The 104,761-nt window shown below is 39.8% G+C and overlaps 7 protein-coding genes across 8 annotated transcripts; 1 reads left to right on the top strand and 6 right to left on the bottom strand.

Annotated features, from left to right (window-relative positions):
• Positions 1–3,782: 3,782 nt before the first annotated feature.
• On the bottom strand, positions 3,783–5,432 carry LOC109569239 (olfactory receptor 51I2-like). The gene has a single exon (XM_019974555.2). It carries the CDS (start codon positions 5,430–5,432, stop codon positions 4,467–4,469), a length of 966 nt encoding a protein of 321 aa, XP_019830114.2. The 3' UTR covers positions 3,783–4,466.
• A 13,663-nt stretch (positions 5,433–19,095) lies between these two features.
• LOC109570061 (olfactory receptor 51I2-like) lies at positions 19,096–20,572 on the bottom strand. Its single transcript, XM_019975888.2, has 2 exons — positions 19,705–20,572; positions 19,096–19,544 (listed from the first exon to the last, which is right to left on the bottom strand). The coding sequence occupies exons 1-2, from the start codon at positions 20,449–20,451 to the stop codon at positions 19,245–19,247; spliced, it is 1,047 nt and encodes a 348-aa protein (XP_019831447.2). The 5' UTR covers positions 20,452–20,572; the 3' UTR covers positions 19,096–19,244.
• Positions 20,573–29,633: 9,061 nt separating this feature from the next.
• LOC109569003 (olfactory receptor 51I2-like) lies at positions 29,634–33,742 on the bottom strand. The gene has a single exon (XM_070803796.1). The coding sequence runs from the start codon at positions 33,221–33,223 to the stop codon at positions 32,261–32,263; it is 963 nt and encodes a 320-aa protein (XP_070659897.1). The 5' UTR covers positions 33,224–33,742; the 3' UTR covers positions 29,634–32,260.
• A 7,772-nt stretch (positions 33,743–41,514) lies between these two features.
• Positions 41,515–46,316, bottom strand: LOC109574750 (olfactory receptor 51I2-like). Its single transcript, XM_019982726.2, has one exon. It carries the CDS (start codon positions 44,489–44,491, stop codon positions 43,418–43,420), a length of 1,074 nt encoding a protein of 357 aa, XP_019838285.2. The 5' UTR covers positions 44,492–46,316; the 3' UTR covers positions 41,515–43,417.
• Positions 46,317–57,112: 10,796 nt separating this feature from the next.
• On the bottom strand, positions 57,113–84,212 carry LOC109569970 (olfactory receptor 51E2). 2 transcript variants are annotated; one of them, XM_019975788.2, is made up of 2 exons: positions 84,051–84,212; positions 57,113–67,849 (listed from the first exon to the last, which is right to left on the bottom strand). In XM_019975788.2, the coding sequence occupies exon 2, from the start codon at positions 67,662–67,664 to the stop codon at positions 66,702–66,704; it is 963 nt and encodes a 320-aa protein (XP_019831347.2). In that variant the 5' UTR covers positions 67,665–67,849; positions 84,051–84,212; the 3' UTR covers positions 57,113–66,701. The 2 variants fall into 2 exon arrangements, 1 of the variants encoding a protein (XP_019831347.2); XR_011570876.1 differs by lacking the exon at positions 57,113–67,849 and adding an exon at positions 82,832–82,978.
• LOC109569971 (olfactory receptor 51F2-like) lies at positions 70,556–77,505 on the bottom strand. Its single transcript, XM_070803795.1, has one exon. The coding sequence runs from the start codon at positions 75,689–75,691 to the stop codon at positions 74,747–74,749; it is 945 nt and encodes a 314-aa protein (XP_070659896.1). The 5' UTR covers positions 75,692–77,505; the 3' UTR covers positions 70,556–74,746.
• An 18,092-nt stretch (positions 84,213–102,304) lies between the features above and the next one.
• On the top strand, positions 102,305–103,297 carry LOC109569002 (olfactory receptor 51F2-like). Its single transcript, XM_019974340.2, has one exon. It carries the CDS (start codon positions 102,353–102,355, stop codon positions 103,295–103,297), a length of 945 nt encoding a protein of 314 aa, XP_019829899.2. The 5' UTR covers positions 102,305–102,352.
• Positions 103,298–104,761: the final 1,464 nt, after the last annotated feature.

Raw genomic sequence — 104,761 nt, 5'->3', positions numbered from 1 at the left:
CAGCTCAACAATACATCTGTTTAACCCTTATCGAAACCAGGATGTTCTCTGTATACCTTTCCATTTACAAGGGTCTTGTATTATGTACATTATCTTTTGGCCTGAAGGCCTATTAACATTTTATGACCTTTTTCTAATAAAGGTTGGTCAACCAGAAAACTTGTTTTTCCTTTAAAGTGTTTTTTCTTTATTTTTCCAATCAGTGTCACCCTCAGAAAGTACTAAATAAAGTTACATTCTTATGGAGCAAAGGTGTAGTGGGTTACAACAAAGGAAGAACTTATTAACTCAAAGGTCTTATGTTGCTATTGTCAAGGCTACTACTTGTTTTTCTACATTCTAACTATATTAAGTAATATACTCCCAGGCACACAATGGGTAAGGGATAAGGAAACTTGGCAGAAAACATTGGCTCAACAATGAAGCCCTTCACCAGTATTATCTAATAATTTCTCATGCCTCAAAGGGCTGTATGCCCATTAGGACTTTTAGAATGCTTTAGGCTTCCTGTGCCTCTCATGTTTGGGAAGTTGTGAACCATCATGTGCGTTAGTTGCAAGAGTATGGACAAACCTGCCAAGCAAGCTAAAATGCTAACAGAGAGGTTAGAATTGAAATACTCCTTTCAAGCCCAGGAGACTTATAACTAGAACCCTAAGTTGATTTTCTTCAGAGAAAGGTGGTTGGGGATAGCCCCCTGTTAATGTCAGAAGAGTTGGTGAAAGGCATAATATAGTAAACAGTAGACAGACAGACTTTGGTTTCGGGGTAGATGCTTGAGTAGGTCCAGGGAGTCCCTGGAGTCCTGATCTGCCTTGCCTGTCAGGTCTCCTCTGCATGACCTTGTCATGGGTGGGATCTCCTGTGCTGGCTCCCGGCCACCTCCTCTCCTGGCAGATTTCTCAAGCTACTTCAATCATTTCAATTTTCCTACTTTTCCTTTCCACACTGAAATTGGTGTATCCCTACACCACTGAACTTCTTAATCATTTTCTAGGCCAGTCCACCAGTGCCTTTGGCTGGAGCTCTGTACTGTCTCTTGGGTGTACATCCCTTCAGGGCTTCAGAATCCCTGGGGCAAGCACAGGAGCAGAGACCCTCGGTTCTGTCTCCATGCTTTGTAATTGGTGGAGTAACACCATCACACAGCATACAGCAGATACAATGCATTCCAATTTATTTTAATGTAGAGAATTAGAGTTATGCTGCTATATCATTGAGTTGTGCTGGTTATGTATTGCACAGATTAGAAATTAGTCAAGTTACCATGAACAATGAATTCCCTCCACTCTGAAGCCACATGGTGGGATATAACTAACTTTTCCCATATATATCAATGAAGACACTGATGCTTGGAGAAGTCAAGTTTCTAGTGAGGATACAGCATTGAATGATCTAATCTTAATTCTGTTTGTCACATAATACCTTGTTGTTACAAATAAACTGCACTGTTTGCCACAGACTGCACTTGGTACCAGGCTTACTAAAAATCTGTCAGTTTCTCCTTGTGATCCTCAATTTCCTCAGGAACCGAGACAGATTATCTGTGTTTCTAATTTTGGCATTCTATGATTGCAAGACCCAGTGTTCCTAAAATAGATTTGTTTTGCACTTTCCCACTTTTTCCTTTTGTTGTTTTTTTTCCCCTCTGATTCTCCTTCCTTTAAGGTTCTCATGCTCCTAAACTTTTGTTTTAGCTAAACAACCCTCCACATGCCCAACCATTTTTTTCCTCCCTTCTGTTTCTTCATTCACATCTCTTAGAAACCCCGTTCAATCATTCAGTCATTTACCTGGTGATTTCTGATTTCTGTCTCCTCTCAGCTAGCTTGAGCCTCCCAAGAGCAGCAATTCTGATTTATATTCATAAGGCTCTACTCAGCACAATGTATGGTATATCTTGGGAATTTGGTTGCTGTTATGAACAAGTAAATGAATGAAAGTCACCAGAGTAATTTGCATACTATGCTTGTGTGTTGCCAAGCATGCATCTTTCTATTTTTCTAGAATGGTAGCCCAGAAGAGATTTTGGTACCCTTAACCATTACCACTCTGGATCACCAATATGGACATCAGTCTTAGAAACAGAGCTTGGGATTTTGAGGCCTTCTCTGAGCTAATCCAGGAGCCACAGGACAAGATTATCCTTGATCTTTCCCTTATACAGAATATGAAACTGCCACTGAGGGTACTCAGTACTCCTGTCTCCATATTTCTCTGCTACCTCTGCCTTCTGTCACTTGTCTCAATTGACTCTTATTTTGAAGGAGGAGAAAGGGAGGTAACAGAAGTGTCCTCCAGGACTCTGGACATAGAGAAGGCTCTGAGACTGGGCCCTGGCTACTTACCCTGGCTGCTTCCCCAGGCTGCTTTGTTGTGCCACTTCTTACATAAACTCGGGAAGACTCTGCAGCCAAGACACTCCCCTTTTATGCTGCTTCAGGGGAATGCAGCCCATCTCTAGGGATATCAGGCTTTAGGTCACAGAGAAAGTTTTTTCTGTTGTGCTTCACCCCTGGGATGGGAACACGTGATGAGAGGGTAAGAAAGATGGAGGAGGCTGAAGGGAGCTTTCAGGAGAAACGGAAACCCTGGTCAATCAGAGACAAGAGCCATTAGAACTCTCTGGAATGTAGAGACTCTCTGGTAATCTACCCCAGCCCTCTGTAAAACATGCTTTCAACGGGTTTTGATGCTTCAGGGGCCCATCTATGCTGTACACATCATTTTAAAATGAATACCTTTCTCTTTGCTGGAAAGAGGCAGAGTTAGCCAACACAGAGATGACATTACTTGTGACCAATAACTAAACTGAACACTCAGAAGTAGGTCATGAGGAAAAAAGGAATGCCTATGTCACAGAAGGAAAAATGCTTTTCACCAAAAGAATTTTCAAGAACTGAAGGAGCATGATATTTGGACATGGATATTAAGATCACTGGCTGAGGTTTTGGAGAAGAGACCAGAAAGTGGTAAGTCCTCTGAATATCCTCATAAAACGTATGTACACAGGGGACTTCCCTAGTGGTCCAATGGTTAAGACTTTACCTTCCAACGTAGGGGGTGTGGGTTTGATCCCTGGTTGGGAAGCTAAGATTTCACTTGCATTGTGGCCAAAAATGCCAAAGCATAAAACAGAAACAATATTGTAACAAATTCAAAAAAACCTTTAAAAAATCTTGAAAAGTAATAAGAACCCCAAGGGCTGGTTATCTATAGGCTAAGGCCATCATTAAAATAATTATATATAAAAAAAGACATTTGCACATCATATAGTGGGAGAAAACGTGCTCAAATATTAGGCAGCCAGACACATCAGTGAAGTTCTGTGTCCTGTCAGCCTACCCTCTCCAAGGTAAAGGGAAAATTACTTCACCTTGTTCTTTCTACTTCCTCCAAAGAGGCACAGAACCGATTAGTCTTCCTCGGGTTTTAGAGAGAGCGCTTATACACTTGAAAATAATCATTTGACCCATTTGTCAGGTGCATAACAGGATGTCAGTTTTGAGAGGGACTATCAGACCACCTTACCTGCTTCCTTAGAAACGTGTATGTAGGTCAAGAAGAAACAGAACTGAACATGGATCAATGGGCTGGTTCCAAATTGGGAAAGGAGTACATCAAGGCTATATATTATCACCCTGCTTATTCAACTTCTGTGAAGAGTACATCATGCAAAATGCTGGGCCAGATGAATCACAAGCTGGAACCAAGATTGTTGGGAGAAATATCAACAATCTCAGATATGCAGATGGCACCACCCTAATGGCAGAAAGCTGGTTTAAAACTCAGCATTAAAAAAACTTAGATCATGGAATCCTGTCCCATAACTTCATGGAAAATAGATGGGGCAAAAATGGAAATTGGGGCACACTTTATTTTCTTGGGCTCCAAAATCACTGCAGATGGTGACCGCAGCCACAGAATTAAAAGACACTTGTTCCTTGGAAGAAAATCTATGACAAACTGGGTTCCTCTGTCCATGGGATTCTCCAGGTAAGAATACTGGCGTGGGTTGCCATCCTTTTCTAGGGGATCTTCCCAATCTATGGGTTGAACCCATGTCTCCTACATTGGCAGGAAGATTCTTTACCACTGCGCCTGGTAGGCTATAGTCCACAGGGTTGCAGAGTCAGACACAGCTGAGCATGTACACTTACTTAAACATTTTTCTATGTGTAATTTTTATATATATTCAAAGGTGAGATGTTTGAAGGGAAAGACCATTTGTAAATCATTTCTCTATTCCTTCTACTTAGCATAGGACCAGAAAAGAGTTAGCATTGAAAAAATGTGTGTGAAATAATGAGAAAATAAATAAATAAATGAAAGTTTCCCATGATTATCAATCATCTCTTTTCCCAGATGCCCAAAACAGTGCTATGGTGGGACTTGATCTATCCAGGAGTTGAAATTTTGATTTGCCAAACTTTCTTCAAGGCCCCCAATCTTGTAGGCATCTGGCATCACCAACTCTGGCACTTCCTTCTCAGCACCCAGAGCATGGCCTCCCTGATGAGCTTGGACTTGACACTGTAGATGATGGGGTTGAGCACAGGGGGCACCACCAGGTACACATAGGCAACAAGGGCGTGTACTATGGGGGGAAGGTGTCTCCCAAAACGGTGGATCATGGACACACCTATGACTGGGATGAAGAAAACCAGAACAGCTAAAATATGAGAAACACAAGTGTTGAGGGCCCGGATACGCTCCCTGGGAGAGGCCAGACCCAGGACCGTGCACAGGATGAAAGTGTAGGACAGGACGATGAGCAGGGAATCTATGCCTGCAGTGGACACAACCACATAGAGCCCATAGAGGATGTTTATGGTGATGTCAGCACAGGCTCTTCTCATCACGTCAGGATGGAAGCAGAATGAATGGGACAAAATGGTCTTATTAGGGCAGAAGTTCAGACGTTTAAGCAGGAAAGGCACTGGGAAGAGCGACAGGGTAGCACGAGCCACAATGCCCACTCCAATCCTGATGATGACATTGTTTGTGAGGACAGAGGCATAGCGCAGGGGGTTGGAGATGGCCACAAAACGGTCAAATGACATGGCCAGGAGCACCGAGGACTCCACTATGGAGAAGTAGTGGAGGAAGAACATCTGGACTAGACAGGCATTGAAGCTGATGAGCCTATGATCAAACCAGAGCACAGCCAGCGTGCTGGGCATTGTGGCCAAGGTGAGGCCCACGTCGGTGAGGGCCAGCATGGACAGGAAGTAGTACATGGGCTGGTGCAGGCTGGGGGTCCTCCTCACAGCCAAGAGGATCAGGCAGTTTCCAGCGAGGGCCACAGTGTACATGGAGGAGAAGGGGATGGAGATCCAGCCATGAATGGCCTCCAGCCCAGGGATGCCAATCATCAGGAAAGCAGGTGGCTGGAAGAAGGAGATGTTATTGAAGGACTGGGAAGGGATCATCTTTGCAAGGCAGCTGAGGTCTCCAGAAATCTGTGACTTTTTCAGTCTCGGTAGATAGAAGATAGATAGAAAGACATTGACCAGATATCTGTCAAAGAAGACATTTATTTTTGCTTTTCATTTATTATTTTTCCTTTTCTCAGCTTTTACTTTGTATTATTAACTATTCCAGGGATGTGTATACATTAGCCAATGTGTCCTCAAAAGAAATGCAGCCTGTTGGGGGATAATTTAAAATTTCCATGGCTGGGTGGGTGCTTGGTTGCTCAGCCATGTCCAATTCTTTACAACCCTTTGGACCCCATGGACCCCAGAGGCCCACCAGCCTCCTCTATCCATGGGATTTCACTGGCAAGAATACTGGAGTATTGCCATTTCCTCCTCCAGGAGAAAGTAAATGACTGAAATAGATTTAGGATTTTTTTCTTTCTAAATATAAATGCTATACTATTTTCGCCCTTTACTTGCAGGCAGTGTCTTCTAATATTGAAAAAAGTGATGTTTGTTAACACTCTTCACTAAGTAAGTGAAACTGAAAATCTCTCAGTTGTGTCTAACTCTTTGAGACCCCATGGACTGTATAGTCAATGTAATTCTTCAGGCCAGAATACTCAAGTGGATAGCCTTTCCCTTCTCCAGGGGATCTTCCCAACCCAGGGGTCGAACCGAGATCTCCCGCATTGTAGGCAGATTCTTTACCAGCTAAGCCACAAGGGAAGCCCAAGAATACTGGAGTGGGTATCCTATCACTTCTCCAGTGGATCTTCCCAATCCAGGAATTAAACTGGGGTCTTCTGCATTGCAGGCAGATTTTTACCAGCTGAGCTACTAAGAAGCCCTTCACTACGTAAAGCACTCTCTAAATGCTCATCATTGTCATCCCTTTGCCCTGATTATTGTTATTCCATTGATAGCATATTTTGCATATGTGCTTTTACACAGCACATTATTTTTTACCTTGTTGATAGACAAGAGAAACATTTTAGCTAAAAAGAAAGAAATTCTTAAGTCCATGAAAGGAGGAAAAAACTACAGCTTTCACCTGACTCAGCTATTAGAGCTTGAAATAGTTTTGTATTTGGAGGGTCTGAGTACAATCCCAGGACATTGTCTTCTAATCAACACCCAATAATGATAAATTCCTAGGCTGAATGTCATATTAAGTACTCAGAAAGTTAAATGAAAAGATGCTTGATTCTTACCAGGTCACTAAGAGCACTTAAGTTTTTGCAATCTATCTCTGCTTTGCCCAGAGAATATCCATCTGGGTCTTTGGATGCCCTTATAATCCATTGCTTTACAGGAATCATTCCCTCACTGCATTCATTGAGCGTTCCCTATCACTGTTTCCACTTTTCCCCATCTATTTGCCATGAAGTGATGGGACCGGATGCCATGATCTTCATTTTTTGAATGTTGAGTTTTAAGCCAGCTTTTTCACTCTCTTCTTTCATCTTCATCAAGAGGCTCATTAGTTCCTCTTAACTTTCTGCCATTAAAGTAGTATCATCTGCATATCTGAGGTTGTTGATATTTCTCTCAGCAATCTTGATTCCAGCTTGTGCTTCATACAGCCTGGCATTTCACATGATGTACTTGGCATATAAGTTAAATAAGCAGGGTGACAACATACAGCTTTGACGTACTCCTTTCCCATTGTTGATTCAGTCCATTGTTCTATGTCTAGTTTTAACTGTTGCTTCTTGACCTGCATACAGGTTTCTCAGGAGGCAGGTAAGATGGTCTGCTATTCCCATCTTCTGAAGAATTTTCTAGTTTGTTGTGATCCATGTAGTCAAAGGCTTTAGTGTGGTCAGTGAAGAAGTGGATGTTTTTCTGGAGTTCTCTTGCTTTTTCTATAATCCAATGGATGGCAATTTGATCTCTGGTTCCTCTGCCTTTTCTTAATCCAGCTTGAACATCTCAAAGTTTTTGGTTCACGTACTAGTGAAGCCTAGCTTGGAGGATTTTGAGCATTACCTTGCTAGCATGTGAGATGTGTGCAATTGTGCTACAGTTTGAACATTCTTTGGCACTGCCTTTCTTTGGGATTGGAATGAAAACAGACCTTTTCCAGTCCTGTGGCCACTGCTGAAGTTTCCAAATTTGCTGGCATATTGAGTGCAGCACTTTCACAGCATCATCTTTTAGGATTTGAAATAGCTCAACTCAAATTCATAGTAATTTGATATTTTTATGGATTATACTCTATACAAAGTTATTATAAAATGACTATATTCTCTGTGCTGTACACCATATCCTTATAACTTACTTTATACCTAATAGTTTGTATCTCTTTGTCCCCTTCACCTATTTTGCCCCTTTTCCCAGCTCCCTTCCCTCCTATAACTTTTAAGGAATAATAATAAAAACAATAAGGCAATGTTTAAAAAAGAAGGGAGAGGCTTGGTGAGTTCCCTTAGGCTATGCTGGAAATGAGCCGAATTTCAAATTCAGGCCTATTTGGCTTACACACTTCCGGGGATCATACACCACCTGTATTGACTATGGGCTGTGCTAGATATGGACCATTTGTTAAGTGTGGGGTTGGCAGGATTAGATTATCAAGAAAACCTTGTTCTCTTCTGATATTCCATAGTGACAAGATTTGAGGTTGTGCAGTTGAAGCCCCTTCCTGTTTTTCTAAAAATCTTTTTAATCCATTCTGTGACCCTTTGGCTCCTTCTTATAAAGAATTAAAAATTTCTGTTTATTGTGTTAATTATCTCCTGGCTACTGCTTTTCTTTTTCCTAATCCAAGACACATTTCCTCAAGAATCTCATTCATTCTCAGTGTTTTGATAATTTCACAAATTTCTTCCCCCCCCCCCGCCAAGAGTAATCAATGAATGAACAACAAAATAATAATTGAATGAAGACACCCTAAATTTTATAATCCAGTTCCCCTTCACTGTGGGGCTTCTCTGATAGCTCATTTGGGAAAGAATCTGCCTGCAATACAGGAAACCCCAGTTTGATTCCTGGGTTGGGAAGATACCCTGGAGAAGGAACAGGCTACCCACTCCAGTATTCTGACCTGGAGAATTCCATGGTCTGTATAATCCATGGGGTCGTAAAGAGTCGGACATGACTGAGCAACTTTCACTTTCACTTTCCCCTCCACTGCAACCCTTCACACAGCACCTCCTAGGTGTGTATGTTCACAACTTGAAGTATAAATTTTGTATATATTAAAAACCAGTGGCACCTTCAGATGAATACAATTACTATTTATTATTATCCAATTTTATTTAGGTTTACTTAGGATCAACCCAGGAAATACCCTCTGTCATTGGTAACATAAATGATGACATGATAACAGAAGGTGAATTCTGGGCTGTTCATTTAACTTGCGGGAATCTGAAGATTATTTTTAACTCAGATTAGTGTCACAAATATCTTTCTTCCATTCTGCATTAATTGATCTAGTATTGAGTTATTCACAAATCCCTTATCTTAGAACTTGCCTTTGTCCACAGTTCATAGGTAGATCCCATGCAATTGTGGGTATTTGTGTGATCTATTGCTCTTGGCTGTGGTAGAAGGATCCAAATGGTAATTTAGGCTGAACTTTCAGGAAATTTAGAACACAAGGAGTAAAATGATAGGATACCAGTTAAGACTAGTTGCCAAACCCACGAGTAACTCCAATGCAATCACAAAAATTTCTCCCTTGCATCCAGATCATTTCCTTTCTATCACCTTTGTGAATATTACAGTGTCATGAGGAGCCTGATAATAGAAAAGGATTCTCTGTGGTGAAACAAAAGAAAAACTTTATTTTCTGTTCTTTTACTAAAATGCCTATTTTAGTAGCCAAGTTCTATCAACATATTTCTTGCTTCCCATGAGGTTCGGAAGTGTTATAATAAATCACTTTAACCTGGAAACAGATCAGGTTTGTCCTTCTATTATTATCTCCACTACACTAAAGAGTCAAAGATATTATGAATTATAGCTCTCCTCCCCCAAGGAATTCAAGCACTTCCACTTTAGCATTCTAGATTTCCGTTAACCTGTGACTGGGTATGTCTGGGAATGTCAAATTGTCTACAGACAAAGGCTGAATCCACCATACTTTCTCTACTTACCTCAAAACCAAATGCTTTTCTTTTTTAAAAATTTTCTACAAAAAAAGAAAACCATGGTAATTATGTGGTATGAGAGAGGTGCTATCTAATGCTATGGTATAATCATTTTGTAATGGATGAGTCTTTTATAAAAGGCTCTTCTTACTCAGAAAAATGGAAACGAAAATCTCATAGTGAGAGTACGGTGAAAGTGAAGTTGCTTAGTCGTGTCCGACTCTTTGAGACCCCATGGACTGTATCCTACCAGGCTCCTCTGTCCATGGGATTTTCCAAACAATCATACTGGAGTGGATTGCCATTTCCTTCTCCAGGGGATCTTCCCAAACCAGGGATTGAACCTGGGTCTCCCGCATTGTAGACAGACACTTTACCGTCTGAGCCACCAGGGAAGTGAGAGTATAGACACCTAGAAAATGTTCAGATCACCCACAGGATGGGTGGGATTTCTCTTATACTGATGCCTTACTTAGAGAAACAAAAGTGTACTCATCTGCTTGGACACAGAGCCTGGGTTTCTGAATAATTATATGAATTAGGAAATTTTTGTGTTCAGAAAGTAGTTCTTTACTTCTCCCCTACCTGGGTATATGGACCTGCCATTTATGGAAGGTCCTTTTCTTCCTGCTCCTGGCATCTACTCATTCTCCAGCTCACTGGCTCCTCAAGACAGCAACTGACAGAGAGGGATCTCAGACTCTCTAACTAGGTCCTCATCCTTCTAAATGTAGAAAGGGTTCTATCTGATCCCCAAGTTACTCACGCTACTTGTTGTTGCAGTCTTCTCTACTGCTCCACATTCTGAAGGAGCCCAGAAAAACTCTGCAATTAAGATCCTACTTTATACCACTGACTGGGAGCATTAGTGATTCACTGCTCCCCAGGGATGGCCCTGCCACAGGTGACAGAGGATAATCTCTGCTTAGTCTTTCCTGGGGAATTGACAACATGCGGGATATATGTGTTTGGATGAAAACTTATAAAAAATGATTTATTTGAGCAATTGAATTGTGGAGGAGAGGGCTAGAATCATCATCTTTTCTAAGTTGATCCAACTGTTAAGATGGCTGTCATCAAAAATAGTATTGGTGAGGATGTGGAGAAATTAGAACCCTTGTACACTGTTGGTGATACTGTAAACTGGCACAGCTGCTATGAAAAACAGTATGGAGTTTACTCAAAAATTAAATTTGCAACTACAGTATCATCCAGCAGTTCTATTTCTGAATATATACTCAAAAGAACTGACATCAGGATCTAAAAGATATCTGCAATATCACCTTAAGACAATATTTATGTTTTCAAATGTTGACCTCTAAATCCTGCTTAAATTTACCCACTCCCCAATTTTTTTGCCAGTATAGCTGCCAGTGAAGAAAGTGCCTACAGGAGTGTTCTCTGGGATGACTTTGGAATGAAGATATTTCTATCCCAGACACACAGAATTTTACAAGGCAAGGCAGAGAGAATGATGTGTAACTAAAATGTAGAGGCTCTAATATTATAATTTCAGGCAATAGCAAATGGTCAGACGAAGGCCATTCTTGAGCAAGAAGGTACATTTTTGGAGCAACAAGGATGTCCATTGGATCCACAGCTGTGAAGAGCTGTAACTCTAGCTTTCATTGCTTGAGATTTGATGTAAATTTAATAAGTAGTTGTTGAATAAATACATGAATAAACTTCAGTGCATTTATTTAGGAGTTATGACTCATAAATAGGTTTATTCAAGCAGTATATCTGAAGCCATCTTTGGGCTAATCTCTTTTCTGGATAATGAAGACATTCAATGTGAATCAGATTTCACTGTTGCCTTCCAGAAACTGTCAGTACAAAGCATGGTTTCAACACCAAGTGGTAAGAGTTCTAAGAGAGATGTGTATAGGCTACAAAAGGAGTAGCAGAGAGAACATCACAGACCCAGAGGACAGGAACTTTTATCTCCTCCAGAAGGAGAAGAGTCTTCTAATTAGGAGTAGGAGTGGGGGACTCTAGCAGTAAAGAAGCTGGAGGTCCTCTCCCCAGGGATGTGCAGCTGTGGGCCAGGCCTCTGCTGTCTACATTTGAAGGTAAACTAGGGGAGGAGTACGAGACCCTGCATCCATTGATCCAGAGATCTCCATTTCTGAAGAGACCCCTTAGGCCCTATGCTACTGATACATTCTCTCACTGTGTTCATTCATCCATCCATTAAAGCATTGTGCATTGAGTGGTAAGCACTTTTTATCCATAATTATGATACAGTGTGTTAAGTATTATAACTGAAGGAAACGTTGGGTGCTCAGTGATCACTGTTGAACTCTCTGATTTGGCTTGGGGTGGGTGGGAGTTCATGAAGTCCCAATTACAGTTTTGAGTAAAATCATATGCTAGTCAAGAGGAGGTATAATTATTTTGCTGCCTCTGAATTCTAATTCTATCCCTAACATGCATACCCAAGCTCAGTCTTAGGATCTCCTCAGTATCTAATAATTATCTAAGAGGCTGTCCTATCTCTCTTGAAATATAGGACTATGGGCATGAGGGTCTCTCTGTCTCTCTCTCTTATATATATATGTCATCCAGTCAGTTCAGTTCAGTCGCTCAGTCATGTCTGACTCTTTGCGACCCCATGAGTTGCAGCACGCCAGGCCTCCCTGTCTATAACCAACTCCCGGAGATCACTCAAACTCACATCCATCGAGTCGGTGATGCCATCCAGCCATCTCATCCTCTGTTTTCTCCTTCTCCTCCTGCCCCTAATCCCTCCCAGCATCAGAGTCTTTTCCAATGAGTCACCTCTTTGCATGAGGTGGCCAAAGTACTGGAGTTTCAGCTTTAGCATCATTCTTTCCAAAGAACACCCAGGACTGATCTCTTTTAGAATGGACTGGTTGGATCTCCTTGCAGTCCAAGGGACTCTCAAGAGTCTTCTCCAACACCACAGTTCAAAAGCATCAATTCTTTGGTGCTTAGCTTTCTTCACAGTCCAACTCACACATCCATACATGACTACTGGAAAAACCATAGCCTTGACTAGACAGGCCTTTGTAGGTAAAGTAATGTCTCTGCTTTTTAATATGCTGTCTAGGTTGCTCATAACTTTCCTTCCAAGTAGTAAGCGTCTTTTAATTTCATGGCCACAATCACCATCTGCAGTGATTTTGGAGCCCTCCAAAAATAAAGTCTGCCACTGTTTCCACTGTTTCCCCATCTATTTCCCATGAAGTGATGGGACTGGATGCCATTATCTTCGTTTTCTGAATGTTGAGCTTTAAGTCAATGTTATCATTCTCCTCTTTCACTTTCATCAAGAGGCTTTTTAGTTCCTCTTCACTTTCTGCTATAAGGGTGGTGTCATCTGCATATCTGAGGTTATTGATATTTCTCCCAGCAATCTTGATTCCAGCTTGTGCTTCTTCCAGCCCAGTGTTTCTCATGATGTACTCTGCATATAAGTTAAATAAGCAGGGTGACAATATACAGCCTTGACGTACTCCTTTTCCTATTTGGAACCAGTCTGTTGCTCCATGTCCAGTTCTAACTGTCGCTTCCTGACCTGTATACAGATTTCTCAAGAGGCAGGTCAGATGGTTTGGTATCCCCGTCTCTTTCAGAATTTTCCACAGTTTATTGTGATCCACACAGTCAAAGGCTTTGGCATAGTCAATAAAGCAAAAGTAGATGTTTTTCTGGAACTCTCTTGCTTTTTCCATGATCCAGTGGATGTTAGCAATTTGATCTCTGGTTCCTCTGCCTTTTCTAAAACCAGCTTGAACATCTGGAAGTTCATGGTTCACGTATTGCTGAAGCCTGGCTTGGAGAATTTTGAGCATTCCTTTACTAGCGTGTGAGATGAATGCAATTGTGCGGTAGTTTGAGCATTCTTTGGCATTGCCTTTCTTTGGGATTGGAATGAAAACTGACCTTTTCCAGTCCTGTGGCTCCTGCTGAGTTGTCCAAATTTGCTGGCATATTGAGTGCAGCACTTTCACAGCATCATCTTTCAGGATTTGAAATAGCTCAACTGGAATTCCATCACCTCCACTAGCTTTGTTCATAGTGATGCTTTCTAGGGCCCACTTGACTTCACATTCCAGGATGTCTGGCTCTAGGTGAGGGATCACACCATCGTGATTATCTTGGTTGTGAAGATCTTTTTTGTATAGTTCTTCTGTGTATTCTTGCCACCTCTTAATATCTTCTGCTTTTGTTAGGTCCATACAATTTCTGTCCTTTATTGAGCCCATCTTTGCATGAAATGTTCCCTTGGTATCTCTAACTTTCTTGAAGAGATCTCTAGTCTTTCCCATTCTGTTGTTTTCCTCTATTTCTTTGCATCGATCACTGAGGAAGGCTTTCTTATCTCTTCTTCCTATTCTTTGGAACTCTGCATTCAGATGCTTATATCTTTCCTTTTCTCCTTTGCTTTTCACTTCTCTTCTTTTCACAGCTATTTGTAAGGCCTCCTCAGACAGTCATTTTGCTTTTTTGCATTTCTTTTCCATTGGGATGTACATACACATATGTATATATATGTATGTATGTTTATACATATACATGTGTATATATGTATGTATGCATATACATATACACATGTATATATATCTATGTACACATATGTATATATGTATGTATGTATATATGTATGTACATACATACACATTTGTATGTATGTATGTATGTATATATATGATATGCTCCACTCACACTTTCTCATTTTTATAAATGTAAAATATCTGCAAAGTCAAAAGAATATTCTTTTTTTAAAATTTATGTATTTTATTTGGAGGCTAATTACTTTACAATATTGTATTGGTTTTGCCACATATTTACATGAATCTGCCACAGGTGTACATGTGTTCCCCATCCTGAACCCCCCTCCCACCTCCCTCCCCATCCCAACCCTCTGGGTCATCCCAGTGCACCAGCCCCAAGCACCCTGTATCATGCATTGAACCTGGACTGGTGATTCATTTCACATATGACATTATACATGTTTCAATGCCATTGTCCCAAATCATCCTGCCTTTGCCCTCTCCCAAAGAGTCCAAAAGACTGTTCTATACATCTGTGTCTTTTTTGCTGTCTCGTATACAGAGTTCTGATACTTGTATTCCAATCACCTAGATTAACAACACTTTTAACACTGTTTTCTATCTCTCTTTCCTGCGTTCACTCTCTATATATGCACTCACATACATTTATTTTGATAACTCATTTGAAAATAAGTTATAGCTATTATAACACTTCTTAATAAATATTAAGCATGCACTTCCTAAAAATAGATTTTCCTACCTAATCACAAACTTTTTAAATCTAGGCAAATAATACCAGCCTAATACTATTGTGATCTAGAGCCAGACACCCTGGAATGCAAGTCAAGTGGGCCTTATGAAACATCACTATGAACAAACCTAGTGGAGGTGATGAAATTACAGTTGAGATATTTCAAATCCTGAAAGAAGATGCTGTGAAAGTGCTGCACTCAATATGCCAGCAAATTTGGAAAACTCAGCAGTGGCCATAGGACTTGAAAAGGTCAGTTTTCAGTCCAAGCCCAAAAAAGGCAATGCCAAAGAATGTTCAAACTACCGCACAATTATGCTCATCTCACACACTAGTAAAGTAATGTTCAAAATTCTCCAAGCTAGCCTTCAACAGTATGTGAACCGTGAACTTCCAGATGTTCAAGCTGGATTTAGAAAAGGCTCAGGAACCAGAGACCAAATTGCCAACATCCGTTGGATCATAAAAAGCAAGAAAGTTCCAGAAAAACATCTACTTTTGTTTTATTGACTATGCCAAAACCTTTGACTGTGTGGATCACAACAAACTGTGGACAGTTCTGAAAGAGATGGGATTACCAGACCACCTGACTTGCCTCTTAAGAAACCTGTATGCAGGTCAGGAAGCAACAGTCAGAACTGGACATGGAACAACAGACTGGTTCCAAATTGGGAGAGGAGTATGCCAAGGCTGAATATTGTCATACTGCTTAATTTATATGCAGAGTACACCATGAGAAATGCTGGGGTAGAAGAAGCACAAGCTGGAATCAACATTGCCAGGAGAAACATCAACCTCAGATATGCAGATGACACCACCCTTATGGCAGAAAGTGAAGAAGAACTAAAGAGCCTCTTGATGAAAGTGAAAGGAGAGTGTAAAAGTTGGCTTAAAACTTAACATTCAGAAAACAAAGATCATGGCGCTGGTCCCATCACTTAATGGGAAATAGATGGGGAAACAATGGAAACAGTGTCAGACCTTATTTTTTTGGCCTCCAAAATCACTGCAGATGGTGACTGCTGCCATGAAATTAAAAGACGCTTGTTCCTTGGAAGAAAAGTTATGAGCAACCTAGACAGCATATGAAAAAGCAGAGACATTACTTTGCCAACAAAGGTCTATCTAGTCAAAGCTATGGTTTTCCAGTAGTCATGTATGGATGTGAGAGTTGGACTATAAAGAAAGCTGATATGTACCACAGCTTTCCTATCTATTCATCTGCTGATGGACATTCAGGTTGCTTCCATGTCCTGGCTATTATAAACAGTTCTGCAATAAATGTTGGGGTACACGTGTCTCTTTCAATTCTGGTTTCCTCAGTGTGTATGCCCAGCAGTGGGATTGCTGGGTCATAAGGCAGTTCTATTTCCAGTTTTTTAAGGAATCTCCACACTGTTCTCTGTAGTGGCATATGGAAAGCTGTGGTACATATACACAATGGAGTATTACTCAGCCATTAAAAAGAACACATTTGAATCAGTTCTAATGAGGTGGATGAAACTGGAGCCTATTATACAGAGTGAAGTAAGCCAGAAAGAAAAACACCAATACAGTATACTAATGCATATATATGGAATTTAGAAAGATGGTAACAATAACACTGTATATGAGACAGCAAAAGAGACACTGATGTATAGAACAGTCTTTTGGACTCTGTGGGAGAGGGAGAGGGTGGGATGATTTGGGAGAATGGCATTGAAACATGTATAATATCATATATGAAATGAGTCACTAGTCCAGGTTTGATGTACAATACTGGGTGCTTGGGGCTGGTGCACTGGGACGACCCAGAGGGATGGTACAGGGAGGGAGGAGGGAGGAGTGTTCAGGATGGGGAACATGTGTATACCTGTGGCAGATTCCTGTTGATATACAGCAAAACCAATACAATATTGTAAAGTTAAAAAATAAAATAAAAAAAATTAAAAAAAATAAAGATACATGGAAGTCAAAACTAAAAAAAAAAAAAAAAAGAAAGCTGAGCACTGAAGAATTGATGCTCTTGAACTGTGGTGTTGGAGAAGACTCTTGAGAGTCCCTTGGTCAGCAAGGCGATCCAGTCAGTCTATCCTAAAGGAAATCAGTACTGAATATTCATCAGAACGACTGATGCTAAAGTTGAAGCTCCAATACTTTGACCACCTCATGCGAAGAACTGATTCATTTGAAAAGACCCTGATGCTGGGAAAGTTTGAAGGAAGGAAGAGAAGGGGACGACAGAGGATGAGATGGTTGGATGGCATCACCACCTCTAAGGACATGAGTTTGTGTAAAGTCCAGGAGTTGGTGATGGACAGGGAGGCCTGGGGTGCTGCTGCAGTCCATGGGGTTGCAAAGAGTCAGAGATGACTGAGCAACTGAACTGAAGTGTACTGAATACTATTACCTATATACAATACATATTTGAATTCCATGATTGTCCTAATAATGGCTAATTAATGCTAGCATTTGGTTTTCATGCCCCTTTGATCTCTTTTAATTTAGATTAAGTCCCTGACACAACATTTATAACACCGTGTTTTGAAAACTATCCCAGGCTACTAGTTTGTGTGTGTGTGTGTGTGTGTGTGTGTTAGTGTAGGTATGCCTGTGTGTGGTGCTTTCCATATTTATTGTTTCCCTGGTTATTCCTGAGTGTTAGATTCAGGTTGAGCATTTTTGGTAGGACTTTTACATATGTGATTTTGTGTCCTTATTCATATCAGAAGGCACATAAGGTCAGATTACATCTTATTGGTTAACCTAAATTTGATCATTTGCTTAAGGTATTATTGCCAGTCTCTTTATTGTTGAAACAGATCTATCCTTTTTTTATTTAGTAAGTAAGTTGTGCAATGTACTTTGAAACTGTGTGAATATTGTATATGAACATCCTTTAAGCATTTGTTGATTATTTAAAATACATTATAAACTGCAAAGAGGTTATCTTATAAATCAAGACTTTTGCATTTATTTCATGACCTTCTTCTATAAAAAGAGTTTTCTTCTTTTCTCCCTCTTCATTTTGAATATCACTGGGGACTCATACTTTTCTTAAAGAATTCTATTTGCTATAGTCAATTGCTGTTATAATTATTTTTAATGTTCTAATTGACCTACATTTGAAAAGTGGTAGCCTTTTTGAATGAGTTTCTGTTTTTTTTTTTTAATGCTCCCATTGACTTTGTGTCTTTTTACTGCTTCAGACATAAACTATTCAGTCTCACTTTGTGTACTCCCTGCTTCATACCTGGATACCTGGAATTAGCCACTACTCCAAGAATCCTAGGTTTTATGTAGTGGTGAATGGTATTTAGAAGCAAATAGATACTAGTTTTGGTCACTGATGCTGGTATCATTGCTTCCAGGTACTTTCAGAAGACAGAGAAGAGAAATGTGGAGACGAAATTAAATAAAAAATTACATCTATTTAAAAAAATTATTGACTTAGCTTTAGTTTACATTCTTTTTTCTATACTCTTGAAACAACTTCTTAAATGTTTTCCTTGCATTCTTTTTCTCCTCCGCTTTCACCTTCTTAATTCGTGATACACAGTAAAGCCTCTACAGCTTTTTACATTGCAGTAGCCTTTCTAAGGCTGACTTTTAAACAAAGAATGAAGACCACATGGTCCAATCAGATCTGAAAGGTTAAAGAGGTCTCACCACTGCCTGTCATTTCTAGCTCGTCTCCAGTTCTTCTCCCTCCAACACCTAACACATTATGCTGAGCCACATCTAACCACTCACTTTTTCACATCAACCAGGTAACTCCATGCCTCAGTTTTATCATTTTTTTATATTGTTTTCCATTTATTAGGTATGACCTCCTATTGCCTACATTTTCTGCCTGACAAGCTCCTACTTATCTTTCAGCCTCCTTCTTCCCTGATTCCTATCTCATTTCCTCCTGTCAAGGCAGCAAATCCACTTCTAGGCTCCTTATAGCACTTTGTCTGAACCTCTCATGGCCTTATTACACATTATTATAATTGTGTGTTTAGAAGCTGATATCTTTCAAAGTAGGGAAGAGACTACATATGGTTCATTTAAATATTTCTTATAACAACCACAGATTCTAGCATAAATAAACACTAAATTAAAAAATTGAATTTAATGAGTGGAGTAAGCAATTAGAACCGAGGAAGTCCCTGGTGGTCCAGTGGTTAGGACTTGGCACTCTCACTGCTGAAGCTCCAGGTTTCATCCGTGGCTGAGGAACTAAGATCCTGCAAGTGATGCAGCACAGCGAAAAATAACAAATAAATAAATAAACAAATAAATTAAATGTGAAGCCACAAAGACTTGAAAAAGAATCAGGACTGTGTTTCACCCATATGTATGTGGGTGATTTGCTTGTTATTCTCTTGATAATGTTTCTGGGTCAGGGCTCAGAAAAATGGGCTTTCTGGACATAGGTTATGACTGTTTGACTGTGTTTTCCCTCAGATTCTGAGGCTATTTCTTGTTTCCATCAGCCTTTGCTCTTCTTGCTCAGCACCCTGAGCATGGCTTCCCTGATGGGCTTGGACTTGACACTGTAGATGATGGGGTTGAGCACAGGGGGCACCCCCAGGTACACATAGGCAACAAGAGTGTGTACTATGGGGGGAAGGTGTCTCCCAAAACGGTGGATCATGGACACACCTATGACTGGGATGAAGAAAACCAGAACGGCTAAAATATGAGAAACACAAGTGTTGAGGGCCCAGATACACTCCCTGGTAGAGGCCAGACTCATCACTGTATGAAGAATAAGGGTATGCTGCTGCTGCTGCTAAGTTGCTTCAGTCGTGTCCGACTCTGTGTGACCCCATAGACGGCAGCCCACTAGCCTCCTCTGTCCCTGGGATTCTCCAGGCAAGAATACTGGAGTGGGCTGCCATTTCCTTCTCCAATGCATGAAAGTGAAAAATGAAAGTGTAGGACAGCACAATAAGCAAGGAGTCAAAACCCACTGTGGACAGAACCACATACAGCCCATAAATGATATTGACAGTAATGTCAGCACAGGCTCGTTTCATGACATCTGCATGGAAACAGAATGAGTGGGACAGGAAGATCTTGCCAGGGCAAAAGTTCAGTCTCTTTAGTAAGAAGGGCCCTGGGAAGAGGGACACAGTGGAGTGAGCTATAATGGCCAGCCCAATCCTGATAATGACATTGTTTGTGAGAACAGAGGCATAGCGCAGGGGGTTGGAGATGGCCACAAAGCGGTCAAACGACATGGCCAGGAGCACTAAGAACTCTACCATGGATAAGGAGTGGAGAAACAATAATTGGATCAGACAGGCATTGAAGCCGATGAGCCGATGGTCAAACCAGAGCACAGCCAGCATGGTGGGCATTGTGGCCAAGGTGAGGCCCATGTCGGTGAGGGCCAGCATGGACAGGAAGTAGTACATGGGCTGGTGCAGGCTGGGGGTCCTCCTCACAGCCAAGAGGATCAGGCAGTTTCCAGTGAGGGCCACAGTGTACATGGAGGAGAAAAGGATGGAGATCCAGCCGTGAACGGTCTCCAGGCCTGTGATGCCAATCATCAGGAAAGCAGGTGGCTGGAAGAAGAAGATGTTGGCAAAGGACCAGGAAGCAAGCATCTTGGGAAGGCAGTTGAGGTCTCCAGAAATTTGTGACTTTTTCAATCTGGGCAGACACAAAGACATTGACCATACACCTATCATTAGGAAGATATTTATTTATACCATGTAGGCTCTTTCATTAATTATTTTCCATTTCTCAGCTTTTACTTTGTATTATTAACTGTTCCAAGAATGTACATACAACAACCTATATGTCATGAAAACAAATATACCATTTAGGAGATAGTATAACTTCTCTATGATTATCAGAAAATAAATGACTGAAATAGATTAAAGATTTAGTTCTTAATAAATGTAAATTTTATACTATTTCCACCCTTATTTCCACTGTTTTCTTTAAATAAAGTGATGTGTGTTAGCCCTCTTGAATATATAAAAGACATTTTAAATGCTCATGATTTTTTCAGAATTTTAAAAGATTCACATAGTTATCACATGTGCTCTCATAATTACTTTGCTGATAGATAGAGAAAGGAAATATTTTATCTAAAGTGAAAAGAGAAATTCTGAAGTCCAACAAAGGAAGAGAAAACTGCAGCTTCTTCCTGAATCATTAAAACTATTAGAACTTGGGATCTTCTTGTATTTGGAGGGTCTGAGTACAAATCCTAGGATGTTGTCTTCTAATCAAGACCCATAATGATTAATACCTAGGCTGTTATGTACTAGGAAAGTTTTGGTAAATGAAGAGACACTTGATTCTCACCAGGTCGCTGAGAACACTGAGATATCTGGGGTCCGTCTCTGCCTTGCCCAGAGAATATCTGCCTGGGTTTTTAAATGCCCCTGCAATCCAGGCTACACACTGCTTTGTAGGCATCATTTTCTCCATTCACTGAGCGTTCCTCATAATGTTTAGAATACCAGCTAAATCTTTTGTTCAGCCTCTTAGCACACTCATCAAAAGTGTGATTTGTCCTAGAATGACCTCCCTGTAATCTCTCAGCACTGATCTCAGCCCTAGCTGGGAGGGCCACAGCTGCAGGAAGATGAGACCTAAGGTTCTCTTCTTCAAGTTAGAATTTCCAAAGAAAGATATGAATGAAAGACGTAAATTTAGGCTCATTGAGGATTCAGTGGGATCTGTCCTAGAAATGTCAGTTTAGTTTCTGATTTTGGGGAAATAATTTTTCTTTTTGTTTGAAACTAACACAACATTTTATACTAAAATTTTTTTTTATCTTAAAAATTTTATTGCATTCTGCCTTTATTTTAAATTTTTATTTATTTTTTAATTGACAGATAATTTATTTACAGGATTTTGTTGTTTCCTGTCAAACCTCAACATGAATCAGCCATAGGTATACATATATCCACTCCCTTTTAACCTCCCTCCTCACCCCTCCCTTCTAGGTTGCTTTTGGGGAAATACATTTTATTATCAGTTATTGGATACCTTTTGTCTTCCAGATATTAGACGTTCTATTCTCTCATATATTAGTAAATAATACCACTCAGTCTCAAAAAATGATGCAAGTATTACTGTATATTTTAAACAAATAATAAAAATGACAATAATAATAAAAAATAAAACTGGAGGGAGAGGCTTAAAGAGTTTCTCTAGGCTATGCCAGAAATGAATCCAAATTAAAATTCAGGTCTATTTGGCTTACACACTTTAAACAATCTTAAACGTCCTGTATTGGCTGTACTAGATACTGGAGATTTGTTAAGTTTGGGGCTGGCAGGACCAGATTATCAAGAAAAGCTTGTTCTCTGCTGATGTTCCATGGAGATAAGATTGAGGTTCTGGAAATGAAACCCTTTCCTGTTTATCCAAAAATCTTCTGCCATTTCTCTGTGACTGTTTCTGTTCAGTTCAGTCGCTAAGATGTGTTTGACTCTTTGCGATCCCATTGACTGCAACACACCAGGCCTCCTTGTCCATCAAAAATTCCCGGAGCTTGGTCAAACTCATGTCCACCAAGTCAGTGATGCCATCCAACCACCTTATCCTCGGTCGTCCCCTTTTCCTCCCAATTTCAATCTTTCCCAGCATCAGGGTCTTTTCCAATGAGTCAGTTCTTTGCATCAGGTGGCCAAAGTATTGGAGCTTCAGCTTCAGCATCAGTCCTTCCAATGAATATTCAGGACTGATTTCCTTTAGGATAGACTGACTGGATCTCCTTGAGGTCCAAGACTCTAATAAGTCTTCTTCAACACCATAGTTCAAAAGCATCAATTCTTCAGTGCTCAGCTTTCTTTATAGTCCAACTCTCACATCCATATATGATTCCTGGAGAAACCATACCTTTGACTTGATGGACCTTTGTCAGCAAAGCAATGTCTCTGCTTTTTAATATGCAGTCTAGGTTTGTCAAAGCTTTTCTTCTATGGAGCACATGTCTTTTAATTTCATGGCGGCAGTCACCATCTACAGTGATTTTGGAGCCTCCCAAAATAAAGTCTGTCACTATTTCCATTGTTTCCCCATCTATTTGTCATGAAGTGATGGGACTGGATCTTAATTTTTTGAATGTTGAGTTTCAAGCCAGCTTTTTCACTCTCCTCTTTCACCTTCATCAAGAGGCTTTTTAGTTCCTCTTTGCTGTCTGTCATAAGTGTAGTGTCATCTGCATACCTGAGGTTATTGATATTTCTCCTGGCAATCTTGATTCCAGCTTGTGCTTCATCCAGGCCAGCATTTTGCATGATATACTCTGCATATAAGTTAAATAAACAGGGTGACAATATACAGCCTTGACGTACTCCTTTCCTATTGAAACTAGTTTGTTGTTCCATGTCCAGTTCTAATTGTTGCTTCCTGACCTTCATACAGATTTCTCAGGAAGCAGGTCAGGTGGTCTGGTATTCCTATCTCTTCCAGAATTTTCCACAGTTTGTTGTGATCCACATAGTTAAAGACTTTGGGGTAATCAATAAAATAGAAATACATGTTTTTCTGGAAATCTCTTGCTTTTTCTATGATCTAATGGATATTGGCAATTTGATCCTTAGTTCCTTTGCCTTTTCTAAATCCAGATTGAACATCTGAAAGTTTTTGGTTCACATACTGTTGAAGCCTAGCTTGGAGAATTTTGAGCATTGTTTTGCTAGTGTGTGAGATGCATGCAATTGTGCAGTACTTTGAACATTCTCTGGTATTGCTTTTCTTTGGGATTGGATTGAAAACTGACCTTTTCCAGTCCTGTGGCCACTGCTGAAGTTTCCAAATTTGCTGGCATATTGAGTGCAGCACTTTCACAGCATCATCTTTTAGGATTTGAAATAGCTCAACTGGAATTCCATCACCTCCACTAGCTTTGTTCATAGTGATGCTTCAGAAGGCCCACTTGACTTCGCATTCCAGGATGTCTGGCTCTAGGTGAGTGATCACACCATTGTAATTATCTGGGTTGTGAAGATCTTTTTTGTACAGTTCTGTGTATTCTTGCCGCCTCTTCTTAATATCTTCTGCTTCTGTTAGATCCATACCATTTCTGTCCTTTATAGTGCCCATCTTTGCATGAAATGTTCCCTTGGTATTCTCTAATTTTCTTGAAGAGATCTCTAGTCTTTCCCATTCTGTTGTTCTCCTCTATTTCTTTGCACTGATTACTGAGGAAGGCTTTCTTATCTCTCCTTGCTATTCTTTGGAACTCTGCATTCAAATGGATGTATCTTTCCTTTTCTCCTTTGCCTTTCACATCTTTTCTTTTCTCAGCTATTAGTAAGGCGTCCTCAGACAATCATTTTTTCTTTTTGCATTTCTTTTTCTTGGGGATGGTCTTGATCACTGCCTTCTGTAGAGTGTCATGAGCCTCTGCCCACAGTTCTTCAGGCACTCTGTCTATCAGATTTAATCCCTTGAACCTATTTGTCACTTTCACTGTATAATCATAAGTGATTTGATTTAGGTCATACTTGAATGGTCTAGTGGTTTTCCCTACTTTATTCAGTTTAAGATTGAATTTTGCAATAAGGAGTTTTACGATCTGAGCCATATGAGTCCATGATCTGAGTTCAGGATCCTGGTGTTGTTTTTGCTGACTGTATAGAGGTTCTCCATCTTTGGCTGCAAAGCATATAATCATTCTGATTTCGGTATTGACCATCTGGTAATGTCCATGTGTAGAGTCATCTCTTGTGTTGTTGGAAGAGGGTGTTTGCTATGACCAATGTGTTCTCTTGGCAAAACTCTGTTAGCCTTTGCTCTAAGCAGGGCAAAGGCTGTGACCCTTTAGATCCTTCTTATAAAGTCATTTGCCTTTTGTTGTGCTAATTATCTCCTTGGTTTTGCTTTTCTCTTCACTAATCCCAGGCATATTTCTTCAGCTCTTAGTTCATCTCACTGTTCTGATTTTGATGATTTCTTAAATTTCTATCCTCTTTTTTTTTTTCCAGGGATAATCAATAAATGAACAAGAAAATGAATAATTGAATGAAGACAGTAATTTTATTACCCAGTTCTTCTTCATTCAGTCCATTAACATAGCATCTCAAAGGTCCATATGTTCACAACTTAAGGTATATACTTTGTATATAGTAAAGACCAGTGGTTTCTTCAGATTAATACAATTCAGTTCAGTTCAGTTCAGTCGCTCAGTCGTGTCCGACTCTTCGTGACCCCATGAATCGCAGCATGCGAGGCCTCCCTGTCCATCACTAACTCCCGGAGTTCACTCAGACTCATGTCCATCAAGTCAGTGATGCCATCCAGCCATCTCATCCTCTGTCGTCCCCTTCTCCTTCTGCCCCCAATCCCTCCCAACATCAGAGTCTTTTCCAATGAGTCACCTCTTCGCATGAGGTGGCCAAAGTACTGGAGTTTCAGCTTTAGCATCATTCCTTCCAAAGAACACCCAGGGCTGATCTTCAGAATGGACTGGTTGGATCTCCTTGCAGTCCAAGGGACTCTCAAGAGTCTTCTCCAACACCACAGTTCAAAAGCATCAATTCTTTGGCGCTCAGCCTTCTTCACAGTCCAACTCTCACATCCATACATGACCACAGGAAAAACCATAGCCTTGACTAGACGGAATTGTTATTATTAACTAATTTCATTTGGATTTGCTTAGTATCAATCCAGGAGATACTCTTTGTCACTCGCAGCACAAACCAAATAGAATGTGTCAGCTCTCCATTTAATTTGAAGGAATCTGAGGGTTAATTTTGGAGAAGGAAATGGCAACCCACTCCAGTATTCTTGCCTAGAGAATCCTGTGACAGAGGAGCCTGGTGGGCTGCTGTTCATGGGGTCATATAGAGTCAGACACGACTGAAGTGACTTAGCGTGCATGCATGCGTTGGAGAAGGAAATGGCAATCCACTCCAGTATTCTTGCCTGGAGAATCTCAGGGACGGAGGAGCCTGGTGGGCTGCTGTCTATGGGGTCGCACAGAGTTGGACATGACTGAAGCGAATTAGCAGCAGAAGCAGCAGCAGAGGATTAATTTTATCTGGGATTAATGTCACAGTTCTCTTTCTTTCATCCTGCATTAATTCATCTATTATTGAATTACTCTTAAATCCCTTGTCTTGAACTTGCTTTTTTCCACAGTTTATATGTAGGTCCCATGCAACTGTGGGTATTTGTGTGATCTATTTACTCTTGGCTGTGGTAGCAGAATCCAAATGGTAACTTAAGCTGTAACATTACAAGAAGTTTAGAGCTTAAGGGGTTAAAATTATAGTATACCCCTTAAGGAAAATTGTCAAAAATTATGAGTAACTCTTATACAACCAAGCCAATTTCTCCCTTACATCCAGATAATGACCTTTTTACCTGCTTTTTGTGTATATTAGTGGTATGAGGAAATAATATTGGAAAAGATTCTCTGTGGTTTAAAAAAATAAAGGGAAGGCTTTTTTTCCCACTCTTATTTTACTAAAATGTCTATTTTAGTAGCCGAGTTGGATTGATATGTTTTGTACTTCCCATGTGGTTCAGAATTTTAAAATAAATCACTTTAACCTGGAATCAGACCAGATTTAGTCTTCTATTATTATCTCCAGGACACTAAAAGGTCAAAGATATTTTAAATTATAGCTCTCCCCTGAGGAATTCCATCCTTTCCACTTTAGCACTCTAGGATTCTTTATCTTCTGACTCCATGTGTCTGGGAAAGTCAAATAGCCTAGAAGCAAAAGGTTGAATCCACCTTACTTTCTTTGCTGCTGCTGCTGCTAAGTCGCTTCAGTCGTGTCTGACTCTGTGCAACCCCATAGATGGCAGCCCACCAGGCTCCTCCGTCCCTGGGATTCTCCAGGCAAGAACACTGGAGTGGGTTGCCATTTCCTTCTCCAATGCATGAAAGTGAAAAGTGAAAGTGAATTCGCTCAGTCTTTACTTGAACTCAAAATCAAGCGCATACAGATGGTCAAGAGACACATGAAAAGATGCTCAACATCACTAATTATTAGAGAAATTCAGATAAAAACTATAGGGAAGCGTCACCTCACACTGGTCAGATGGCCATCTTCAAAACATCTGCAAACAATAAATGCTAGATAGGATGTGGAGAAAAGGGAAATCTCCAGCACTTGATGAGAATGTATGTTAATACAGCCACTATGGAGAACAGTATGAATATTCCTTAAAAAACTGAAAATAGAACTACCCTATGACCCAGCAGTACCACTACTGGGTATATACCCAGAGAAAACCATTATTCAAAAAGACACATGCAGTCCAATATTCATTGCAGCACTATTTACAGTAGCCAGGACATGGAATCAACCTAAATGTCCATTGATAGATGAATGGATAAAGAAGATGTGGTGCATACATATGATGGAATATTTCTCAGTCATAAAAAGAAGTGAAACTGGGTCATTTGTAGATATGTGGATGGACCTAGAGGTTGTCATACAGACTGAAGTAAGAAAGTGAAAAACAAATGTCATATGGTAACGCATATATGTGGAATCTAGAAAAATGGTACAGATGAACCTATTTTCAGGGCAGGAATAGAGATCCAGACATAGAGTATGGATATGTGGACTTTGGGGTGAGTATATCTACAGTACAGCACAAGGAGCTCAGTTCAGTGCTCTGTGGTGACCCAGACGAGTTGAATGAGGGGGTGTGGGTGGGAGGTATAAAATCGAGGGCAAACATAAAACTGATTCACTTCATTGCACAGTAGAAACCAACACAATATTGTAAAACAACTATATACTTCCCGCTGAAAAAAGTCAAGTGCTTTTCTTTTTCCTACCAGAAACAGAGAGAAATAAACATGATAATTATGTGACATCATAGAGGTGCTATCTAATGCTATGGTGTAACAATTTTGCATTATTTAAGCCAAGTGCTCTTCTAAGAGTTTCCTTACTCAGAAAACATGGGAAAGACAAATCTCATAGAGAGAATTGAGACAGCAAGCAAATATCCAGATCACCCACAGGATGCTCTCTGGGGTGAATATTAAGATACCTTTATATTGATACCTTACTTAGAGAAATAAAAAGGTACTAATCTGCTTGGACACAGAGTCTGGGTTTCTGCATAATTATCTGAATTAGACAGTCTCCATGCTGCAGGAAAAAGTCTCTTTCACTTCTTTTCCCCTACTGGCAGGGGGGTGTGGAGGGGTATGGGTGTAGGATCTGGCATTTATGGGAAGGCTAGCCTCCTTCCTTTCCTTCCTACTCTTGACATGTGCTCATTCTCCATCTCAATGGCTCTTCCACATGAAAGCAGCTGATCGAGAGGGCATCTCAGATTCTCTCACCAGGCCCCCCTCCTACTAAATAACATGTGTATGAAGGGTTGTATCTGGGCCCCAAGGTACTCACCCTGCTTGTTGTTGCAGCCTTCTCTACTGTTCCTCATTCTGAAGGAGCCCAGAAAATCTTCGCAACTAAGACCCTACTTTATACTTGGTGCCTTGAGCTGATGCTCCCCAGGGATATCCCAGCGATAGGCCACAGAGGATAGTCTTAGCTTAGTCTTTCCTTGGCAATGGAAAATGTGAAAAATATGTATTTTTGTTTGGAAAGTTATATTATTGAGCACCTGATAAGGAGAGGGCTAGAATCATGCTCTCTAGGCTCATCCCTGCTACCACATCTGTAGGAGATTTTACTTGGCACTTCAAACTTTTTTTTTTTTTAACTATGTCTTTTAGTATGTGGAGTCACACAGAATACTTCCTGGTCTCTCCAGTGACCCTTACAGACACTCAGGTGAGTTGTGCTTCTTTCTCTGCACTCTCTTCTTGGTTCCTAGGGTTGTTCTTGCAGGTTAAGCAGATCCACTTCTGTGTCTGTTTTTCCTGGGATTTTATGAAAGCACCATCATGTTTCATAGCAACTATGGATAAAGTAACCTGGGAGTACAGATGGGGAATAAATGGCTTAAGACACAGAGAGACGAATGTGGGAAGACATGGGCGCTCATCTGTGTCTCTGGACTTGTGTTTTAGAGATGCAGCATGCTATCCTACCCAGAACATTGTGCTTGCCATCTTGTTCCATCCCCAGGGGCTTCCTTTACTTCTAATAGAGTGAAAACAATACTGAAAGCATGAAGAGGCCCCAGAGCCAACATGCAGAAGCATCTGTGTGTGTGTGTGTGTGTGTGTATGTGTGTTATAGCTTTATTGAGGTATAATTAATGTACAGAAAACTGAATTTCTTTAATATATATAATTAGATCCATTTGAACATACCTATATACCCTTAAAATCATTCCTTACAATCAAGGTGACAGACATCCATCACCTCCAAATGTTTCCTTGTTGCAAATGGCTGGATTTTCTTTTTAAAGGCCAAGTAATAATCCACGTTATGTGTATACCACATTTTCTTTATCCATTCATCTGTTGATGGACACTTGGGTTGTTTCACTATCTTGGCTATTGTAAATAATGCTTAAACAAATATGGGAGTTCTAGATATGTAAGCAATGTATTCCCAACTTAATATAGGACATATATGACAAGCCCATAACTTAAATTATACTCAATAGTAAAAACTGAAACATTTTTCTTATGAATGAGAATTGGAAACAAGGGAAGTATGCTCATTTTTTCTACTTCTATTCAATATAGTACTAAAATCCAAGCCAAAGTAGTGACTTAAGGAAAGGAAATAAAGAGCTCCAACTGGAAAATTAGAAATAAAATTATCTCTGTTTGCAGGCTACACAATCTTATGTATTCAAAATCCCCAAAGCTCTATAAGAAAACAGTTTGCAATAAATTCAAGAAAGTTTCAGGGTACAAAATTAGTACACAAAATCAGTTTTGTTTTTATTATACTAACAATCAATTATCCAAAACAGACAATAAGAAAAAATAATATGTTTTACAATAGAATCAAAGAAAATAAAATACTTAGGAATACACTTAACTAAAGAGGTGACAGACTTGTACACTGAAAACTATAAATCACTGAAGAATACAACAAATAAATGAAAGTACACTTTATGTTCATGGATTGGAACAGTTAATATTGTCAAAGTGTGCATTTTACCCCAGATGATCTGCAAAGTCAATGAAAGTTATATAAAAATCTCAATGATACCTTTTACAGAAATAGAAAAAAGTCCTAAAATTCATATGGAATCATAAAAGACCCCCAATAGTCAAAGCAGACTTGAATTAGAAGAACAAAGCTGGAGGCATCTGGTTTCAAAATATATTACAAATCTGTAGCAATTTAAAACAGTGTGGTACTGGTATAACCTTCCTTTCTGGCTTAGCTGGTAAAGAATATGCATGTAATGTGGGAGACCTGGGTTCAATCCCTGAGTTGGGAAGATCCCCTGGAGAAGGGAAAGACTACCTACTCCAGTATTATGGCCTATAATTCCATGAACTGTAGTCCTTGGGTTCACAAAGAGTCAGACATGACTGAATGACTTTCACTTTCACTGCTATAAAACCTGTCTTGTACAATAGAAATTCAAACTCACCCGTATATATTCAACTACTTTTTAATGAGAGTCCCAAGAATATACAATGAGGAAAGGACATTCTCTTTGACAAGTGATGTTGGGAAAATTGGATGTCCTCATGCAAATGAATAAAATTTAACCAGATCTCACATCATATACAAAAGTTAACTCAAAATGTATTAAATATTTGACCATAATAAACTATAAAACTAGTAGAAAAAAACTTGGGAGAAACCTTCATGTAACTGGACTTGGCAATGACCTATGAAATAATGAAACCAAAATCACAAGCAACAAAAGCAAAATTAGACAAGTGGGGATACATCAAACTAAAAAGTTATTGCCCAGGAAAGGAAACACTATTAACAGAGTGAAAAGGCAATCCATGGAAAAGAGAAAATGTTTGCAAAGTACATGTCTGATAAAGGATTAAAATTAGCAATATATAAGGGACTCCTGTAACTCAAGGATAAAAATATAACCTGATTAAAAAATGGGCAAAGGAACTGAATAGCCATTTCTTTGAAGAAATACTAATAGGTATATAAAAAGCAACTTGCAAAGCAAGTAGCAACTAAACTTGCTACTTTTTAGGAAAAAGTAAATCAAAACCACAAAGAGATGTCACCTCACAACTATCACTAAAAAAATAAGATAACAAGCATTGTTGAGGTTCTGGAGAATATGGAACCTTCTGCATCATTGGTGATAATGTAAACTGGTGCAGCTACTAAAAAAATAGTATGGAGCTTCCTTAAAAAATTAAATATGGAGCTACTATATCATCTAACTATCACTTCTGAATATATGCCCACCAAAATGGACACCAGGATGTAAACGATATGTGCAGTAGCATCTTAAGAGAATATGTCAAAACATAGACCTCTGCTGCTGCTAAGTCGCTTCAGTCGTATCCGACTCTGTGCGACCCCATAGACGGCAGCCCACCAGGCTCTCCGTCCCTGGGATTCTCCAGGCAAGAACACTGGAGTGGGTTGCCATTTCTTTCTCCAATGCATGAAAGTGAAAAGTGAAAGTGAAGTCGCTCAGTCGTGTCTGACTCCTAGTGACCCCATGGACTGCAGCCTACCAGGCCCCTCTGTCCATGGGATTTTCCAAGCAAGCCTCTAAACCCTGCATAAATTTACCTGCTCCTTGATTTTCTGCCAGTGCAGCTGACAATGCAGAAAGTGCCTACCTCAGTGGTCTCTTTGTGATGATGACTTTGGTTAGGTGTTTCTAACCCAGGGACATGGAATTTTAAGAGATGAGGAAGAAGTGAATGATGTGTAATTAAAATATAGAGCCTCTGAAATTAGAATCTCAGGTGACAGTCAAATGCCAGAGAAAGGCCATTTTCATGCAAGGAGGTACACTTTTGGAGCAAGGAATGTCCATTGGATCCATAGCTCTGAAGAGCTGTACTACACTTTCGTTGCCTCTAGCACACACACACACACACACACACACACACACACACACACACACACACATTATGCTGAGCCACATCTGACCACTCACCTTTCCTCAAGCAACCAGATAACTCCACACCTCAGTTTATTCACTTTTACAATCTTTTCCAGTGATTATGTATGACCTCCCCTTGCCTTCCTGACAACTGACTCACCTTTTAGCCTCCTTCCTTAACTCCTTTCTCATTTTCTCCTGGCAAGGGAGCAAACCCTCTTCCACATTCCTATAACTCTTCATGTGAAACTCTCACAGTCTTATTATACTTACTGTAATTGTGTATTTAGAGCTTCTATCCATCAATGGAGGGAAGAGACTCCCTATGGTTCATTTAATATTATTCCTTATAACAACTACAGAGTCTTGCACAAGTAAGCTCTGAATGAAAAAGCTGAGGTTAATGAGTGAAGTAAAGAATCAGAACTGTTTTTCACCCATGAGTCTGAGGATATGCATTTGCTTGTCATTCTCTTGATAATGTCTCTGGGTCAGGGCTCAGTATATGGGCTTTCTGGACATAGGTTATAACTGTTTGACTGTGTTTTCCCTCAGATTCTGAGGTTATTTCTTGACTCATCAGCCTTTCCTCTTCTCCCTCAGCACCCTGAGCATGGCCTCCCTGATGGGCTTGGACTTGACACTGTAGATGACGGGGTTGAGCACAGGGGGCACCACCAGGTACACGTAGGCAACAAGGGTGTGTACTATGGGGGGAAGGTGTCTCCCAAAACGGTGGATCATGGACACACCTATGACTGGGATGAAGAAAACCAGAACGGCTAAAATATGAGAAACACAAGTGTTGAGGGCCCGGATACGCTCCCTGGGAGAGGCCAGACTCATCACTGTATGAAGAATAAGAGCATAGGATAGCACAATAAGCAAGGAGTCTATTCCCATTGTGGACAGAACCACATACAGCCCATAAATGATATTGACAGTAATGTCAGCACAGGCTCGTTTCATGACATCTGCATGGAAACAGAATGAGTGGGACAGGAGGATCTTGCCAGGGCAAAAGTTCAGTCTCTTTAGTAAGAAGGGCAATGGGAAGAGGGACACAGTGGCTCGGGCCACAATGGCCAGCCCAATCCTGATGATGACATTGTTTGTGAGGACAGAGGCATAGCGCAGGGGGTTGGAGATGGCCACAAAGCGGTCAAATGACATGGCCAGGAGCACCGAGGACTCTACCACGGAGAAGAAGTGGAGGAAGAACATCTGGACCAGACAGGTGTCGAAGCCAATGAGCCGATGGTCAAACCAGAGCACAGCCAGCGTGGTGGGCATTGTGGCCAAGGTGAGGCCCATGTCGGTGAGGGCCAGCATGGACAGGAAGTAGTACATGGGCTGGTGCAGGCTGGGGGTCCTCCTCACAGCCAAGAGGATCAGGCAGTTTCCTGTGAGGGCTGCAGTGTACATGGAGAAGAAGGGAATGGAGATCCAGCCATGAATGGCCTCCAGGCCTGGGATGCCAATCATCAGGAAAGCATGTGGCTGGAAGAAGGAGATGTTGGCAAAGGACCAGGAAGGGAACATCCTTAAGGGCCAGGTGAGGGCTCCAGAAATTTGTGACTTTTTCAATCTGGACAGACACAAAGACACTGACCGGACACCTGTCAATAGGCAGATAATTATGCTGTGTAGTCATTTTCACTATTTATTTTCAATTTCTCAGCTTTTACTTTATATTAATAACTGTTTTAGGAATGTACATACATTAGCCAATGTATCATCAAAACAAATGCAGCATGCAGGAGATAGTGTAAATTTTCTATGGTTACCAGAAAATAAATGACTGAAATGGATTTAGTTTTTACTAAATGTAAATTTTATACAATTTATACCCTTCCATCCAATGTTTTCTTTAAATAAATTGATGTGTGTTAGAAGGCAATGGCAACCCACTCCAGTACTCTTGCCTGGAAAATCCCATGGATGGAAGAGCCCGGCAGGCTACAGTGAGCGACTTCACTTTCACTTTTCACTTTCATGTATTGGAGAAGGAAATGGCAACCCACTCCAGTGTTCTTGCCTGGAGAATCCCAAGGACAGGGGAGCCTGGTGGGCTGCTGTCTATGAGGTCGCACAGTTGGACACAACTGAAGCGACCTAGCAGCAGCAGCAGCACTCTTTAATATGTACAGCACATTGAAAATGCTCATGATCATTGTCATCCTCCTCCCTGTGTCCTTGTTGTTATACTTATTCAACTGAGAATGAATTTTGTTATATTTTAAATGATATTATATTTTAAGTGATTAAGCCTTTCCCTCAGGGGATCTTCCCAACCCAGGGATTAAACTCAGGTCTCCCGCATTGCAGGTGATTTCTTTACCAGCTGGCCAAAAGGGAAGCCCAAGAATACTGCAATGGGTAGCCTATTCGTTCTCCAGGGGATCTTCCCAACCGAGGAATCGAACAGGGGTCTCCTGCATTGCGGGTGGATTCTTTACCAACTGAGCCATCAGGGAAGTCCGATTTCACATAGTTATCACATGTTCTCTCATAATTACTTTGCTGATAGAGAAGTGAAATATTTTATCTAAAGTGAAAAGAGAAATTCTGAAGTCCAACAAAGGAAGAGAAAACTGCAGCGTTTTCCTGAACTATTAGAACTTGAGATTTTCTTGTGTTTGAAGTGTCTGGGTACAAATCCTAGGACACTGTCTTCTATTCAAGATCCAGTAATGATAAATACCTAGGCTGAAAATTATATTAAGTACCAAGAAACTTTGGTAAATGAAGAGACACTTGATTCTCACCAGGTCCCTGAGAACATTTAGGAATTTGGGGTCCAGCTCTGCCTTGCCCAGACAACATCTGTCTGGGTCATTGGGTACCTTTGTAATCCAGGTTACAAGTTGCTAAACAGAAATCATTCGCACACTCCATTCATTGAACATTTGCCGCAGTTTTTAGAATACCAGCTAAACCTTTTGTTTAGCCTCTTAGCACACTCATCTGGACGACTTGATTTGTCCTTGAATGTCCTCCCTGTAATCTCTGATCATTGACCTCAGGCCAAGCTGGGAGGGCCACAGCTGCAGGAGGACAAGACCTACGGTTCTCTTCTCCAAGTTAGAATTTCCACAGAAGCCAACTGAAGACATAAATCAGGGACATAAATTTAGGTTCTTTAAGGGTTCAGTGGAATCTGTACTAGTAGTGTCACAAAATTTTAGCATCTGATCTTGAGCTGGTGGCTTACCAGTAAAGAATCCACCTGTAATGCAGGGGACATGTGCAAGAGACACGGGTTTGATCCCTGGGTTGGGAAGATCTCCTGGAGAAGGAAATGGCAACCTACTCCAGTATTCTTCCCTGGAATATCCCACAGGCAGAAGAGCCTGGTGGTCTACAATCCATGGGGTTGCAAGAGAGTTAAATATGACTGAGTGACTCAACAACAACAAAACAATGCTGAGCAAATTAACTTCCTAATTTAATACTTATTGAAGCTCTTGTGTTCTAAATGTTAGACCCCCAACATTCTTGTTTGTGAATATCTCTCTGTCTCAAAAAAAAAAAAAAAAAAAAAAAAAGATATAAAGTAAGTGTTACTGTATCTTTTTAACAAATAATAAAAGTTATAGGGACTTCGAAGACTCTTGAGAGTCCCATGGACTGCAAGGAGATCCAACTGGTCCATTCTGAAGGAGATCAGCCCTGAGATTTCTTTAGAAGGAATGATGCTAAAGCTGAAACTCCAGTACTTTGGCCACCTCATGCGAAGAGTTGACTCGTTGGAAAAGACTCTGATGCTGGGAGGGATTGGGGGCAGGAGGAGAAGGGGACAACAGAGGATGAGATGGCAGGATGGCATCACTGACTTGATGGACATGAGTCTGAGTGAACTCCGGGAGTTGGTGATGGACAGGGAGGCCTGGCGTGCTGTGATTCATGGGGTCGCAAAGAGTCGGACATGACTGAGCGACTGATCTGATCTGATCTGATAGGGACTTCGTTGGTGATCCAGTCCTTAAGACTTTACCATCCACAGAGGGTGAATGCTCCCTGCTTGGGAGCGAAAATGCCACATGCTTTGTGGCCAAAGAAGCAATACATAAAACAGAAACAATATTGCAACAAATTTAATAAAGACTTTAAAAGTGGTACACGCTAAAAAAGAAAAAAAAAAAGGAAAATGAATACATTAAACTGGAAGGAAGAGGCTTAGAGAGTTTTTCTAGCCTGTGCCAGGAAAGAGACCAAATTTAAATTCAGGTCTATTTGGCTTATATGCTTTCAACAGTCTTAAACCTCCTGTATTGGCCGTAGGCTGTACTAGATCCTGGAAGTTTGTTAAGTGTGGGGCTGGCAGGATCAAATTATCAAGAAGAGATTGTTCTCTTCTGATGTTCCATGTTAATAAGACTGAAGTTTCTCCAAATGAAGCCCCTTCCTGTTTCTCCAAAAATCTTAATTCTCACTGTTACCTTGTGTGTCCTTCTTACAAAGCCATTTGCCTTTTGTTGTGCTAATTATCTCCTTGCTCCTGCTTTTCTTTTCACTAATCCCAGACATATTTCTTCACTCTCATTCCATCTTACTGTTCTGAATTTGATGATTTCATAAATTTCTATCCTCTTTTTTTCAGGGATAATCAGTTAATAAACAAGAAAATGAATGATTGAATGAAAATACCTTAATTTCATTTTCTAGTTCCCCTTATCTCAACCCTTAACATGGTGGTTCACAACTTAAACTATATACTTTGTATAAAGATCAGTGGTTTCTTCAGCTAATATTTATTATTATCCAATTTTATTTGGATTTACTTAGGATCCACCCAGGAAATACTCTGTCATTGGTAGCATAAATCAAAATAGAATGTGTCAGCTCTTTATTTAATTTGAAGGAATCAGGATTAATTTTATATGGGATTAATGTCACAGTTCTCTTTCTTTCATTCTGCATTAATTGATCTGTTATTGAATTATTCTCATATCCCTATCTTTGAACTTGACTTTTTCCATAGTTGATATGTAGGTACCATGCAACTGTAGGCATTTATGTGATCTATTACTCTTGGCTGTAGTAGCAGGATCCAAATGGCAATTTAAGCTGAACATTATAAGAAGTTCAGAGCTTAAGGGGTTAAAATTATAGTATACCACCTAAGGCATATTTTGAGCAAATCTTATACAACCAAGCCAATTTCTCCTTTATATCCAGATAATGACCTTTTCTACCTTTCTTTTGTTAATATATATTACATTGTTATGAGGAGTCTAATATTGATACTTTTGAACTGTGGTGCTGGAGAAGACTCTTGAGAGTCCCTTGGACAGCAAGGAGATCCAACCAGTCCATCCTAAAGGAAATCAGTCCCAACTATTCATTGGAAGGATTGATGCTGAAGCTGAAACTCCAATACTTTGGCCACCTGATGCAAAGAACTGACTCATTTGAAAAGACCCTGAGAATCCCATGGACGGAGGAGCCTGGTAGGCTACAGTCCACAAGGTTGCAAAAAGTAGGACATGACTGAGGAACTTTACTTCGCTTCACTTATTCTGATGCTGGGAAAGATTGAAGGCAGGAGGAGAAGGGGGCAACAGAGGATGAGTTGGTTGGATGGCATCAATGGACATGAGTTTGAGTAAACTCCGGGAGTTGGTGACAGACAGGGGAGCCTGGTGTGCTGCAGTCCATGGGGTCACAAAGAGTCAACACAACTAAGTGACTGAAATGAACCGAACTGAACACTGGGGAAGATTCTTTGTGTTGAAAGAAAGGAAAGGCTTTTTTTCTCTCTGTTCTTTTACTAAAATGCCTATTTTAGTAGCCAAGTTGGATTGATATGTTTCTTGTTTCCCATGTCATTCAGAATTTTGTAATAAATAACTTTAACCTGGAATCAGATCAGGTTTGGTCTTCTATTATCATCTCCAGCACACTAAAGGGTCAAAAATATTTTAAACTATAACTTTTCCCTGAGGAATTCCATCCTTTCCACTTTAGCACTCTAGGATTGTGTTATCTTGTGACTCTGTATGTCTTGGAAAGTCAAACAGCTGAGAAGAAAAAGACTGAATCCAACATACACTCTTTACATGACCTCAAAGCCAAGTTGTTTTCTTTTTTTTTACAAAAGAGAGAAGGAAAGAAATCTTATAATTGTGTGATATGATGGAGGTGCTATCTAATACTATGTTGTAGTCATTTTGCAATATTTAAGCCAAGTTCTTTTCTAAAAGGCTCTTCTTACTCAGAAAGATGGAAAGAACAGTCTCATAGTGAGAGTGTAGAAACCAAGCAAACATTCAGGTCACCCACAGGCTGCTCTCTGGAGTGGGATTTTAAAGATAGCCTTATATTGATGCTTTTCTTAGAGAAATAAAAAGGTATTAATCTGCTTGGACACAGAGTCTGAGTTTCTGCATAATTATCTGAATTAGACAATATCTGTGCATCAGGAAAGCAGCCTTTTCACTTCCTCTGTCTTATTTGGTGATGCAGACCTAACATTCATGAAGGCCTGGAATCCTTTTCTTCCTGCTTCTGGCATCTACTCATCCTCCATCCCACTTATTCCTCCACATGACAGCAGCTGACAGATAGAGAATTTCAGACTCACTAACCAGGTCCCCACCCTTCTTAATAGTGTAAAAAGGGTTCTAACCTAAGTTACTCACCCTGCCTGTCATTGCAGCCTTCTCTATTGCCCGTCATTCTGAAGAGCCCAGAAAAACTCTGCAACTTAAATGCTACTTTATACCACTGCCTGGGTGCCTTAGTGAGTTGCTGCTCCCCAGGGACATCCTGGCCACAGACCGCAGAGGATAGTCTCTGCTTAGTCCTCCCTGGGAAATGGACAATATGCAAAACATGTGTTTGGTTGGAAAGTTGTGGATCTGAGCAACTTTGAAACTATGGAACATGATGGGGCTTTCACAAAATCACAGGAAAAACTGACACAAAAGTGGATCTGCTTAACCTGCAAGAACAACCCTAGGGACCAAAGAGAGAGTGGAGAGAAGCAGACACACCTCTGTGGAGGAGAGTGTTGGGATCATCATCCTTTCTGGGTTCATCCATTCCACTACATTTGTAGGAAATTCTACTGGCACTTCAACCTTTTTTTCACTGTGCCTTCCAATGATATCACATCTATTATCTGGAATCACACAGAACACTTCCTGGTCCCTCCAAGTGAGCCTTACGGACACTCGGGTGAGTTGTGTCTCTTTCTCTGCCCTCTCTCCTTGGTTCCTAGGGTTGTTCTTGCAGGTTAAGCAGACTCACTTCTGTTTCTGTTTTTCCTGTGATTTTGTGAAAGCCCCATCATGTTCCATAGCAACTATGGGTCAAGTAACCTGGGAAGACAGATGAGGAATAAATGGCCTCAGACACAGAGAGATGACTAGGGGTAGACATGGGAGCTCATCCATGTCTGTGGACCTGTGTTTTAGAGATGCAGCATGCCTTCCTACCCAGGATATTGTCCTTGCCATCTTGTTCCACCTCCAGGGGCTTCCTTTACTTCTAATAGAGTGAAAACAATGCTGAAAGCATGAAGAGGCCCCAGAGCCAACATGCAGAAGCATCTGTGTGTGTGTATGTGTGTGCATAATTGCTTTATTGAGGTATAACTGATGTACAAAAAACTGAATTCCTTTAATGTATACAATTTGATTCATTTGGACTTATCTTTTCATCCATAAAATCATTCATCACAATTAAGGTGACAGGCATATCCATCACCTCCAAATATTTCCTTGTTGCAGATGGCAGTATTCTCTTCTTTTTAAAGGGTAAGTAATATTCTACTTTATGTGTATACCACATTTTTTTTATCCATTCATCTGTTGATGAATATTTGGGTTGTTTCAATATCTTGGCTATTGTGAATAATGCTGAAATGAATATGGTATTTCTAGATTTGTAAGGAATGTATATGAGCATAATAAAGAACATGTATGACAAGCCCATAACTAACCTTATACTTAAGAGTGAAAAATTGAAAGATTTTTTCTCAGAAACAAGGATCAGGAACAAGGGAAGCATACTTACTTTTTCCAATTCTATTCAACATAGTACTAAAAGTCCAGGCCAAAGCAGTGAGATAAGAAAAAGAAACAAAGTGATTCAAATTGGAAAAGAAGTAAAATTTTCTCTGTTTGCTGACAATATGATCTTATGTCTTTGGAACCCTCAAATTCCATAAAAAGCTATTAGAACAAATTCAGTAAAGTGCAGGATACAAAGAATACAGAAAAATCCTTTTTGTTTTTGTAACACTAAAAATGAACTATCCAAAATGGAAATTTTGAAAATAATCCCTTTTACAGTAGTATCAAAGAAAATAAAATGCTTAGGAATAAACTTAACCAAGGAGGTGAAATACTGGTACATGGAAAACTGTTAATAACTGAAGAAAGCATTAAAAAGGCCACAAATAAATAAAATTACATTGTGTATTCATGGATTGGAAGACTCATTATTGTCAAAGTGTGCCTATTACCCACAGTGATCTGTAAAGGCAATGAAATTTATATAAAAATCTCAATGATATTTTTTACAGATGGAAAAATCTTAAACTTCATACAGAATCATAAAAGACCCACAAAGGTCAAAGCAATCTTAAACTAGAAGAACAGAGCTGGACGCATCACATACTTTCTGATTTCAAAATATATTACAAATCTAAAGATTATGTATTGTAGTCTAAATTGTATTACAATTCAAAAGAGTATGGTACTGGTATAAAAAAATGGAGATCCAAACTCACTCATATAGAGTCAACCAATTTTTAATGTGGATCCCAAAAATAGACCATAGGGAAAGGACCAGTCTCTTTGACAAGTGGCATTGGGCAAACTGGATGCCTGCATGCGAAAGAGTAAAATTGGACCTGATCTCACATCACATGCAAAAATTAACTGAAAATAGATTAACTATTTGAACCTAATACCTGGAAGTATAAAACACCTAGAAGAAAACTTAGGGAAAAGCTTCATGTAATTGAACTTGGCAATGACTTTATGAACATGAAACTAAAATCCCAAGCAACACAAGCAAAATTAGACACATGGGGATACATCAAACTAAAAAGTTAATGCATGGAAAAGGAGAAACAATCAACAGAGTGAAAAGAAAACTTATGGAAATAAGAAAATATTTGCAAACCACATACCTGATAAAGGACTGATATAAAATATACATAAGGGACTCCTGCCATTCTAAAAAAAAAAAAAAAAAAAAAGAAAAGACACAGCCTGATGAAAAAAATGGGCAAAGAAATTGAACAAATACATCTCCAGAGATATACAAATAAGGATATGAAAAGGTTCTCAACCTGGCTAATTATTAGAAAGAAACAAATCAAAACCAAAATGAACATTCACAATTATCATTAAAAAAAAAGACAACAAGCCTTGGTGAGTATGTGCAGCAACTGAAACCTTGCACATTGTTGGTGATAGTGTACTCTCCTGGAGCCAGTATGAAAAATAGTACGGGGGTTCCTTAAAAAATTAAATATGGATATACTTTATCATCTAGCAGTATGACTTATGAATATATAGCCCCCAAATTGATCAGATCAGATCAGTCGCTCAGTCGTGTCCGACTCTTTGTGACCGCATGAATCGCAGCACGCCAGGCCTCTCTGTCCATCACCAACTCACGGAGTTCACTCAGACTCATGTCCATCAGGTCAGTGATGCCATCCAGCCATCTCATCCTCTGTCGTCCCCTTCTCCTCCTGCCCCCAATCCCTCCCAGCATCAGAGTCTTTTCCAATGAGTCACCTCTTCGCATGAAGTGGCCAAAGTACTGGAGTTTCAGCTTTAACATCATTCCTTCTAAAGAACACCCAGGGCTGATCTCCTTCAGAATGGACTGGTTGGATCTCCTTGCAGTCCAAGGGACTCTCAAGAGTCTTCTCCAACACCACAGTTCAAAAGCATCAATTCTTTGGTGCTCAGCCTTCTTCACAGTCCAACTCTCACATCCATACATGACCACAGGAAAAACCATAGCCTTGACTAGACGAACCTTTGTTGGCAAAGTAATGTCTCTACTTTTGAATATGCTGTCTAGGTTGGTCATAACTTTCCTTCCAAGGAATAAGCGTCTTTTAATTTCATGGCTGCAGTCACCATCTGTAGTGATTTTTGAGCCCCCCAAAATAAAGTCAGCCACTGTTTCCACTGTTTCCCCATCTATTTCCTATGAAGTGATGGGACCGGATGCCATGATCTTAGTTTTGTGAATGTTGAGCTTTAAGCCAACTTTTTCACTCTTCACTTTCACTTTCATCAAGAGGCTTTTGAGTTTCTCTTCACTTTCTGCCATAAGGGTGGTGTCATCTGCATATCTGAGGTTATTGATATTTCTCCGGGCAATCTTGATTCCAGTTTGTGTTTCTTCCAGTCCAGTGTTTCTCATGATGTACTCTGCATATAAGTTAAATAAACAGGGTGACAATATACAGCCTTGACGTACTCCTTTTCCTATTTGGAACTAGTCTGTTTTTCCATGTCCAGTTCTAACTGTTGTTTCCTGACCTGCATACAAATTTCTCAAGAGGCAGATCAGGTGGTCTGGTATTCCCATCTCTTTCAGAATTTTCCACAGTTTATTGTGATCCACACAGTCAGTGCAGTAGCATCTTAAGAGAACATTTATGTTTTCAAACATTGGCCTCTAAATCCTGCTTAAATTTACTGACTCTGTTTTTCTGCCAATGCAGCTGCCAGTGAAGAAAATGCACACCTGAGTGGCTTCTTTGGGGTGACTTTAGAATGAAGGTATTTCTGTCCCAGGCACACGGAATTTTAAGAGGTGAGGCAGAGAGAGTGATGTGTAACTAAACTAGAGGCTCCAGTATTATGATCTCAGGCTAGACGAAGGTCATTTCTGAGCCAGGAGCTATCCCTTTGGAGCAAGGGATGTCCGTTGGATCCACAGCTGTGACGAGCTGTAACTACAACTTTCCTTGCCTCCAACACACACACATTATGCTGAGGCACATCTGACCACTCATTTCCCACAAGCAACCAGAGAACTCCACATTTGTTTTTCCATTGTTTTCCATTCTTCTCTGCTTGCCTGGGGCTTCTCCAATGGCTCAGAGGGTAAAGAATCTGCCTGTGCCAGAGTCACAGGAGATGTGAGTTCGATTCCTGGGTCAGGAAGATCCCCTGGAGGAGGACATTGCAACCCACTCCAGTATTCTTGCCTGGGAAATCCCATGGACAGAGGAACCTGGTGGGCTACAGTCCATGGGGTCACAAAGACTGAGACACAATTGAGCAACTGAGCACTACTTGCCTACCTTTTCTGCCTGAGAAGCTCTTACTCACTTTTCAGCCTCCTTCTTCCCTGATTCCTTCCCCGACTCCTTTCTCATTTTTTCCTGTCAAAGCAGGAAGCCCTCTTTTAGGTTCCTATAGCTCTTTGTTTGGACCTCTCACAGTCTTATTACACTTACTATAATTGTGTATTTAGAAACTTCTATTCCTCAATGGAGGGAAGAGACTATGTATGGTTCATTTAATGTTCTCTCATAACAACCACAGACTCTTGCACACGTAACTCTGAATAAAAAAGCTGAGATTAAGGAGTGAAGTAAAGAATCAGGGCTGATTCTGAGGACATGCATTTGCTTGTCATTCTCTTGATAATGTCTCTGGGTCAGAGCTCAGAATATGGGCTTTCTGGACATAGGTTATAACTGTTTGACTGTGTTCCCTCAGATTCTGAGGTTATTTCTTGACTTCATCAGCCTTTCGTCTTCTCCCTCAGCACCCTGAGCATGGCCTCCCTGATGGGCTTGGACTTGACACTGTAGATGACAGGGTTGAGCACAGGGGGCACCACCAGGTACACGTAGGCAACAAGGGCGTGTACTATGGGGGTAAGGTGTCTCCCAAAACGGTGGATCATGGACACACCTATGACTGGGATGAAGAAAATCAGAACGGCTAAAATATGAGAAACACAAGTGTTGAGGGCCCGGATACGCTCCTTGGGAGAGGCCAGACTCATCACTGTATGAAGAATAAGGGTATAGGACAACACAATAAGCAAGGAGTCAAAACCCACTGTGGACAGAACCACATACAGCCCATAAATGATATTGACAGTAATGTCAGCACAGGCTCGTTTCATGACATCTGCATGGAAACAGAATGAGTGGGACAGGAGGATCTTGCCAGGGCAAAAGTTCAGTCTCTTTAGTAAGAAGGGCAATGGGAAGAGGGACACAGTGGCTCGGGCCACAATGGCCAGCCCAATCCTGATGATGACATTGTTTGTGAGGACAGAGGCATAGCGCAGGGGGTTGGAGATGGCCACAAAGCGGTCAAATGACATGGCCAGGAGCACCGAGGACTCCACCACAGAGAAGAAGTGGAGGAAGAACATCTGGACCAGACAGGTGTCGAAGCCAATGAGCCGATGGTCAAACCAGAGCACAGCCAGCGTGGTGGGCATTGTGGCCAAGGTGAGGCCCACGTCGGTGAGGGCCAGCATGGACAGGAAGTAGTACATGGGCTGGTGCAGGCTGGGAGTCCTCCTCAGAGCCAAGAGGATCAGGCAGTTTCCTGTGAGGGCCGCGGTGTACATGGAGGAGAATAGGATGGAGATCCAGCCATGAATGGCCTCCAGGCCTGGGATGCCAATCATCAGGAAAGCATGTGGCTGGAAGAAGGAGATGTTGGCAAAGGACCAGGAAAAGAACATCCTTAGTTTACTGATGAGATCTCCAGCAAGATGGGACCTTTTCAATCTGGACAGAAGAATAAGACAAGATAAAAACATGGGGAAAATGGCAGTTCTGCTATTAGGTAACATGAGTTCACACACAATGCTGCTGCTGCTGCTAAGTCGCTTCAGTCATGTCCGACTCTGTGCGACCCCATAGACAGCAGCCCACCAGGCTCCCCTGTCCCTGGGATTCTCCAGGCAAGAACACTGGAGTGGGTTGCCATTTCCTTCTCCAGTGCATGAAAGTGAGAAGTGAAAGTGAAGTCGCTCAGTCGTGTCTGACTCTTAGCGACCCCATGGACTGCAGCCCACCAGGCTCCTCCATCCATGGGATTCTCCAGGCAAGAGTACTGGAGTGGGGTGCCATTGCCTTCTCCTCACACACAATAGCATGTATTAAATGTGAAGGAGGAGGGGAGGAGCCAAGATGGCGGAGGAGTAGGACGGGGAGAACACTTTCTCCCCCACAAATTCATCAAAAGAGCATTTAAACGTCGAGTAAATTCCACAAAACAACTTCTGAATGCCGGCAGAGGACATCAGGCACCCAGAAAAGCAACCCAACTCTTCAAAAGGATGTAGGAAAAAATATAAAAGACAAAAAAAGAGACAAAAGAGGGAGGGACGGAGTTCTGTCCCAGGAAGGGAGTCTTAAAAAGAGAGACATTTCCAAACACCAGGAAATCTTCTCACTGCCGAATCTGTGCCTAGCTTTGGAAGCACAGAGGGCAACATAACAGGGAGAAAAAATAAATAAACAATTAAAACTCGCAGATTGCGAGCCCTACGGTAACTCCCCCAGCGGAGAAGCAGCGCAGACGCCTGCACACGCCATTAGCAAGCGGGGGCTGGGCAGGGAGGTGCGGCGTGGGCTGCATCACTTAGAGTAAGAATCTGGCCTGAATACCCTGAGCGCTATCTGAGTGAAATAATTTGGGCTAGCAAACCAGACTGTGGGATGTCTACCATGCGAAAAGCCAGTCCCAACCTAAGATACCGCCAGGCCCGCGCACGGAACAAAGGACTGAACAGGGATAGCCGGCTGCAGACCTTCCCCCTCCGGTGACAGGCAGCCAGAGCCGGAAGGGGGCAATCGCAGCCCCAGAGAGACATTATCTATAAAACTGTAAGCAGGCTTCTTTGCTAACTAAAACTTCTTGGGGGTCTGGACGGTTAACATCTGCCTGAGAAGGTGCGCCGGTTTTACACCCAGATAACCGAGTGGTGGGGAGGCGATAAGTCGCAGCATTGGCGCTCGCCAAACACCTCATCACCTGAGCTGTTCGGACCTGGGAAGAGCTCAAAACGCAGGCCCAACTGAGTCTGCGCCTCTGAGGACTACCCGAGTGCCTGAACCTGAGCGGCTTGGACCTGGGAGGTACATGCAGCCCAGGGCCGGCCTCAGATTGATCCCGGCGGAACAACCTAGAGCCCGAGCAGTGTGGGCAGGGAGGCTACACACGCCGTGAGCAGGGGCAGACCCAGTGTGGCTGAGGCACTGCGAGCGAACGCCAGTGTTATTTGTTTGCAGCATCCCTCCCTCCCTCCCCACAGTGCGACTGAAAAAGTGAGCCTAAAAAAAAAAAAAAAAAAAAGTTTCCTCCACTGTCCCCTTTGTGTCAGGGCAGAAACCAGACACTGAAGAGACCAGCAAACAGAAGAAGCTATAACAGAGGGAAACGCCCTGGAAGCTACAGGCAATAGATGAAAACACTGTGGTTACTACGGACTACATAGGAAGGGGCCTATAGATCTTGAGAAATGTAAGTTGGACCAAGGAACTAGCCAAAAATGAACGGAACCCACAATACTCACAACAAAACCAGAAAGAGTCCTAGATATATTTTTACTATTTTTACGATCATTCTTTCTTTCTTTTTTTTTTTAATTAAAAAAAAATTTTTTTTTAAGTCCTCTATTCTTCCTTTAATTTTCACTTTTATAACCTATTACTTTGCAAAAAAAAAAAAAAAAAAAAGACCCTATTTTTTTTCTTCTTCAGCAAACTTTATATATATATATATATATTATAATCATTTGACCTTTTTTTTTTTTTTCTTCTTTTCTTTAACATTGTATTTTTGAAATTTCAAACTCTACTCTGGTTTTTCAATTTTAGCTTTTTGGTATATGTTATCAATTTTGTACCTATAGTTTTTTTTTTTTTATAATTTCTGTGACTTTTTTTTTTTCTGTTTCTTTCTCTTCTTCTTTTATATAACATTGTATATCTTAAATTCCAAACTCTACTCTAGAATTTTAATTTATGCTTTTTGGTATTTGATATCAATTTTGTACCTGTATTTTCTTTATGATTTTTGTGACATTGTTTGTTTATCTTTGTTTGTTTGTTTTCTCTCTTTATGCTTCTTCTTCCTTTTTTTTAACATTGTATTTTTGAAATTCCAAACTCTACTCTAGATTTTTAATTTTTGCTTTTTGGTATTAGTTATCAATTTTGTACCTATATTTTCTTTATAATTTTTGCGACCTTGTTTGTTTTTCTTTGTTCGTTTTTTCTCTCTTTCTTTTCCTTCTTCTTTTCTTTAACATCGTATTTTTGAAATTCCAAACTCTACTCTAGATTTTTAATTTTTGCTTTTATGTATTTGTTACCAATTTTGTACCTTTAAGAACCAAATCTTCAGGACCCATTTTTCACTAGGGAGCGAGATTACTGGCTTGACTGCTTTCTCTCCCTTTGGACTCTCCTTTTTCTCCACCAGGTCGACTGTGTCTCCTCCCTAACCCCTCTCTGCTCTACCCAACTGTGTGAATTTCTGTGTGTTCCAGACGGTGGAGAACATAGGGAACTGAGTACTGGCTGGATCTGTCTCCCTCCTTTTCATTCCCCCCTTTTACCCTTCTGGCCACCTCTGTCTCCTTCCTCCTTCTTCTCTTCTCTGTATAACTCCGTGAGCATCTCTGAGTGGTCCAGTTGTGGAGTGCACATAAGGAAGTGACTACTGGCTACCCCACTCTCTCCACTATTGATTCCACCTCATCTCATTTGGGTCACCTCTAACTCCCTCCTCCCTCTTCTCTTCTCCATGTAACGCTGTGAACCTCTCTGAGTGACCCTCACAGTAGAGAAACTTTTCATCTTTAACGTAGATGTTTTATCAATGATGCTGTATAGAAGGAGAAGTTTTGAAACTACTGTAAAAATAAGACCGATAACTGGAAGCAGGAGGCTTAAGTCCAAACCCTGACTCCAGGGAACTCCTGACTCCAAGGAACATTAATTGACAGGAGCTCATCAAACGCCTCCATACCGACACTGAAACCAAGCACCACACAAGGGCCAATGAGTTCCAGGGCAAGACATACCAACAAATTCTCCAGCAACAAAGGAACACAGCCCTGAGCTTCAAAATACAAGCTGCCCAAGTCACCCCAAAACCATAGACATCTCATAACTCAATACTGGACATTTCATTGCACTCCAGAGAGAAGAAATACAGCTCTACCCACCAGAACACCGACACAAGCTTCCCTAACCAAGAAACCTTGACAAGCCACCTGTACAAACCCACACACAGCGAGGAAAAGCCACAATAAAGAGAACTCCACAAACTGCCAGAATACAGAAAGGACACCCCAAACTCAGCAATTTAAACAAGATGAAGAGACAGAGGAATACCCAGCAGATAAAGGAACAGGATAAATGCCCACCAAACCAAACAAAAGAGGAAGAGATAGGGAATCTACTTGATAAAGAATTCCAAATAATGATAGTGAAATTGATCCAAAATCTTGACATTAAAATGGAATCACAGATAAATAGCCTGGAGACAAGGATTGAGAAGATGCAAGAAAGGTTTAATAAGGACTAGAAGAAATAAAAAAGAGTCACTATATAATGAATAATGCAATAAATGAAATTAAAAACACTCTGGAGGCAACAAATAGTAGAATAACAGAGGCAGAAGATAGGATTAGTGAATTAGAAGATAGAATGGTAGAAATAAATGAATCAGAGAGGATAAAAGATAAACGAATTAAAAGAAATGAGGACAATCTCAGAGACCTCCAGGACAATATTAAACGCTACAACATCCGAATCATAGGGGTTCCAGAAGAAGAAGACAAAAAGAAAGACCATGAGAAAATACTTGAGGAGATAACAGTTGAAAACTTCCCTAAAATGGGGAAGGAAATAATTACCCAAGTCCAAGAAACCCAGAGAGTCCCAAACAGGATAAACCCAAGGCAAAACACCCCAAGACACATATTAATCAAATTAACAAAGATCAAACACAAAGAACAAATATTAAAAGCAGCAAGGGAAAAACAACAAATAACACACAAGGGAATTCCCATAAGGATAACAGCTGATCTTTCAATAGAAACTCTTCAAGCCAGGAGGGAATGGCAAGACATACTTAAAGTGATGAAAGAAAATAACCTACAGCCCAGATTATTGTACCCAGCAAGGATTTCATTCAAGTATGAAGGAGAAATCAAAAGCTTTTCAGACAAGCAAAAGCTGAGAGAATTCAGCACCACCAAACCAGCTCTCCAACAAATACTAAAGGATATTCTCTAGACAGGAAATACAAAAATGGTGTATAAATTCAAACCCAAAACAATAAAGTAAATGCCAACAGGATCATACTTATCAGTAATTACCTTAAACGTAAATGGGTTGAATGCCCCAACCAAAAGACAAAGACTGGCTGAATGGATACAAAAACAAGACCCCTACATATGTTGTCTACAGGAGACCCTCCTCAAAACAGGGGACACATACAGACTGAAAGTGAAGGGCTGGAAAAAGATTTTCCATGCAAATAGGGACGAAAAGAAAGCAGGAGTAGCAATACTCATATCAGATAAAATAGACTTTAAAACCAAGGCTGTGAAAAGAGACAAAGAAGGTCTCTACATAATGATCAAAGGATCAATCCAAGAAGAAGATATAACAATTATAAATATATATGCACCCAACACGGAAGCACCGCAGTATGTAAGACCAATGCTAACAAGTATGAAAGGAGAAATTAACAATAACACAATAATAGTGGGAGACTTTAATACCCCACTCACACCTATGGATAGATCAACTAAACAGAAAATTAACAAGGAAACACAAACTTTAAACGATACAATAGACCAGTTAGACCTAATTGATATCTATAGGACATTTCATCCCAAAACAATGAATTTCACCTTTTTCTCAAGCACACATGGAACCTTCTCCAGGATAGATCACATCCTGGGCCATAAAGCTAGCCTTGGTAAATTAAAAAAAAAAAAAAATAGAAATCATTCCAAGCATCTTTTCTGACCACAATGCAGTAAGATTAGATCTCAATTACAGGAGAAAAACTATTAAAAATTCCAACATATGGAGGCTGAACAACACGCTGCTGAATAACCAACAAATCACAGAAGAAATCAAAAAAGAAATCAAAATTTGCATAGAAACGAATGAAAATGAAAACACAACAACCCAAAACCTGTGGGACACGGTAAAAGCAGTCCTAAGGGGAAAGTTCATAGCAATACAGGCACACCTCAAGAAACAAGAAAAAAGTCAAATAAATAAACTAACTCTACACCTAAAGCAACTAGAAAAGGAAGAAATGAAGAACCCCAGGGTTAGTAGAAGGAAAGAAATCTTAAAAATCAGAGCAGAAATAAATGCAAAAGAAACAAAAGAGACCATAGCAAAAATCAACAAAAGCAAAAGCTGGTTCTTTGAAAGGATAAATAAAATTGACAAACCATTAGCCAGACTCATCAAGAAACAAAGGGAGAAAAATCAAATCAATAAAATTAGAAATGAAAATGGAGAGATCACAACAGACAGCACAGAAATACAAAGGATCATAAGAGACTACTATCAACAATTATATGCCAATAAAATGGACAACGTGGAAGAAATGGACAAATTCTTAGAAAAGTACAACTTTCCAAAACTCGACCAGGAAGAAATAGAAAATCTTAACAGACCCATCACAAGCACGGAAATTGAAACTGTAATCAAAAATCTTCCAGCAAACAAAAGCCCCGGTCCAGACGGCTTCACAGCTGAATTCTACCAAAAATTTAGAGAAGAGCTAACACCTATCCTGCTCAAACTCTTCCAGAAAATTGCAGAGGAAGGTCAACTTCCAAACTCATTCTATGAGGCCACCATCACCCTAATACCAAAACCTGACAAAGATCCCACAAAAAAAGAAAACTACAGGCCAATATCACTGATGAACATAGATGCAAAAATCCTTAACTGCCGAGGACCAGCCCCGGCTGATCCAGGGTATTCGAAGGGGAGACGGCGTCGGCGACCTATTCAAATGGTAATTAGAGATATAAAGAGTAATAGAATGAGGATAGCTCAGTAGGAAAATTCAGTGGAGAAAAGAGGCTGAGTAGCTTGGTTTACGCGGAAAATCAATATAACCCGTGACACCAGGTTAGCTCTGACCACGGAGGCCGCAGGTGCCCTCTTGAATAGCGGAAGGTGCCCCACCTTAGACATCTTCTCAAGTGGGTCTTAGAAGCCCAGGCAAATAAGTGGTCGCAGAGGATATCCACGCTCCAGATGGAGACTTCAGCTGGAAGTTAAAGGAAAGAATGACATGGGGAGACCAAGCATTGGTGAGCAAGGCCCATAGCTTTATTTTTAACAGGGGCTTTTATACCCTAAGTTACACATAGAGGATAATAGGGGATGCAAAGTCAGCAGTCTTTGATTCTTATCAAAAACCAGGGTTTCTTTCCTGCAAATTTATCGTATACAAATGGTTTAGGTGATTTACATCATCTTCTGGCCAGAAGGCCTACTAACATTTTATGACTCTTGACAAGGACTTATCAACAAAGACTTATTTTCTCTAAGAGTAATTATTTTAAGGTTTGGTGCCATCTTCCGAAGATAAAATTGCATTCCTATAGGGCAGATGTGTAATGGGTTTACAACAAAGGAAAGAATTTATTACCTTAAGGGTCTAAAGTTACTAACACCAAGGCCACTACTTATTTTTTCTACATACCAACTATATTAATTAATACACATTCAAGGATACAATTCAGGGGATGTGAAAACTTGGCAACAAGCATTGGCTCATCAATGAAATCCTTTACTAGTTTATTCTGACAGTTTCTAACTCTCTGAGAGGCTCTAAGCTATTTGAATATCTTAAGCTTCCCGTGCCTCTGGAGGCTGGGAGACTGTAAACAATCGTATGCATAGCTGTAGGAGTCCGGGTAAACTTGTCAGGCGAGTTAGGGAGCCATCTGAGGGGTTTGGATTTAAACACTCCTAATTGCCCAGGAACTTTATTAATTGGAGCTGTAAGTTAACTCTTTGACAGAGAGAGCGAGATGGTGGTAGGGGACAGCCCCCAGTAAAGTCAGAGGTGAGAGCACAAAGCAATAAAGTAGGTAGACTCTGGTTTTTTTGGGGGAAAATGCTCGAGAATATCTGGGCGGAATCCTGAGGCTCGATCCCGCCTTTGCGTATGCCGAGCCTCCTTCCTCATGACCTTTGTCACAAGCAGAATGCCTCACCGGCTCCCGGCACTTAACAAAATTCTAGCAATCAGAATCCAACAACACATTAAAAAGATCATACACCATGACCAAGTGGGCTTTATCCCAGGGATTCAAGGATTCTTCAATATCCGCAAATCAATAAATGTAATACACCACATTAACAAATTGAAAAATAAAAACCATATGATTATCTCAATAGATGCAGAGAAAGCCTTTGACAAAATTCAACACCCATTTATGATAAAAACTCTCCAGAAAGCAGGAATAGAAGGAACATACCTCAACATAATATATGACAAACCCACAGCAAACATTATCCTCAATGGTGAAAAATTGAAAGCATTTCCTCTAAAGTCAGGAACAAGACAAGGGTGCCCACTTTCACCATTACTATTCAACATAGTTTTGGAAGTTTTGGCCACAGCAATCAGAGCAGAAAAAGGAATAAAAGGAATCCAAATTGGAAAAGAAGAAGTAAAACTCTCACTATTTGCAGATGACATGATCCTCTACATAGAAAACCCTAAAGACTCCACCAGAAAATTACTAGAGCTAATAAATGACTATAGTAAAGTTGCAGGATATAAAATCAACACACAGAAATCCCTTGCATTCCTATACACTAATAATGAGAAAACAGAAAGAGAAATTACGGAAACAATTCCATTCACCATTGCAACGGAAAGAATAAAATACTTAGGAATATATCTACCTAAAGCAACTAAAGACCTATATATAGAAAACTATAAAACACTGGTGAAAGAAATCAAAGAGGACACTAATAGATGGAGAAATATACCATGTTCATGGATTGGAAGAATCAATATAGTGAAAATGAGTATACTACCCAAAGCAATTTATAGATTCAATGCAATCCCTATCAAGCTACCAACAGTATTATTCACAGAGCTAGAACAAATAATTTCACAATTTGTATGGAAATACAAAAAACCTCGAATAGCCAAAGCAATCTTGAGAAAGAAGAATGGAACTGGAGGAATCAACCTACGTGACTTCAGGCTCTACTACAAAGCCACAGTTATCAAGACAGTATGGTACTGGCACAAAGACAGAAATATAGATCAATGGAACAAAATAGAAAGCCCAGAGATAAATCCACGCACATATGGACACCTTATCTTTGACAAAAGAGGCAAGAATATACAATGGATTAAAGACAATCTCTTTAACAAGTGGTGCTGGGAAATCTGGTCAACCACTTGTAAAAGAATGAAACTAGAACACTTTCTAACACCATACACAAAAATAAACTCAAAATGGATTAAAGATATAAATGAAAGACCAGAAACTATGAAACTCCTAGAGGAGAACATAGGCAAAACACTCTCTGACATACATCACAGCAGGATCCTCTATGACCCACCTCCCAGAATATTGGAAATAAAAGCAAAAATAAACAAATGGGACCTAATTAACCTTAAAAGCTTCTGCACATCAAAGGAAACTATTAGCAAGGTGAAAAGACAGCCTTCAGAATGGGAGAAAATAATAGCAAATGAAGCAACTGACAAACAACTAATCTCAAAAATATACAAGCAACACCTATAGCTCAACTCCAGAAAAATAAATAACCCAATCAAAAAATGGGCCAAAGAACTAAATAGACATTTCTCCAAAGAAGACATACAGATGGCTAACAAACACATGAAAAGATGTTCAACATCACTCATTATCAGAGAAATGCAAATCAAAACCACTATGCGGTACCATTTCACTCCAGTCAGAATGGCTGTGATCCAAAAGTCTACAAGCAATAAATGCTGGAGAGGGTGTGGAGAAAAAGGAACCCTCTTACACTGTTGGTGGGAATGCAAACTAGTATAGCCACTATGGAGAACAGTGTGGAGATTCCTTAAAAAACTGGAAATAGAACTGCCTTATGATCCAGCAATCCCACTGCTGGGCATACACACTGAGGAAACCAGAAGGGAAAGAGACACGTGCACCCCAATGTTCATCGCAGCACTGTTTATAATAGCCAGGACATGGAAGCAACCTAGGTGTCCATCATCAGATGAATGGATAAGAAAGCAGTGGTACATATACACAATGGAATATTACTCAGCCATTAAAAAGAATACATTTGAATCAGTTCTAATGAGGTGGATGAAACTGGAGCCTATTATTCAGAGTGAAGTAAGCCAGAAGGAAAAACACTAATACAGTATACTAACGCAGATATATGGAATTTAGAAAGATGGTAACAATAACCCTGTGTAGAAGACAGCAAAAGAGACACTGATGTATAGAACAGTCTTATGGACTCTGTGGGAGAGGGAGAGGGTGGGAAGATTTGGGAGAATGGCATTGAAACAGGTAAAATATCATGTATGAAACGAGATGCCAGTCCAGGTTCGATGCAGGATACTGGATGCTTGGGGCTAGAGCACTGGGACCACCCAGATGGATGGTAGGGGGAGGGAGGAGGGAGGAGGGTTCAGGATGGGGAACACATGTATACCTGTGGCGGATTCATTTTGATATTTGGCAAAACTAATACAATTATGTAAAGTTTAAAAATAAAATAAAATTAAAAAAAAACATAAATGTGAAGGAGGTTGAAAATGTATTCCACCTGAAAGCAAGCAAGAGACAATATAATTTAAATGTATTGATATATTTAAATATTGGATATCTAAATATATTGATATATAATATATTTAACTATAAATACTTTTGTAGTATCATTTTTGAAATGCTATACTGTGAAATACTGATCTCTTCACTTATTGAAGAAAGTGGTACTTTCTTTAGAAATACATGAGATGATCATAAAGAGTCCAATTTAAAAAGCCCTAGTTTAAACAAAAAGCAATGGCCTCACCTCATGGAAATAAATTGCAAATATACTGTGGAAGCTTAAAGGGTTGATGACCTGGGCTCACTCTCATTATTTTCCTGGGATTTTCCTTTAAATCTCAATACAAAAAGTATAAACAAGTAAATAAGCAAATAAAAAATCTTTACAGGTAGGTCAATAAAAGAATGTAAGAAGAAGAGTTGCACAGCTATCTTTTAGCAGAGTATAAAATTCCACCAAAAGTATGTCTGAGAGCTAAAAGGGGCTTTAATCTGAACCCTGGGGTCTACAGCTATGTCATATCTAGTCAACATCATAAACTCACCCTAAAGGTAGGACTGCCTTTTTTTTTTTAATTCCTTTATTTCTTTCTTTTTTAAAATTTATTATTATTTTTTTATTTTATTTTTGAACTTTACAATATTGTGTTGGTTTTGCCATATATCAACATGAATCCTTTATTTCTTAGGTGGGTGACAAGCATTGTTTCTCTGGAGCAGAAGATTGTGTGTAATTTGGCAGAAACTTTTTAAAGAAAACATAGTGATGTTGCTGACAATGTCAGTTCTGGAGCCCTCCATCCAATCTCTCTCAGACATTGTGAGCAAATATCAAAACCTGACGGAATTCACTCCATTCAAAGCCAAGTAACAGAGAAGTTCCATCACAGAGCTTGTGCAGACACATTTTGTAAAAATTAAAAGGGTTAAAACAACTACAGTTCGGTTCAGTCACTCAGTCGTTGTCAACTCTTTGAAACCCCATGGACCACAGCATGCCAGGCCTCCCTGTCTATCACCAACTCCCTAAGTTTACCCAAACTCATGTCCATTGAGTAGTGATGCCATCCAACCATCTCATCCTCTGTTGCCCCCATCTCTTTGAGATACGGAATTATTCAAGAGAGAGAAGAAAATTCTGTATAAATATTTTCCAAGTAAAGCAATTGAAGAAATCATGAACCAAATTAATTTTTTGATATTGTGATATAAAAATGGGTCAGTGATAAATTAAGGAAAATGAATGCCAGATGTGATGAAAACTTGACAATTCTCCTTGTTTACTTCCTCTCTGCAGAGACTACGAGGGACACTTCTCCCTGGAAGTGTGGTCTGGGATTCCAGTTTTTCTCTAAGCTGCTGCTGCTGCTGCTGCTAAGTCGCTTCAGTCGTGTCTGACTGTGCGACCCCATAGACGGCAGCCCACGAGGCTCCGCCGTCACTGGGATTCTCCAGGCAAGAACACTGGAGTGGCTTGCCATTTCCTTCTCCAATGCATGAAAATGAAAAGTGACAGTGAAGTCGCTCAGTCGTGTCCGACTCTTAGCGACCCCATGGACTGCAGCCTACCAGGCTCCTCCATCCATGGGATTTTCCAGGCAAGAGTACCGGAGTGGGGTGCCATTGCCTTCTCCGCTTTTCTAAGCTATAAACTCCCTAATCCTCAGAAAGGCAGCCTTCTTCAGAGTCTCTTCTCAAGAAGGCATGACTGTCTCCTGTTGTCCAAGAATGGTTATTTCTCTTTCTTCTGCCTGACTTGCAGACCTTTCCCACTGTTACCTCCATCTGAGGCAGAGGCACTAGTGGTCATTCATCCTGGAAGCAGAGAAGGTGTGTTGAGAGCCCAGGTTACTCACCCTGGCTGCTTGTTGTCTCCAGCTGTTCTGCCACTCCACATCCTGCAAGAGCCCAGGACGTCTTTAAGATGCTTTAGCTGTAGTGTCATCTCCAGGGAAGGCCAGGCCTGAGCCACAGAGGAGCCACTCCACTCAGGTCCCCGAGGACTGAACAATTTGTGGCTAGCTCTTGGAATGGGGAAGTGGTTGGAGCAATTAAACAATAATGGAGGAAAGGAGACAGACTCATAGATTCTACAATACCCCAGCAATTTTAAATTATCTTCACAGACTATCCACTTCAATCGCATTTGAAATCCTTCAAAGACAATATTCCTCAAGCCAGCCCCCTCTTGGCCAAATTCCAAGACAAATCCTGCAGGAACAGCCCATTTTTGTGGGGGGTGGAGTGATGTGTTGGGGGCCTAGTAATGTTGGCCTCCCCCAGCCAGAGGGCATCAGGGAAGGCTTCCTAGAGGAAGTGGAGAGAGCTCAGACTTCTAAAAGACCCACAGACCCTGTTCTGAACTCTCAGCTCTCATTCTGGGACAGACTCCAAGACTAGGCTTGTAGCTCCAAACTGCAGCTGGCACAGATTCTGCCCACATGCCTAGCCTGGGGCTGCCCTGTTGAATCTAGGTCAAAAGGAGGAAGCTTAGTAGAAACAATATGAACTACAGAGCCATTCAAAACTCAGTTCAAATCTTTCTCCATTTCTTGATGTTTCTTCCCACATATAAGTTCTGTGTCCCTTCTTTCTCCCTTTCTTGAGAGTTCTACTCCAAAATAGCTGTGACCTCAGCTCTTTCCTAAATCAATTTGGACTAATGTCACTCACTTGGAGCTGCTTTCTATGAACACATCTGACTTTTCTCCTCTGATTTTGGCTGCACTCTCCAAGCTGAGGGCTTCCCAGGTGGCACTAGTGGTAAAGAACTCAGGATGGTAAAGAACTCAGCAGCAGGAGACGTAAGAGATCCAAGTTCAATTTCTGGGTTGAGAAGATCCCTTGGCGGAAGGCATGGCAACCCACTCCAGTATTCTTGCCTGGAGAATACCCATGGACAGAAGAGCCTGGCCAGCTACAGTACATAGGATCACACAGAATCAGACACGACTGAATCGACTTAGCACAGCACTCCCAGATGAACTGGGCCCAGTGTATCTCCCTTTCTCCTCCATAGGTGATAAATAAATTTAGGAAAAATTACTCAACTTTAAAATCTTATATCAAAATAAATTCATGTTCATTTACCTGAGCTGAGATTTCAGCAGTACTCCATAATTTTCCTTTTGGTTTTTAAATTGTCGCCATTCTTCTCAAGCTCTTTGTCCAATCTGCTATCTCACTCTCAGTAGCTCATGTTGCTGCTCCCAGCTTCACAATGAGAAACAAGGGCCATCAAATGTGCCCTCTCTGAGTCTTGCCTAGTCCATCTGCTCTTTTTCCTGCTTCCACTCCTACATCTACACCATACTAGACGGACCATTCTAAGGCAAGTGTGTTTCATATCAACCCCATCTCCAAGCTTTTAACCACTTCTTTGTTGGCTGTCCATCACTTACAACAACAACAAGAAATCTTGGAATGGCAAAGCAGAAACTGAGATAATTTATTCTTTAAAACTCTTTCTGAGACAATTGTAGATTCATATGCAGCTGTAAGACAACACAGAAACACCATATATCCTTCACTCAATTCTCCCAAAGTTAACATCTTTTGAAACAACAGTATAATACCAATTTAGGAATACTGGCATTGCTACAGTCATGATACTAAACATTTCCTTCACCACAAGGCTCCCTCATTTTTTTTTTCTTCTTTTATGTGGACTCCCACTCCCCTGTTTCCCACCCCCTTTTTCATCTCTGGCAATCACTAGTGTGTTACTTATTTCTATACTTTTGTCAATGCAAGATTGTTTCACAGATGAAATGGTATAGTATATAATTTTGGGGGACTATGTTTTTTACACTCAGCATGACTATCTGGAGATTTATCCAGCTTATTCCATGTATTAATAGCTTGTGCTTATTTAAAATTGAAGTATAATTGAGTTACAATATTGTATTAGTTTCAGGAATCTGAGACTATTATGTATTTCTGTTTTTCATCTTCAATTTCTTTCATCAGTTTTATAGTTTTCCAAGTTCAAGTCTGTTACCTCCTTAGCTAGATTTATTCCAAGGTTTTTTATTCTTTCTGATGTAATTGTGAGTGGGATTATTTCCTTAATTTCTATTGGGACTCAGAGCATGGGGATTTTTCCTACAGCCCTCTACCTCTCCCATATGCAAACCCTGCTGCTGCTGCTAAGTCGCTTCAGTCGTGTCTGACTCTCTGCGACCCCATAGACAGCAGCCCACTAGGCTCTGCCATCCATGAGATTCTCCAGGCAAGAACACTGGAGTGGGTTGCCATTTCCTTCTCCAATGCATGAAAGTGAAAAGTGAAAGTGAAGTCGCTCAGTCGTGTCCGACTCTTAGCGACCCCATGGACTGTAGCCAGCCGGGCTCCTCTATCCATGGGATTTTCCAGGCAAGAGTCCTGGAGTGGGGTGCCATTGCTGGTCTTCAAAGTCAGATGGTCTTGGGGTTCATCTTTCTGATGCAAAACCCCTGTCGGAGACCGTGATGTAGGGTTTGGGCCCTTTGTGCCTTGGAGAGAATCTCTGCTATTGTGATTATCCACCTATTTGTGTGTTGCCTTCCCAGGGTTGTGAATTTTGACTACATTGTGTCTCTGCACCTCCTACCCATTCATTGTGATTTCTTCTTTGTATCTTTAGCTGTGGAAAACTGTCTCATATATAGTTGCTCTGTATGTGCTCTGTATGTATGTATGTGAAACTCGCTCAATCTTGTCTGACTCTTTGTGACCCTATAGACTATAGCCCACTAGGCTCCTCTGTCAGTGGAATTCTCCAGGCTATAATACCAGAGTGGGTAACTGTTTCCTTCTCCAGAGGATTTTCCCAACTCAGGGATCGAACCCACGTCTCCCGCATAGCAGGCGGATTCTTTACCATCTGAGCCACCTCTGTAAACAGTTGTAATTTTGATGTAACCATCGGAGGAAGTGTGGTCAGGGTCTTCCTATTTCACCATCTTCAACAGTTTATTCTTTTTAAATGCTGAGCAATATTGTAGGGTATGGCTATTACCACTGTTTTTTTGTTTGTTTGTTTGTTTTTAACAATTCACCTGTTGAAGTACATTATGTCTTATTTCCTGTTTGGGGTTAGTATTTTAAAGTTACTACAAACATTTTTGTACAATCTTTTGGTACACGTATTTCTTCATTTCTCTGAGATCAATACCAGAGTGCAGATGCTCAGTCATATGTTTGTTGCATGTTCAGTTTTTAGAAACTACCAAAATGTTTTTCAGAGTGACTAGCTATGCCTTTTCACATTTCCTCAGCAGTGTATTAAGCATCCAGTTTCCCAACATCCTTGCTAGCATTTGATGTTTTCACATTTGTTAAAAAAAAAAACAAAAACGCTAGCTATTCTTATAGATATGTATTTGTATCTCGTCATGGTTTTAATTTTCATTTTCTATGGGGCTAATAATTTTGAACATCTTCTCATGTATTTATTTGCATCTATGTATCTTTTTCCATAAAATGTCACTTTATGATTTTTGCCTATCTTTAGATTTTTTTATTCTAAATTTTCAAAGTCCTTTTTATATTCTAGATACTAGGCCTCTGTTGGATATGTAATTGGCACACATATTCTCACACTCTGTATGTTGTCTTTTCATCCTTTAAACTGAGTCTTTGATACAGCTGCAATTTTTAATTTTAGTGAAGCTTAATTTATCAGTTTTCCTTAAATGAATCATGTTTTTGGTGTCAAGACTAAGTTTTATAGATTTATGCTTATGTCTAAAAAAGTTTTACATTCAGGTCAGTGATTGAAATATATGTATATATTGAGGTATAATTAACAAATAAAATTGTAATATACTTAAAAGGTAAAATGTGGCAATTATATATACATATATATTGTGAAAGGGCTGGATCCCCACCATTCAGTTAATTAACAAAAATCGATCACCTCAAAAAACTTAGTTTTTTTCTTGCTGAGAACACTGAAGTTGTACTGTCTTAGCACATTTCAGTTATACAAGGTAGTGTTATTAACTATAGTCATCACATTACACTCTAGATCCTTAGAACTTACTTATCTTATAACTAAGAGTTTATATTTTTTTCATCAACATTTTCCTATTCACTGCCCCAATTCCCAGCCTCTGACAAAAACCATTCTGCTCTGTTTCTTTGAGTTTGATGTTTTTTTCTCCTGATTCCACATATAAGTGAGAATATGAACTATTTGTCTATCTCTGTCTAGAATGTTTCATTTAGAATAATGCCCTTCAGTTTTATCTATCCTGTAACAAATGTCAGTTTCCTTTTATTTTTTTTAATTTTATTTTATTTTTAAACTTTACATAATTGTATTAGTTTTGCCAAATATCAAAATGAATCCACCACAAAAAGGCTGAATAATATCCATATATTATGTGTATATATATATTACATATATATATGTAATATATAGGTACATCACATTTTCTCTATCCATTCACCTGCTGATAGATGCTTAGGCTGTTTCTATACATTGGGTATTGTGAATGATGCTGATATGAGAGTGCAGGTATCTCTTTGAGGTAATGATTGCTTATGGTATTTTTATTTTTAATTTCTTGAATAAGCTCCATACTGTTATTCCTAATGCCTGTACCAATTTGCAGTCCCACTAACAGTGCACATATGTTCCTTTTTCACCACATCCTTGCCAACACTTGTTATCTCTTTCCTTTTGGGTAATATCTGACATACACTCTAACATCCACTATTGTTTATTTTGGTATTCTCTTCATTTCTTACAAGGCCTAGAAGGTTGTAAATTATGCTTGAATATTTCAAGTTAAATGACATTTAAACATGGACATTGGGCATGAATTCTGGCATGAGCTGGGAGAATTGGTGGTGATCATTTTTGGAAAGAATCTCAGATATGTGATGCTGCTAATCTCTGGTCATAAATATGTATTGAGAGTAAATCTTTTCTTCTAATAATAATTTTTAAAGCCTGGGGAAATCTCTATCTCTCAAAACAAACTTATGTGGTGTTCTTATTTCTTGTCAGTCCAGGGTTGGGTAAATGATATGCTGCTCAGAGGTGGGGGGTAAATGTAATTATTGTGGGGATGGGAGTTGTCTTGCTTATAGAGCAACCTCAGACACTGTGGCTCTCATGGGGAACTCGATACCTAAACTGGTGCCCTCCACTGTTCAGGCCAACATAAACATGGCTGGGAACAGGGCAAAGCTTTTATGGTCCTTGGTCCCCAGAGATCCTTGTTCACTGGGAAAGAGACTCTCACGACAGTGAGCACTTGCCTGAGACCCAGAGGCCTCTCACGGCAGGGGCTGCCTGGGACCACCTCTCTCAGTTGACTCAGCTCCCCAGGCACCCAGAGGCCTCCTTCTTGAAGTCCTTCCAGGCCATTGGGAAACAAAAGGCAAACACTCTCCCAGGACCCTGGTTTGTGTGAACAAGGAATAAGTAATGGCCATAACCTGTTTTTAGTTTGCCACTTTCTAGTATGCAATTGCATTTTTTCTGGTATAGTTTTGAAAACTATGGCCTTTCTGTTGATTTTTCTTCTCTAGTGCATATAATCAGTCATTTCAATCCAAATTGAATCCCATTTAAGTCCCACTTCCCCTCTCCACTACACTCCCTTCCTTCATCTCATTTTCCAATCTTAGTCCTGCTGGTGTGTGTATGTGAATTGGAGGGGTGGGAGAAGAACAAAGTGCAGGTCTTAAACTCCAAGCTCCTAGGCTAATGTGCTCTAATCAGTGTTTTAAAACAATTTGTGTGTCTTGCTTGCCACAGACAGAAACCCATATTCCTATCTCCTCATTATCCCTGTAAGACAGGGATTATTATCTATCTTCTCAATCTCTTCTCAATGATAATAATGAGTATTTATTGAGTTCATACTAAGTATTAAACACTGCACTAAGCACTGTGCATGGATAATTGCACATAATCCTCACAAACGCACTGAGGGGTAGACACTAATATTGCTCAAAATAAACTAAAGAGGAAAACAAGCCTCACAGAAAGTGAATTGACTTGATGATCAGAATGGTTTTCTCTCTCTGCTGGACTGGACCTCCTTTCAGAGAGCCCATGCATATCTACTGGGTGGAAATTCCCCCATTTTTGAAAGAAGGTTTGATTTTTGGAGACAGCTATAATTGGTAGAATCAGGGAGTAGGAGGTCAAGTTGATAAATACAGTGTTTGGGCAAACAGTAGGTGTGGCCTCAGGGAAGGAGGCTGGTTTTCTTATGTGGGTCAGAAAGCAGTTCTGAAGGAGTCCCAGGAGAGATTCAGCCTTGCAGGACTTTTCGAATTGTTCCCGGCTTCTTAATGTTTGCGCTTCACTTGTGGCTCAGGTGGTAAAGAATCCGCCTGCAATGAGGGAGACCTGGGTTCAATCCCTGGGTTGGGAAGATCCCCCAGAGAAGGGAAAGGCTACCCACTCCAGTGTTCTGGCCCAGTCCATGGGGTCACAAAGAGTCAGACAGGACTGAGTGACTTTCACTTTCTTAATGTTCAGAGCACATCATATAACTTCCCTGGTGGTCCAGCAGTTAAGACTTTGAGCTTCTACTGCAGGGAGAGGGGGTGACGAGGGAGGGGGTTTGAACCCTGGACAGGGAAATAAGATCTCACATGCCACACAGGGCAGCCAAAAAGTAAAAAAAAAAAAAAAAAAGATTGGAAATGGGATTTAGATTTATTAGACTTTACATAATTTAATCACCATGTTTACAGACTTCAAAGAGATAATGTGATTTAGAAAAGGTCACAAGGCTTAGTAACACGACTGGAGTTCTGAGTTCCTAAATCTCATCCCAGGGCTCTGCCTTCCTCTCAGTATGGTGATCAAATGTGTTCTTCTTTGGGATACTTAAACAGCAGCAACAAAAACTTAATATACTTTCTTTAACCTAGATGCAATCATTTCAACATGTTCTTGTTATAAAATTGATGGTGATGTTTTACATTTTAAAAATAATTATCATAGTAAAACATACATAAAATTTACCATTCTAACAAACATTTTTAGGTGTGCAATTCAGTGGGATTAAGTATATCCACATTGTTGTGCAACCATCATCGCTATCCATTTCTAGAACTTTTTCATCATTCCAAACTGAAATTCTGTTACCCACTAAACAATAACTCTCATTCTCCCCTGCCTCCAGCCCCTGGAAACCTCTACTTTCTATTTTGATGAATTTTACTTTCTAGTTCAATGAATTTTTAGTACCTTATATAATTGGAATCCTACAATATTTGTCCTTTTGTGTCTAGCTTATTTCAGTTAACATCATATTCTCAAGATTCATTCATGTTGTAGAATATATCATATTTTGTTCTTTTTTATGGCTGAATAATATTCTGTTGTATGTATATAACCAGTATTCTTTATCCATTCATGTGTTGAACACCTGGGTTGCTTCCACATTTTGGCTATTGGGAATAGTGTTGCTATGAATACAAGTCTTTGGACTACTTTTTTTTTTTTTTTAAAGTTAAAATCCTGGGGCATAGGGAGATGTAGGGGAGACAGAAATGGAATATGAATAAATTGGACAACAGTGAACAGTGAGGGATTTGGGAGCGAGAGATGGCACACTTTATTAAGTTGTTAATCTGGTTATTCTCTTAGATGTATGGAAGTAGTCAGGAGGGTATGATTTGAGGTAGAGCAATGCACAGGAAAATAGAAGAGAATGGAAGTTGTGGGAAGAGACATAGTCAATTTCATCAAATGAGGCTCCTGACCTCATTATTTGGGGTGAGGCCCAATACTCGAATTTTCACTTTTACAGTGGAAATTTTATGAGCATGCCTTTGCTTTTTTAAAGGAGCCATTCATTCTTCCATTCTCTCCCTCTCAGACCTGGTCTATGTGCATTGATGAACTGCAAGACTTTGGAGGCTCTTTTACAGTCTCTGGGCAGGTGATCAGAATTGGATGCTCACAGATACATCATATGCTAGGAGGACCCTTCTTCAGGAGAAAGGCTAAGAGTCTGAGGTTCCCCCTTTCTGAGCAAGAGCCTACAGGCTGAAGTCACCCCCCATGGTTTATCCACCCTAGTTACCCACAAAAGATTTGTTCAGTGAAGCTGCTGAGGGAACACATAGGCCCAGTGATTGTCCTCAGACTTTAGCATCTCATCAGACCTGCTCAACGATACAATGGGAATAGTCCATCTTGAAAAGATGCATTTAGCTTTCTGCACTGGTGAGAAAGAAGACCAGGGAACCTCTCACATAGGATTCTATGAATGTGAAAGCAGTAGGTATAACACTTAGCAAAATTTGAAATAAAATTTATAATGTCTCATTACCTAAGTTAAAACTCAGACCTTGGATATGTTTGACAGATACAGAAAACACTTAAAAAAAGGGAGACATGATTGAGAAGATTTTAGGGATAAATAGACAAAAATATTCTCCCTTAGTCAAGAAAGAAGCAGGCTGTAGAACATGAAGGTTGGCTGTAAAACATGAAGAGTAACCTAGATTTGTTGCTCACAACAAGGGCAGGGTTATCTCTCAACACAAATAGTCATTTATCTCATAAGGCACATGGCAGAAGGAAAACAGCATTTACACAGGCTGAGGAGATAAATGGCAGATGTTAAACAGGAAGCAATGCAGCATGGACATTAAATACTGTATTTGGTTATGAAATTTAATTTGGAATCATGGCATGGCACCCATAAAACTGTGTGCCTTAGTTTTCTCAATGTAAACCTTATTTCTTGCACTGGTAACGGAGGACAAAAATAGTCCCTCTGCCATAAAGTTGGTGTGAAGATAAGATAAAACCTATAAAGCACTTAGATTTCTGGAACATTGCAACCACTCAAGATATATTCATTGGCATTATTATTTAAAGCTGAACTTCCCAGGTAATAAATAGGAAACAATGAGTCTTTGACAATCCCTGGTGTACATAAATGATCAATTTCATTTTTTCCATTTTAAAAGTTGTACATGCTAACTTGTACAAATTATAAAAGATGTACAAGATCTCCATAAAAAAGGAATTAGAAGATAGAAACAGAAGTAAGTCACTAGTAATTTGAGCACATTTCTTTCAAGGTATAGATTGTTTTACAAGTTAGTTTCAATCATGTATCCTCCTTATTTTTCTTAACATTACATGCATGTTTCATTTTATAGCAGAGCCTTTAAAGGTCACATAATATTTCCTTAACATGGACTGTTTCACATAATGTTCCATTAAGTGAAAAGACCATGTCTGAGTCACCAAGGAAGCCCATACTTCAAAACTTGGATGTCAAATACATGATTACTATAAATAATGGTATGATTGATATATCTTATGAGAAACTTGTTTTCTGCATTTAGGGATATTTTATGAGAATAAATTTTCAAAAGAGAGATTACAGCACTAACACTCATAACTTTTAAAAAGCCCTTGCTACATTTTGGCAGTTGCACCATCAGTGGTGTTGCTACAGCATATATGCTTCAACACAAACTCCTTTTACATTATGAATTTTCATTAATAAAAATTGCTAATTAAATAAGCAAAAATGTTACCTAATTATTGTGTTAATGCAGGTTTCTTGGACTAATAATCAAAGAAAATTTTCCCTTGTTTAAAAGTCAAATTTTACTTTTGCCACTCTCCTTTACATTCTTTTGCTGCTTATTTTCTAATTTTAGCTTTTTCTATAACAAGGATAGTAGTAATAGTGGTAGTGTTAGTCACTCAGTTGTGTCTGACTCTTTGAGACCCCAGGGACTGTAGCCCACCAGACTCTTCTGTCCACGGAATTCCCCAGGTGAATCAGTAGTACTGAATAGCATTTTTACCTGCGGAAAAGAATTATGCTAAGTCGCTTCAGTCGTGTCTGACTCTTTGCAACCTTAGGGACTGTAGCCCACCAGGCTCCCCTGTCCATGGGATTCTCCAGGCAAGAATACTGAAGTGGGTTGCTGCACCCTCTTCCAGCAGATCTTCCTGACCCAGGAGTTGAACCCACGTCTCTTACATTTCCTGCACTGGCAGATGGGTTCTTTACTGCTCGTGTCCACCTGGGAAGCCCAGAAAATAATTATGGCAGCCTCAAAAATTTAACCCCAAGCAGAGGAAGTATTTAGAAGCCAAACCAGAGAAAATCACTGACGTGTTTATGGGCAACTGAGATCAAGCTAGCATTAGTAAATCATTATATCAAGCCATTAAAGGTAAGAATAAGTGCCGTGGTAAGGGTCACTTGCCTCCCACAGGCTGAAACTCCCTGTCACAGCTGATCTTAAACATAGCTAGCACCCGAGTTCTGATCTGTTTGGTCTTGGCACCGTAAATGATGGGATTGATGACAGGAGGCAGAAGTAGGTAGACATCACCCATGAGAACATGCACAATGGGATGAAGGCTGTTCCCAAAGCGATGCACCACTGAGAGGCCGATGAGAGGCACATAGAAGGCCAGCACCACACCAATATGTGACACACAGATTCCAAAGGCCTTGGCCCGCTCCGACTTGGAAGGCAGTTGTAGAACTGTTCGTATAATCAGAAAATAGGACAAAGAGATGAACAGGGCATCCACACCCATGACCAGCAGAATGGCAGTAAGACCATAGACCACATTGGGCAATGTGTCTGCATAGGCCAACTTCATTACATCCTGGTGCACACAATAGGAATGTGAGAGCACGTTGGATTGGCAGAAGGCTAGCCGTTCGATGAGCAGAGGCAGTGGGATGAAGAAGAGGGATCCGCGGACCACAGCCACCAGGCCAACCTGGGCTGTCACTGTGTTGTTGAGCACTGCGGCATGGCGCAGCGGGTGGCAGATTGCTATGTAACGGTCAAAGGCCATGGCCAGTAGGATGGTGGACTCGATGGCTGAGAGAGCGTGAATAAAGAACATCTGGGTCATACAGGCATCAAAGGTGATCTCCCGGGAGTCGAACCAGAAGAGGGCGAGGATCTTGGGCATGGTGGATGTGGACAAGGCCAGGTCGATGGCTGCCAGCATGCAGAGAAAGAGGTACATGGGAGAGTGGAGGCTGCGCTCCATCCTTACGACGAAGACCACGATGCAATTTCCAAACAATGCCACAGCATACATAGAAAGCAGGGGGAAGCCAATCCAGAATTGAGCTGCTTCTAGTCCTGGGATACCAATAAGTACAAAGGTGGCATGTGTGAAGTTGCAGGTACTCATAGCTGGCACCGAGAAGGTGAGGTCACACTGGCAGCCTGCTAGCCTGCTAGGACAGGGAGCACAGTCAGAGAGGCTGGCCCCAGAGACCCGGGGACTGAATACACCTTAGCTCTCCTTCCCCTTCTCTCTTCTCTCACTCCTCCGAGTCATCTGGGTTCTTTCATAAAAAGGCTGTCTGAAGCCTCCTGCCAAAGGGGAAAGTGACAGCTCAAATTCACTTATCAGTCACTACTGTCAAAGTCCATTTACATTTGTAAAAGGGAACCTGGAGAGAACAATGCTCATCCCCAAAATCTGTCCTTCTCAAGTTCCCTGGGAATCATTTTTTGTTCTATAAGCATTTACTTGTAAGACTTATCATATATCAAGGATATTTGCTAGATGCTGAAAATACAGAGACAAAAATGCATATTTTTGCCTTTCAGGTGCTGTGACACATCATTTGGCTTTCAGATACCTTGCCTAGAGTGAAAGATAGATAAGTAATGAAAATATTAGAATCTTGGGATATGTGTTAGGAAAAGATGTGCATTTAACGCATAGGATGGGAGAAGCATCATCAGAGGAAACTCTCTGAAACAAGATGATCCTTCTGTTCAGTCTTGAAATATTGAGTAGAAATTAAAAAGACAGAGAAGGGAATAAAAGGTAGAGCAAACAGTGGGGATAGGGAGATTTTTTATTTTGTTTTGGTTTTGCTTTGTTTGCTTGCAATTTTTCAGGATTCCAGGTCTGAGGTCAGCAAGAGAGGAAAGATACAACTGTAATAAAAAATAAAAATAATAAAAAACGAACAAACAAAACCCACAAAATAAAAATTAAGGAAAAAAGGCCAAAGTCAATATCTTAAGGTAACAGGGAAACTTATTTGGGGTCATCAAATGAAAGGTAGTAGCTCCCACCAATGAATTCCCTGGAGATAAAGGTGCTGGTAGGATCCTAGCTGCCAGGTGTGGCCCCTGTGAAGGCTTTCTCTCTGTTCCTGGCTGATGGGTCTCTCTACTTTTAAAAGTTGTCTCTAAGGCCACTCTCACTGCTACAAAGAGAGCTTGAGTTGAGTCTTGATACTCCCAGAGCTTTATCTTTCTTGGAACCTCTGGCCATGAGTTATTTATATTAGGTGAATCTTTGATTTCTTAGGAAACTCAGTGTTGCTCTGCCTTATTCTGTGTTCTGATCTCATCAAACTCTTTCCTGAAAGTCTCCCTAAGTACCCTGGTATATAGAGCTAATTGTCTCTAAAGAGCTAATGGCTTGGCTTTTCAAAAGAGGTTCTGAATCTTTAGAATACACTCTGCAGGTGATTTCATCAGTGATATTGGGATTAAACTGTTCATCCTCCCCACTTCTCCCCACCCCACCAGGATTCCTCTTCACTCCTAACCTGTGTCCTTTCTGCTGCTGAGACATGCTTTTCTATTTGGCCTTAGTAGAGAGGGTTTGGAGAGGAGAATGACCAGGTATCTAAAAACCCAATATGATAAAATGAAAACTAAAAATTTTGACTTAGATTATCCTCATCTTGGATAAGCAAGAAAGAACAGATCCAGGTTCAAAGGTCAGAAAATCTCTCCTCTGATGACTATCCGTTCTTCTCCATTCTCAGACATGTGCCAAGATATTACAGCTACCTTCCTTGACAAATATCAGATCCCAGCTTTGTCCCCCTCAGCTGCTGTCAGAGAATGAAAAGCATTTTTCAGAGGTAGATGCTCACAAGCATGGAGGGTAGCAAGGGGAGGACAGTAATGCATTTCTCCTTTCTCAGCGCCTCTGATGACAGCATTCACATGGGCAGACAGAAGGGTCTCTGGTGGCCTCAGAGTCAGATATCTCCCTGACTCTTCTTTCTGCAGGGCACCTTTTCTGCTTTGCTGGTAGCAGCCTAAGACTTGGGGCCATTGTTTCATCTCCCCAGTTACCTATCCCAGAAGACCTCATGCTTTCCTCCCATGTGGTCTGGTCTTCTGCCTAAAGGGATGCTAGCCAGACCCAGTTGCAGCTTCTCTTTGGGTCTGAGTGTGGCTGTAGCATCTAGTCTCACTTGCCTTTCTGGGTGGCAGCTAATGCTCTGGAACACTTCTTCCTCATCCATGAAGATGTGGGTGGGATACAAGGGCTTCCCCTTACCCTGCCACGGGACAGTTTGTAGGGTCTTCAGGGTTGCTTAGGATGCCAGGGACCATGGGCTGCCTGACCCCAGTGAGGATGCACTCACTTGAATATGGTACAGTCCTGATGAGAGGCAGCTGAAGCCAACTCTCCCTTTCAGGCACAGATTTATTTATAACTGCCTAGGAATCCCATGGGGATACACTATGAGAATACGGACTGAGGGCCTGGGGGCTGGGCAGGCAGGGAGCAATACCTCCATGGCCACTTGTATGTCACTCCCACAGGCTTCCCACTGTTTCAGTCTGGTAGGGGTGGATGGGCAAAAATTACCAGGGCCCCACTGCCTCTGTCATCACTCCCACACTTACACATACAGGGCTCTCGACAATCTATATCTGCCCATCCAAGTAACTCAAACTCTAGTTAGCCACTTTACTAGACACCTGCCAGTGTATGTAGTTTGGTTCTTGAGCTCTAGGAGTTCATATCCTCTTTATTGAGACAGGCACACAAAAATATAGTCCCATAATTCAAAATAAGGCCATGCACCTCTTGAACTTCTCTTTTCCCAGCCCCAGCTTTTCTTTCAGTTGATGAAATTGACTTTCAGGTGAGGAAGCCACTTTTCATTGCACCTGAGTCATAAATAAAGCATACACATAACCCAAAGGCTCTTTGCTTAGGTCGTATGGTTCATGAATTATAATATGGTCACAGAACCAAGTATTCAGATTCTTTATTTATTCACATTCAACAAAGATTTATCAAGCCTGGCATGCTGCAGTTCATGGGGTCACAAAGAGTTGGACATGATCTAGCAACTGAACAATGACAGCAATGTAATAAGAAAAATAGATGCCACATACAAATCTCCAGCCTCATGGAGTATTCTGGTTAGGGTACAGACAGTACATGGAGTTGCTATAAAAAATGAAAGAGGATGTTAGGTAGGCTTCAGGAGAAAAAAAATAAAGGGAAGAAGGAAATAAATACATCTCAAGGGGATAGCAGAAATTTAAAATGAAACTATTGCACAATATTACGAAGACCACACAGAATGAAAGCATTTAAGGAGAAGCCTAACAGAGTGAGAAATATATCCATGGAGGTATTTGAAGAAGACTATTCCAAGAAGAAGGAAAAGAAACCACAAATAAAGTTCCTGAGAAGAGAATGTATCTGGGGGTTTAGAACACCAAGAAGGCCACTCTGCCGAGCTGAGGGAACCAGGGCAAGAGTAGTAGGGAGATACAATCAGAGAAGTAATGGGCAATTGGATCATATAGGGCCTCATAGGACTTATGGAACATTTAAGGATTTTCATTAAGAAGTCCAAGTGAAATAGTGGCCATGTGTCTACCACTGCTCTGGCCTTTAGGAAAATCTCCAATTCATTGTAAGCTTGTCCCTTGGGTCAGAGATGACATTTGCTCTGCACCCCAGCCCCATTTCCCTTAACATCTACATTATGCCCTCCCTGGGAATGGAAGCTTACAAGTTGCTTGGATGGTTGCACAGTGGGGCTTTTCACATGTTAGTGTTGGTCCTGCAGGAGGGTGCTGATGGGAGAGAAACATCTGTAGAAGTAGTGAGAGCTTCCTGCCTGTCTAGTTCTTAAGACTGAAGTTCCATCTCCTCCCATATTTAGGACGCTGGGTACCCCAATCCATCTTCTCTAGCCCAAGCACCTCTTTGTCTCTCTCCCCTATCTCCCTGCCCTAATGTCATGTGTGGAAATATCAAACAAAAATTGAGTCTGTGAACCCACATCATGTGCTCATTTTCTCTTATTTCTAATGGTGACTGAGACATCGTCCCTTGATCTCAAGAAGTAAGCAGAGTCTTTTGTGGGAAGAATGCTTACAGTAGAGTCTGAAAAAGGGTGCCATGAAGAAGCACAAAATGATGCAGGAGAACCTGAAAAGGACATCAGGGAGACTTGAGACATCATGAAAACATCTCTGAAGGAAAGCTGCTTATACTTGGTTAGAGGGAAGAGAGTGAGGGTGCTGTAAGTGGAGGAGCCTGTGCAAAGGCTTGAAAGTGAGATAGAGCAATCAAGGCTAAGGAAATGCAAGTTGTTTGTTGTGCCTGGAGCTCTGGGTGGAGGGGAAGCAATGACTTTGAGCAGGCCACACAGATTTTATGATTTTTTTTTTCTATCTGGTAGGAAGAGAGCTTAAATGAAACAAAGTCCTTATTCTCAAAGACCTTACCTTTTAATGGGGAAGCTAGAAAAGAGATAAACAGATATGTAATGCGTTACAGAGAGTGTGAAAGTGCTAGAAGTTAAAACAAGGTAGGTAAGGAAGAGAGTGAATGAAGGCAGGAACTGAGGAAGAGGTGGTGTTGTCATTATTATTTTTTGTAGTATAAAGGGCCCTGTAATAAGGGGGTGCACGAGTGGAGACTGCATGGTGACAGGCAGTAAATAACACATCGGGAGGAAGAACATCTCAAGTAAAGAGATCTGCAAGTGCAAAGTCTGAGGGTGAAGCATGCTCGGTGTGTTTAAGGGAATGTTTGCAGGTTAGTGTGGTTGTAGTAGAGAGAGTAGGAGAAGGCAATGGCAACCCACTTCAGTACTCTTGCCTGGAAAATCCTATGGATGGAGGAGCCTGGTAGGCTGGAGTCCATGGGGTCGAGAAGAGTCGGGCATGACTGAGCAACTTCACTTTCACTTTTCATTTTCATGCATTGGAGAAGGAAATGGCAACCCACTCCAGTATTCTTGCCTGGAGAATCCAAGGGACAGAGGAGCCTAGTGGGCTGCCGTCTATGGGGTCACACAGAGTTGGACACAACTGAAGCGACCTAGCAGCAGCAGCAGCAGCAGCAGTAGAATGAGTAAGCAGGAGAGTAGTAGGAGTTGAAGTTGAGCTGATGAAGACGAGTCAGAGCACATAAATCCTTGTAAGGTATTACAATGACTGTAAATGTTTCTTGGGTAAGACAGGAGACCTCTGGAACATGTTAAACACAGGATGTGACATGATTTGTCTTGTGCATTAAGATAATCCTTTTAACTACCGTGGGGGAAATAGACTGTACTATAAAGCAAAATCAGGTTCAAAATGATGATGGCTTGGAACATGGTGGTAGCAGTAGAAGTAGTAGAAAGTAGTTGTACTCCAGATACCAACATCTGGAACACCTGGAATAAAGAGTCATCAGCATTTGCTAAAGATTGGATGTAGAATGGGGGAGATGGACATGTGCCAGAAATAACTCTAAGTCTTCTCTCAGCATCTTGAAAGGCAGAGTTTCTGGGTTATAGAAAACTGTGATTGAGAATGTTTTTTCCTTGGTGTGAATACCAGGATATGGTTTTGGATATGATGAGTCTAAGATGATTTTTAGATGTCCAAATGAAGATACTGATGCACAGGCAATTAGATATGTCTGGACTATATTATAAATACTTATTTGGGATTTACAAGCTTATAGATTGTATGTAAAGACATTATGTTAAATTAGATGACCAGAAATGAGAATATAACAAAGAATAAGACGGGTCTCAGAACAAAGTTCTGGGACATTTCAACATAAAATGATAACGAAGATGAAGATTAATAGTAATTGACTCAGAAAATACTATTGTCAAACATGCTGAGGAGTTTGACATCATCCTAACTGTTAAGTAACTGGTACTGTGAATAAATTCCCTGTAGCTATGAATGACTACTTCTACTTCTTTGTTGGATCTGATACCAGCTATAGGGCTCACCATTACTGAGTGATTACTGAGTAAATACATGTATCATTGAAACATGCACTTTAAATTTTTGAGAATTATTGGATATACCCAGGTTGGAAAAAATAATTAACTTGCTGAATTAAGCCATACATGAAATAAATGTTACAAATTAAAACAATTCTGATAATACAACTTGTAATTCCTTTGCAATTCTAGTCACTTTTTAGTTTCTACTGGGGCAAAAAGTTGAGGGAGGTCAGAAAGAAATTCTGGAATATGCTTAGCTGGGAAAGAACATCAGGTAGAAATACATTTGTGAGGTTTGAGGATTTTGTTTTAGGCTTTTATTTGATTAATTGGTTGAAAATTTTTAGAGAATACAGTTTTATTTTTTTTGTTTGTTTGTCTAAATTGTGTCCCCCCAGTACAAGTTAGTTAATTTATGTACGCTGCTGCTCAGATGGTCAGTCGTGTCCCATTCTCTGCGACCCCATGGACTGTAGCCTGCCAGGCTCCTCTGTCATGGAATTCTCCTGGCAGGAATACTGGAGTGGGCTGCCATTTCCTCCTCTAGGGGATCCAACTCATGTATAATTATATGCTGTATTGTGTATACATGTTTATATTACATATAAATATAGTATAGCTATATAAATACATATATTGTTTATACTACATACACAATTAAGGTTAAGAGTAGGAGGACCCTGAAGGAAGTCAGTTTGCAGGTGGAAAGGAAATGTGGCTTCATTACTTACTAGCTGTTTAAGCATGTTACTTAACATTTTTGTGCTTCAGTTTTTCTCACTAATACTAAAAGTGACTATCTTATCATTTTGTTTCAAATATAAAAATGTGTTAATATGTGTAAAAAACAGAACAATGACTGGTCAAAGGAAATAATAAATATTAGTTAAAATTATTAGTACAGTTAGGAAATACTACCTATTTCTCAAAAAGGAGTGACTTTTTCATACTGTGTCATCTTACCTGCTGAGAAGTGGATGAAGTAAAAAGAGACAGACTACTGGCAGGATAAACAACAGCTTAGAATAAGCAGTCATTGGAGGAGAAATTCTAGACAGTAAAGCTGTTTGTTCCTCCTATTCTAATGTCTCATCTCCTCATTTGTAAAATATATGGGTCAGTCAAGCTGATTTTCTAAATATATTTCATCTTTGATTTTAAATATTTGCACATTTGGCATCAACGATCATCAGATTCACTTTTCAATTGATAAAACAACCTGACATAGACTGTTTCTATGATTCTATGTGTCTTTGGAGTGGAGAATTTTTATCACAGCTCTGCATATCTGTTTTGTCTTCACACTGTAGATGATGGGGTTCATGACAGGGGGGATTAGCAGGTAGGTGTTAGCTATCATAGTATGTACGTAGGCTGGGGCCCGTTTCCCAAATCTGTGAACAAAGGACAGACTGATCAATGGGATATAGAAAATGGCAACAGCCCCAATATGAGAGATACATGTGCTGAAGGCTTTTTTCCTCTCTTCTGGGGATGCAATGCTGAGGATAGTCTTAATGATCAAAACATAAGAAAAGGGGATGAGGATTGAGTCCACACCAACAGTCGAGATCATGGCAGTCAGCCCCACTGCGTTGTTGAGCCTGGTGTCTGTGCACGAGAGCTTCATCACATCAGGGTGGAAACAGTAGGAGTGGTGGAGCACGCGGCTGTGGCAATAGGACAGTCTCGTAAGAAGTGCTACCATCGGCGTGAGCGTTAGCGTCCCCCTGATGACAATGGCCACTCCAATTTGAGTTATTCTGGAGTCCGTCAAAATGATGGCATACCTGAGGGGGTCAGAGATGGCCACAAAACGATCAAAAGCCATGGCCAACAACACTGATGACTCCATGACAGTGAAGAATTTAATAAAGAACATTTGTGACAAGCAGGCATTAAAGCTGATCTCCCTGGCATTGAACCAGAATATACCCAGCATGGTGAACAGAGTAGATACAGACAAGCCAAGGTCAGTGGTGGACAGCATGGAGAGGAAATAATACATGGGCTTGTGGAGGCTGGGCTGAGTGATGATGGCAAAGAGAACCAGGCTGTTTCCTGAGAGAGCAGTTGCATAGAGAAAGCAGAAGGGAATGGAGATCCAGGTGTGGAAGGCTTCCAGCCCGGGAACACCAGTCAGCACGAAAATGATGGAAGAGGATGTGGTATTTTGCAAGTTTGACATGATGAATTAAAAAGTACAGAATTCCAAGATGAAATTCTGGAATAACCAAAAAACTTACATTTAAACAGGCAATCCAATTACAGATAATTTTATTCAACCAAAAGCTAACCAGAGATGAAGATCTATATACCATGTAAATATGAATGGCTGATATAAATTGATAAAATAATTGCAAAATTTCAACTGCTTTAACAATACTTTTTTTTTTTTTTTTGTATTTGCCCCTGCTCATGATTTTTTTTCCCTGGAGCATTTTGCTGATAGCAAGGTTTATATTATGTGATCTTTTCTTCTAGCCAGAGATGGCAGAACTAAGAAAAGAAACTTGACCCAAGACTGGCTGATCATATTCCATCCTCTTTGGAATATATTCTGTATAGTTGGCATCAGAGACAAATGATTGAGGCTTTGGAGGAGCAGTATTACATTGGTCAAGAGAAGAGAAAGCAGTGAAGCTTACAGATAATTTGGGAAGCCAGAAAATATTGAGAGATACTTATAATGCAAAATAACATGTATTAAGTGATAATAAATGACTTAAGCATCAGTGCGGTCATGTGCAGGTGACTATAGTATCTAACCTTTCAAATGACCATTTTCATTTGACCCTTGTCCAGACCCTTATAGCATCTGGAATTGCATTAGAGAGATGGAGAGCTAGAACACAGACTTATTACCTACAGAGGCCTCTGGCCCCTGGTTGATATAACATGCTGTCAGTTTCAAATATATTGCTTCAGTTTCTTTACAGACTAGCTTTTCTCCATTAGCAAAGAACAGATTTTTCTCCATTTTGTTAAGACATGCTTCTAAGGAGACACCTAATAGAATCTTACTGCTTTGCTTTGGAGGGGAACATAACTTTATTTTTCATTGAATAAGCAATTGCATCCTGGGTAAATAGGTCTGTATGAATTGGAAGAAGGGGTATGGGGAAAACAGAGATTAGTATTCCAAAGCTTTTAGAATGGCATATGTGAAAGAGAGTTGAGCCACAATGAACTTGTAACCAGTGTTAAGATCACTGTTCCTTAAGGGAACCTAAGAGTTTCCAGAACACAGTTTTACCCAAAGTGCAAGGTCAAGAATTTCCTAAATAAATCTCTTAGTTTTAACAGGAAAATTTTTAATTTGATTAATGGAAAATTCAAGGAAAAAAGAATGTTAAATTACACGAGTTGGTCAAATCAGTGAACTATGACTTCATATTCTCCAGTTTACAAAAATGAGACTGTTTCCAGAGAACCAATCAAATTACTGTCAGAATATATTAGCAAATTTCATAAGGGAAATGAGAAGTAATAAAAAGGGAATATTTATTTAAAAAGGAAAATTTTTTCTGGATACTACACCATGGCACTGCCATGGCTTTGATCATTTTATAGAACTGAAGTATCAGGATTCCTTAGTGGTCCACGGTTAAAAAAAAAAAAAAAATCTGCCTGCCAATGCAGGGGACACACATTTGATTCCTGGTCTGAGAAGATCCCACATGTCTTGGGGCAAATAAGGTTGTGTGCCTCAAGTACTGAAGCCTGGGTACTTAGAGCCAGTGCTCTGCAATAAGAGAAACCACTGCAATGAGAAATACATGCCTCTGCTAGAGAGTAACCTCTGCTTGCTGCAACTAAAGAAATCACACGCAGCAAGAAAGACCCAGAGCAGCCAAAAATAAATAAATAAACAATTAAAAAATACTTAAAAAATGAAGTATCAATAGATACTGTGTCATGCAACTGGCATGTATTTAGCAGTTAACTGTGAAAGTTTGAAAGATTAACAGGTTCTATTAGCACTTTTTGATATTAATTAAAACTATAGTGATTTCTGAAAATCTTTTTTTTTTTTTTACAGCTTTTACATTTAATAAGTATGTATTGATCAGGAAGATAAACTAAAAATATATTAAATGAATGATATGATAATTTATAATAATGGGTTCACATCTCATTTTCCACAAGTCTTTGACCTATTTCTTATCATTTTTCATAGAACCTGGGACTCAGTTTTTGAAGTTAACAACTTTCTGAGGTTACTTGGAAGTAGAGAAATTATTAAAAAAGGAATCACTTCAATTCTGTTTACAAATGATTTGGGGTATTTGCAAAAGGCTTTCCAAGAAAACAGTACTTGAAATAATTCTACATTTTGTGTATGTCAAGATGAAGTATTCCAAGCCAGAAACTGTCAAGCCAGAATGAGCCTGTAATATTGTTTCTTTGCTCTTGCCTTACACTCTCAGAGACATTTCCTGAGCACCTACTCTGGGCACAGTGCTCTGTTAGAAGCTAAGATATAACACAAACAAAACATCTCTTACAGGGTTTATAATTAAGGGAGAGTGAATGCTGCTGCTTATAAATAATTTCAATATCCAGCATACCATGATGAATAATAAAAATTGTTATGAGAATACAAAAGACCAGATTATGTCAGCACTAATAGTACAAAACAAGCAAAATAACGGAGGTTTGATACCTGAGAAAACCAGACAGATGTCAGGACCTCATCACTGAGAGACAGAAAACCACATCTTTAAACAGAGCCCAGTGACACATTTGGGGAAAAAAAGGAAAATTACCTGTTTGAAAAACCAGCTACATGCCAGGCACTGTGTACTAGGCATGGGCATATCAGAGGAGTCACAGGCAAAGAAATGCCACTAGTTGTAGAGCTCTTAAATTGAAGAAAGTAGGGAAAACCTCTAGACCATTCGGGTACGACCTAAATCAAATCCCTTATGATTATACAGTGGAAGTGACAAATAGATTCAAGGGATTTGATCTCATAGAGTGCCTGAAGAACTATGGACAGAGGTTCATGACATTGTACAGGAGGCAGCGATCAAGACCATCCCCAAGAAAAAGAAATGCAAAAAGGCAAAATGATTATCTGAGGAGGCCTTACAAATAGCTGAGAAAAGAAGAGAAGTGAAAGGCAAAGGAGAAAAGGAAAGATATACCCATTTGAATGCAGAGTTCCAAAGAAGAGCAAGGAGAGATAAGAAAGCCTTCCTCAATGATCAATGGAAAGAAATAGAGGAAAACAATAGACTGGGAAAGTCTGGAGGTTTCTTCAAGAAAATTACAGATCCATCCAAGGGAACATTTCATGCAAAGATAGGCACAATAAAGGACAGAAATGGTATGGACCTAACAGAAGCAGAAGACATTAAGAAGAGGTGGCAAGAATACACGGAAGAATTATACAAAAAAGATCTTCATGACCCAGATAATCATGATGGTGTGATCTCCAACCTAGGGCCAGACATCCTGGAATGCGAAATCAAGTGGGCCTTAGGAAGCATCACTATGAACAAAGCTAGTGAAGGTGATGGAGTTCCAGTTGAGCTATTTCAAATCCTAAAAGATGATGCTGTGAAAATGCTGTACTCAATATGCCAGCAAATTTTGAAAACTCAGCAGTGGCTGCAGGACTGGAAAAGTTCAGTTTTACTCCAATCCCAAAGACAGGCAATGCCAAAGAATGCTCAAACTACTGCACAATTGTGCTCATCTCACACACTAGTAAAGTAATACTCAAAATTCTCCAAGCCAGGCTTCAACAGTACATGCGTGAACCATAGACTTCCAGATGTTCAATCTGGATTTAGAAAAGGCAGAGGAACCAGAGATTAAATTGCCAACATCCTTTGGATCATTAAAAAAGCAAGAGAGTTCCAGAAAAAATATCTATTTCTGCTTTACTGACTATGCCAAAGCCTTTGACTGTGTAGATCACAATAAACTGTGAAAAATTCTGAAAGGGATTGGATACCAGACCACCTGATCTGCCTCTTGAGAAATTTGTATGCAGGTCAGGAAGCAACAGTTAGAACTGGACATGGAACAACAGACTGGTTCCAAATCGGGAAAGGACATCAAGGCTGTATATTGTCACCTTGCATATTTAACATATGAAGAGTACATCATGAGAAACACTGGGCTGGATGAAGCACAAGCTGGAATCAAGATTTCGGGAGAAATATCAGTAACCTCAGATATGTAGAGGACACCACCCTTATGACAGAAAGCGAAGAAGAACTAAAGAGCCTCTTGTTGACAGTGAAAGAGGAGAGTGAAAAAGTTGGCTTAAAACTTAACATTCAGAAAACTAAGATCATGGCATCCAATCTCATCACTTCATAGCAAATTGATGTGGAAGCAGTGGAAATGGTGACAGACTTTATTTTTTTGGGCTCCAAAATCACTGCAGATGGTGACTGCAGCCATGAAATTAAAAGATGTTTGCTCCTTGGAAGAAAAGTTATGACCAACTTAGCATATTAAAAAGCAGAGACATTACTTTGCCAACAAAGTTCCATCTAGTCAAAGCTATGGTTTTTCTAATAGTCATGCGTGGATATGAGTTGGACCATAAAGAAAGCTGAGCACCAAAGAATTCATGCTTTTGAACTGTGGTGTTGAAGACTCTTGAGAGTCCCTTGGAGTGCAAGGAGATCAAACCAGTCAATCCTAAAGGAAATCAGTCCTGAATATTCACTGGAAGGACTGATGCTAAAGCTGAAGCTCTAATACTCTGGCTACCAGATGCAAAGAATGGACAAATGGGAAAGACCCTGATTCTGGGAAAGACTGAAGGCAGGAGAAGAAGGTGATGACAGAGGATGAGATGGCTGGCTGGATGGCATCACTGACTCAATGGAGATGAGTTTGAGCAAGTTCTGGGAGTTGGTGATGGACAGGAAAGCCTGGCGTGCTGCAGTCCATGTGATCGCAAAGAGTTCGATAGGACTGAGTGACTGAATTGAACTGAACTGTAAAGTATGTGAAGGTAAGATGCTTCAAAGTGACAGATAAGACAAAAATAATGTGAAGCGACAGATTCTGAATACAAGTATACATGAATGTGTGTGACTGTGTGCTAAGAAAAATTAGTTCCAAGAAATCTTAAGTGATGAGATTAATTTTAACTCTGCAAAGTTTTGATGGTTGGGTGTGAGTTTTCAAGGATGGAAATCAAAGATATGTTCTTGACATAGATAACAAGGAAGCAGAGGTTGAATGATATAATACAATTTGTTGGAAGACTACTGAGCCTTAAATGTGAAGCTGGGTGCTATAGGAAATAAAGTAAGAGAAGGAGGGGGGGCTAGGACATGAATATCTTGAATTCCATGGAAGAGATTAGGAATTTGGATTTTATTTCCAGAGCATCAGAAGCTAGGCATTTCCAAATATTTTATGAATAACTAAATAAATAATTCTTCATCTCCTCTAATTTAACTCCAGCAAGATTCCTTTCCTTCTTTAGTGTCTTATTTAGTACCATTGACTCCCTTTCTGCACTCTACAATACTCAGGTTTTATCCCAATCTATTAATGAAAGCTTCCCACACATTTATACTGATTTTTCCAACACATTCAATTCAACCAAGACAGATCGAGCATCTTTCTTAACCAGCCACTGTGCTTAGCTAGTGAGAGAAATACAACATAAACTGTTTCTCTCTCAGTTTCCTGCCATATTTTATAATAACAAAAATGCTCTTTGAAAGGCAGTATACTTTTGTTTATCATTCCTTCATGCTCAGTAACAATCCAGATTATTTCTCTAATGACTCTCAGAACATTCTCCAACTGTCACCAATGACTTCCTAAATACCAAGTCCAAAAGTTTATTTGCATTTTCCTCTCCCTTATTTCACATTTTCTCAGTGTTGACTATCTCCTCTTTGAAACTGTCTCCTTTATTAGCTTCAACGATAGTGATTCTATAATATTTTCTTCCCTGGTGATCAAACAATATTTTTGTTCCCTGTCTTGTAATTGTGCTGTTCTTTAAGACTGTCTTTAAAACTTTTTTGGCCTTCAAAAGCACTGCAGATGGTGACTGCAGCCACGAAATTAAAAGACACTTGCTCCTTAGAAGCAAAGCTATGGCCAACCTAGACAACATATTAAAAAGCAGAGACATTACCAACAAAGGTCCATCTAGTTAAAGCTATGGTTTTTACAGTAGTCATGTATGGATTGTGAGGGTTGGACTATAAAGAAAGCTGAGCACCGAAAAACTGATGCTTTTGAACTGTGGTATTGGAGAAGACTCTTGAGAGTCCCTTGGACTGCAAGGATATCCAGCCAGTCCATCCTAAAGGAAATCAGTCCTGAATATTCATTGGAAGGACTGATGCTGAAGCTGAAGCTCCAATACTTTGGCCACCTGATGCGAAGAACTGACTCATTTGAAAAGACCCTGATGCTGGCAAAGATTGAAGGCAGGAGGAGAAGGGGATGACAGAGGATGAGATGGTTGGATGGCATCACCAATGCAATGGACATGAGTTTGAGTAGGCTCTGGGAGTTGGTGATGGACAGGGAGGCCTGGTGTGCTGCAGTCCATGGGGTCACAGAGTCAGCCATGACAACTGAACTAAACTGAAGACTGTCATTTTCTTCCAACAAGCTCCTCTTATTTTTTGCTCTCCATATATTCTTCTTGTGATATAACAGTTATTCCCATGGCTTTAAATAGCACTTATATCCTGATGACTCACAAACCTGAGATCTATTTATGGTCTCTTGGCTGGTGCACTGGGACGACCCAGAGGGATGGTACAGGGACAGAGGAGGGAGGAGGGCTCAGGATAGGGAACACATGTATACCTGTGGCGGATTCATGTTGATATATGGCAAAACCAATACAATATTGTAAAGTTAAAAAATAAAATAAAATATTAAAAAATAAATAAACATAAAATAAAAACACACAAAAAAGTTAATAGAATCTTTGAAGATGTAAGAAGATTTTTAGGCTTCAACTAGGTCATGGAAGTAGAATGAGTAAATCAAATTGATGATTTAGGAAAAGAACTGGCAGTAGTTTGGAGAACAAATCAAAGCTCTCTGCTTAGGGCCAGTGAATAAAATGTGAATAAACTATTTTATCTATACCTGAGGGATAGCTCCACCCATATATTCTCAGACAGCTCAGTCAGTAAGAATCAAGAAGATCCTACCCCCTCTCCCATTCCAAACCTGGCTCCCTCTTCTTTGCTTCATTTATCAGAAAATGACATCGAACTCTAGCAGATCATCTGCTCAGAACTGCCTCCCTCATGCACACACATACCATGCATACTCACCATCCACTCACTTAGCCTCAATATACAAGTCATCATTAAGTTCATATTGATTTTATTTCTGAAATGTCAAAAACTGGAGCCTTAAGAGGATTTCATATGGAGGCTTAGTAATAGCAGTATGGTTGGTCGTGGAACCTTGCAGTTGTATTTCATTGCAATCTTCTTAAATCAAAAACACGAAACTGTTCGTAAAGAATAAAGGAGGACTAATGAATATGGTTAGGAGGAAGCACAAAAATTCCCTCAAACGAACGTTTTGTGTAGCCACCACTGTTCAACCCATCCTCTGAGTCCCTGCACAGCCTTCATTTTCTCTTACGGGAAATAAGCTACAGTCTCTCTATTAATTTTCTTGTCCACTTCCATCACAGTGATGCACTTTCTCCATTGCACTTCCATGAGCTGCAGTTTGTGGTGATGGCTTTACTGCTGAATTAGACTATATAGTATTATCAGTATTGTCCAAGTCATTGCCAACAGCATGTCTATTGTGTGACCGTCCTGGGTTTAGATCCCTGTTCAAACACCAACTAGTTTTGAGATCTTGTATAGTGATAATGACAAAAATATAACAACAGCTACTGCTCTATGAACAGTACTTTGCCAAGTACTCTTTAAGCATTTTATCTTTTCATCTTTACTATAACACCATGTTGCAGTATTATATTCACTTTTCTGATGAAGAAATTGAGTATGAAAGAAGTTATGAAACATATACAGGATCATGTACAACTAGTGAACATCAGAGTAGGGATTCTAAACCTATTTTTAATTTCAATGCTCAAGCTCTCAAAAACTCTTCTCACTGAAACCTACAAGTAATGTAAAATTTCTTTCATTTGGTTTCCTTCTCTGTGAGATTGAACACACACTGTGTCTAGTACAGTACCTGGCATGCATTAGATGTTCAAAATTTGTATTTTTCATTTTTAGTAAGAATCACTGGGCTTTTCAGCCCCTGAAAACCTCTTTAGTTTCCTTGGGCACCAAACCACTAACTAGGATAAATGTATTAGCAGCTGATTAAGTCATTTCACTAATGAACAACAGGATATCCCACCCACACCTGGCAGAACAAAACACTCCTTTTCTAGAGATTTCCTGACAATAAACAATTATGTAAATTCTACCCTCCATCTCAGCCCACCATCCCATTATCTAGGCTAATTCTGCTCCGGGTGAGGAGACTCTCATCTGTGGGTAGGAAAGTTCGGCTCGCTTAGAGTTGAGCTTTTTCAAAACAATGTTACTTACAGGGCCCATACAGCAGTTTTCCTGTCCCTCTCGGGCTGACTCACAATGCCGGGAAGGCTTTAGATCCAGCTGAGGGGGTGCTTATGAGAAGACTTATTGGCAGACTGGCTGGAGACAGTCTCAGAACTGAGAGGCCAATTCCCTGTGGTGTTGTCACTCACTATGTCTCTAGAGTATGCTGGTTCCCAGAAGACTTCTTTTGCCTCATATAGTATTTTTATACCTTCCATTATGCAATTGCATTTTGTGGCTATGTGCTTTATAGGCTGATGTAATTTTTTGTACTGTGCCCTTTTATTGAAGGATTTCGCATATGAACAGTTTGGAGATATAAGTCACATACCATAAATTCCACCATTTATAGTGTACAATTTAAAAAGTTCTAGTAAATTTGGACATGACTGAAGTGACTTAGCAGCAGCAGCAGCAGCAATAAATTCACAGAGTTGTGCAACAACCATCATCACAGTCTAATTTTAGAAAATATTCATCACCCCCAAAAGAAACTCCATACTCATTTGCAGTCACTCTAAAGAGGACTTTTTTAAAATGAAATTTTATACCCAACTGCTAAAATGCACCAGCTATTGTGAGTGTAAGTCATACTCTACCCCATAGTATCTGTCATTAAGTGCAGTCTTGTTTTATTAAACTACCCACTGGTAGCCTCTCTCTTACAAAAAATGTTATCCATCTGTACATATTCAGTAATAAAAGTGTCCTAAATTCCGAACATCAAGCTAAGTGTTAGAGATTTAAAAAAAGAATATAACAATAATTCTTACTGTTCAGGTTCTCCTAGTTTAGTATAGAAAACAGGTTGATAATTTCTGATACTGATAACCAATGATAAGATTACTACAGAGCCTGAACCAAGTGTTGGTGAATATAGTAAATAAAAATCTTAGTCCATCATTGAGGTAGGCAGAAAAAAAGTTTTTTTTTTTTTTTTACTTTTGCATAACTCAACCTATTTTCTGTTTTAAAGTCCCATCCCGCTAGGTGGAAGAAAACGAATCACAGTAATTTGGGGTTCTGCCTACTTGTGTTCAAATGTGGAGGATCTTACATTGCACATCTGAGTACGTCTGATGTGAGGTGAATATTATCTTCCTTAGTCTTTGGTAATTAGTACCCACAGATTTCTTTGGGAGATCCATCTTCTCTACTTACGGTACCTTTATATCCTTAAATATTGCCACCATTTCTGGACTACTCTTAGAGTCATCTGTGATTTCTCTCTTACACTCTGTATACAGACGACTGGAAAATCATGCCAATATGTTTGAAAACACAACCAGAATTTAATCACTCTTAATCACCTCCCAAAATGCCTCCCTTATCCAAAACACAATTATCTCTCACTTGGATATTTTCAGAAATTTCCTAACTGTTTTCCCTGCTTCCATCCCTACCACCAACTCTGTTTCACCACAGAAAATGTCTTGGCCTGAAATATTTTGTGTTTTATAATGTAACAAAACAATGATAGAAATATTTGGTTATGTATTCTGTGCCAAAGTTATTATGCCAAATGCTTATGGTAGGCAAAATAATGGCCCCCAGAGATGACCTGGATAATAATATGTTATTATCCTGGAACCTGTAAGTATGTTAGCTTTACAGGACAGAAGGGATTTTGAAGATGTGATTGAAGTTGAAGTCCTGGAGATGGGAGATTACCTTGTATAATCTGGGTAGGCCCAATCTAATCATATGAGTCCTGAAAAGTGGAGAACCAGAGAGATGGCAGTATGAGGAAGACTTGACCACTGTTACTGGCTTTGAAGGTGGCAAGGAAAGTGGGCAGCTAAGGAAAGTGGGCAGCCTCTAGAAGGAGAAAAGGCAGCATATTGATCCTTCCCTAGACCCTCTTAGACTCTCTAGGAAAGAACGTAGCGTAGCCCTGCTGATGCCTTGGTTTTAGCTCAGTGAGACTCTTGACAACTATAAGATAATAAATTTGGAAGAAGAATCTAGTAGTCCTTTGATATACGCTGTTGCCAAGATTTAAATAACTTACTTCAGTCTCTCAGTTAATAAGTGGCACAACCACTATTCAAAGCGTGGCCAATTGGAGAGTTTTCATGTTTAAAACTCATTCCCTAGAGCATTTCACATGACCATCCATTTACCACTGATTCCAATTCAAGATGTTCTAAACCCATAGCACACATTCATGCCTGTATACCAGATTGGATATTAACATATTGTCACTGTGTATGTTTATATTTTGCAAATGAAGTTTTGTTCTGTTGTGTGTCCTCACAATGAACTGAAGGTGTGTGAAAACATTTCCTCTACCAGGCTGGGCAAATTCTAGGGCATTGAATGCTGCCTGAGATCTCAAAAACTACTTGACAATACCAGAATTATTTTTCCTCTAGACACAAATGTTACTTTTCTCTCAAAACAGTAGAGTTACTACAGTAGCATTGTGTGCCTTCTGTGACAGAGCTTGGTGTGTACACAGGGATCTGGTGATACACTGATCCACACATGGGTGCACAGACTTTCAATATATGGCCCTTCTCACTGCTCTTCTCTCACACTAGCCTAGGAGAAGAGCAGCTGGTATATCAATCCAACCTTCTGAAAAACCTGAGCAAAATATCCCTCAATAAAATTTGTTGCAACAGGCATATGCAGTTCTCAAAATATCAATATCAATAACATTGAATCTGGGAAACATACCACAGTCTGTGATGTCATTCAACTCCATGTTAATATGTGCCAGACTTGTTAATCCAAACAGAAAGAATAGAACTAAAAACAAACAAAAACAATTGTAGCATAGGGAGTGGCAATAAATATTACTTATTGAGTATCAACATTTGATTACAGTAAACAGTAAAAACTCTTTCCTAACAAATCCGCAAAACTTTTTAAACATACTTCACAGTGTTGTATCCCAGTCTCTGTTATAGGGAATAGTGCTAAGCACTATTTTGGCTTCCCTGGTGGCTCAGTGGTAAAGAACCCACCTGCTAATGCAAAAGACACAGGTTCAATCTCTGGGTCAGAAAGATCCCTGGAGAAGAAAATGGCAACCTGGGAAGTATTCTTGCCTGGGAAATCCCATGGACAGAGGAGCCTGACAGGCCAGGATCCACGGGATCACAAAAAGTCAGATACAACTTAGCAACTACACAGCAATGACAACAATAAGCACTATTTTACAATATTTTTATAAACTTCATGAATGGAATAAGAAATGGCAACTCAGTCCAGTATTCCTGCCTGGGAAATTCCATGGACAGAGGAGCCTGGCAGGATATAGTCCATGGGGTCACAAAGAGTTGGACATGACTGAGCACACACACATAAACTTTATGGAAGTGAATCTTCCAATATATCAATGCTTTAAAATGCCCATAATATTTCATTTCTAGAAATTCATTTAAAGGAAAAATATTAGAGATGCCAGCCACATTTCATGTAGGGGAACATTTATTGCAGCATTATTCACAGAAGTGAATGTAGACAATTCTCAATGGTGTAGAAATAAAACATTTATATTGAGTCATAGGGTGTTATAGAACCTTTAAAATTCATGTATATAGCAGCTGATGTTGATGGTCATCCTGAATCAGGAAATGGGAAAGCAGGAATCAGGGCTGAGGGTTTTCTAGGGCAGTGTTATTGGAGAAGGAAATGGCAACCCACTCCAGTGTTCTTGCCTGGAGAATCCCAGGGACGGAGGAGCCTGGTGGGCTGCCGTCTATGTGGTCGCACAGAGTCGGACACGACTGAAGCGACTTAGCAGTAACAGCAAACAGTATAGGTTCTGAAAGACACAAAGTCTGAGACAGAAGCAAGAGGCCAGAGGCAGATCAGGCAATCTAATGTGTCAAAATTGTAGAAATAAACTTAAAAGTAAGCAAACAGTAGTAACTGCAGCAAAACCTGGTTGCTGCATTAATGAATGTTGTGTTTGGGTCACTATTCACGAAAACGATTAAGGTCCTACAATGTGTACCGGCCCTGTGTGATCTGGTGAAAGTCTAATTTCTCCTCTTCTCTTTGATTCAGTCTTGTCAAATTAACAGCAGTTTCTCCTTCCTTGCTGACTTGGCCAACATAACCATTTGATTTTAGTGGACAAAGAAACGTGTTATTGTTGTTTGGTCGCAAAGTAATGTCCAACTCTTTTGTGACCCCATGGACGATAGTCTGTCAGGCTCCTCTAACCATGGGATTTCCCAGGCAAGAATACTGGAGCAAGTTTCCATTTCCTTCTCCAAGGGATTTTCCCAACCCAGGCATTGAACCCCGTGTCTCCTGCACTGCAGGCAGATTCTTTACTGCTGAGCCATGAGGGATGCCCATGAAGAAATGTAGCTCTTCCTATTTTCTCTGTATTAACTTCTTCCAGCTATTCTTATTCTTCCTATTTATTTCATTCCTCTCTGCTTCCAGCATGTCGTATGTGCTTCCATCAAAATTCTTTATTCATTCATCTTTTCAAAAACATTGTATGCACAATATATGCTATTGAAAAAGATCTGAGGGTGTAACATTGCCCAAATGCACAGACTCTAGTGGAGGATATAATTACATGGGGAATTATAATGTCATATGATAATTACACAAAAAGGGGAATTAATAGAGATCTACAGTGAGATGGGATGGGTTCTGGGACCTGCAACCCTTTGCTTCAGTGTTTGCAATTGGACAATATCTCCTGTAGCAACAAAATGCAAATAAACAATAAGGGGTTAAAAATAACTGCATGCATGTACAGTTGTGGCAAATTATGAACAAGATGCAAAAAGACCAAAAACTTCAGCTGCCACTTCTGAAGTGTCAAGAGCAAAAGCAGGGCACTGTGCATGATCCCTGCACACAGCTCCACCAAGAGGTGGGCAGAGCACCCATGCCAGCCTTCTGGCCTGACCCCTGGACTTGCCTCTAGCCTCATCCCATTTAAGGGGCCAGATCATTCCTCCTTAGGGAGTGAGCAATGAAATGTGTTACTTGTTTTCTGTCCCTTGTTCTGCAGTGTAAGTCCCAATAAACCCTTCCCTGAATTTCTCATCTGGCCTCTTATCAGTTTCTATTGATTAAACAGTGCGAGAATTCTGACTAGTAACAATAGTATTGGCATCCCTGGAAGCTTGTTAGAAAGGCAGAATAAGGTGTGGAGAAAAGGGAACTCTTTTGCACTGTGGGTGGGGATGTAAATTGATATAGTCAGTAAGGAGAACAGTATGGGACTTACTTAAAAACCTAAAAATAGACAACCATGTGACCCAGCAATCCCACTACTGGGCATATGTCCAGAGAAAACTATAATTCAAAAAGACACAGGCACCCCTGTGTTCACTGCAGCTCCATTTATGAAAGTCAGGATTTGGAAACAACCTAAATGTCCATCAAAAGGAGAATGGTTAAAGAAGATATGGCACATACATACAATGGAATATTACTCAGCCATAGGAAGGAATGAAATTGGGTCCTTTGTAGAAATATGGATGGACTTAGAGACTGTCACACAGAGTGAAGTAAGTCAGAGAGAGAAAAACAAATATTCTATATTAACTCATATATGTGGAATCTGAAAAAAATCGGTGTAGGTGATCTTATTGACAAAACAGGAATAGAGAAACAGAGGTAGAGAACAAACATCTGGACACCAAAGAGGAAAGGAGGGGATGGGATGAACTGGAAGATTAGGATTGATACTATATATTAAATAGATAATTAATGAGAACCCACTGTATAGCACGGGGAACTCTATACAATGCTCTATCATGACTTAATGAAGGAAATTTTTAAAAAGATGGGATATATGTATATGCATGATGGATTCACTTCGCTGTGCTGTAGAAACTAACACAGAGTTTTGCCAAGAGAACACACTGGTCATAGCAAACACCCTCTTCCAACAGCACAAGAGAAGACTCTACACATGGACATCACCAGATGGCCAATACCAAAATCAGATTGATTATATTCTATGCAGCCAAAGATGGAGAAGCTCTATACAGTAAGCAAAAACATGACTGGGAGCTGATTGTAGCTCAGATCATGAACTCCTTCTTGCCAAATTCAGACTTAAATTGAAGAAAGTAGGGAAAACCACTAGATCATTTAGGTATGACCTAAATCAAATCCCTTACAGTTATACAGTGGAAGTGACAAACAGATTCAAGGGATTAGATCTGATGGACAGAATGCCTGCAGGATGGAGGTTTGTGACATTTTATAGGAGGCAGTGATCAAGACCATCCCCAAGAAGAAGAAATGCAAAAAGGCAAAATGGTAGTCTGAGGAGGCCTTATAAATAGCTGAGAAAAGAAGAGAAGCAAAAAGCAAAAGAGAAAAGGAAAGATACACCCATTTGAATGCAGAGTTCCAAAGAACAGCAAGGAGAGATAAGAAAGCCTTCCTCAGTAACCAATGGAAAAAAATAGAGGAAAACAATAGAATGGGAAAGACTAGAGATCTCTTTAAGAAAATTAGAGATACCAAGGAAACATTTCATGCAAAGATGGGCACAATAAAGGACAGAAATGGTAAGGACCTAACAGAAGTAGAAGATATTACAAAGAGGTTTCAAGAATACACAGAAGAGCTGTACAAAAAAGATTTTCATGGTCCAGATAACCACGATGATGTGATCACTCACCTAGAGCCAGACAAAGCTGGAATCAAGATTGCCAGGAGAAATATCAATAACCTCAGATATGCAGATGACACCACCCTTATGGCAGAAAGTGAAGAACTAAAGAGCCTCTTGATGAAAATGAAAGAAGAGAGTGAAAAAGTTGACTTAAAACTCAACATTCAGAAAATGAAGATCGTGGCATCCAGTGCCATCACCTCATTGCAAATAGATGGGGAAACAATGGAAACAGTGAGAGACTTTATTTTCTTGGGCTCCAAAATCACTGCAGATTGTGACTGCAGCCATGAAATTCAAAGACACTTGCTCCTTGGAAGAAAATCTATGACCAACCTAGACAGTATATTATAAAGTAGAGACATTACTTTGTCAACAAAGGTCCATCTAGTCAAGCTATGGTTTTTCCAGTAGTCATGTATGGAGTGAGAGTTGGACCATAAAGAAAGCTGAGCACTAAAGAATTGATGCTTTTGAACTGTGATGTTGGAGAAGACTCTTGAGAATCCCTTAGACTGCAAGGAGATCCAACCAGTCCCTCCTAAAGGAAATCAGTCCTGAATATTCATTGAAAGGACTGATGCTGAAGCTGAAACTCCAATACTTTGGCCACCTCATGCAAAGACCTGAATCATTGCAAAAGACCCGACTCATTGGAAAAGACCCTGATGCTGGGAAAGATTGAAGGCGGGAAGAGAAAGGGACGACAGAGGATCAGATGGTTGGATGGCATCACCGCCTTGATGGACATGAGTTTGAGTAAGCTCTGGGAGTTGGTGATAGACAGGCAAGCCTAGCGTCCTGCAGTCCATGGGGTTGCAAAGAGTCGGACATGACTGAGCGACTGAAATGAACTGAGAAATTAACACAACATTGTAAAGCAACTATACTCCAATAAAAAAAAAATTCTAAAAATAGAAGAAATGCAGAATATCAGATGTACTGAATAAAATATATGCCTTTTTGTAAGATGCCTAAGAAACTCATTGGCATTCACATTTGAGAAGCACTGATGTAGATCATATAGGTATTGGAACAACCTAGCCCCATACAGTCAAGGGGGGCTAACAAAATATAATTGCTAAAATGAGATTTTAGGAAATGAGGATTTTCCCATGGGGAGTTAGGCATGAAGGCAGGAGATTAGAGGGTAGAAGGAGATCATAGAAGGTTAAAGAAATGCTGCAGACACAGGCCACAGCTGTGGTGTGTTTTATCCTATTGGCAGATTGAGCACAATATTAGGAAATCATGAAGCAGGAGAACTAAAATACAAATTGCAAACAAAACAAAATCAAAACAAAATTTTTAAAAGACTCACAATACTCCACTGTCATTAATTTATCCTTAAGTCTGAAATCAGAACATCTAGGAGAAAGAAGCTATTTTAATACAAACATAAATTTTATGTCAATACAAAATAAAATCTCTTTTATGCTAGCATTTGAGAAAGAATTTTGGAATAAATAAACACTTTAATATTACCTTGGAGAACAGAATGAGACAAGGCTCAGAGGAGGGAAAAAAAGCATGTCATTTTTAGGAACTTGAAGATGTGTTCAGGAGGGCTGAAGCAGAAAGAGTAGAAAGACAGCATTTCAGGATACAGCTCTAGCTGGGTAGGTGTGTGCAGAGAAAGTATTTGAACTGGTCAAATCCTGGGACAGGTCAATTAGACAAGACACTCTCTGAAGAAACACTGATCATCTTCCCCTCTGTCTGTGTACCCACTGCTTATTATTCCCGGGCTGATGAATAATTTAAAGCCCTTGGGCTTGTGCTGAGAAAGCCTGAAGTTCTGCTGTGGAGCCTTTCCTGCAGCCCTGTTCACGGACTAGCACCATTCTAGTTGGAATCCTTAGCATAGCCAGCAGGATTTTCATATTTATATCTCTATAGCAGCCTGGGCATCTCTGTTTGCTTTTATATCTTGAAAACTTATTTGAATTGTGCATTTTTTCCCACTGAGTTTCACATATTTCCTAGCAAACTTATCCAGGTCTTCAAAAAAAGTCTCCCACATCTGCTGAAGTGCTTTCTGGGGGAAGACAATGCTTCTATTAATGCAGAAGATATCCAAAAATGGCAGCATATCTCATTAGGTTCTTGATGAACTCCTGGAAACGAACATGTCTTTTCAGACTTTCCTGGGTGTCTCACTAAACCCAGGGCTGGCAAGGCGCAAGTGGGGACGCTGGAAAAAGACGCAAGGAACTGTAGGTTTATTCTCTGCTGGTTGGAAGGCAACAGCAGCAGCCATGCCGTACTCTCCTATGGTTGACCCAGTGGACACAGCCTATGCAACTCAACTACAAGAGCTTTTCAGGTTGTGCTGATATAGGTCATTGCATATGTGCAGTGCTATAAATGACCTCGGTTGTTACATAACCATGTATTTACTAAAGGTGGAGGGAGAGTGAGAGGCCATGGAGCAAGAGAGACTGACCACTGCAATCTCGACAAATTGCTTTTTCCTTACACTGGGGATCTATAATCTTGCAACAGAAGGGGGAAAAAAATTAAATAGGATAAGTAAGGTCTCTGCTCTGCAATAATTCTAGTGGTATAGTTACCTCATCCTCTTCTTCCATATAGCAGACCTTTGCAAGGCAATGTTCTCTTAGCGTAGTCTTCTCCGCCAAGAAGCAAGATTAATTATTGGACTTGACACTCACCAACCTTCTCAGTTTACCACAAATTGTCAAAGACTGTATCAAGCGGACAAAGACTGAAGGCTGCTTATGTGTCTCCACAGTTTTGACGGAGACTGTCCGTTAAACATGGTTAATATCTCCATCACGGGGATGAATACACTAGTGTCAGTTTCAGGCCAGTCATCAGAAGAGCCTATTGCTTCTGTAAGCTGGCAAGGGACACATCAGAGACACAAAGTTTTATTATCTCTAGCTGTTCCCTTCAAAAAAAGAATTGGCTTTACTCTTTAGAGAAGTTTCAGGTTCACAGCAAATTGAGGGGGAGGTGCAGAGATTTCCCATCTATTTCTTGCCCCTACACATGTGTATGCTCTCCATCCATTAACAACAGTGACCCCTGTGCCCCACAGCAGAGTGCTTCATTGTTTGCAACTGATAAACCTACATTAATGAATACATCATTATTACCCAAAGTCTGTAGTTTACATAAGGGTTTATGCTTGGTGCTGTGTAGTCTGTGGTTATGGACAAATTATAATGACATGTATCCAACATTATAGTATCATACAGAGTATTATCACTGTCCTAAAAATCCTCAATGTTCCATGTATGAATTCCTCCCTCCCCTCAAATTCTGTTTATCACTGATCTTTTTATTATCTCCAATAGTTTGCCCTCTCCAGAAAGTCATATATAGCCATTATGATTGACTCTAATAGGTTTCCTTCATGTTTTTTCATGACTTAGAAGTTAATTCCTTTTTAGCACTACAAATAATCCATTTTTTAGATATATCAGTTTATCCAGTCACCTACTGATGGGCATCTTGGTTGTTTCCAAATTTTGGCAATTATGAATAAAATTTCTGTAAACATCCATGTGTGATCTTTTGGTTTACTCTTTTGGGTATATAGTAAGAAGTATAGCTGCTTGGTTTTATGATATGAGTACGTTTAATTTTGTAAGAAACCATCAAACTGTCTTCTAAAGGGGAAATACCATTTTGCATTTCCATCAGCAATGAATGGGAGTTATTGTTGCTCCAAATCCTCACCAGAATTTGATATCAATTTTGGAAATTTTGCATTTTAAAAGGTGTGCAGTGGTATTTTATCACTATCTTAATTTCATATCCCTGATGACTTATGATGTGGAGTATATAGTGGTATTTTATTACAGGCTTAATTTCATTTCCCTGATGACATGATATGGAGTATGTTTTCATATGCTCGTTAGTTGAGCTGCTGTCTTGTAAGTTGTACAGAGGTAAAATTGCTTTTCAATGAGAACCACAATCATAATCCATCTTCAGGATTATCTTTTGGGGAAAAAAAAGAGAAGTTAGTCTGAAAAGAAACTGCTCTCCACAGTCAGTTGTTTGGGGCGTAAAGGGTTAGCAGGACGCAGCTGTGTGGAGTTCTCTCCTAGGAATTGTTTTTCTGCTGAGGAAACAGCTCTCACCCGGCAGATCCTGGGCTCCTTATAAAGTCTTTCTTTCTCAAGTCTGAGAGTTCGATCATTCCAGAAAAGTCCCTATGAGTTCTCCGGAAAAAAGACAGCTTCTTTGCAGTTGGATTAAGGGGGTAGGGTGATGAGTAAGTATTTCCCCAGCCTTAGGAAAGAGACCTTTCTGCTTGTAGGTTTGTGAGATGGAGATAATTCTCTTTTAAAGACTCTCTGCTAAAGCCTGGTCTGACTTTCAAAGGATCAAATCTCCCTTTCCAGACCCAGAAAGTCTTTGCTTGAGGTCAGTGTTTCAGTGCAGCAAGTCTTTTATGAATACATCAGGAACTGTATAAATCTTCATATAGTTTATAAAGCCAACTGTGCACAGGAAACTGGTGAACTCAGTAGTACATATTAAAGAGGTTTGTATATTATATATGGATATATATATATATATCCATTTATTGTTGTGTAGTCACTAAGTCTAACTCATTTTGTGACCGCATAGACTATAGCACACCGGGCTCCTCTGTTCATGGGATTTCCCAGGAAAAAAAAAACTGGAGTGGGTTGCCATTTCTTTCTCCAGGGGATCTTCCCAATCCAGGGACTGAACTGACATCTCCTGCATTGTAAGCAAGTTCTTTACCACTGAGCCACCAGCGAAGCCCCCCATAAATATCAATATATTGTATCAATTGAAAACAATTGCTTTATAGTTCAAAATAGTTATGAAAATATCTACTGCAGTCATAAGCATGTATTCATTCATTCCACATTTTTAAGATGTTTTAAAAATAAGTGAAGAGAGCAGAGTGAATTCATAAAGAACAGAGTTCAATTCTTAGATTTGCCACATGGATAAAAGTGAGAAAGTAACATGACTTTGCTGAACATTTGTTTTGTAATCTTTGCCTCAATGTTCTCATCTGTGAAAAAGCTAGTAATACATGATGCATGTTGTGACAGTAATAGATGTGAAGCTTTGTAATGGGGCAATATATTTACAGGTTCTTGATGGTCTGCTTACAGAATGTTTAAGTCAAAGTCCTTAAAGAATTCCCCATGGAGGGAAAAAAGAGACATTTAAATGTATCTTTCCAAGAATAGTTATTTGCTAGTTGCTCATTAGTTTTGGTACAAGAACAGGCAAGAGTAGTTTAAGAATCAGAATTTTAAAAAGGGAAAGATATTCCTGCTTATGCATTTTACTTAACAGTTCTCTGAATTAGAGTAGACCTTACTATGTTTCCCTTTGATTTTATCAGTTGAAAAATGATACCATAAGAAACTTACAGAAGAGTGGAAAGAATGATTTAGACAAAGAGAGAAAATGATGTAAACTGTTTGGCCTGTAGGAGACGTTGAAATATTATCACTACTGTTAAGGAGAAGACTAACTTGGATATTTGGCTAATCCACTGAAGTCTCATAATTTATTTACTATAGTAAAAAGAGCATTAACCCAAGAGCCTGCTTCTGCTATGGAACCAAACGTAGGTCCGCTTGCCTTTGTGCAGTAAAGCTCATCTACTGATCGTGGTGAAGAAAAGTGCAGCATTTAGTGCAGAGCAACAAGCAAGGAGTTCAAGACAGCTTGTGCTCAAAACACTCGAACTCATGGATCACCTGGGGTTCAGAAAAGCATTTTTAAAGGCAAGGTGAGGGAGAGGTGTCCCAGGGCCAGTAAACAGCTTGTGCACAATTCTCTGATTGGATGATGATGAGGAAACAAGGTATTGTCACAGGTTGTTAATGTTATCAGTCTTAGGTTCCAGTAAGTCTGGGGTAACTTGCTCCTGGTCATCAAGTAGTTAATTTGTTCCACTTGGTGGGGGTTTAGCATCTATACAAAAAAAAGACGGAAAAGAAAACCCTCAGGTAATGTGCATTAGATGATATGACCCTAATGGCAGAAAGCAAAGAGGAACTAAAAAGGCTCTTGATGAAGGTGAAAGAGTAGAGTGAAAAAGCTGGCTTAAAATTCAGCATTCAAAAACCGAAATCATGGCATCCAGTCCCATCACTTAATGGCAAATAATGGCGAAAAAATGGAAACAGTGACAGACTTTATTTTCTTGGGCTCCCAAAATCACAGCGGACAGTGACTGTAGTCATGAAATTAAAAAAACAAACAAACAAAATGCTTGCTCCTTGTAAGAAAAGCTATGACAAACCTAGACAGCATGTAAAAATCAGAGACATCACTTTGCCAACAAAGGTCCATATAGTCAAAGCTATGGTTTTTCCAGTACTCATGTATGGATGTGAGAGTTGGACCATAAAGTAGGCTGAGTACAGAAGAATTGATGCTTTCGATTTATAGTGCTGAAAAAGACTGTCCATTGGACAGCAAGGAGATAAAACCAGTCAATCCTGAAGGATACCAACCCTGAATATTCATTGGAAAGACTGAAGCTGAAGCTCCAATCTTTTGGCCACCTGACGGGAAGAGCCAACTTATTGGAAAAGACTCTGATGCTGGGAAAGATTGAGGCAGGAGGAGAAGGAGGGGACAGAGGATGAGATGGTTGGATGGCATCATTGACTCAACGGATATGTGTTTGAGCAAATTCCAGGAGATAGTGAAGGACCGGGAAGCCTTTGCATCCACGGGGTCACAAAGAGTCGGATATGACTGAGCGACTAAACAATAACAAAATGACTTCAGAAAAATTTGTTTTTATCATCAGATCTAAATTTGAGCAAAGTTCAAGTATTAAAGATAAACGCCAGGTTAATAAGAAAATTGTTAGTTTATCTCCTATATTACTATATACCAGTATGTTTACATGAACTCTACTTCTCATCCGAAGGGATCTATATCAGGAACCACAAAATGCCTAATATTAAGTGTCTAGGGTCTATCAGTATTATCAGATACAATTCAATTCAATTATTCAATAGATACTCTTTTTTTTTTTTTCAATAGACACTCTTACACACTATTTTTCCTAGCTCTGAGATCAAAGGTCTGAGAAAAACTGATAAAGTCCTTGTGTTTTCCTGGGGTTCATTTACACCTTGCTAGCCCTGCCTCTGCTGTCTCAATAGAAGGTGCTACTGTCTTTTCCTTAAATACTGCTATTCCCCAAGGCCTTTTTTCCAGGCCTCCTCCTGCTAGATTTTATTTTTCTAAGATATTTTTCACCATTCCTATGACTTCAACCCAGGTGTCAGTTTAACTCTCAATCTGTATTGTCAGGGCAGGAATACTTTGTTTAGAATGCAGAGGTAAGTACATATTCTAATTCCTGCAAGGCAAAGTGAGGTCTTTCTTGCAGCTGAGATCCAAGGGCTAACTCAAAATCCATGAATTTTAATTTTGTATGCATTTCCTCTTAATTCAAAATTTCCAGTAATTTTTTTAGTAAGTCCTCCAAGGGCTGCCTATATTGAACATTTGTATCGCTTCTTCTCAAATGCTCTCATCACAAGTTCTATAACCAGTTATTCCCACTGAAGTTGAAGCCACTCCTTGTTCATTTAGGCTGCAAAAAACTCATTAAGTTAACTTACACAGAGTTATTTGTTTTTCCCAAATCATGTATCAGCCATGTTGGAGTGCTAGGTTTGATTCTAATTCTATTCCTTCCACATTGTCATCTTGTCAGTTATTTATTAATACATATTTGTTGAAGGAACACATTCATGAATGAGAGAGGATATACACATACTTTAAAAACCAAAATTTCTTTCCACAGATAAAAATAGGGTATCAGAAAACTTAAGACACACTTAGAAGAACTTCTTTGATCCTAGAGATTTATTGATGTGATTTGAGTCTATGCTTATATCCTCAAACAGAGAAGATAGTTCAGAGTCATTATCCACCATCTGAACAGAGATGCATCCTTTCTTAATGAGGCTTTCTGAGGGTCCACAGCCCTACCTCAAACCCCTCAATTCATTTTCTTTTTTTTATTTTGAACATAACGTGAAATTTTTATTTTTTATTTTTTTGGTATTTTTTTTCACTTTACAATAATGTATTGGTTTTGCCATACATCAATATCTCTTCTGTAATAATGGAATATTAAGAATTACACTTAGATAGTTTTGCTCCAATTATTATCTGCTTGCAATGACTTCATTTGCTCTTGTTAAGTTTAACTTAAGCCCTATTTCTTCAGGGAGAATTTTCATTAAACATAGTTAGGTTCACAGTTACTACTTGAATAAATGCTTTATTTACCAACTATATACACTGTAGTCTATTTGTACAGATTGAAAGACTTTTCTTAGTATTTCATTTTTATCATTACCTCTTGCATATTTTATTCTGTAAAATATTTAATAGTATCTTAACTATACGGTTTTCATTGGATATGTAAAAACTTTTTTTTTTAATTTTATTTTATTTTAAAACTTTACAATATTGTATTGGTTTTGCCAAATATCAAAATTAATCCACTACAGGTATACATGTGTTACCCATCCTGAACCCTCCTCCCTCCTCCCTTCCCCATACCATCCCTCTGGGTTATCCCAGAGCACCAGCCCCAAGCATCCAGTATCATGCATTGAACCTGGACTGTCGACTCATTCCATATATGATATTATACGTATTTCAGTGCCATTCTCCCAAATCATCCCACCCTCTCCCTCTCCCACAGAGTCCAAAAGACTGTTCTATACATCAGTGTCTCTTTTGCTGTCTCGTATACAGGGTTATTGCTACCATCTTTCTAAATTCCATATATATGCGTTAGCATACTGTATTGGTGTTTTTCTTTTTGGCTTACTTCACTCTGTATAATAGGCTCCAGTTTCATCCACCTCATTAGAACTGATTCAAATGTATTCTTTTCAATGGCTGAGTAATACTCCATTGTGTATATGTACCACTGCTTTCTTATCCATTCATCTGCTGATGGACATCTAGGTTGCTTCCATGTCCTGGCTATTATAAACAGCGATGAACATTGGGGTACACATGTCTCTTTCCCTTCTGGTTTCCTCAGTGTGTATGCCCAGCAGTGGGATTGCTGAGTCATAAGGCAGTTCTATTTCCAGTTTTTTAAGGAATCTCCACGCTGTTCTCCATAGTGCCTGTACTAGTTTGCATTCCCACCAACAGTGTAAGAGGGTTCCCTTTTCTCCACACCCTCTCCAGCATTTATTGTTTGTAGACTTTTGGATCACAGCCATTCTGACTGGAGTGAAATGGTACCTCATAGTGGTTTTGATTTGCATTTCTCTGATAATGAGTGATGTTGAGCATCTTTTCATGTGTTTGTTAGCCATCTGTATGTCTTCTTTGGAGAAATGTCTATTTAGTTCTTTGGCCCATTTTTTGATTGGGTCATTTATTTTTCTGGAATTGAGCTGTAGGAGTTGCTTGTATATTTTTGAGATTAGTTGTTTGTCCGTTGCTTCATCTGCTATTATTTTCTCCCATTCTGAAGGCTGTCTTTTCACCTTGCTTATAGTTTCCTTTGTTGTGCAGAAGCTTTTAAGTTTAATTAGCTCCCATTTGTTTATTTTTGCTTTTATTTCCAATATTCTGGGAGGTGGGTCATAGAGGATCCTGCTGTGATGTATGTCGGAGAGTGTTTTGCCTATGTTCTCCTCTAGGAGTTTCATAGTTTCTGGTCTTACATTTAGATCTTTAATCCATTTTGAGTTTATTTTTGTGAATGGTGTTAGAAAGTGTTCCCGTTTCATTCTTTTACAAGTGGTTGACCAGTTTTCCCAGCACCACTTGTTAAAGAGATTGTCTTTAATCCATTGTATATTCTTGCCTTCTTTGTCAAAGATAAGGTGTCCATATGTGCATGGATTTATCTCTGGGCTTTCTATTTTGTTCCATTGATCTATATTTCTGTCTTTGTGCCAGTACCATACTGTCTTGATGACTGTGGCTTTGTAGTAGAGCCTGAAGTCACGTAGGTTGATTCCTCCAGTTCCATTCTTCTTTCTCAAGATAGCTTTGGCTATTCGAGGTTTTTTGTATTTCCATACAAACGTTGAAATTATTTGTTCTAGCTCTGTGAAGAATACTGTTGGTAGCTTGATAGGGATTGCATTGAATCTATAAATTGCTTTGGGTAGTATACTCATTTTCACTATATTGATTCTTCCAATCCATGAACATGGTATACTTCTCCATCTATTAGTGTCCTCTTTGATTTCTTTCATCAGTGTTTTATAGTTTTCTATATATAGGTCTTTAGATTCTTTAGGTAGATATGCTCCTAAGTATTTTATTCTTTCTGTTGCAATGGTGAATGGAATTGTTTCCTTGATTTCTTTTTCTGTTTTTTCATTATTAGTGTACAGGAATGCAAGGGATTTCTGTGTGTTGATTTTATATCCTGCAACTTTACTATAGTCATTGATTAGTTCTAGTAATTTTCTGGTGGAGTCTTTAGGGTTTTCTATGTAGAGGATCATGTCATCTGCAAACAGTGAGAGTTTTACTTCTTCTTTTCCAATTTGGATTCCTTTTATTTCTTTTTCTGCTCTGATTGCTGTGGCCAGAACTTCCAAAACTATGTTGAATAGTAATGGTGAGAGTGGGCACCCTTGTCTTGTTCCTGACTTTAGAGGAAATGCTTTCAATTTTTCACCATTGAGGATAATGTTTGCTGTGGGTTTGTCATATATAGCTTTTATTATGTTGAGGTATGTTCCTTCTATTCCTGCTTTCTGGAGAGTTTTTATCATAAATGGGTGTTGAATTTTGTCAAAGGCTTTCTCTGCATCTATTGAGATAATCATATGGTTTTTATTTTTCAATTTGTTAATGTGGTGTATTATATTGATTGATTTGCAGATATTGAAGAATCCTTGCATCCCTGGGATAAAGCCCACTTGGTCATGGTGTATGATCTTTTTAATGTGTTGTTGGATTCTGATTGCTAAAATTTTGTTAAGGATTTTTGCATCTATGTTCATCAGTGATATTGGCCTGTAGTTCTAAGATGGTGGAGAAGTAGGACGGGGAGAACACTTTCTCCCCCAGAAATTCATATGTAAAAACTTTTAATGGACCTCCTAAGGTTTTTGTCTTGGAAAGCTAGAAGAGAAGAAGTAGGAAGAATTGCCTTTTGTGTTGTCTTGCTGCTGCTAAGTCGCTTCAGTCATGTCCAACTCTGTGCGACCCCATGGACTGCAGCCTACCAGGCTTCTCCATCCATGGGGTTCTCCAGGCAAGAACACTGGAGTGGGTTGCCATTTCCTTCTCCATTTGTGTTGTCTTAGATTTGTGTAAAAATGCTCTCTCTGCCCATGACCATAGAATCATAGATGTGGGAAATATCTTACCATTATCTAAACTAATCTCCTCTTATATCTGTGTACATAGATATATACTGAAGCCTAGAGGTAACAAGTGGGACTCTGGTAAAACTCAGCTGATTTGGATTTAGTCCTCTGTTTGTTCCCCTAAATCAACCAAGATTAACTCTAAACCTAATAAGAGTAAATAATAATGCACTTACACTTAAGAACAAGACATGGTTCATTAGTGATCCTAAATTATATGATATGTGGAAAGCATGAAATCATTTTTCCTCCCTGTTTTTGTAGGACTTGCTCATTCTTCCCAGTGAAATTTGCCTCCTTCACTCATCATGCCATCGTTCAATCAGAGCATTTTCCACCCTACAGTCTTCTTTCTGACTGGCATCCCTGGTTTTGAAGCCTACCATGCCTGGGTCTTCATCCCATTCTGTTGTCTCTATGTCATTGCTATCTCAGGGAATGCCATGATCTTGTTCATCATCATCAGTGAGTCAAGCCTTCATGAGCCCATGTACTATTTCCTCTCCATGCTATCCTTCACGGACCTAGGACTATGCCTTTCCACATTGGTCACCATGATGGGTATTTTCTGGTTCAATGTCCGAGAAATCAGCTTTGATGCCTGCATCGGCCAAATGTTCTTCATCCATGGTTTTACATTCATGGAGTCCTCGGTACTCCTTGTAATGGCCTTTGATCGCTACATTGCCATCTGTAACCCACTGAGATATGCCACAATCTTAACTAATTCAAGGATCATTAAAGTGGGCTTTGCAATTGTTGTTAGGGGGACAACAGCTCTGATTCCTTTACTCTTGCTCCTTAAGCGTCTGTCCTTCTGTGGAAGTCATGTTCTGCACCATTCATATTGCTTCCACCCTGATGTGATGAAGCTTTCATGTACAGACACCAAGATCAACAGTGCATTTGGTCTGGCCATTGTCATCTCTACTGCTGCCTTGGACTCTGTCTTGATCCTCCTCTCCTATGTCCTGATCATCCACTCCATGCTCAGCATTGCCTCCCCAGAGGAGCAGAAAAAGGCCTTTGGAACTTGTATATCACACATAAGTGCCGTTACCATCTTCTACATCCCCATGATCAGTTTGTCACTCGTACATAGATTTGGGAAGCATGCCCCTCCCCTTGTGCATACTCTCATTGCCAACATTTATCTGCTCATCCCTCCTGTAATGAATCCCATAATCTATAGTGTGAAGACAAAGCAAATTCAGAAGGCCATGGTCAAAGTGGTTCTTTCTAAAATAATTTAGAGCCATTTCCAGTGTATTCTTTCATTAGGTTGTCTTTTCTGACTAATGTTTGATCATTCCCTTGTGTAAGTTACCATTATACATTAAAATATGTTTATACATGCTTTAATCTTCTGATGATCCAGTAACTTACTATATGCACAGTTCTAAACTGCATTCTTTGAGAACAGGATGCATGTCTTGTGTATATGTAAGCCTCTCATAAGTACTGCACCTGGCATGGAATAGGATAATGCTTAAAATATGTATGTAAAAGGACAAATTAAACCATGAGTGAGTGAAGTGAAGTCGCTCAGTCGTGTCCAACTCTTTGCGACCCCATGGACTGTAGCCTGCCAGGCTCCTCCATCCATGGGATTTTCCAGGCAAGAGTACTAGAGTGGGTTGCCATTTCCTTCTCCAGGGGATCTTCCCAACCCAGGGATTGAACCCAGGTCTCCCCCTCTGCAGGCAGACTCTTTACCATCTGAGCCACCAAGGAAGCCCTAAGTTAAACCATAAATTGGAGTCAAAATGGTCTCAGCACCTCTAGTGTATATAGGTATCAAGGCAAGTCTGATAAAATTTTGATCAGTAGCAAAGTCTAATTTTCAGCAATTCTCAGTTATTAGAAATGTTTATTATTCCCCAAAATAGAGGATCATGAATAAGCACAGTAAATAAGAGGAAATGTGAATTAAAATGGTATTTTTCTAATTCTTTAAAGAGTTCTTTAGACCCTTTGGTAAATTTTTTAACATTTTAAGTATCTAATGTCCAGTGATTCATCTTCTGAATATATGTCTAGTGGGGGAAAGTGGGCAAGAATGTTATGATATGTTGTGAGAGTCAACACATTGTTATATGTTGTAATTTATATGATAATTTAGAAACTGAGCATCTACTTCAAAATATCTGAAAAACAAAACATGAACTATCATGAAAAAAGATAGATAATGATATAGATATACATATATATTAAGAGAAAAGATTAAAATACTTATCACTGTTGCATGTATATTTCATTTGAATATACACAAGTGTACACATACATACACAGAGGACATTTGTTATAAAGATATGGAAAGATATGTTCCAAATGTCAAAGTTAGTTATTTTTTCATAATTGAATATTGGTTTAGTTATACTTTTTCTCTACATTCCTGTACTTTAAAAATGTTCAATAATGAGGTTTTTCTTTCTGGCTTACTTCACTCTGTATAATAGGCTCCAGTTTCATCCACCTCATTAGAACTGATTCAAAGGTATTCTTTTTAATGGCTGAGTAATACTCCATTGTGTATATGTACCACAGCTTTCTTATCCATTTTTGCTATTTTTTAACTGCAGATAGCAAAATGATCAACTTCCATTTAACAGCTTTCTAAAAACATGCAATTTGTTTGTTTTTCACTTTCCACAGGCTTTTTGTTCCCAAGGGTCTTCATAGTCTGTCTTCATACTGCCCACTGGATACATTTAGAA

Source organism: Bos indicus, chromosome 15 (assembly GCF_029378745.1).
Source record: "Bos indicus isolate NIAB-ARS_2022 breed Sahiwal x Tharparkar chromosome 15, NIAB-ARS_B.indTharparkar_mat_pri_1.0, whole genome shotgun sequence".
In the NCBI taxonomy this organism is placed as follows: Eukaryota; Metazoa; Chordata; class Mammalia; order Artiodactyla; family Bovidae; genus Bos; species Bos indicus.
The sequence above is the reverse complement of the archived record's forward strand: the minus strand, read 5'-3'. Positions and strand labels throughout refer to the sequence as shown.

Bases quoted from the DNA above. Each gene is read 5' to 3' on its own strand.
- LOC109569970 (XM_019975788.2), bottom strand. From the start codon at position 67,664: ATGAGTACCTGCAACTTCACACATGCCACCTTTGTACTTATTGGTATC.
- LOC109574750 (XM_019982726.2), bottom strand. From the start codon at position 44,491: ATGTTACCTAATAGCAGAACTGCCATTTTCCCCATGTTTTTATCTTGT.
- LOC109569003 (XM_070803796.1), bottom strand. From the start codon at position 33,223: ATGTTCCCTTCCTGGTCCTTTGCCAACATCTCCTTCTTCCAGCCACAT.
- LOC109569239 (XM_019974555.2), bottom strand. From the start codon at position 5,432: ATGATCCCTTCCCAGTCCTTCAATAACATCTCCTTCTTCCAGCCACCT.
- LOC109569002 (XM_019974340.2), top strand. From the start codon at position 102,353: ATGCCATCGTTCAATCAGAGCATTTTCCACCCTACAGTCTTCTTTCTG.
- LOC109569971 (XM_070803795.1), bottom strand. From the start codon at position 75,691: ATGTCAAACTTGCAAAATACCACATCCTCTTCCATCATTTTCGTGCTG.
- LOC109570061 (XM_019975888.2), bottom strand. From the start codon at position 20,451: ATGATAGGTGTATGGTCAATGTCTTTGTGTCTGCCCAGATTGAAAAAG. The intron at 19,545-19,704 runs GTGCTGTCCTAC...GCAACTTAGCAG, and splicing joins GTTTTGACTCCTTGCTTATT to CAGCAGCAGCATACCCTTAT.